The sequence below is a fragment of the Camelus ferus genome, chromosome 18, assembly GCF_009834535.1.
Source record: "Camelus ferus isolate YT-003-E chromosome 18, BCGSAC_Cfer_1.0, whole genome shotgun sequence".
NCBI lineage: Eukaryota > Metazoa > Chordata > Mammalia > Artiodactyla > Camelidae > Camelus > Camelus ferus.
The window spans coordinates 15,635,907-15,764,204 of NC_045713.1; the positions used below are offsets into that span (position 1 = coordinate 15,635,907).

Genomic DNA, 128,298 nt, shown 5'->3' on the forward strand with positions numbered 1-128,298 from the left:
TCGCTCCTGCTCTCTGCAGCCCTGTGTCAATCTGCTGCATATTTATATCTGGCTCTCGTGCTAAACCAAACTCCTCAAGGCAGGGCGCATAATTTTTAAAAAAATTGGAGTATAGTTGACGTACCATGTAACATAAGTTATAAATATATAACATAGGATTCATAATTTTTAAAGATTATATTCCATTTATAGTTACTACACAAGAGTGGCTATATTTCCTGTTGTGTAATATATTCTTATAGCTTATTTAATTTTTACATAATAGTTTGTACTTCTTACTCCTCTCCCCCTACCTTGCCCCTCCCCCTTCCCTCCCGCCCCTAGTAACCACTAGTTTGTTCTCTAAATCTGAGTTCCTTTGCTTTGCAAAAGCTTTCATGTTTAATTAGGTCCCATTTGTGGGTTTTGTGGTTTTTTTTTTTTCAGTTTCCTTTGCTTTAGGAGACAGATCCAAAAAAATTCTGCTATGATTTGCAGCAAAGACTGTTCTGCCTATGTTTTCTTCTTCTAGTTTTATGGTTTCAGTGTTAACATTTAGGTCTTTAATCCATTTTGAGTTTATTTTTTATACGGTGTTAGAGAATTTTCTAATTTGTTTTACGCAACTTTTTTGGTTAATGTTGTATTTAGGGTCCAGCACACTGGTAAGTTGTCAAAGAAGTGCCTTTTCCACAGATCAGTTTAATGAGTGAGCAGATCAAACAAACTTGGTGGCATTGCTTCCAGTGACTCTGCGGGTCCTGAGGCCAAGGTGGGGCAGTAGAGGTGCCTCAGCAGACGTTACACAGCCCACGGAGACGCTGGTAAGCCTGCGCAGCTGGGTTCTCTGGGCCCTAATTCCTCTTCTCTGAAGTGAGCAGGAGACTGATGGAAGATCAAACCAGCCCCACCATCCCAGTGTCTGGGGGACTCTACCCGCCAAGGCAGGGTTGGGTCCTTACTGGTTTCCCTCCCCAGCCTTTGCGGCAGGAGTGTCACCTTTTCTCAGCCATGTCCAATTCTTGTGACCCTGGGGTCCACAGATCTGCCACTGTTCCTTCAAGCCTTTCTTTCCAGCCTGTTTTGGAGACCACCCACATCTCAGGGCCGCTGTACCCTAGGGTCCAGGAAGTGGCTGAATAGAGAGAAAGGGAGAAGGGGCCAGTCTTTCCACCCAAAAAAAGAAGGAACACACAGGTGGCCGCACTTGCCTTCTGGAGAGGAAGTGTGTGTGTGCAGGGATGTGAAAAGTTGTCACTCCTGACTGGTGTGGGGAGTCCTCTCTGGGTCCCCCACCACTTGACGCTTCCTGCTGGAATGGTCATGTCCTTGGTGCCCCAGCAGCTGCCACCCCAACCTCAGTCCCTGAAACAAAGCACTTTTCTTCCAGTAGTCATCTGTGAGAACAATGGCCTTTATTTAAAAAATAAACTTTACGTAACACAAGAAAGGATCACTGTGACCGTGTCTCCCGTCCCCCCAGACAGGGTGGAGAGGTGGGCAGAGTCACAGCCTGGCAAAGTCCCCTTTGTGCTGCTCCAGCCACTGATCCAGTGTCCTAGCCTTGGGGTTGAGCCTCAGGGTCAGTCCGATGTCGCGGTCGGGTTTCAGGGCGTAGAAACGGAACATGTTGGCTAGGTCCCGGGCGCCAGGGAAGCCAAGCTTTTCGTAGTCCTCAGCGGTTGTCTGGAAGCAGAGGGGCGTCTCTTAGGGTCGGTCGGCATCTCCAGCCCCCTGACCCCACTGTCAGCACCTCAGTTCCTACCCTGGTCCTTACTAAGTTCATCAGAAAACCGTTCTACTGAAAAGATGAAAGTTTGAAAACCACTGTTCTAGGGCAATTTAAATCCTGTTCTTCCACAATCATGAGATGAAAACTTCTCAGTCCCTTCCAAATCAGAACTCTGCTTACATCACTTTCTTCCTCAAAAACCAAACCTGTTTCTCTTTCCCGACCAAACTGAATCTGAACTTAGCTCCTCAAATCCTCCATGACTGCCTCAGGGTATATTTGTTTAGATAGTCATACACCACCGTGTTCATTGTGCTAGGAAAGTGTTTACATCAATTATTCCATTCAACCCCCACAACAAACAGGAGGGGGAAACTCTTAATACACCCACTTTATGGGTGAGGAAACTGAGGCAGAGAGGGGTCAGGGGCCGGGCCCCCAGTCTGGAGTCTGACTCGCCCGAAACATGTCCTGCCGTGGTCTCTCCCCATCATTGCTCTGCTTGGGTCTAGGGGCTCTACAGGTGGTTTTTATCTTTTAATGACTCAGTATCCCAGATTTTCTTTAGTGAAAAAAAGCAAGAAACAAGGCACCTGGGGGTCTGGACAGGAACTTAGCATCAGGGGAGAGGAGAGGACTGTGGGCCTCCTGTCCACCTAATCAGGCCAAGTAGGAAGGGAGACAGGGTGGGGCCTACTCTGGCCTCCTTCTCCTTCCCCAGAGGAGCCTAGGATGCTCTGAGTTGTCCCTCCTTGCCTTGCCCCCCACTGTCCCCTTTTCCTGGAAACCTTCCTCGTGACTTAGTCAAATAGTGATGCCAGAAATTTCACTTGGCGGCCACACTTGGCTCCCAAGAACAGCACGACATAAACGTTTATGGTGATGAATTTGGATTTCCATTGCTCAGAGTGCTGGGGCCACCCCTTCCCTATTGCTCACAAAGCCTCTCTGACCAGGGATGCTGGTCCCCTGGTGGGAGCTGGGACACCCCCCTGGCCGGGCCTTCCCACCTTGGCGTCACGCACGGCCTTCCCTGTGTGCTTGGAGAGCAGGGTGGCATACTCCTCCGCCGTGTGCCTGCAGGTGCTGAGCCCGATGTCCTGGCCAACGTACTCCTCTGGCATCTTAAGCAGGCTGAGCACCACAGGGCCCAGGTCGGTCACCGACATGCCGTCCATGGGCACGTCACCCATGGGCAAGCCTGGGAGGGGGAGAGGGACGAGCTGACATGCATGTGCACAGGCCAGCACCTGGCACGCACAGACACCCTAGTGTGAGTAGTGGAACTGAGTCAGGAGTCGGGACACAATCGGGTCCTGCCACCCTGCACGCCCTTCACAACCTCAGAGCCTGGCTGCTTCCTTCCCGGCATGGGGAGAACCCTGGACCTGTCACCCCTCTCAGGGCTGAGATGGGAACAAGGGGAAGGAGAGGAAGGGGCTCTGAAAGGCTCACAGGAGAAAGGGCACTCTCTCAAATCCCAAATTCCTGACGTGGACACCTGTGGGGGGTGTCCAAACACCAGCTCTACCAACAGGAAGGCCTGGTTAGCCGAGGCCCGGGCCTCGCCCAGAGCCGCGGTGCTCAGTCATGTTAAATTAACGAGTGACTCCACCTGCCAAGCTGTGGTTTGGGTGGAGAGTCAGGGCAGGGTCTAGATGTGACACCTGGAGCCCTCAGATCCTGCCCTATAAAATTTCCTCACCTACAAAAAGGGGCCACTGCGGCTGCCTGTTCAGATGACCCAGGGAGTCTGTGAGGATGGAGCTCCAACTCAGAGACAGGACACAGGTGATCTCTGACTACAGCTTTGCAAACTGTAAAGGGCGGTGCCATTGTGCCAACAATGGGACCAGGCTCTGCTCACTGGTGGGCAGGACCCAAGTGAGGGTGAGTGGAGTTCACACACAGGTAAGGGGCCGGGAAGGCACTGACCCCTCCCACTCTGCCTGCTGAGCTTCCTGCGCTAACCCCCTGACCTGCCGGCAGGACGTAGGTTGTACACGGCTCCCTCTAAGCCAGGGGTCCAACACATCCAGCCATTTACAGATACGCAAATAGGTATCAAGAAGAAAGTGCTTTCCTACTTTGGGAAATCTACAACTGGACCTTACCTTCCAAATCCTCCCCTTAGTTTTGAAGGAGAAGTAACAACGACCACTCATCTCCATAAAGCTCTCCAACAAAGCATCGCATCACCACTCTTGGTAGACTGTCCCATGGCCCCTGCGGAAGTCTGTGCTGTGCCCATGTCACAGAACAGGAAGCAGAGGCCCCACAAGCCTACCTGCCTGGCTCACAGTCACAGCCTCGTGTGAGAGCCAGGGCTTGGACCCAGAACCCATCTGAGGGCAAGCCCACTTTCTGCCCCATCACAGCTCCACCTGGTGAGAGCAGACACCCGAGGAAGGGGGAGGGCACTCACTCAGCAAGTAGCTCTTTCCATCTGGGGCTTTCTGGGGCAGGAAGTAGGAGAGGAGATTCTCGAAATAGCAGGGCAGCCGCACGCTGGTCATGGGAACGCCGATGTTCCGGAAATATTCCTCCACCTCCCCCTTGCCATCAAAGTGGCCCACAACCAGTCTCCCCGCCGTCAGCTTCTTGATGTTCTCCAGGCCACTGTAGACCACGTAGTGAAGGCCCAGGCGCTTGGCCAGGTCGGCCAGCAGCTTTCCCTGGTGGGCCGGGAAGGACAAACCACAAAGCTCAGAGGGAGGACGTGCCCCCATCACGACCCTGGCTCTCCAACTCCAGGGTGGCCACTGTGCCAAGAGCCACACGCCACTTACCCCTCTGAAAGGCTCCCTCTTCTGGAACGATGCTCACACAGCACCGCGGGATTACAAGCCTCCCACCACCCGTACAAACTTAGTGCCACTTCTCTAGATCATCTGGGTTATACCGTCTGATGTGCGTGACCGTGGCCCACCCCTGTGCCATCTGTGAGGGTGCACACAGAGGCTTCCACCTCTGCCTGCTCTCAGGGAGCATTAGTCCACGTGCTAAGCTGTCTTCCTTGGAGAGCTTCCCTGGGAAGTGCTGTGGCTCAGCACACAACACGTACCACTCGGTTCCAGATTGGCCCTGCAGCACATTAGCGCTGCGACCCAGGATAAGTGATCTAATCGCTCTGGCCTCGTCAGTTAAACAGGGACAGCGACACTACCTGCTGCACCAGGCTGTGCTGGATAGTGGCCTCCAGACAGGTATGTCCACGTCCTAACCCCCAGACCCTGTGAATGTCACATCATTTGGGAAAAGGGCTCTGCAGATATTTTTAAGGTAAGGAGATTGAGATCACTGTGGATTTCCTTGGTGGGCCCTCAACCCAGTGATGAATGTCTTAACAAGAGACAGACGAGGAGAAGGCCACGTGAAGACAGAGGCAGAGACCGGAGTGACGTGGCTGCAGAGAGCCGGCAGCCTCTAGAAGCTGGAAGAGGCAAGGAGTGGAACTTCCCTTGGAGCCTCCTGAGGGAGCAGGGCCCTGCCAACACCTTGATGTTGTACTTCTGCCTCCCAGAACTAGGAGAGAACTGACTCCTGTTGTCTTTTTTCCTTAACTTTATTTTTATTGAAGTCTAGTCAGTTTACAATGCTGTGTCAATTTCTGGTGTATAGCACGATGCTTCAGTCATACATGAACACACATATATTCATTTTCATATATTTTTTCCCCATAAGTAACTAAAAGATATTGAATATAGTTCCCTGTGCTATACAGCATGAACTTGTTGTTGACCCCTGTTGTCTTAAACCACCTGGCTTGTGGTCATTTTTTATGGCACAGGCGGTCAGGCAAAGATCTGTGACAACCAGAAAAGCTGTCTCTGTCCACTCTCTGGAATGGGCCTCCATGTGAGCCAGCAATCAAAGAAATGGTCAAGGCTGAAAACAAATTTGGAGACCAGTGCTCCAGTCCAATGTCCCTTTAAATTGTACATGGGAGGAAAAGACTGACCAGTGCAGGGAGGTCACAAGTCCACAGCCATGGTGGTGGGTAGCTGTGGCGAGGCAGGACTGAACGCTGACTGGCATGGTTCTCAGCCTGTGCCTTTCCTCTGCCACCAGTCACACTTTCCACACACACCCAAGTGCCTTCTATGTCACAGGCACGCTGCAAGTGTCTTCACTTTCAGCAAGATTTTAAAAAGATGGCCATGTCCCCTAAATAGTCACAACCTTCCCCCTCTGCCACCTGGGCTCAATAACTAGCCAACCAGAGAGATTCTGAGTGGAAAACAGAAGATAAACATACAACATGTGAAAGGGGGCAAGGGGGACTTTCTGGAATGATAGAAATGTATTATATTTTGATTACAATGGCAGTGATGTAAGTATATCCATTTTTAAATCTCATCAAAGCATGCAATTAAAATGTTTGCATTTTAAGAAAATTATGAGTCAATAGAGTTTTTTAGAAAGTGTAAAAAGTCACTGGATGACATAAAGCAGATTATGGCTGCCTGGGGCTAGGGAAAAGGGAGAATGGGGAGTGGCTGCCACCAGGTATGGTGTTTCTTTTTGGGGTGATGAGACGTTCTGGAATTAGGTAGTGGGGATGGCTACACACCTTTGTGACTATGTTAAAAACTACAGAATTGTACACTTTAGAAGAGTGAACAGTATGGTATATGAATGATATCTGAAAAAAAAAATGTCACTGGATGAGGAAGCAGCCATCTCCTGCCCTCAAAAGTCTAGGAGGGTTGCATGGAAGAGGAGGGGAAAGGCCTGCAGTAGTAAGTGGTCACAGGCAGGGGTCAGCCCCTCTCTAGCAAGTCAGAGCTGCCCCCTCAGGGACCAGCAGAGACCTGGGAGCTCCTTTGCAGAGACCCTGCTCCCAGCCCCGGCCTCCGCACGCACTCCCGCCTGCCCTCACCTGCTTGACCTCCCGCTCCTGACTGCAGCTCTCCCAGTAGTTGGTCACGATGAAGGTGGCGTGAGCCCCGGTCAGGGCCAGCTCCATGCTGGCCTCATCATCCTGGTCTCCCTGCACTACTTCTGCACCTTGCAGCCTCAGCTCCTTCGCTGCCCTCTGCCCAGGGTCCCGGGTCACCACTCGGACCCTGAATGTCCCATCTTCCAGAAGCGTCCGGGCCACTGAGCCCCCCTGGGCACCTGTGAAGAGTCAGAAAGACTGGCAGGGTCAGAGCGGCCCAGGAGGCCTGCCAAGGGTGAAGCCCCTATAGGGAACGCTCCACCGCAGCAAGATACCCACCCTGTCTGCCTGTGACCCCCACTGCCTGCCTTACCCCAGCTTTTATATACTTACTCATTTAGATTGAAGAATAGTCGACATACAATGTGTTAGTCTCTGGTGTGCAGCATACTGGCTCAGTTATACATACATACATATACATTCATTTTCCATATTCTTTTTCATTATAGATTACTACAAGATATTTAATATAGTTCCCCGTGCTATAGAGTAGGACCTCATTGTATATCTATTTTATACTTAGTAGTTTGTGTCTGTTAATCCCAAACTCCTAATTTATCCCTCCCCCTCCTTTCCCCCCTGGTAACCATAAGTTTGTTTTCTATGTCTGTGAGTTTCTGTTTTGTAAATAAGTTCATTTGTGTCATTTTTTTTTTCAGATTCTACACATAAGTGATAACATATGGTATTTGTCTTTCTCTTTATGGCTTACTTCACTTAATATGATGATCTCTAGGTCCATCCATGTTGCTGCAAATGGCATTATTTTACTCCTTTTTATGGCTGAGTAGTATTTCATTGCATACATATACCACAGCTCTTTATCCATTCATTTGTCAATGGGCATTTAGGTTGCTTCCATGTCTTTACACCATCTTTTAATAACAGCTTCACTGAGATAGAATTCACTTGCTGTAATATTCACCCTTTTAAATTGGCTTTTGGTATATTCAGAGTGTGCAACCATCACTGCAGTCAATTTTAGAACATTTTCATTGCCCCCCAAAGAAAACCCATACCCATTAGCAGTCACTCCCCATTCTCCCCTCCTCCTCACCCCTGGCAACCACTAATTTACTCTCTGTCTCTATGGCTTTGCCTGTTCTGGACATGTCATATACATGGAATCATACAACATGTGGTGTTTTACCTCTGGCTTCTTTCACTTAGGAACGTGTTTTCAAGGTTCATCCATGTTTTAGCAGACATCACACTTAGACCTTTCATAAAAATTTTAAAATGTATTATGAAATATTCAGCACATACAAAAAAGGTTACCAGTACTCAAGAGCCCATCGCATAGCATAAGAAATAAAATATCTCCTATACCTAAAAAAAAAGACTGAGAAAATTATAAAAATTAAAATCATTGAAAGGAAGAAAATAAATATCATCCATAAATATATGTATAAGAACACCTGCTGCAACATTATTAGCAGTACTGGAAATTTATAGAAAACCTAGATGTCCTTTGGTAAGAATCTGGTTAAATAAGTGATGAATCAATACAAAAGTGATTAAAAAGAATATGGCAGATCTGTATGTATGACCTAAGACAAGTGACCACAGTGTGTCCTAGAGTGGAAAAGGCAAACTCAGGGGGAGGGTATAGCTCAGTGGTAGAGTACATGCTTAGCATGCACGAGGTCATGGGTTCAATCCCCAGTACCTCCATTAAAATAAATAAATAAATAAAGCTAATTATCTCCTTCCCCCCAAAAAACCCAAAACAAAACAAAAGGCAAACTGCAGAACTACAACTACCCTTATACAGTAGTGGCAGGAATGTAAAATGGGACAGTCACTTTGAAAAACTGTCTGGCAGTTCCTCAAAATGCTAAATACAGTTACCAAATGATCTAGCAATTCCAATCCTAAGTAAAGTTGCAAGAAAATTAGAAACATATGTCCACACAACTAGTATATGAAAGTTCACGGCATTATTCACGATGGCCAAGATATGGGGACAAAACATAAAGGGCAAAATATCTATCAATGAATAAAATGCAAGGTGGTCTATCCATACAATAGAATATTATTCAGCCACGAAAAGGAAGGAAGCACTGATACACGCTACAACATGGATTAGAAAACATGATGCTCAGTGAAAGTCAAACACAAAAGGCCACATATTGTATAATTTCATTTATATGAAATGTTCAGAATGGGCAAATCTGATGACAGAAATTTGGTGGCTACCAGGGGCTGGGGAAAGTTGGAGGAAATAGGGAGTGATTGCTGGTGGGTACAGGGTTTCTTTTGGGGGTGATGAAATGTTCTAAAACTGTGGTGATGGTCACAGAGCTCTGTGAATATACTTAAAAGCAGTGAATTGCATACTTTAAATGGGTGAATTGTGTGGTATGATTTTTATCTCAATAAAGATGTTATATATTTTAAAAAATATATAGGAAAGAAAAAACAAGTTGGGGCGAAATAAAACACTACCATTTAAAAAATAGTATCTATATATCTAATCTGTCTGGTAGAATACTCAAGAAACTTGTTAACAGTAATGGATGGGGTTTCAGGTACAGAGGTGGGAGGAAGATTTAATTGTGCTATTAGGTGCAGTCACTAGTTATTCAAAGTTAAGTAATTAATTTCAAAACAAAAATTTAAAGGGGATCAGCGTTCAGGTCCTCTCCCACGGCTCCACCCTGGGTCAGGGGTCCTAGCTATCTCTCACCCCTTCCTCCAGGACCCCTGGACGTCTCCTGGCGCTGGGGGGTCGGGCGCCCTGGCTCTGCGGGGTAGACCGGCCGGACCCCTCGGCTGGGCTTAATGACGGGTCCAGGGCCTTGGGGGCTCCGCTTGGGGTTTCGCTTACCTGTGGCTCCAAACACGACCACCAATTTCTTGTCCGCCATGTGAGCAGCGGCTGGAAATGCGGTCCAGAGAGGTCTGGGGGCCGTGGGAAGCGAGGAGTCGGCGAAGGGGCTGGGGGTTCCCGCCTGAACGATCCCGTGCGCGCAGCGAAGGACAAAGGGGGCGGTCCTGCCAGGAGAGGTCGGGACCCTGGGACCCCCGTCGCCAAGGGCCCGATACCCCCTCCCAGCTCGACCCTGGCACCCCACCTCCCTCCCGAGTACCCCGGCCCCGCTGTACCTCCTTGACACAGCCTAGGTGGGAAACAGTGAGGGAGACGAGGACCCCGGGTTTTGTAGCCGAGTCCACCGCGGAGGGGAGGATGGACGTCTTCGAGCGGCGGGAACCCCCGCCCGCAGCTCCGGACGCACTCTGCCAAAGCCACCCCTTCCCAACAGCCTGTATAAAGGGACCCCAGGCTGCACTGCTTCCGAATCCCCATCATCCAGACTCCGACTCTGCGCGGAGCTGAACTGTCACCCACCTCCGCGGGCACAGATGGTTCGGCCTGCTTCCTGCCGCGCTGGGAGGCCGGTTCAGGACGCGCCCTCCCCAGACCTTCGTAAACCGGAGTTGCATAAATCGGGGCTGACCGAAATGTTCGCGCAGAGGGCTGCTTAGCTGAATGCTGGGGGTGATGACTGCGTGAAGCTAAATAATTAAGTAGGTAGGTAGGTAGATAAAATTTTTGTTATCTTGCACGAACATCTTTGAAATATGGGGCATCACCCAAAGATAAGTAAGTCTATATCCGTGAGTCTTAACATCTGAAGCTCTGAGTTCTTACATACCTGACTCATGTTTGAGGTCGCTACTACTTGCACGGATTTGAATTCTTTCTAACAGAAAAGAGAGTTCTTTGTGTTCAACTAAAACTCAGAAATGACCCTCTCACTCCTCTTCTGAAATGTACTGCTGAGAGGATTGGAGCATTCGGGTTTTTTTCCTTCCTTCTTTCGTTCCCGAATGTGTACCGACCCCTCCCGGAATGTCAACTTCGTGACAGTCGGCACTTGCCTGTGTTCACTGCTGAATTACCAGCACCTAAAATAGCACCTGGCACAAACTAGGGACTCGATAAATATTTGCTGATTGACTGGTTGTCTAAATATCTACTAGGCACTGGAGTTACAGGGAAATCAAACTGAAACTGATGCTGTTTTCCCAAATCTAGTAGTGGCGATAACCCACAAGTTAATATGTATTTTTTTTTAATTATTGAAGTATAGTCAGTTTACAATGTTGTGTCAATTTCTGGTGTACGGCATGTTTCATTCATACATATATTCATTCTCATATTGTTTTTCAATTATGAGTTACTAACAAGGTATTGAATATAGTTCCCTATGCTATACCGAAGAAACTTGCTGATCTTAATGTGTATTTTATGTATGTAAAATATTGATCTTTATGTATTATGCATATATTTATTTTAATAAATACAGTTTACTTGTGTTTTTTGTTTGTTTGGTGGGGGAGGTAGTTAACTTTATTTTATTTATTTATTTTTAATTGAGGTACTAAGGATTGAACCCAGGACTTCGTGCTTGCTAAGTATGTGCTCTACCACTGAGCTGTACTCTACCACTGAGCTATATCCTCCCCACTGTTTACTTTTGTTTATATTTATAAATGAAGGTATCATCTAAATAGAGTGTTAATCTTGCATAAATCTCATATAGTCTCCTCCACACCCTGTTATGTTATACCTCTGAGCTCAAGCTCAGAGTTTGCTGGGAACTCTGCCTATTTGCCTGGAATACCTTCCTCCCACCACCTCAGATGGGGCTAACTCCTACTCATTTCTTTAACACACCACATAACCATCACTTCCTCCAGGAAGCCCTCTCTGATTCCTAGGCTAGGCTAACTACTATTTCACTCCCATCTTTATTCCACTGGCAAAATTGTCTCTACCATATTAGATGGAGGGCTTCCTGAGTGCTGACCCCATGTCTTTTTTGTCTCTGTCTCACTCCTTCCTGGCACAACTGTTGGGGGACACTTGGCTGGGTGGTTGACATGGGTTGGTAAGAAGAATTTACCAGAAAGGAACATGTTTAAGAACAAAGGAAAGTTTAATACATGTACTGCTACACGCAATAGTGGGCCACACAGGCAAGAGATCCCTGCGTGTCCACCGAGTGTGAACATGCAGGGTCTTTTATCGGGGAAGGGGCTGTGAACACAAAGGAATAGAACAGCCTTCTGATTGGTTATATGTGAGGTAAAGGACTTTGGTATATGAGAAGATAGTGGATTCACGACTCCAATAAGGAGGAAGGTGGGCTAAGACAATCGACCTGAGCTACAATGAGGCTAGTCATTTCCCAGGGCCTGTTGATTTTGCTAAGGCAAACACATTAGGAAAGGGTGTACTTTGGTTTTTTTTCAGGGATTGCAGGCAGACATCCAAGAGCCCACGAGTGGGGGTTCGCAGGGCCTCTGCAGGCACCAGGTGGTACTGCAACGATGTCCAGCGCTTAGTAAAAACTCAGTAAATACTTACTAAATGGAACCCAAGTGCATACTACTCTGATTGAAGATGAGGTTTTTCTTCAACTGCATGGGTTAAACCACAAAACTTGATATTCTGAGGTCTCCTCTTTAAGGAAACAATTCCAAACAAGAAGATCCTCAGTGGGACCAGCTGCATAATTTGCAAGGCCCAGTGCAAAAAGAAAATGCAAGGCTCCTTATTTAAAAATTATCAAGAATTTCAAGCCGGTGAAAGCAGAGCATTGAACCAAGCCCAAGGTCCTTCTGAGCGTGGGACCCAGAATGACTGCTCGGTAACTGAGAGTAGCATCCCAGGGACATAATGGGACCCAAGCAACTCCAGTGCCCTTTGGCCTTGCTGAACCTGTAGCTTGCAAATCAGGCAGGCAAAGAATGGCAGGGAACCGCATCTCTGCCCAGGGCTTCTGGTCAGTGGTGCTGGTTCCAGGGAGCTGTCTTGAAGTGGGCAGACAGATGAGCAGCCTGGGGAAATGTCTTGTTTCTTGAAGCCCCAGCTACCCAGTGATCCCCCAAAGCCTGAGGGAAGAGATACGGCTACTGACTGGCATATGTTCAGCCGTGACTCAGCACTTTCTTTGGGACTTTATATCTGACAGAGGACTTCCAGCAAAGCACTTGCCAGTTCACTCAGCCCAGTGCCATGTACTAATGATAACAGTCAAACCCTTCTCTGGGCTCCTCCTACGTATCAGGCACAGACAGCCCCATATTATCTCATTTGAACCTTTGAGGCAACCCCTCCTTCAATCAGTGCCACTCCATTTAATTCAATTTTATGTGTGTGTATGTTTGGGGCAAAGGGCATTCTGTGTGTACGTCCTGTTACCCTTTTCTTAAAATTCATACTTTTAAATTTGATTTTGATAGCCAAGTAATGCATAATGCATTTATTTGTTCTCATTAAAAAATTTAAATGGTACAGATACAGCATAAGTGACCCTTGACATTCCTTTGTCATTCTACTGTGTAAACCATCCCTCTTTGGATGCATTTACAGGCTGAAACATGAACATGTAGAAAGATAACATTTTGTAGTAAAAAAATAAATAAGTAAAAAGGATTGTCAACTAATCAATGGTCAATCTGAAAGGGAGCAGGGCCCTGTGGCCACCCCTCCCCCAACCCCTGCCTCTTGTTTATAGAAAAGCTGAAGTCATCCAGGCCTCCCTAAGTCTTAGAAGAGCAGGTTCAAAGAGCAGATTCAAGCAGTTGATTAGGACAAGCCTGCAGGTGTTAGGGGATGGCAACAACTCTGACCACCTACCTCAGTGATTAACTGAGATTACTCCTCCACTTCCCTTTAGAACTTCCATGGCTGAACAGAATCTTTGGAGATGTTTTTTTGGGGGGGATGCTGGGTCTACCAGGTTGCAGTCATTCTGGTTAAAAGCAACTTTCCTTATTGTTACCAAGGCTGTTGCCCCCAGGATCATACCCCTCCCTCTCCCTTTGCTAGAAACCTATTACTCTTATCGAATTCCCAGGAGGCAGCTGCAATGAGAAGAAACAGAAAGTGGTGACCAACAGGGTCCAAGATGGTGGAGGGTTTGACTTCCAGTGGACCTTGAGCCTCATTCCATTACACATTCATTGTAATGTATTAGCATGCTAAATGCCACACCCACAGTGCCATGACAATTGACGATTGTTATGACAACACCCGGAAAAGCCCACACAAGGACTGAAAAGCCTGAACACGGACTGACTGGCTCCATCACACCCAGAAGGAGGACATGATGGCCAAAGCCTCTCATAAAAGGCTGGACACGTGGCCTGACCTGGGCAGGAGCTGTCTCTACTGGCCATCTTGCCTGATGTCTCCCTGCTTGAGTGCTTTTCTTTCCTTCTCACTGTTTGAGCACTTTCCTTCCTTTTCCTCTTTTAAGAATAAAAGCAGTTTTCACTGTCCCTCTGCCTCAGCTGTGAATTCTTTCCAGCCAGCTGGTAAGGACCCACACTTTGGTGGGCTTCCTAATTTAGGGTCTCACTATCAGCTAACAAATCTAAGAAAGAAATGGAAAATTGCATTCGAGCCAACCTGAGCTCTGAGAATTTGTTCTGAAGAGGCGAGGAGGGAGGCCAGTATATATGTGATTTTGACCAAGGGGTACATGCAATCAAGTACACATCTTGTTAGAAGGTTACTGCTATTTGCAAGGAACAGATATCTTAGTTAATGGTTTTAGTGCATTTCTAAGTATGGAAAGATGCAAGAAAGCGAGTTCATAAAAATTTCTTCTGAAAATATCTATCTGGCCCTAGAGCACAAAGTGCCTCATCCTAACCTCTGCTCTGAACTCTTTCCAGGGAGTATTGCAGGTCAGTGACTTCAGTGGCTAGTGACATGATTCTTGTAGAACTGGATGGTGGGCAATAGTCTTTATTTCATAATCTCTTCCCTTTTGGCCTTAATTTCCGCCAAGGTTTGGGAGGCATTTCATGACTGGTTTGTCCCATGGCTCTAGGAATGCTCATTCCCAGGTAAGGCAAAGATTTCGTTGACAGGCCTCTCAGTGTGCTATTACTGGCTAGGTAGGACCTGTTAACAGTAGACAAAAGCCTCTGGACCACCTGTCTTACAGTCTGTCATGGTCCAGGAAATGGTTTTCTCTTATTGCTTCTTCCCATATCTAGAATTACACTATTACAAGCATTGACCTTATAGAACTACATATTAGGTTAGTCGTTTCAAGTCACTTAATCATCGTTAATTCTATCTGAGGCTCAGTTGCGCATTTGGTGATGCAAGAAACAATAATGTAAAGTAGGCAGAATACAAGTCATATAACTAGTGACATTAATAAAGTCATAAGTAAGTACTTAAGAACTTTCATTATATACGGCCCAATATCTCCTCAAGATATTTGTATTGTGTCCCCTTACTGGATTGAGAAAGGAATGTTATCACCTCAGGAGTTACATGGCTGGTGCCAGGATAAATATTAATCTTTATGGTTGAGGAGGTATTTCTGCTGTTGGGGAGGTCTGGTTAATGCATAATGCGGATGCACAAGGCACACTGGCGGGGAGGGAGGAGGCCCAAATGGGCAGAGAAAAATTTTGTTTAAATTTTTCTTGTCTCCCCTTAACATATGAATTTTTATTTCATCGTACTTAATAAATCCTCCCTAAAAATTTATCACAAAAATGTATGAACATACAAAAAACTCATCACTTTCATTCTTAACATTTTGCTATATTTGCTTAATTAGATGGAGTCTAGCCATCAATTAATCTTATTTTTTGATGCATTTCCAGCAAGTCGTAAACATCAGTACACTTCACGCTTTAACACTTCAGCATATACATTATTTTGAGTTTAGTATCTGTTTTTAAGGTTACATTTACATAGTAGAACGTATTTTTGTGTTTTCCTATAACTTGATTTACCCCTTCTACTTGGTGTTCTCCCTACGGTGGTGTCTGCCCTTCTTTTTTAACTGTGGCACAACTCTATTAAATGGATGTGCCCCAGTCAACCCCCAGCCCAACCTCTTCTGATGAACGTTTGGGTTGTTTCACGGTTTTCATCGAAATGGCGTGTCCTGGTAAGTGCTGCAATGACCTTCCTAGTTTGTGCCTTTTTGGGTTCTCGCCAAGTGTTTCTCAGGAACAGCTTTCCCAGAAGTGGAAATACTGGATCAAAAAGAATGTCCATTCTAAATTTTAACATACCTTGCCAAACTGTTCCCTCCTTCCCAACAACTCCCTCAAACACCGCACATTGTCCACATCTTTGCCAATATCGGACAATGTCAGTGTTTTAATCTTCAGCCAATCGGATGGTTAAGGGAATGACGGGAAACCAGTGTGGATGGAACAGAAAGGGCAGGTGGAGCCCAGCATGAGATGAACCTGAGGCGGTGGCGACACAGGGCTAGAAAAGCGCGTAGCCCCGAGGCGTCCTCTTAAGCACGGGGTCTCAGGGAAACCAGCTTTTTCACTCGCCAGCACTCAGACTTCTGCAGCAGACCTGGCGGCCCGCAGAGCTGCCTCGTGCCCGCCGCAGGGGCGTGTCCTCCGCAGGCCCCGCCCCCGCTGCGTGCGCACGTCGGGCCGCCTGCTCAACTGCGGCGTGCCGCGGCGGCTGAGGGAGTCGCTGACAGACTCGCGGACGCGGCGCTGACGGGAGGTGGAGCGTCCCTGCGGCCGGTGAGTGCCCGCGCCCTGCCGGGCCTCCCTCACGGCTCCTTGGCGACCCTGACCGGCCCGGGTCCTCTGGAGCTGGGCTTGTCTGGCCGCGGGCCGCTACGCCCCGGCGCCAGCCTGAGGGACCCCGGTGGGCCCGGGCGCGGGGTGGCGGGGAGCCGGGCGGGCGGGGCGGGGGGACCCCGCTTCCCAGACGGTGTTTCAGAGGCCAGGGGGCGGCCTGAGCCGCCCGTTCGCGTTGGTCCCCTTCGGGCCCACCCCCTCCCGGCGTCACGAGTGCCCCGGGGAGGTGACCCCCGGGTCGCCGCTAGCGGACTTGGCGTTCCTGGCGGGGCTTGCAACCTCTGACCGCCCAGCCGGCGCGTCCGTCCACCGTGGGCCGGAGAGGACCCGGACCTGGCCCGGCGTCGGAGATCCGTGTCCGGGAGGCTGGCGTGGGCCGGGCTCTGCCCTTCCTCCTCCTGACTCACCTCAATCCGAAGGGCCCTTTAAGTCGCTGTCGTGACTTCCCCAGTGACCCGCGGCCGCCACATTGCGAGGGACCAATGTCAGGGACAGCCGGTTAGTCTGGCAGGGAGTTTACCTGTCACCTCATAAGCGCAGTGCCCTAGGTGTGTTAATTGCCCCATAAAAGCTGCAGGACCGCCTTGCACCGCCTTTGCACAAAACCTGTATGTGTCATGCTATTTAAATTACTTATGTGGCCTGTGGCTGTTCATCCTTCTTATGTTGTATTCATGGCTCTGTGAACCACACAAGGCGGAATGTGATTGAAAAAGAGATAAACATGGTATAATGTCCTATAGTTCAGGAAGCCCTCTCACTCCCAGCCCATAACAATACCCTGTGAGTTGATAGTTTTCCCACTTGTAAAATGGGGTTAATGGTGAGATTCTGGTTAAGAGACTTGGACTGCATCTCACAACCAAGAAGATGGCACAGATGGTCCTGTCCCTGGTCGTCTGCCCCCAGATCCCATGAGCTTTCCTGAACAGAGCTGTAGAGATTAGAAATGGATTGTTATTTAACCTGTCTTCCCCCTTCCCCTAAACTGTCCTCCCAAGTAGAAGGAAACAGGAACTCACTGGTTGTATGTATTTGAATTTCTGTTACGGCATTAACCAGAGTGTTTTGATTAAAATTTTACCTGCTGTATTAACATTTTTAGTTTTTCTTCTGCAAGGAGGGGCATAAGGAATATAAATGAGTAAATCTGTGCTTTATTCATTATTTTTTTTTCAAGAAACATCACGGGACAACATCACAGGCTTACGAGGAGCTCACTGTTCAATTGGGCATTTACAAGTTTACTTGGTGAAATTGGAAAAAAGTTTTGAAATAACAGTACTTAAGCCAAAACACTGGTGAGGGTATGGGAATTCGAGGGACCTTGGAAACAGACGCATCGAGTGACCTCACCTGACTGGAGATGTTAAGAGGAAAAAACCTGTGATTCTCCATTGTCTGACTTGATATCTTTTTTTCCTTTACATCAATAAGGTGAGATGGTGTGAGTCACCAGAGTCAGCAGTATGAGCTACTCTAGAAACGACAATGCCAAGGAGAAGATGAGTTACAGAAAACATTAATTGCCTTTGGCTCACCCCTCACTGAGTCTGTCGAAAAGCAAAACTAGACAGACAGCTAAGGGCTTTGGGCTACCTTGATTTTTGTTTCTTTTTAAAAGCTGACTCTCATCATAGGACAGTTAAACTCTATCAGATTTGTACCAAAAACTGAAATATCATTCCTCCAGGAGGAAGCTGTTTTTGAAAATTGGAATTGTATGTTTCAGTGTAAAATTTAGAATTTAGCTTGTAACTCCTTGGAGAGAAAGATGAAAAATTTGAACAGTATATTACTTCCTTGTATATCATTGGCTGTAGTTAACTAAGAAGTTAACAGATGATTAATACAATCTCTTTTTTCTGATAGTAGTTAATGGGAGAATTAAGAGATCTGGGTCACATCTCCTTTTGTGTTGAACACAGTGAAGGTTATTTGCTTTTTAACTTAATTCATTGTATCTGATAGGTTTATTTGTGTAGAGACATAGGATGAAAGCTCTGTCTTTCATTATAATGTGAATAATCTCTCAGGATATTTTTGCCCTGCTGAAGAGTGCCATTACTGATTCATTCTTGCCAGCAATGAGAGAGAAATGGGGGTGGGGAGCGAGTCTTTAATTGAAAGAGGTAATATAACTGCTTATACTGGGGTCTTCTATTTTTAAGTTCTGTTTTTGTATTTTTTTTTTAAGTTTTTTTTGGGGTGGGGGTAATTAGGTTTATTTATTTATTTTTAGAGGAGGTACTGGGGATTGAACCCAGGACCTCATGCATACTAAGCATGCGCTCTACCATTTGAGCTATACCCTCCCTCTTTTATTTTTTTTATATGGAAAATATTTCACTCTGGTGACCACTCAGGTGCTCTGTAGTATTATTCTCTCTATGGTTTACTTCTCCATATTGACTTCATTTATTTACTGTAAGATGTCTCCCATTGTATTACACGTTTTAAAGCCAGGTAATGAAGACAGCTGACTTTAAATTCTTTTTAAACTTATAATAAACTGAACATACAGTAGTGAAATACATAACTGATGGTCTGGTCTAGCAACATTACATATATCTACAGAATATGCAGTTACATTTATTCATAAATCCTTTTGATATGACCAGTGTCTTTCCATTTAAGAATAACAATGATTTTTGGAGTTTACTATAGATAATTTAGAGGTGCATAGCTATTGTGAAGGAACTAAATTTACAATCAGTTCATCAGAGGACTGCATCTAAATTGCCATCATGGCTGACTGAAATGGAGCCAGGAACTCCTTCTGGGTCGTCATATCAGCCACATCTATATTCAGACCTTACAAGGTAATATTCCTGAACCCTTAACTAGGTATTTTGAAACAGCGGTTAAATTCATGAGGCTCTTCTCAGTGAGCAGGTTTTAATGTTGCTTTGATGTAATTTTAGAAGGCTTTTAGCAAACATGTATTTCTCAAAGTGATGTATTTCTTCTAAGCAGATATTTTAATAGTAATCCAAAGGCTATTTAGTCTGCTTATGGAATAGAAATTGCATCAGGATACACGTCTTCTTGCTGTTCAATGATGTGATGTTGAGGAGGGTTCTTTTTCAAATGTATACTTAAGTATCTCTGTGAAAGTCTGCAGATACACTGCTTTGTACTGCAAAATGATTGAATTGTTAAGTACAAAATTGAGCTAATTAATCAATTTGTAACCATTATTTTCACTCACAAACAACTATACAACACTAGACAATGTTTTGCATCTAATTTACATTTAATTTATATTGGAGTGAAAGATAAACTGTTTTTCTCTAAAAAAATAAAAGCTGTAGTGGTATATTTTTGGCCATGAGAAAAACATTTTACACCCTTTGAACTGCAGTTTCTGTATCTGAAAAATGAGGTGAATACTTGATGATCTTTCAAGTCTTTGGCGCCTTGAATGCTACTTTTTGATCTAGGATGGGGTTTCCAAACCTTTCTATTTCACTGGGCTTGGGATTTGGCCTGGGAACCTGTGTTTAAAGTTTCCCATGTGATTCCTGTTTGGGGCGACTTGTCTAAAATACAGGCTGGGAAGAAGAGGGAGTAGACTGGCAAGAACGCAGAGAAGTAAGTGACAGGATACACGAGGGAGACAGCAGGGAGGACAGAAAGAGGGATTGTTGTACGCAGTGACTGCTGTCAGCCTTTCTGTCGGAGGCCCAGCAAGTGGATATTCTCTTCTCTCTACTTAGAGGAAAAAATTAATTTTTGTCACATGAATAGATTTGTTTCCTTCCCAGGAGTATCATGGGCCTAATTATTGTCATAGTTCTCAGTAACTTTAAAAGGGCTTTGAGGGAGAATGGCATAAAGAGACAGCATCCCGCCAGCCTGACTTTTTCTGAATACTCCCAGCTTCCTGCCTTTCTCCTGATGAACCCTCTGTCTTGGAAGACTCAGGTTTCCCTGTCAAGTATTATATTCAATCCCACAATTACCTGAGGGCTGTGGGAAGGTGCTAGCAAGATTAAAACAATCTGCCATCAAGCTTTTAGCTAATCTAGCTGGCTTGCCTGCCTCATCAGTCACTGTGGTGATCATATTTATTATGCCAAACACTGGGACCCATAGTCTGAGCGTACAGGTGTACTGAACGAGTTGGTGAGACAGGATATTTGAGTAAACTGTCCTGGAAAATCTGGAACACAAGGCTCTGTCTTTAGCCTGTTGTCTGTACTGCACAATTAGTATTTATACTATAGTACACCTGATATGTTATTTATCTTTCTACTTCTCCATCTCTCTCTCAAGCTACTTGAAGTCCAGAACAAGATCTTAGGCCTCTTTGTAATTCATGGAGCCCATGAGCGTTGTAAATATTTGTTGATGATAACATGGCATGTCACATGCCCAAGTGTAGTCATCCCTTCCTTAGATACTGGATCTGCTGTTCTCTCTGGCAAGACTGCTACCAGCTACTGCAGAGTAACTGTTGTCACCTGGAACTCCTTCCAGGGCAATTTAGAGAAGGGCAGGCAGATGAAGGGGAAGAATTGATGAGCAGAACTGACGGTGGCTTGGGAGAGGGGTCTAGGTAATAGTGTTTGAAGGCAGATGAGAAAAGCAGGTGTAGTGAGGGGACATTAAACCTTTACTCCCTTGGTTTTCTATAGGAAGACAAGGGAAGAGTCAGGCCTCTCTTTGCTTAGTAGTAGCAGGTATCCCACTAATTAGAAAATAACTTTTAAAACATTCCTTTCCTCTACCACACACTTGGGTTTTTGTCAACCTCAGCAGAATTTCTAAGTATGCTCAGTGTCATGTTTGTCTTGCTTTGTAGCACTTTTTGTGTTTGCTGAAAGTCATAATGGTGGACCCAAAAGGAACAAAGTGGTGCGACTGGCTGCTGTAGGTTATGCTTTCTTGCCTTTACATGTGGCTTTTCCAGGGCATATGCCCAGATTTTAAAGAAGTCAACACAGTCAAGTGCAAGTGCCTGCAGGTAGAAGGACAAAGAAACAGTGCTATCTGCCTGTTTGGCAAGCATGTACTGCCTGTGTGGTGTGCAGAGTACTGGCACTGAGCAGGTGTGCAAAAACAGCAGCAAGCCCAGCAGTCCTTGGTCACCAGGAGTTGGCAGCCACCTTAGGGAGGTGCATAACAGTAAATTCACTTTGTAAGGTTTATGATTGTCGCTTGACATCAGTATTCTAGGAGGTCAGGGAAATGAAGAGCTGAGAAATGGAAAAGATAGTAACTTGAACTGAACCTCACTGGGTTAGGCGAAAGACAGTAGGAAGAGAAAAGAAGGGAGGAGGGGAAACCCCTCTTTAATGAATGAGCCTTCAGGGTTCTTACCGAAAACGTTACCCACAAAAAGAATGTCTGTCATAAAATGACTCTTCTAGAATAGGGATTCTTAACCTGAATTCTGGGTCCACAGGTGAACTTTAGGGGCCTGTGGTTGCTCTGGAATGGCATGAGCAACATTTTTTTTTTAAATATGTGATTGTCCTGGAGAGAGAGTTCGAAGCCTTCATTTGATTCTCAGAAGGATTTGCAACCCCAAAAGGCTAATGATTATTCTGACAAATATCCTTGCCACCCATCTTCAGAAGTGCATGTCTGAATTTGTATCTTCAGATGCAGCGGTATTTGGATGGAAGATTAGAGACAGAAACCCTAGGATTCCTTTGTAAACAAACAACCTTCTGTTGAACATTAGCTGTCATGAAACAGAATGCTCCTGCAAAGGACAGCGTGTTCCCATATAGACAGTGGTCTAATCTGGTTCCCAGGGGGTGGGGCCCCTAAAGTGCCCATACTGATTAGTGTGAGTGAGGCTCCAGATCTGCTCTCAGAGAAACCTTACAGTCAAATGTAGCCGATTATAGTATACACCTGCCCATGATACAGACTTAGAGCCAAGTAGGATTGTTGGGGATGGTGTAAATTGACATAAATATCACATGCTTTTTGGAAGGTCAGGACATTTTTCAGAAACTGCTGGGACTGTGCAAAACAAGGTATGAAAGAGTAGGGGGAGCCCTGCTCAGGCCTGGGAACAGTGGCTGATCTGGGATCAGCCTCCCCCTGCTGTTTTGAACATACAGGCCTGAAAGACTGTTCCAGAGCTGCCGTCACTTAGCACGCACAGCAGGAATGGAAACTGTTTCAAAGTGAGCACCCTAGCTCCCCTAGACCTCTGCCAGCAAACCAGGCTGAGCTCAGAGTTTCTAAGAGCGCTGTGTCCCTCTCCCCTCCCTCCACTCCCACTGTGGATGCTTTAACTGTGGATGCTCCACTGTACTTGCTTCACGTGTTGACCTTCTGTGTAGGGGTTTAGTTTGGGAGAATGTTGAGCATACCTTTCAGTGCCCTGGGGCACTTGATTCTCTGCCTTTCTTGGACAGTTGCCCTCCCCGTTTTGTCTGCCTTCTTTTTTCCTAGTTATTCATTATTGCCTAATCAGGTCCTTAGTCAGCAATAGGTGTTCTGGGCCATTTGAATTTATTTTTGATGATGATGATAGATGGTGATAGTGATGTTTGACTAGTTCTGGAGACCTCTTGGGAATTACAGGCACTCACTTCACATAGCTTTAATTCTTGTAGTTGTAGGGGCTGCCTCTGAAACAGGAAGTTATTTAGTAGCAAACTGCTGTTTGTTTTTATATTTTCTCTTTTGGTAAAGTGCGATTACTGTAGCATTTTGCTTTTTCCCCTTGCAATAATGATAACCTAATGCCTTAGTGTATTTCCTCCAAAATATGTTTAAAGACAGGGTGTGGGCTTGTTAAAAGAAGGTTGATGTCTTCCCTAGAGTAACAAACGTGAAGAGAATACTGCTACAAAATCCCTTCTCTAAAGCCAGCTCAGTGAATATAGAGTTTTCACAGAGGCAGACAGCAGGAGGAGTCGGTGGTTTGTGGGTGCCTGGGGTGGAGGAGTGCTGGCAAGGGTTTGTTACCTGGACTGTTAAAATTTTGCCTATTTTTTTTTAAAGAGTAAAACAGTATTCTGCTCTTAATCAGGCTTTCAAAGTCTTTAAAACAAAATCTAAAAGGTGTGTTCTCAATAGCTGTATCTGTGGAATGTAAGGAAGCCAGTAAAGGCAATGCAGTGCAGCCTTTCCCCATCAGATATGAAACAGGGAGCTATTTGAGCAAAAAGCATCGTGTGCTTGGTCTCCCCATGAGGCCCATGTCACTCCTGCCTCCCCCACCAATAGAAATTTCTGCAGTAAAAATGCTACTCAAAAATGCTTACTTATTAGCCAGCCATTTTTCTTATTTCTGGGATTCTCTTTTAAATTTTCTCTTTGTCACCTGCTCTTTGATAATACCTTGATTTTGAGACAACCTTAAGTTCTGGAAATCATTCATTCACTCAGCAAACCTTGATTAGGTAGGTACTCTGTGTTGGGCAGTAGGAGGCAAAGATAAATGAACCGCAATCTGGAATAAAGACACGTATACCAAGAAATACTGTAACAGGATACAAGCGCTATAATAATGAAAGACTTGTCTAAGTAGCTCTTAATGTAATACCAGGACTCCAAGATCGTCCAGTTCATTGTTTTCTAGACCTTATTTTTAGAAGCAGCACAACTCTATTTTCGAAGAACGTATGGGAAGGAATAGGGGAATTGCTCTGTCTGAAATGGGTAGATGGAAGCCCAGTCTTTCCTGCTCTGCCTCCAGTTAAGTACCATCCTCCCCGCAGCTCACTGAGAAGTGCCTTTTATTTTACACATGAAGGTGTTGCAGTTCCGGGGAAGTCTTGTAATACAGTTAGTGCAGACCTGGTAGTAGAACTTAGTTCTCCTCATTCTTAGCCTGCTTGTCAGTTGGACACCAGACTGATAAGCAATAATGAGATTTTCTCCCAGTTTTGTGTTCCATTCAACAAATAAATCAGTAAACTCACTTTCTGTCAGGGCTTCGCCTCTGCCTGACTTTGTTTTACTGAGCCTGCTTTAAAGATTTTGCATCCTAGGAATCTAAGTACAAATCAGTCCTATTCCCAGGAAGGTACTGTGACCCTTTTCATTGACATCTGTGGATGGTGCCAAGTTATCCTGCCTACTGGCACCCTCTTCTGTTTTCTGGTGGAAATTCATTTTCTCCAGAAATCTCTGTAAAGGGTATTTGATGAAGGTATGATGGATGGTGTGACGCATACTGCCAAAACAAACCTCATCTTGTCTCCCTGTAAACAGATGAAGGGATGAGAAGAGTCTTAGACTCATCCTTGTGTGAACCACTGCTTCTGAGGTTCAAGCAGGGTTTCTCAACCTCGGTTTTGTTTACATTTGGGGCTGGATTGGTGGTGGTGGGTGTGTGTGTGCACGCACACTTGTACTTTCTGTGCATTGTGGGATATTGAGCAGTATCCCTGCCTCTGTCTGTTTGATTCCAGTAGCACAGCCCACACCCCACATCCCACTTGTGACAACCAAAAATATCTCCAGGTATGGCCTGATGTCCCTTGGGGTGTAAAATGGCCCCCATCTGAGTCACTGGGTTGGGGATTGATTATCATGGGATGTAAATGCAAATCAGAGTTATCAAGTAAATTTTTCACTTACTTCGACCTTTATTTACAGCAATGAGCTGCTCTAAAGAAACAAAGCAATAACGCATCCTGTCCCCCATCTTGACCCTCTGTAGCATGGAGGGGCCTTCATGTTCAGAGCCTCCCTGAAAGAGTTTGAACTCTGGTGATTGTCTCCCTTTAGGTCCTTTGCAAAATTTATTTTTTTAGAAATTCCAAGGTTTTTCTGTTCCTTTCTTGGTATCTGGTGTTAAAATGAAAACAAAGTGTCTTCATAGTGAGCATTTAACCCAGGATAGATTGGATGCTACTGTAGGGCCTTTCATAGAGACAGGGGTATTTCCATTTCTTGACTAAAAGTATATAGGAACATTTGTTAACTTTAAACTTTAACTGACTTTTTTTTTCAGTTCATTAATCAGCATCATACAACATGGCACAATTTTATAAGAAATTTATCTCATTTAATTTTTATACTTGGACTCTCTTGCCTTCTGAGATGGCCTGCACTCTGTCTATGGAGTGTGTATCTCCCTGAATAAATCTACTTTCACTTTACTGTAGAATGTGTATCTCCTGGGGCTACTCTCCCTTCTGAGGGGGACTGCGTTCTGTCTATGGAATGTGTATCTCTGTAAATAAAAAAAAATTTTTTTGGTACCTACCTTGTGGAGTAGTTATTACTATCCTTACAGATGAAGAAACTGAGACTCCGAGAAGCTAAATAGCTGGTCCAAGGCCACCCAGCTTGTGTGCAGCAGGACCAGGGTTTATCCTCTGTCGTGACCAACTAGAGCCTGTGCCTTAACCACATCCCTGCGCTGCCTCTCAGCCTGTGTGTGGATTCTCTCTTGACTGGGCTTATTAGTTCAAGTAGGGTTTGTTGGGAGTCTACCATGGGTTGGCTCTAGAGATCATCACACAGTTCCGTCATTGCCCCAACTTCTTTGGTGTCCTGTCAGCACATTAACATTGTGCTGTGCCAGTAGGACTTCCTTGCCTGTGGCTGCTGTTAGACTTGTTGAGCCCATCTCCCAGAAACTTTGAGATGGAGAGATTCAGTCTCCCATGTTTTTTATTTTATTTTTTTTTGCAGGGGGTAGGTAATTAGGTTTTTTTACTTGCTTATTAATTTTTTAAATGGAGGCACTGGGAATTGAACCCAGGACTTTGTGCATGCTAAGCATGCACTCTACCGCTTGAGCTATACCCTCCTCTCTTCCATGTCTTAGAATGTATACTGACATACAGATACTTACATTTGTATCTGAATAATAGTCAGATTTATACAGACACTAAGTTACTGCCAGTGACTATTGCATGGGGAGGCTGTGTTCTGGGAATTTCATACTGGTGAGGAAAGTAAAGTGCATGTCTGTGGAAATTTCATGAATAGACCAGGCAAAGTGATGTGTTATCTCTTAGCTTGGATCCTAGAAGGCTTCATTGAAGAGCTAGAGCATCTAGAAAGAGAGTTTAAGGGCAATTTGTTAAGTAGTCACTGTGCTGCCTTGATTTTTCTGCCTTTTAAGTGTGGTTTTGAGGAGTGTTGCAAGTAGTTTGTTCCTAACAGTGAAATGTATGAATGTTTTGTCTTTAAAAAATAAGTTTTATTGACTTAAAGATTATCCCTGTAAGTCAGCTTTCATTCTGAGAGGCTTTTTAGAGGTGAAGAGAGAGCTGCTGTTTCAACTGACTACTGATAATTTCACATCCAATATATCTTCTCTACCCGCTAAGCTCCTGGCTACTCCTAAGGGACATTGTCATTCATGTACACATCAGACCAGACATACTGAGGGAGGAAACAGTTGAGAACCCCCATTCCTGGGAGCTGTTGCCTCATTCATTAATACAGGGAACTAGAGAGTAGGGTACCAGAGAGTAGGGTGGCAGCAGGCTGTCAGCTCTGTGCCCTTGACCACTCCTTCAGTGGAGGCAGGGCCTGCTGGTAATGCTGGGAAAGCCGAGCCTCTTACTCTAAGAAAGTCCAGTGGCTGCTGCTGCTGGTCCCCTGCACCATAGACACAAGCCTGTGAGGACGGGGCCAGCCTCTTGGAATTACCTGTTCTTAGTGGGGTCTTGTTTCCTTGCCCCATTTCCACCTACCCCTACCCCTCCCCCTGCTGCCAGACTCTAAGCAGTTGTGAGAAAGCCTGGGAATAATTCTTAACTCTGCAGGCCTCTGGAAAGGCCTTAAGGTCCACAGTGAGATACAGGAGCCATCTTGTTAGATTGACCAATGCCTTAGCCAATGGAATTGCTAATCTTGTAAGAAGTTTATGTTGATATACTTCCTGTCTGTCACACTACTCTTTCCAAGGCAGAGTATATTTTCAGTCGATAGAAAGACAGGACTGAACAGATTTTAAACCCTCCGTACATGGAGGACATGCTTTCAGATTCTTGAAACCAGATGTTCTATTTCTCTGTAATTACTATGGTAATAGGTGCTATAGAAATGTGCAGACCCTATTGTGACTACCCCTTGGTGTAGGGATGCCCCAGAGCCTCTGGCTTCATTGTACACCAAGACCTGGCAGGTCTGGCTGCTTCCCTCCAGATACCGAGCTGGGGAGGGGGAGGTCCATCCTCCCCTTTGGGACCAACCGTCTCCAGCCTTGGCATGCCCTGCTAGTCAACAAAAGCAGGGCTCAGCAGGGAACAGTCTTCTCAGGTTGCCATGTAACCTGAGCAAGCCAAGGTGAGTGTTGTGGGGGCAGGCAGCAGCAGCTTCTGAATCTTGAATCTTCAAATGGGAGCCTGAGCATTTACTTCTCAGAAATCATAGGATTAAGCTCACTTTTCATACTAAAAAACCAAATGGCACTCAGTGGTTTAGAAAACCCTTCTACTGAGAGCATAAATGCATGTGGTATAACCTGAGTTTCCATTTGCTAGTAGTCTGTCGTGACACCATGCTAATCTCACGTTCATGTACCACTGGGGATTAACTGGGGACACAGCAGGAATGACCTTGCATTCAGAAGGACTCAGGTTTGGTCCTAACTCGACTATTAACTCTCTGAATCACCTTGGCCATATTACTTAATTCTCTTGATCTTAGTTCCTTTGTAGTTATGGGACTCTGCTCAAAAGTGACTTAGCAAGATGTGTCCACATCTGTTAGACGCGAGTCTGGTGCTTCTCTGCACCACCTTCTCCTGTGTGAACTTGAGGGGCCAAAAGCCCTGGCAGGGATACGACTTAGGTTCCATCGAGCCTGTTTGTAGAGAGGAAAGCACCCAGGAGCCCACAGCACTTCTAGATTTTCCAGAATGGAAATTCAGCAGAAACATCCTAATCACCCACTCTCTCCCTCCACCCTAATGCTATTTGGAGTCGTCATTTATGAGAGGTGACACTTGTTGCACCTGAGTGAACAGAAATGTGACTGACCACTTAGTCCACAGGACACATGCTTTCAAGATTGTTCTAAAGTTGGAATGTTTTTGCTTGCTGAGACTTAGGGGTGACACATGGTCTTTTCAGCATTCACTGTGTTACAACCAGCTCTGCGGATGTCTGGTGCCTAGGCTTTGTTCTTAGAAAATCCTGGCCTGACCATTTTAGAATTCAGTCAGGACTTCTATGCCCACCCCCCAGGTGCTTCTCCTGGAACTAAAGAGTCTTTGTCTTCTCAGTCCTGAGACCTGGTGGCACTCAGGGAACAGGGTGGGTCTTATATTTATTTCATTCTTACTAGGAAGTGCTCTTTACCAGGGCTCGTCTTTGGCGCCAGCAATAGTAGACTTTTGGCCCCTTCTCTGCCTTTTCATTGTTTCAGGTTTTGTCCTGGTGGCAGCTTGGAATGCTTGCTCAGTTGCATTTGAACATGCTAGAGATGAGCACACACCCTCCCTAGTGAAAAAAGCCCGCCAGAGAAGTCTTGGACTTCCTGAGTCTTGTCTGTTTTTGAGGTTACTAAGAGGCTAGCTCCCTTCGTTGCTTTCTGGTTTCTTGTTGCCCAAATGTGCAGGTGTGTGTTGGGTAAATCTGACACAAGAGCTTTGTGTCCCTGGACTCCTCACTTTTCCAGGATTCCTTGTCTGAACTTGCTCTTTATCAAGAGGTAGTTATGTGTTCAGTGAACTGTGGGATTGAATTCACCCAGTGATCAAAATGAAACGGGTGAAGCTCGTGTATAAGATTTGCTGAGGAGTGGCAGCACCACACTTCAGAGACCTCAGGCTGCTTATTCTGCAAACTCAGAAGCTAGTGACGTGGATGATGTGGTTTCCTCGTGGTTTGGGGTTGGGGGGATCTTATCAACTGCCTTGTAGGGTCAGAGCTGACTCAACTCTGTGCACTACTCCGACATCTGTCTCAGCCAGCATTGAGCAGCATCTGCAGTGTGGATTTTCTGGCTAAAGTGGTTACAGGTCTCACCTCAGAAGAACAGGAGTTCCCACTTCCTGGCATTGCCAGGGAATGAGGACTGTCAGAAGTCCTTAGGTATGACCGACTCAGAATTACCGAATTTCACATACCTCCTCAGTGTTTCATAATCACCCAACTTTGCCAACAACTTTCTCAAGAGATCATCTGCACTTGAGCAGTGTTATATTTCACGAAGCACTTGTACACATATTAGCTCAATTAGTCCTCACAGCACACTTGAGAATACAGAGCAAAGAGAGTTTTGTTACCCAGTTTTATGGATGAGGAAACTCAGCCTTCAAAAGGTTATGACTTACCTATGGCTGTGAAGCTACGCAGCATTGGAACTCCAGGTCTCAAGCCCAAATCCTTCTAGTTCTAAGACCATGCCTTTTGTGCAGGGCCCAGCTGCCTTTCTGTTCCTGAAGGTGAGCTGGGTCTATACCAATAATCAACAGTAAACGGGAGCCTGGAAGTGGCTCCTATAAACTGGCAGGTCCACTGAGCTCCCTCCCCCAACATTCCAGTCTCCCTGAGGTCTGGGAGCAGGGCAGGGGCAGTCAAGGGGCTGGTTAATACAGAAGATGTGTTGCACCTCCTCTGCAAATCGCTGGAAGCCAAAACTGGACCTTGGTGCAGGGTTTACCCCTATAAGCACTGGATTTTAAGCAGTGCTAAGGAGAATAGGTTTATCTCCACACTCTGTCCAGGAATAGGGCTTCTTCCCCATGTTGAGAGTTTTCTGGTGTCCTAACAAGGTCTGAAAAAAGCTCAGCAGGAGTGTCTCCTAGGGTAGATCAAGTAATAAATAGTTCTGAGTTCATTCTCAGTTCCTTTTGTAACATTTGTGTAACTTGTTTGTTATAAAGTGATTTCATGGTCATCATCTTTGATCCTAGTAGTAGTCTCGTATCGTATTGAAAGCTGGGCAGGTAGTCATTACACTTCACAGGGAGGGATTGGGAGGCTCTGAAGGGATGCACCTTCCTGTCCCCGGCTTCCTCCCTCCTGCTCTTGTTCCTTCCATGGTTTGTTCCCCAGATCATATATAGGGTTATAAGTAAGATGTTAGTTTACTCTTTTTATGTAGACAGATACTCAGAAAAGAACTTTTGGGTAAACAACCTGTTTGTTTTTATCTGCTGAGGCCTGCCTGCTAGGAGTGTGTGGCACCATTAAGAATTGACTTGGCCTGAGTATGGTGTTAAACAGAAACAGATATTCTCACTTAAAGGCGAAACGCCTTTAGGGGCTATAGAGAAGGAACAATCCTATAGTCCAGTAAAGGAGTATCTTGGACTCTTGTATTCTGTGTTTATTATCCAAAAACATTTATGGGGCACATATTGTACATGGTTTCTGTGAGAGGTGATGCATCTTGAACTGTGACCCTCCTGAATGTCACAATGTAAGTAGGGTGGGGATCCTAGACAAAGAAGTATACAACTGAAAGTTTCAGCAGGAAGAGTGGAAAGCACACACATATCCATGGGCTGCAGGGAAGAAAGCGGCACCAGTGACCAGAGGCAGGCCTTGAGACAGAAGAAGCCTCATTACCCACAGTACTGGCTAAGAGAAGGAGCCAGAGCCCGATGGACTGCCTGCCTCACAGGCCTGCAGGTGAGGAGCAGCCTCGCTAGGCAAGGGGGGAGTGGATGAGGGACTGGGCCTGCATGGAGCAGTCAGAGGGGCCAGGGGCCCAGTGCCCAGCTCTGTTGCGGGGAGAGCAGCCAGAGGCAGGGACTATGGGGAGACCCTGGGCTGCTGGAGCCCTGGGAGGGGAGCAGTGGACTCCGGAGGAGCAGCAGAGAAAACACAGTACTAGCTAGTAAACGCAAGAGCCAACCCAGCTGAGGCCTGTGGGGTGAGGATGGCCTTGGCCAGCTCAGAGGCATGGGAATTATAAACAACTCGTTAGTTAGAAAATCTAGACCACAAGAGAGGGGTGGAGGCGGAGGGAAGGAAGGGAAGAGGAATGAATCAGATCTGAAGAAAGATAAAAACTAAATTTCATACCATTTAATTCAGAGACCTAGCACCCAACTAAAAATTTTATTGTTTGACTTGGTATTTTAGAATTTAACCAATATTTTATTGTCACCCCTCCCCCCCTTCCTATTTAGCTAGCTTTCTCAGTAGTCATTCCATTTGTGCATCTGCAACAATTACAACTCAGGTTGGAGACTCCCCAGGGTGCAGAGCTGTACGTGATGTGGAACATGGATTGTGGATTCTGGGAAAATAAGAGTCTGAGGGAGTCTTGATCTGTCTTGTGGGATGCTTCTGGTTTAACGGGGGAAACGGGATGGTGGCAGTTGGGGGAAGATGAAGAATAGTCACCTCTTATTAATGTGACGCCAGTTCCAGACAGGAGTCAACTCTGAGCCTCTAACAGCCTTTTAGGAAGCAGGCAGGGACTCCTGATGCCCAGCAGGGAGGGAGCAGCAGTGGATCCTGAGCAGGAGTCTGAGCTGCCAGTTACCTTCCCTCTGGCTGTTTCCTCTCTGTATGGGTGGTAGCACTAGCTCCAGGTGGGCGTCCCTTGAGCTGCGGTAGCTGGTTGCTGGTCACTGTCAATTCCAGTCAGGTGGGAGAATTGTTCTAACTTCAGGGAGCTGGTCGTTCTGCCTTTCCTTCCCTTCTAGTGCTGACCAAGCTCAGCAACCCCCCACCCCACCCCCACCCCCCCGCCACCCCTTCCCTCAGTTTGTGGTTTTCCAGGGCAAAGAAAAAGAAGGAGAATGAAAAAAAGAGTTGTTATAGATGAAGTCTCCATTGTGCCTTTTGGGATCGCCAGGTGGGGAATGAGTGATGATACAGCCTTAGATTATGTTTCCGTCCTGCGGCAGTGCACGAGGCTAACTGACCTGAGATTTGCTGACGTGGGTCTCTGAGGAGGAAGACTTAACACCTTTGAACATGTCTGTTCTTTCAAAAGCCTTAGTTCCTTGAATCTGTCATTTACCAGGGTGGAGACTTTGAAATAAGTATTCTGGGTCTGCTGGGCAGGTCCGCAGGAGGGAATATTGGTGACAGGGTTGTTGTTGCTACTTCTCTCAGATCAGGTGTGGGAGTAAAAACCGGTAGTGATCAGGTGAACAGCTCAGAGTATAGAATTATCAAGTTGTGGAAGTACATTTTATAAACTGAAGGCCACAGTTTCTGGAAGTAGAAGAGAGAGAGGGCAGATTGATCTTTCTGGGATTAGTAACAGCAAAGGACCCAGGGAACTTCCTGTTGTTTAGATGGTAGAGCACAGGGTCTTAGCTGGTTTGCTTGGTCCAATTCCTCTCCTTCTGTTCCTCTCTCCTCTCTCCCCTCTCCCCAGGCTTTCCCTCCCCCCCTTTCAAGAAGGAGCCAATTGCCTAAAAAGTCCAACAAATAAGTGTTTAGAGCTTTCCAGATTCCCTTCCTGTCATCATCAGTATGCTCAGTTATACACAGTCGGAGTTAGTGTTTAGGGTCCTTTTTTGAAGAAATAAGTTTAGACTTTTCCATGTGTGGGTGCAGCCCATCAACTTGTCGCAGCGATGCCAGGATTCCATTGTTTCCTGTTGTTTGAGCAGCCCTTCCCTGTACTGTTAGGCTGTGTGCCTTGTTTCAGATGTCACAGTACGGCTACTTCTCATTTTGTACAGATTACTTTTAATACTTATTCAAGTGTGGGATATTCCCAGAGTGGAATATTTTGGGATCTTCTTGTTTTTGTTTTTGTTGGGGGGATGAGGCAGCTTCTTGTTGATAACAAGAGGTTGAAGTCTAAAAAGGTTTTACATTTATTATTTGGCTTCTGATTTTCTAGGGATTCCAATGGTTCTTGCAAAGAAAATAGGATTTGGGTGTAGAGGTCACCCTGACCTCGTTTGGCCATGTAGCTTTTCAGAGACTGAAGTGAATTCTGTTTCTGATGTGCAAGGTGGCTCCTGAATGCCACACTGTACGGCCACTCCCTTGAGGAACAGTGATCAGGCTTTAGGGATGGATATGGGCCCCTCTTCCTCATACCCATCCTGTGTGGGTTGAATGTACTAACGGAGCCTTCCCGAGAGTGTTCTCCTTTCCTGGCAGATGGAGCTTTTAGCACGTGTTAAGCACTCAGTATTCTTACTGCTGGGGTGGAATAAGCTGGTATCTGTTTTTCCTTCAAAGCAAAATCCTTAACCGTGTTTTGAGTTTAGAACCTGTTGAAGTAGTGGACAGCAGATTGTTCTTTGCTGTCCACAGGTGGATACTGTTGGCAGAATGCATTACACCATTGCCGGCCCACCTTCTTTCCTCTGGATTTGTTGTTCAATAAGTGTTCATCGAGAGCCTATTATTTTCTGGGCCCTGGAGTGAAGCATATAGCTGTGGCCCTGCCCCTGGGGCCAGAGTCAGGCCTAGGAGGAGGGAATTGGGGGCCATCAGGCAGAACCCAGTTGAAGAGGGTGGAGGGGGAGTGTACCCAAAGGGAGCCTGATACAAATTAAATATTGCTGAGAAAAAGGTGCCAAGGTAGACACCTGTGGAAGCTGGCTTTCTCTTCCCTTGTCTGTATTTTTAAGAGAATCAGAAGCCTTGTTGCTTAAATGACTACATTCTCCCAGAGCATGCAGTTATCGTCAAGTGAAACAGTTAATGATCACATTTAGTCATGCACACAATCACTGTGTGATCATTATGCTGCATGGAGTTTACCTATTATTGCTCTTGGTAACCTAGGCAACTGAATGACATCTGTTCTTGTCTTTATGTACTTTTAGTTTTGCCTGAAGCAGCATGGGGGCTGCAGTCCTCCGGTGCCTGGGACATGTCCCTCAGCATAGTCATATACCTTTCTAGAGGCTCTGAGGCCTTTTACTGCAGGCTTCCCTCCTGTGGGAAGCCCAGAACTCCCATCCCAGCACCGTTTCCTCTCTGCAGGCTGAGTGCTGAGTGGCTGGGGACAAATCGTGGCTCTCAGGGTCCCTAAGGGTGTGGAGCTCAGATGTTACTTCTTAAAAGCCTGTAAAATCAGATCAGTATGGACAAGCTGATGGAAGGCCAATGTGGGGCTTATTCTGAGCTGGCAAAATGTCTACCTCGACCCCTCAGAAAGAGGACGCATAGCTAGGTAGCCTTTCGCCATCTCTGTGGACTGTCCCATTTCTAGCTTTTTTCATATTGTTCCTTGATCTGGAGGCACTTCCTCTCCCTTACCTCAATTCTTGTCTGTTGTTGAGGGTCTGCACCATACCGTTCACCAGCATTATTATAGAGGAGAATATATCTGATCTGGAGTCAAGAGAAGTTCCCATTTCCATGTTATGCTATTTCTTTTCTTTCTCTCTTTTCCCCCCAGCTTTACTGAGGTATAATTGACAAATAAAATTGTAATATATTTAAAGTGATTTGATACATGCATATATTGTGAAAGGATTTCCGTGGTCAAGTTAACACACCTATTACCTCGTATATTTACCTTTTTCTTACTGAGAACCCTTAGGATCTATTAGCAAATTTCAGTTATGCAGTACAGTATTATCACCTATAGTCAGCATACTGTTCATTAGATTCTCAGACCTTTTTCATATTATAACTGAAAATTTGAACCCTTTTACCGGCCGTTCTCCCTTTGCCCTCAACTGCCAGTCCCTGGCAGCCCCCATCCTACTCTCTGTTTCTGTGAGTTGAACTTGTTTTGTTTTTGTGTTTTAAGATTCCACATATGAGTGATACTATGCTTTGTCTGACTTATTTCCCTTTCTGCTGTTTTCTAAGTGTTCTTGGACAACCTCAGTAAGCCTCAATCAAAATGCAAGTACAAGCCATCATATCTAATATTTACTAAGTGCTTACCTCATGACAGGCAGTGTGCTAAAAGCCTTCTGTGTTCTCACTTAATCCTTCCTATCATTAATCCCATTGTATAAGTGCTAAATCTAAAGGTGAGAAAAGGTTCAGAAAGATCCTGCTGAGTAAACCATGCTTTATATCATTCCAAAAGATAACAAAGATGTAACTACATGCCTAGAGAAGACTCAGAAGGGATGTATAGCAACAGATTAACAGTGGTTATATCTGTGGGGTGAGATAGAGATTGTTTTTTATTGTCTTCTTGTACCTTTCAAGGACCATTTCTTATACTTCTTTGTCCCTGTTGACACCTGTTTCCAGGTGGAGCTCACTAATGCCCAGTAGATAGATGCTGGTTGAGGTAGAAAGTTAGTCTCTTTCTTTGGGTTGATTTGGCCCCCGTCTTGGTAGCTCTGGCTTTGTGTTACTTTGTTAGTTGCTGGTGCAGCTGTGCTGCTGTTCACCTGAGAAGTTCCCCAGATGGGCTGCCCCTTTGCACTGTTAGGGTGGAGGGTGAGCTTGTCGTGTTCAGGGACCACATCTCCCTGGCTGACGAAGGCTCAGCCCTGGCAGCCGGCAGCGGGCACTGATTGGCTAACTTGTGTTATTCCCTTCGGCCTAGCAGAGTCGAGTGGGGTGGGGACAGTCTGCTGGCTTGGTGACTCAGTGTAGCTGATGCAGGTTGTCAGGTGCCTTTCGAACTGCTCTGCTTTAAAGCAGGGCTGCTCTGAATGGCCTGGCTTAACCCCCCAATTCATGCCCAGCTCTGCTGCCCTCTGCGCAAGGCCATCTGCCTTTGACAGGTAGGACGGGCTGGCCTCAGGGGCGCTTGCTGCTGAACTGAGAGCCCCTGCACTACTGCATTTTTTTTAATGATTCTTTTTCTTTGTTTCTTATGTTTTAGGTAACTTTTTATTTTGATATAATTTCAAGCATACAGTAAAATTCTAAGAATAGTACGTTGAACTTGTGTACCTTTTAAAACCCATATTTCACCTTCAGCATTTTGTCTCATTTGCTTTGCTTTCATGTCCTCTTGCCACCCCCGCCCGCCCCACATATGTGCATGTACACAGACTCTCTCTGCACCATGTGACAATAAGTTGCAGGTAGTATGTCCCTTTACTTTTGAATACCTCAGTACGTATTTCCTAAAACAAGGACATTCTCTTAAATAATCCCAATGCAGTTATAAAAAACAGCAAGTTCAGCGTCAGTACAGTGCTATTACCTAATCCACCGTCCATACTCAAATTTTTTCCATATGCAGATATGGTACCAGTAATGGCAGACCTTCATTTTTAAGGAAAACACTCCTGAGGCATGTGGATGACTCCTCAGTTACACTGGCTTGGAGGAGAGCAGATCCAGCAGGTGTTTGGGGGAAGTGACTGTCATGGGTACTGCATCACCAGCTCTTCGTGTCTCTACAGGACCGGAGGAGTGAGAGCAGCAAGAACCACACTTGGCAACGATGTCAGCAGAACTGGAGACCTCAGAGGGGCTGGATGAGTCGGAGAAAAAGAGCTCTGGGGCCTCAGGAAAAGAAAACCACACCAGGTGAGCCATGGGGGCTGGCCGTATTGAGTCAGGTGGGCCCAGGGCCTGCCACGCCCAGCACACTTGGCTTCATATGCTGGGGGTACCAAGTGTGGTCAGAGTTTGTGCTGCTGTGGCCGCCAGGGTGCCAGGCTGGCACCGCAGAGGCTGCAGAGACAGTGGACGGCGGCCTGGGCCGCTCTACACTCTTCCCCATTCCTTCTCACCATCATCTCATGCGAGGAGGCAGGACAGGTACTGCTGGGAGTGCTGAGGGTAGCATCTGATGGTATTTCTGGTCCTTCTTTCTTCTTAAAACCCTAAGCATTTTGTCGTTGGGTGAAAAAGGGTCGTCAGAGGCAGTGTCTTCTACCCCTTCAAATGTGAGAGCAACTCTAACTTCAGGGTTTTTCTTACTGTGGAGGGACAGTTCACTTGAAGCCTCATGTTACCCAGGCATGTTCTTCATCATTCTTAGCCTCTCCTTATAGCCCTGTCATTGGCAAAGCTCTGTTTTTGTATCTTGTAATAATTGCTAATAATAATCTATTCTCAGCACTGGGTGATATGAGCCAGTCTCCAGGCTGGGCCTTGAGAAGCCAAGTTTTTCTTGCTCAAGTGGATGATGGTGTGGACACACAGGTGCCCCTGCACAGTGTGTTCTCTGCCTTGTCTGGTATTGGAGTATGTCAGCACCACTCCATCCTGCGTCACTTTGTTAAGCAGCACAGAGCTAGGTACTGGCTCCACCATCCCGAGCCTTGATCTCATTCTTACCCTCCTACACCTGGGCCCAGCCACACATAATCCTGAAGAGGTTGTGTGTTCAAGGTAGGAGAATGGCAGCAGGGCCGCCCCAGGAGGTATACAGTCGGTCCTCCTCCGTGGCGTGGATTCCGGGAGACAAGCTCCCGAAGGCTGGCTGTTCCCTGAAGCCAGCAAATTATGGTAGGATTAGAGGTGTGTGTTTCTTTGGGCACTAGTGGCCGCAGAAGCAAAACATGACTCATTTGAGTGGTTCAGAGAGACATGACATTCTTGAGGAGTAGGTCACAGTCATCCAGAGTGTCACGCAAGTCCTTAGAGCAGACTCCTGTCTGCCTGCCCTGTGCTCCTTAGGTTAAGAGGCTGGAGTCATGTTTCTGAGCAGCCTTTGCCTCTAGCTCAGCAAGTGGTCCCCCTGGAGCTGGGAAAGGCTAATTCACACACACACACTCTTTCCCTAGGATGGCGGACCTCTCTGAGCTCCTGAAGGAAGGGACCAAGGAAGCACATGACCGGGCAGAAAACACCCAGTTTGTCAAGGACTTCTTGAAAGGCAACATCAGGAAAGAGCTGTTTAAGGTTTGTGCCCTCGGTCCTGGACTGGGTTGGGCTGGGGGTGTTAGTGCCATGAGGAAGGTCCCCCTGGAGCTGCTCTGAGGGAAAAGCTGGGCCTTTCTCTACGCTCCATGCTTTCTCAACGACAGGCTGTGTTTTCATGTCTTAAGTGATGTAAAGGAAGTGAGCCACGTTCCGAAGAATTCACCATGCCATTCCTTTAAGAAACAAAAGCTTCCTGCACGTGTGAAGTAATTCACTTCCTAAAAGTGGGCCTTAGGGGAACGGAGGGGGGTGCCACACAAGCCTTTGTCTGCAGCTGTTCAGATGTGTGGGTGGTGGGCTCAGGAGTTGCTGGCTGAGGCCCAGGCCCTGCCCTTGCCCATGGTGTCCCCATCGCCCTCGGCAGCTGGCCACTACTGCGCTATACTTCACGTACTCGGCACTTGAGGAGGAAATGGACCGCAACAAGGACCACCCAGCCTTCGCCCCCTTGTACTTCCCCATGGAGCTGCACCGGAAGGCGGCACTGACCAAGGACATGGAGTATTTCTACGGTGGGGACTGGGAGGAGCAAGTGCAGTGCTCCGAGGCCACCCGAAAGTATGTGGAGCAGATCCACTATGTGGGGCAGAATGAGCCAGAGCTGCTGGTGGCCCACGCCTACACCCGCTACATGGGGGACCTGTCGGGGGGCCAGGTGCTGAAGAAGGTGGCCCAGCGGGCCCTGAAGCTCCCCAGCACAGGGGAGGGGACCCAGTTCTACCTGTTTGAGAACGTGGACAATGCGCAGCAGTTCAAGCAGTTGTACCGGGCCAGGATGAACGCCCTGGACCTGGACATGAGGACCAAAGAGAGAATCGTGGAGGAGGCCAACAGGGCCTTCGAGTACAACATGCAGGTACTACCAGGGGCTGGGTGGGAAGGGGCCTCTGACTGTGGGGCCCCCTGAGCTGCCTGAAGGGGCATCAGTGCACTAGACAGGTGAACTGCAGCCTGCCCGAGAGAAGGGTGAGGGACCACATAGGCCAGAGGGCACGAAACCCAGCGATGGCGCCGCCTTGTTTGATAGAGAGCCTGTGTGCATGTTTTCGGAAGGCGTGGCCCCAGCACAGAGGGGCTGGGGAGAATGGAGCTCTCTCTCACCACAGAATTCTGGTCTTGAGGAATGGATTTCCCCCTTGTTAGCAAGGGTTGCTATGAAGAGTCCTACTTGAACAGTTCAGGGAGAGTGAGAAGAATGACTCAGTTTACTAGAGGCCGTTAGATGGGCCCAAGCCTGGGGAGAGAGCCCAGGTCCAGCCCTCAGCACCAGGAGCGTGGCCACAGGAGGCAGTGAAGTGCCAACCTGACCGTAGGCTTGGCAGCCCCCTAGCCTGATGTCTGTAGGCCTCTGAGGGCCACTCAGGATGAGTCAGCCCTGCCAGGGCCTCATTCTCCCATGTTCCTCTTTTTCTATCATTTCTTGCTAAAAACACCCATTAGAAATAGGGAAGTACTGGTGCTTACATGGGCAGTGCTTTTGCTTTCTCCTCCTGTCTGTCCCCTGGTAGTTTCAGCTGTGGGCTGTGTGTCAGTCGGGGCAGCACAGGTGCTGCCACACCTCGCAGTGCTCATGCTTGGGAGGGCTGCCAGGTCAGCGTGGCCGCCCGGCTGCTGACTGGGGCTGCTGCTGTGTGCTCCTGAGCAAGCCTCACCTGCTCCAGCTCCCTGTGTGTGGGGGAGACAGTCTTCTCTGAAAGCAGAGTGTACACAGTACAGTGATGGCTGTTGATCCTCTGCACCTGCAGATATTCAATGAACTGGACCAGGCTGGCTCCTTGCTGGCCAAAGACACCCTGGAGGATGGGCTTCCCATGCACGATGGGAAGGGAGATGTGCGGAAATGCCCTTACTACGCTGCTAAACAAGACAAAGGTAGGTCTCGTGTCTGAGCTCCCCCGCTAGGGCAGGCATGTCCGTGTTCCTGCGTCCCCCACTGATGCCATGTCCTCTGTTGGTGCTGCCATGCAGGTATCCTGGAGGGCAGCAGCTGCCCCTTCCGAACAGCCCTGGCTGTGCTGAGCAGGCCCACCCTCCAGTTCATTCTGGCCACCAGCGTGGCCCTGGCTGCCGGCCTCTTGGCCTGGTACTACATGTGAAGGACCCACCACACTACGCTGGCGCCCTCCTCCTGACCCCTGGCCCGCCCCCACCTCCACCCACGACCAAACTACCACCTCAGGTGACCTTTTTTTTTTTTTTTAAATGCTGGCCTTGAGAAAACCACCAATAAAAGCCAGATGCTAAAGCCTTTGCCTGTCAGCATCCCGTCTGTAGGCCAGATGCTGAGCTGGATGCAGGCCCACCCCCGCTGCAGTCCCCAGGCCATGGCGGGCAGCAGGGCAGCCTGCGCAGCTCAGCGGGCTGGCCTGGGCCTCTGGAACCAGCTTGGCTGCCGGGGCCCCCATACGTCTGACCCCAGGCTCATTCCCTCCATTCTTCCTTGTTGTGTCGGCATTTAGGTGGGAACTTTTCCCTGCTGGGAGCGGAGCAGCCAGCAAGTCCAGGCTCCCCTAGCCCTGTGGGAGGGAGGGGGGCCTCCCCAGATGCTGTTGCTCCTCTGCAGGACCTCTCCTGGGGGCAGAGGGCCAGGGGTGAGAAGGGGCAGAAGCCAGACTCACACCCTGCCTCAGAGGTCCTGGGAACTCCGTCCTGGGCAGCCAGTCCTCAATGCTTCTCAAGCAGAAAACCCTGAGTAGGGTCTTTGGCCATGACCTGTGTAAATGCTACCTTCTCAATAAAGTGGACTCTGACAGCCGCCTCCTCCTTCTGGTGCGACGTCCTCCTGTCATCCTTGCTGGCCCCCCAGGCAGCCCTACATGTGTCCCCAGTACTACTGGTCACTCAGCAGCCCTCCTGTCTGGGGCAGTCATCATGGCCATCTCACGAAGACCCTTGAAGTCCAGCTGGTCCTGTGGTTCTCTAATTCTTGGAGTGCTTTGGAGTTTTCCACTTTTTGAAATTTTTTCCCACAAATAAGGATAAAAAAGCATATGCTTGTATTATGTAACAATTCATTGTCTAAAATAGAAATGTGGATTTAAATATTTATTTTAATAGGAATTTATTACCTGTTTTACATATTGAGGATCTGTGGAAGTTTTACTCAAAAACAAGGTTAAATGGTGGGGACACTTTTCAACAACTGACTGAGCCCACCTGCCTTCACAAGTCAGGTGAGGGGCAGAGGCTGAGCCAGCCAGAACCTGGGGACCTAGGCTGCCTGACCATGCCCGGTAGCCTTCAGACCAGAAGCCTCAGTCCCAATGGCTCTGTCTTGCTTAAGGGAGTGAGGGTACCTCCCTGCACGGTGGGGTGGCCCTGAGCTCTAGCTGGAGGGGTCTCCAGCTTGCAGACCCCATGGGTGGATGCATGGTGTGGAGATGGGTGACACGGTATCAATATAGTAGGTGATCTGATAGCACAGTGAAGCCAACTTCTCACAGCTGGAATCTCCGGGCTCATCCACACTGGACTCTGGTGTGGTTTAGTTAGGGACTGAAAGGTCAGTGTTGTCCCTGGGTAGTTGATGTGGCATAAGCAATAAGAACCTGAGGACTCAACCCTCTGCAGTTAGACTACCTGCAGCCCCACCCTCTTTCCCTCGCAAAAGAAGGAAGCCAGGCAAGAGAGCAGAGGCCCAGGGCTGGGGAGTGAAAGGGCCAATTTAATGAGAAACTACAAACTGAGACTGGCCACGATTCACAGTGACAGGAGGCCATGCAGTGGCAGTGTGAGACCAGGAGAGGGAGGGGTGGCAGCAGGATACAGCAGTCCACGTGAGCAAGTTCACAGACAAACCAGTCAGGAAATAAAGACTGTGGGCTCAGGCCCAGGGCAGGGCTGGTGTCCAGCAGGGCACTTCCGCCACTTGTGGCTGCTCCTTCCTCGTCCCCAGTCCAGTGCCGCAGCTGCTCCTGCCCCTGGAGTAGGCACAGTGACAGCCAGCCAGCCAAGGCGAAGGGCCCAGTGCTTACTGGGAAGAGGATCTGGAGAGTGTACTGCAAATTGAGTGTGCCCACGAGGCGGCCCCTCCTCTCTGCCATCTCTGGTCACAGCTGGGACACAGCAGCTCCTAGGCAGCGGTTATGCCCACACACAGCAAGGGCATGGTATATACAGACAGATGGGCTAGGCTCCTGGATATTCCTTCTGGTCCCAGCAAAGCATGGGGTTCACGGACATGTGGCTGGAAAGGGAGCTGGATAGGGGCCAGAGGTGAGTCCCTTCCTGGAAAGCCAGGGCCCAATCCCTTACCCCATGGCCTGCAGGTGTGCAGACTTCCCTACCTTACCCCAGGTGGCTCCTGGGCACTGTTAAAGAGTTCCCGAGAGTTCTGAGGGCCAGGGTCATTCCTTCCGACCATCATACCTGCCTCTAGCACCCCAGAAACAAACCCAGGCCTTATGACCCTGTCCTGCTTGGATCCATCCCCCACTCAGCCCAGCAGATCAGAAACGACTGTGGCTACAGCCTAGGCCCCAGGTCTGGGGAACCAGCCACCGCTCTGGCTGCTTTTGGTCCCAGGGAGACTCAGGACCGAACCCGTACATGGTGCAGAAATGGAGGAAGAGACCCCAGCAGGAAGACTGTGCAAGGAGACACTTTCCCTGCTTATCTTTACACCAAGCAAACCAACACACAAGCTCAGTGCCATCCCCCTGCCACTCACTGACCCTTGGCTTTAAATCCAACAGAATTTTTGCCACAAGAGTCAGATGCTCAGGGAAGGGCAAGGTGAAGAGGACAAGACTTCCAGGGGACAGACTGATGGAACAGCTTCCACCTCCAAGTGGGAGTGGGGAAGCGAGCCACTGAGCGGCAGGGAGCAAAGCACGGGGGCCAGACTGACAGCAGGGAGTCCAGTCCCAGCTCCGTTAGCACAGGCGCTTGTACGTGTAGATGTAGGCTTTGCAGCTGGGGCATGTGTGCGTCACATCCTTGAAGTCGTTGATGAGGCAGGGGATCAAGCAGCAGCCCAGATCACACCTGAATCAGAGATGGGGAGAGATGGGCAGGCCTGAAGAGAAGGCGCCAAGGGCCCGGGGCAACTCCAGGGCGGTGGTGGGCAGCCATGGCCCCCTTCCCACAACCGCCTGTACCACCTACCCCATGAAGCAGCAGAAGAAGCCCAGCACGAAGTTCATCAGGCCGATCTCATAGGAGATCTTGGTGGTGATGGCCTGCTGGCAGTGAGGACACACCGTCTGCACCGGCGCACCCTCAAAGATCTCTCCCTGCAGCACTGTCACTGTGGTGGCAGCCCCTGAAGGGACCAGGACCGTGGCTGTGTGGCCCCCAGGGCCAGGGTAGGGCCCTGGCGGGTAGGGCCCTGGCGGGTAGTAGCCCATGGGTGGGTGGGGGCCTGGAGGAGGGTAGAAACCTAGAATGGCACAGAAGACAGAGCAAAGACAGGTCACTAGCTTGCCAATTGCCCCATGTGAGGGGTGAGCACAAAGCCCTAAGGCCCCCAGGACACAGGTGAGGCCTTGGACCAGGCCCTGGGCCAAGGTGACCATCCACATTCTCCCGGCCTTGCTCCCTGCCCCATGGGGACCAAGACAGGGAAGCTACTTGACCCAGCCAGACATGACAGAGAGCTGGGAACAAGGCCCCATCTCTCCTCTCCTCCGCCTAAGCTTGATGCATTGGCTCCCTTGCCTCTGACACTTAGGGGACGGGGCTGTGCGTGAGGACTCTGGCCACAGGAGGGAAAGCCTTTCCGCTCACCAGCCCTTCTCCTCCCCATCAGCATCAAGTCCTGCATGGAGTGCCAGGGACCAGCCTACCTGACCAGGGCCCTTCTCCTGGCTTGTGCAGTCTCTCAGAAGAGCTGCTGCGGGAGCAGGCCAGGCCTCTACTATGGACTCAGGTCCCTGGCAGGGAGAGGCCCCACGGCACAGGCAGGGCCCAGGGCACTTCTGGCCACAGCACCTGCACAGTGGTACCCTGTTCTAGGGCACCTTCCCATGTCCCCTGCCCTTACCTTAATTACCCACAAAGACTACTCACCCGCAGCAAAGGCTGGACAATAGCCTAGGTGATGCACTGGGTGCTGGGCTGGGCTGGTTCGTTTCCAACTTACCTGGAGGCATGTAACTGCCATCTGCATTCACATGTGGGGGGATGAAGCCAGGCTGGGGTATTGGGTGACCTGGTGGCTCATAGGGTGGGGGGCCAATGTCTGCAGGGGGCAGCGACATGCCCGGTGGGGGCTGCATCACAGCTGGGGAGGTGCGGCCTGGAGAGAGAGCAGAGAGAGGAAGCTCAGAGGGCTCCAGCCATCAGTGCGAGGGCCGCTCCAGGAGCAGGCTTCCAGCAGCGGGGGAGGGCAAGGGACAGCAGACAAGAGTGCTGAACCCTACCTGGGGTGGGCGGAGCTCCGCTTTTCTCCTCCAGAAGGGGGGCTGTGGGGCCTCCAGGGTAAGGAGGGGGTGGCTCATTTGACATTTTTGCTGCTTCTCCTGGACCTGGAGGAAAAACTCAGATAAGGAACCATGCTCCAGCCCCCAACTTGCCACTCAGGTACTGGTCTGTGAGGAGGGGCTGCAGCACAAGGTGTGTGGTTGGTCTCAGAGCTGCCCCTGTGAGCCCTGCCCCATAGGTGTCCTCTGCCCTCGGGGCTCAGGTCACCTTTTACTCCCCTCCACATAAATTTCCACATTTGAGATGGGCTGGGACCGATTCCTTCGGGAACACAGACTAGGCTCCCTCTAGGCCCTGAAGATGCCCCACCATCGCCCAGGTAACCCAGCCCAAAGCCACCATCCTCCAACCTCCAGAACTACTAACCCCAGTGGTCATCCACACTTTGTGTGAAAGCCAGAGGGGGACAGAACCCAGTAGCTCAGGAACCTAATCTAGGGTTCCCCACAGGGCAGCTTGGCCACTGGTCCTCTCCTCCCCTCAAACTTAGGGAGCAGCAGGCTGGCTTCCACACCAGGGCACTGTTGCCTGCTTGTGGGAGGGATCTGGGAGACTTTACCTCAAATCCCAGGTACCCAGAGAAGACTGGCAGGCAAGGCTTTTCCACTGCTGGCCTGGGAGGACAGGAGGGCTCTGGGGACCGTGTCAGGGGAGCACAGAAGGCAGCGCCCTCAGAACCGGGGGAGGGCCCACGCACTGGGGCAGGGCTGCACCTGGGCACCTGGCCCCCAGGCAGCCACACTCCCGGCACCACACGTCCATCTGGTCTCTCCCCCAGCTGCCCAGCACCGCGCCATCCTGTGTCCCTACCCACTCCTCACCTCCCCCCTTCTCAGCTTCTCCCCAGAGCAGCCCCCACACCTCGACATGCCCTGCAGGAAGGAATGAGAACCTGGGGCTTCTCCCTACAGCAGCAGTTCTTTGCTTTCATGGGGAGTGGGTGGGGTAAGGAGGAAGGAGCCAGTGTCGGTCAAGTGGAACACTTCCTCATTTCCTTCCCATGGCCCACGAAGCAAGTGCTGCTGGGTGCCGGGTGAGAAGCAGGGAAGCCAGCCACCTTCCTGCCCCTGGGTCTGCATTCTGTCTCCTTTAGGTAGGCACTTCCTTCTGCTGGATTCAGCAGCATAAAAGGATAAGAATTAGTAGCATTTTGAAGTGAAACTCAGTTTTGTTTTTTTTTAACTGAAATAATATTAACTAGAAAGAAAAGCTAGACAATACAAAAGGATATACAGCAAAAACAACTTTCATAGCATAGGTCCCTCCTGGAGCCCACCAGTGTTAAGTTCAGAACCATATGGGGATGAAGGGGCCCAAATAACCCTGCTGGGAAGAGGGAGCCTGTAGTCAGTAGGTTTAAATATTAAATGTAACGAATCAGTGGCAGGGCCAGAGGGACTGAGTCCAAGCAACAAAAGAGAAAAACGGTAAAATCAAGTTCATCAAAATTAAAAACTTGTGCTTCTGAGGACACCACCAAGAAAATGGGAAGACAACCCACAGAATGGAGGAAAATTTTTACAAATCATGTGTCTACTAAAGGACCTGTAGCATTTAGAATATATAAAGAACTCTTAGAACGCTAACAAGAGATAACCCAATTTTTAAAAATGGGCAAAAGGATCTGAACAGACATTTCTCTAAAGATAAATAAATGCTCAATATGCACATGAAAAGTGTGCATATCAAAATGCAAATCAAAACCACAACAAGGTACCATTTCCTACTCACTAAGATGGCTAAAATGAAAAGGTCAATAATACGTAATGTAGAGAAATTGGAACCCTCACACACAGCTGAGGGGTATGTGAAATGGTATAGCTGCTCTGGAGATCAGTCTCAGTTCCTCAAAAGGTTAAAACAGACTTACTACATGACCTGGCAATTCCGCTCGTAAGTGTATACCCAAAAGAACTGAAAATTCATGTCCACACAAAAACTTGTACAAGAATGTTCATGGCAGCATTATTCATAATAGCCAAAAAGTGTAAACCACTCAAGTGTCCATCAACTGTGGTTATATCCATACAGTGCAATATTATTCAGCCACAAAAGGGATGAAGTACTGACACAAACCTGGATGAATCTTCAAAACATTATGCTCAGTAAAAGAAGCCAGAAAGAAGCCAGACACAAAGGACCACATGTTGTATGATTCTTTATGTGAAATGTCCAGGACAGGAAATCCATAGAGACAGAAAGCAGATTAGTAGTTTTCAGGGGTCTTGGTGGGGGTGGGCACAGAATGGCGAGCATGGAGTTCCTTTTGGGATGATGGAAATGCAAAACTATGATGATGGTTGCACAGTTCTGTGAATATACTAAAAACCACTGAAATGCATGCTTTAAATGGGGAAATCATATGTTATGTGGATTATTATAGGTCAACAAAACTTACTACTCATATAATTTTCTACAACAAAACTGTCCAATCTCATTACCCCGATGCAGCCGGTCTCTGCACGTCCCTGCCTGTCTATATACAGAGACACCTGTATTTTTATATAGCTGCTGTTGGGACAGTTTAAAATCCTTTTAGCATTGTGTCTCACATATTTCTTCCACCTTGCAAGACCCCATGACCACTGATTTTAATGTTCCCAAAAATGGGCCCGTCAATGTTTACTTGACCAACCCCTATGAAAGCATTCAGAATGCTCCTTGTCACTTTGATGAAAAACTGGAACACCTCTTGCTAATGCTCTTTCCCTTTCCTGGATTATTTCCTTGGGCTAAACTTGCCAGAAGTGAGATTATTAGGTCAAAGGATATGGACATTTTATGCATTTTGTGAAGGAGGGACAATGTGTGATGCTGATTTACAGCACAAACTTTGAACACTACTGTCACCACTGATTTGCAGTGTTAAGATGACACTTGCTTATGTTTATTTCTTTGGTTACTATGAGAACATCTTCCCAAGTGCTTATAAATTATATGTCAGCTCTTATGAATTGTTACTTACTTATAATTATCCTTTGAAGACATAGAGGCCAAGAAAAGACGGGACTTGTCTGCAGTCCCATGGCTGACTAGAGACAGAGCTGAGCCTAGGTGTGACTGGTCCACGCTTCTCCTGCAGGTGACTTCCCACAGTACAGGGTCAGGAACAGGGAACTGCAGTTTCCAGAGCATGTCACAGACCTCTGTCCAGGAGGCACGAGCTGTGCCTGCTGGGCCTGGGGGCCCTCACCCTACCACCGCCAGCCAGCATGGCCAGCCTAGTAGGAGGAAAAGGCAGCTTTCCGCGAGGGGCTTGACTCATGTCTGTGGAAGACTCTGTAATGTGCTGCATCTGTTAGAACACAGGCTGGCACCTGCCACAAACTCCCATCCTACACCCGCTGGGATGCCTCTGGCTTGGCTCAGCAGTGACTCGGCCTGCCCTGGGATGCTCTGAGCAGGCTGGGAAAAGCTGCATTGCCATTGGTGAGATGCTTGAGTACCTTCGAGTTCTAAGAGGGAGGAGCTAGCGTGGGTACTCCCGGCCCATGTCTCTGGAGTATACAGGCACACCCACCTCTAAGGATGCAGGCATGACATCAAAATCGCTGGGTCTATTTCTTAGTCTCTAGAATGCCAAGAGTTCAACTTCTGGAATTCCACCATCATAATGATGGTACGAGCCCTGCACACAGGGCAGAGGCCTCCCCTGGTGTCCACCCAACCCTGAAATGTCCTCTGATGCCTGGAGCGCGCAAAAAGAAGCTGCTGACCACACCACAGCCTGCTCCACCTGCCTCTTCCTTTCCCCTCCCCATCCACACCCATCCTCCAGCCGCCTTCCTGAACTGTAGCAGAGACTTAGGGGCAGCCCCTCCAAAAGGAGAGACAGGTTTCTGAAAAATGGCTTATGAAGATTTCAGGAATTCAAACCCCAGTTCCCCCCATGCCTCCCAATACAAAACCAAATGTGGGGTCCCACAAAACTGCATCGTCTAAGGTATAATTAAAAAAAAATCTCAAGAATGCTATATTTTTTAAAAGTCACATGTCCAAAGGCAAAATAGTTTTCTGATAAAAAGGGGCACTGCTCAAACTAAGCTACAAGTGCAAACGTGGAATCAGATCACAGCCTCAGGCACTGAAGCATCCGCTACAAGAGGCTAAAGGGGTAGCAAGACCAGTGGGTTTGCAGCTCCCAACAGAGAAGAGGGAGGCCTAGGGTCCTGGGAGCTCAATGAAGCCAACGTGCAGCCCCTGAAACCCGAGATGGGGCTCTCAGCCTCCTGGCTCAGATCTTGTAGCTACAGGCTGTGAAGAAACAGAGTCGTCTGATAGCCTCCATGAGTCCATCATAAACTGAACCGAGCTCCCAGGTGGCCCAGAGGACATTACACAGCACACCACTTTGTGCCCTCTGGATTTTGTGGATGCGAAGGTACTACCCACTCATAATAAAACACAAATTCTCTCAGAATAGGGCTAGAGATCCAGCTGACCACTGAGCAGCTGGCCAGCCACCAAGGCGCTGAGCCCAGCAGCACCGGGTGTGAGGGAGTGAGAATAGAGCAGCGGCACCCAGGACGTTGGAGCTGACTCCACTCCGCCACCGGCTTCACGCACCCCCTGCTCTGCCAGATTCGAGCATCCACAAGCACGGGGTTGGGGGGTTGTTCTCACTGAGTACGTGAAATGAGAAGGAAAGTTCATAAATGCAGCCTTGAAGTCCTCGTGTAACAGCACTAGCACACCTATCAGGGGCTCGGTGAGGTGTCGCAATAGCCATACCCAATGCAGGCCACGAGGGGGGCGGCGTATTCTAGGAACATGCTTCTCTTCCAAGGCTTCCCGGATTGCAGACGTCATTGCAGAAGGCACTACGGAGTCAGGACCTAGAGAAGTAGCCACCCTACGCCATCGTGAGAATCAAGAAACATCCCCTGGGTGCTTACTGTGGCTGCTGCCCTGGGCTGTGCCCAGACCAAGCATGAGCTCAGTCCTCAGCCAGCGCCTGGGCAGCCCATCAGCGTCTCCATTTTAGAGACATAAGCACCGCTCAGTCACACGCCCAGAGTCACCTGGCCTCACAGTGAGTTTCAGGTGTCTTCATGGATTTCCTCTGAGCCTTAAATTCCTGCTTACCTGTTTTCAGGCAGTTTTGGGGATACTGGGGAATTTCCACGTAGCCCTGGATAAAAGCTCCAGCCTTGAAGACTCCTACTTTAGAAGCCACTGGCCCTTAGAAGCTGGAAGTCTGGGCTGGAACTAAGTAGGATCTGAAAATGTGTGCAGGGAAGAGGGTGGGTTCCTGGGCAGCGCCCCATCATGGGGCCTCAAGGATGGAACTGACAAAGGAGATCAGTGTCCCCTCCACTGCAATTTCAGGCTGAGACCCCGCCGGAGTGGAATGTCCTGACTTTCGCCAGGGCAGGGAAGCAGCATGGGGTGCATGGCTGATGAGTTGAGAAGGTGCCATGGGGACACTGATATGTGCTGTGAGCCCACAGCTTCCCCATGCTGTCCACTGATTCGTAGCACAGGCCTGTTTCCTTGAGGGGATCAGCAAGAAATCCCCTTGAATGGAAAGGGCCATGGCTGCCACAGGGGACAGTGAGGCCCATGGGAGCGAGGGACAGACCAAGGGTCAAGGGGTTGTCCAGCAGAGGGAGGCCCTGCACTGGCTTCTTGTTCCACCAGGGGACAGAACGGGGCCACCTGAGGCCCAGTCTGGCCCCTGCACCCATGACCAAAACAGCCTAGTGCCCACTATGCCCTTATGTAGGAGAAAATTATTTGAGTCACCCTAAAATGAGATGAAGCCCGCCTCCACATCTGGTATCTGTCTTTGGACCCACTGCCTGCTGCAATCTCATTTCATCTTCCCCAGGGCAGCAGACACTGGGGGCTTCTGGGACAGGACACTGGGCCAGGCACTTTCTGCAAAAAGGAAACCCCACAGCTTCCCTCCTGCCATTTGGGCCGGGTCAGTACCCACTGAGGAGCCTGGACCCGCTCGGCGCTCAGTGTGGGTCCATCCCCAGCGTGGAAACTTCTGCTCCTTGATGGCCAGAAGCTCTGCCCTCAGCCATATTGCAGAGGCTAATCAAGCCTCACCAACACAGAGCAGCTCTTGCTTGTCCTCCGGATGAGCTGGGAGGGGCCAGGTGAGAGCTTTCCCAGGTGTGAGGATGAAAACGATGTTCTGAGACACCTGCTCTTGGGTTCTAGGGTACGGGTCGTGAAACCAAGCAAAACTGCCTCACTGCCCCTCTGCCACTCCAAAGCCACCAATCCAGGCCTGTCTGTATCCAACCCAATACTCTATAAACAGCCACCGAGGAAGGTGATGGCTCCGAGGAAAGGACACACAGCTTTCCAATGTAGGGTCAGGACAGCAAGAACTGAGACCCCGCCACCCTCTCCCACTCACAGTGGGAGAAGATTTGTCCCATGTTAGTTGCCAATGGATGAGTAAACAGGGTGAGCATGGAAGAGTGTGGCGCTCTGGAGTCAGCCCTGGCCTTGAATCCTGTGGCTGCGGGCAAGTCACAGACCCTCCCTGAGCCTCGATCTTCAGGGACCTGGGACTGGAACCCCCGCTTCCTGGCCAGGCTGCAGGCAGAGCAGTGATGACAACCTGTACCTGGCAGACTCACTGTGCAGCAGAGGGGACATCTGCTGGGGTGATGAAAATGCTCTTGAATTAGACGGGATGACTGCACAACCCTGTGAGCCACTGAACTGCGCACGTTAGAACGGTGGATTGTACGGCACGTGAATTCTCTGTCAAAAAAACAAAGCCCACCCAGGTCTAGATATTTTGGTGTGTGCAGAGTATAAATGAAAGGGATGGGGAAGAAACACCCCAGACCAAGATCGTCCCTCTGGGACTGAAGCTTAGCAGCCATGGTCCAGAGAGGAAAGGATTTCCTTCATTACACTTTTTTTTTTAAACAACATGAAGGTGTTTGTGTATTATCTGCATAACTAAAAATACAAATTTGAGAATACAATTTTAGGACAGGTCAGTGACAGCTGTGACTTCTGGTGGCAGAGGGAGGAGGGAGGGGGGGTCTCTGCCTCCTGGTGTGCCAATTTCACCTGCTCTCCTCTGCGTTTGCCCACATCCCAGAGAGGAGTTAAAAGCACAAGGCCTCAGGCCCAGGGAAACGCCTCTGGCATTCTGCTCTGCTCCCAGCTATTCATCGTTCCCTGCAGAGACCGCTGCTATCGATCCAGGGCCAGAGCCGGGCCAACTGGCAGCAGCCTAAGGTGGCCCGGGTGGCTCCCTGTGGGAGCTGCGAGGACCTGGGCCCAGGCCAGCAGCAGGCACTCCTCACTGGCTACAGCCACTGCTGCAAACTCGATCCTGCAGCCTAAGCTGTTCCACACGCTGCTGTAGGGGGCCAGTCCTGCCCCCATCTCTTCCGCCCCACACGCAATCTGTTGAGGAAACACACCACACTCTCTCCTGGAGGAAGACTGAGGGCAGGGAGTGGTCTGGAACTAAGACCCATCGGCAGCACGAGCGAGGGTTCCTGGAGGACGGAGGACAGTTGTGGGGACAAGACAGAGGTGAAAGGAGAGGACGGCACCCAGCAGGAAGGCTTTGTGACATCAGTCCCCTGGGGTCTACTAGAGCAGGGGTTCTCGAACTTTTTGCTCTCAGGACCCCTTTACAAAGCTCAATCACTGAGGACTCCATAAAGATTCTGTTTTCGTAATCTATCAATACTTACACCTGATTACAAATCCAAAATGAGGAATTTTTTAAAGTATTAATTTATTTAAAAAAAACCCATTACATGTTAACATAAATAAAATTTTAAAGTAACTACTTTCCAAAAAAAATTTCATGAGATGCCTGGCACTGCTTTACATTTTTGCAAACCCTTCTAATGTCTGGCCTAAGAGAAGACAGCTGGAGTCTCGTATCTGTGTCTCCCTCCAGTCTGCTGTGATGCTTTGGCTGAAGTACAAGACACCCCCCACAGGTAAGCAGTAGGAAAAGGGAGAGGCGTCTGAAGTCTTCTCGGCTGGCTGTGGATATTCTTCAACACAACACCCAGAGTTGACAAGTGGTGGCAGCTTCTTAAAGGTTAGTTGCAACATGGAATCTGAGTCCTTAACAATGAATTTTTCCTTTTCATTAAAAATCACTGGGCTCACTTGTATTTGGAGTGGATCTTTTATACACGTGCAGTTTTGTAACAGCACGCATGGGTCATTCAGAAAATCCTGGTCCGTGTTTAGGAGCTCTGATTATGTAGATCAGGCCAAGTTAACCTATCTCATTATATGATGTGCCTCCCACATTGTTAGTATCATGACAGGTCCCATCAGAAAAGTCTAACTATTGGGAAGGTGTCAAGCTCACGGTAGCAGATACAAGTTTTCCAAAATTCTAACATTTTCATTTGAAACCTCAAATTTTATCATTGGCAACAAACAGAGTAACAATTTTATCACTGGCAACATACATAAAAAGTCGGCTGTCTTCCTTGAATTAGTAGGCTCGCTTTGTTCATTTTCAAGAAAATGTCTGCTAAATCCCCAAGTCTGAATAACCACAGTTTGTGTGTCATTATTTTAAGTAAATATGGGAAAGCTAGTTCAGCTCACAACCCAAACAACTGCACATGTGCTTTCCCTGGAGGCACCCATTATACCTCATGTGTGTCCTCTCACTTCATCACACAAAACATTAAAAAGATGTGTACTCAAGGATCCAGATAATAAAGTTAATAATTTTTACTGCTTTTTCTTAAATGAAACCGGCATGAACACAACCATAAGAATGGCTAGCACAGCTGGGTGCTAGCCTTGGCACCGAGTCCCAGTGTTGCTGCATCACCAATGCGAATGCCAACCCAACGGAAACAGGCAATATAACTAATAATGTCTTAGAGTTGTTATAAACATGCTTCTGACCTTCAGCCCCTGGAAAGTTTCAGGAAGCCTCCAGGACAATGCACATCACTTTTCCAGAGCTGCTGGGCTACAGTAACCCCCAAGCTGGTAAGAGCAGGGTCAGGGCCCTGCAGCCAGAGGGACCGAGAGTCCCAAGACAGAGTGGACTGTTTCCGTGAGTCTCTGAGCTGGCTGTTGTCACCCGATGCCCATCGCCCCCTTCCTCTGAGGCCATGCTTGCTGCAATGGGCAAGGCTTTTAAAGAAAGCCTCAGAGTAGTTCAGACCCAGCTCCACCCCTTTCCAGCTGTGTGACCTCACTGAGCCTCAGTTTCCTCATTCGTAAATAGGGGTAATCATGCCCACCTCTCCCAGTTGGAGCAGTTTTAAAATAAAGAGTGTATGCAAATACCTAGAGCAGTAGCTTGAGGCCTAGCACACAAGAACGCTGAATAAACGGCACCTGCTTTGTTATCATTCATTATGAATAACTTCCAACAGGAAGGAAAACAAAACAGGCACTGATGCCTCTACCCTGACAGCTTCTGCTCCCACACCAGTGAGGACCCTGGTGTGCATGCCCCACAGGACTCGGGGGAAGTGTAATCAAACCCAGCCTGAGTGCACTGGCCCAGCAGTTCGCTGCGGCTCGGCCAAGCTGAGGCCAGCCGCTCCGTGGACCCCAAGACAACTTCTGGAAGGGAAGAGATACTAGTGATCCTCACAAAGGGCCATCTCTCCTGCCAGGCGGCTGCCCGGAACGACACTCTGTCCAGACCCTGTGCGATCACTGAGACCCTGGCGGCGGCAACTGCAGGGCCGAGGTTCTCAGGGCCAGGCCGGGCTGGCCTGCACACTGCCTGCCCAGAGGAGGTCCCCCCACCTCTTCAGCAGCCATGGCACCAGGATGCCAGCTGGCCTCAGAGGGGCTCCTTTGTCCCCAAGAAGCAGGTTCCAGGCATCTGGCCAGAAGGGCTTTGGGCTTTCCCGGGGAAACTGAAAGGCAGCCTTCCGCCTTGCCCACAGCCTCCCATCTGCTGAACCACGGAGGCACCCACTGCTCCGTGAGGGGTGGAGGCCCAGCATGAAAGCTAAATGCCCTGCTGGGTGCCCTGGGTCTCCAGGGGCCTCCCAGAGGACAGGGGAAGGGGAGCACACTCAGCCCCTGCTGGGCGTGCAGGCCCTTCCCAGGAGGCCTGGCCCACACATCCGTCCCCACCCCACCTGCCCACTGTAAGAACTGAGACATGGATATGGATAAGCCATGAAGGACCAGGCAGTGTGAGGTGTCCTTATGACTGGGGCTTATTCACCAGGGATGGCCGGTGACTCCCTGGGCAATGCAATGTACCATCCTGTTCTATGTTCCCAGGGGCAGGCAAAGGCCCTTGAAGGGGGATGGTGCTTCCTCTGGGAATAACAATGGTCAGTTCATGCCGTTCACTGTGTAGCACCAACTCTGTGCTGGGCACAGGCTGGGAAGTGGCCCACACATTGTCCCAGTCAGAGTGAGAGGCTCGGTCCCTGCCCTCCGTAAGTTTACCATGAAGTGGTGGAGACAGGCATTAGATACATACCAAAAAGCACCAAACGTAATGACATATCGTGACCAGTGGTGTACAAGAAAGTCCACTGTGAAAGTACAGAAAGACAGACCCATTCCGGGATCAGGGAACATCTCTCCAGCAAGGTGGTGGGCGAGAGGGGAGGCGGAATCAATGAGACCAGCAGGCAAAAGAGAGAACAGGGACAGTGGCCGGACAATGAGTCACGAGGTCTAAGGAAAGAGGCTGCGCCTGCTGTGTGTGAGCAGACAGCAGCCTGGAGCCTCAGGACTGCTTCAAAGGCACAGCGTGCAGGGCTGCCCTGCACTGCACAGACCTCGGATCCCCACAGAGGACCTGGGCCATTAGGCAGGGTGAGGACCACAGGCCAGGCAGCCCACAGCCCCAGCACAGCAGCACCCCAGCCCCTCTCCTCTGAGCAGTGCCCCACCGCCTCAGCCTTCAGGAACAAAGACACCAGCTTCCTTCCTGGACCAGCAGTAAAATTTGGAGAGTGCCACCGACAGATTGTGTGACCCTGTATAATCTCTCCAGGCCTCGGTTTCCACTTCTGAACCACTATTTTTATTCAGAGCATCAGTGTCTTTGCTAAGATGTTCTCAGCCCTTCTTGTAGTTGTGTCACCAGGTGACTAAGTTCCAGCCAAAGAGTCACAGGCAGAGTGAAGTATGTTCTTATGGGAAGGTGCCAAAAGGGAGCTGCCTTGGCCAGGAGATGGACCCTCATCCCGCCTGCTGGCAGGAACATGGATGCAGCAGCCCCAGCAGCCATGCTTGACCCTGAGCTGACTTTGGGAACAGAAGCTGTGCTAAAGACAACTGAAGGTGCTCAGGCCCCAGATGAACAAGGAGATACCATTCTAGACTGAACTGACCACCTTCCATATCTTCCAGCAAAACAGAAACAAACATGTTTTACTTGGTTACTCTGGGTTTCTTAGTAAATGCAGCCAGATCTAATCTCAATATCAAAGAGAAACGGAAGAGTTGGTTTTCCAGCAATTCTTAAATCCACTGTAGCCACAATCTACTTGTGATTGGTAAATTTCCAGTTAGTTATTAACAAGGAAGAAAAACAAATACCATTAAAAATAAAGTGTTCCTTGGACCCCAGAGTATGTAAACAAGTGGTCATAACCGAAAAGCTCCCATTACGACTTCCCAATGCCTTGGCTTCCTATAGCTCACACTGCCTCCACCAGCGTGGAAATCCTGAATTCGGCCCCTGTTCCACTGTCCTTACCGATGGAGGCAGGACAAGAGAGACAATCCCTCCCTCAGAGAGCATAACTGGTGGCTGTGAACCATTTCTTTATTTTCACACTTGAACACGGGTGTATTTGATGCCTTGGGAATTCCAAACACTTCAAAACAAGCTGAAGACATGGAAAGGACCAGAAAGCGAACTGGTTTTCCCATCTGTCTGCTCTCCTTCCATCCAGCCCGGCACACTCCTCCTTGATGAGTGCCATGGCTGAACACAGCTGATAAATCAGCCTAAGCCGATGGCCCCAAATACTGTCTCCCATGACCTTCCAGGGGAGGCGTGAGCCCTGATGTCACAGGCCAAGCTGGAAGGGCAGAATCCTCACCCACTAGGGCCCAGGCACCAGGTCCCACCCATGAAGTCACAGATGAAGAGCACGCAGCTCAGAGCCTGTCACGTAGTGTTCGACAAACAAATAATTGTTTGGATTACTTGTATTTATGGAGAAGTAAGCAGAGCATGGGAAAATACACAAGAAAACAGACAAGAGAGAACCCACTGGTTGCACTTAATCAGAAGCAAAATCAAAAGGCAGACAGGACTCAAAGAATGGTTGGTTCTAAGCTAACAAGTAGTCAGACTTCTAGGAACTGAGATGAGGACAATAAAAAATGCACAGTTTATATCCTGTTGATTTCCTGTCAAGGCCTTGGCAAACCACTGACTCCCCGTGACAGTGTCAACCGCACACGGGCCACAGCAGAGCGGGCTCACATAACTTTTCTGGAGGGCAATCTCATTACGTGAACATTCTTTTTACCATGTTAATTCCATTTTGAGGCATCTGTCCTAGAAAGAAATGAAGGCATGGGCACAGATTCACATGCAAAAATGTTGATATGTATCAATGTCTTGATGTTCAACCAAAAGGGACCAGTTACCCATCTGGTTAACATATACAATGTAACTATACTCACCCCCTCAAAATAATATAGATCTATTTTTAATTCACACAGAAAGATGGACTTGATAGAGCACCAAGTGAAGAAGGAACAATCCTCAGGTAGACGTGTACATTGACTTGTATGTTACACACCAAATGTTAAGGGTGGTCTTTCCTGGATAGTGAGATTTTGGATTATTTGTTTACATATAAACATACACAGAAACTTTTTACCTCTGTGTAGTTTCTAGTTTTTCTAGAGTGGGCAGCTTCTCTGGTTAGTTCCTTCCTCAAAATACTCATTATAACTGTGTTAAATTTATGTGTACCATCCAGAAAGGTTACCTCTGACTGTAACCTAATTCTGTCTGTAGGGAAAGAAACACTCCAAGGAGCAAAGCTGAGGACCAGGCTGCTTCTCTCTCATGAGTTGGTGCGGCCTTTACCTCAGCCTTGTAGGAATTTGGTGGCATGGGTCAGTTCTCCATACCAAATCACCTCCCAGAGCTTCAGTAAAATTGAGGGTCTAGACCTGTGAATTTGGAACATCAGGGCCCTCCAAGGTATTCTGGCCTTGGAGATCCTGCCTGGAGAGCCAGCAGGAGGTCACCTGGCAGAGGAGGGCACGTGAGAAAATCCCAACAGACACATGACAAAACAGACTGATGGTGTTACAGGGCTGGCTCGAGGCCACTAGCTGGAGCCAGCGCTGGGAGCACAGATCTCCTCCCACCCTCTGAGCTGCCTCCCAGGCAGGACAGGGCTCAGGAGCTTGGTTTCTGCATGTTCTACTGTTGGCACAGAAGAAGGAAGTACAGACAAGAAGGGGACGAGGAGAAAGGAAGAAAACAGATGCAGCTGCAACCACGAGTGAATAAACAAGCCATCTGCACCTGCTGGGCAGGCAGGGCTGGGTAACCAAGAGGCTGACTAATTTTAGAAATGTGATGAGCCTAAAGAACCATCACTTAGGCAGTCAAAGAAAAAGTCCTTACCTCTGCTTTCAATGAGCTGACACAAAACGGATAGTATTTGGATTGACTCTGTTTTAATCAGTTACCTGAGATCATGACATACCGTTCTGATCCAGGAAAAAAGCAAGAGGCCCATAAGTGCAGTCAAGCCACATGGCCACTATAAGGTCCCATCCAGCTGTAAGAGTCTTAGTTTGAACACAAATGCCTGCTGGCCTCGCTGGCCCAGGAAAAGAGCTCAGCCTGCAGCCAGGCCTTGCCCAAGTCCCCCCTTTCTGGGGGTAGGGAGCCTCTATGCTCCCAGGGGAACAGCTCTGCCTTTCTGCCATGTATGCTGAGTTCCCCTATGTTTCACCTCATCCTCCCTCAGAACTGCGAGAGGGTGGCTCTGCGTCATCTAAGTCCCTCATATTATAGGCAGTCTCCTGATTCTTTTACACTAAGTACTGCTGGGTGAAGAACATTAGTTGCAGTCAGCCCACTGTGGCATGCTTCTAGAGGTCACCTGGAAGGAATCAGTGAAAAGAAAAAAGCCAAATACCAGCAGACACGTAGCAGACTAGTCATTTTTCCTGGAGTGAGACCTCACCCCAGCTGCAATGGCTGGATTTTGCCGTAAACACCCTTTTAAAGGACACACAGTAAGAAGCCGTGTTACAGGACTAATGAAAAAACCCAAGAACACAGAACAGTCCAGGGACACACTCTCCAGTGGAAACATCCTTGTAGCAAGGGGCGCTCAGAAGACCCGCAATGACGGTCAAAAGGACCATGACAGGGACACGATGTCCACAAAGGAGATAGGAAGAGAGGGAAAAGTGCTCTGGGAAATGTGAGTGGGGAACTAATCTAATGAGCGTTTGAAACTATCTTCCATGAAATTTAACTGAATTCGTATCACTTGAAACGGATATCTGACCTGAGAGCTGACTCATGCCAGCTGGGACAGGAGAATTATTTTGGATCTTCTCTTTGAGGAAATGGGGGCTCATGTTATATCTGGGGTCGTCTTACTTCTGGTCATGTGTGTATTTATTTCTCTATGAATCACACATCTAGAGACTACCTTTCAGGCCAGAAGTGTCTTTAGGGAGCACAAAGCCCATGGTGCCACAGTGTCAGCTGACACACATCTGGCCTTCAAACGTTACTAAACACCCACGAAGGCAGGCCCGGGTGCAGCGCCAGTGGTAAGGGAGGGCAAGATGGCAGTGCCTGCCCCCGGCTGCTCCCTAACTGGGAGCCCGGCCCTGCTGCTCAGAGAAGAGCTGTGACTTGGGCCAGCGCTTCTCCTACGGTGCCCAGCTCAGCCCTGTTTCTTCTCACATTCTCCAAAATGTTTCTCAAAATTTATTAGAGCAGGGTCTTCAACCCCCAACAGAGTGCTTCACATGGTGGAATTCCATTGTGTGAGTTTACGTGGATTTCACTGCTCAAAACAAAAAAAGAGAAATGAGTGAACTGAGCTGATGCGTCCCTGCTTTTCTCCTGGTGTGGGCGGGGCTTGGGAGGGGACAGAACCAGGGTTCCTCCGTGCCTCCCCTAGTGTCTGCACTCCCAGCTCTCAGGCAGCTCGAGGTCTTCACTGAGCATCAGGACCATGAGGTCTCTGCTCCACCAGCTACTTCAGACCCCAACCACTGGGGAATTCAACACTGTGTTCAAATCTGTATTCCCCATCCTAGGGAGAAACAGAGCACACAATGACCATGGTCCCTACACCTGGGGACCTGGGGACTTTACCAGCCGTGAGAAAAATGGGACAGCTGAAACACAGACCCAGTACATGATTTTATTCAACACATAAATACCTAGCACACACTACGTATCAGGCACTTCCTTGCACTTCCTTAGGCCCTAAAGATGTGGGAAACAGCCGTTTTAATGTCACATTCTAGTGGGGGAGGGGCTGTACAACACAGAAACTGGTAAAATACTAGAACATTAGACAGTGATGCAGGCCACGGAGGAGCAAGGAGCAGGGGAGGGAGGGCTGTGGAGCTGCAATTCTAAGCAGAAAAGACTTCTCTGAGCAGGAAACATTCAGGCAAAGACAGGATGGAGGTGAGGAGAGTGACATGTACACAGCTGTGGAAAGTTCCAGGCAAAGAGAGGTTACGTGCCCACATGGCCCGCAGCCAGGCAGGTGGCTGGGGCAGAGTAGGCGCCAGGACCGCGAGGAGCTGAGGGCAGAGAGGCGGGGCGGTGTGTGGAGACTGGCCAGGCCCTCTGACCACTGAAGGACGTCCACTTTCATGCCAAGAGAGATGGAGAGCTTCCTGCACTATGCCTGGCATGCTAACTAATATGGCTCCCCAAGAGTCCTGACATCCACAGGTGGCTACTGGAGGTGGGGAACCCTACAGTACGTGGCCCCCACCTCCAGCACGCACAGGTGCTTTTTGGCCAGTTTGACTGGGACCGTAGAGAAATGGGTCACGGTGTGGTCCACACACTCCCCAGGCAAAGCAGGTAGACTTGTAATCCGAGCTTACCTACACCTGGACAGGAACTGAGGCCTGAGCCTTGGGCAGTACAGAATGCCCCAGAGTCCCAGAGCTGAAAGTGAGCAACACAGAATTCTTCTAGTTCTAGGACTGGCCAGTTTTATTCAGCAGAGCCATCACTATCCAAGTTTGTTTGTTTATTCTTTCTTTCAAGTAACAATCTGTTGTGAAAAAACTTAAGATTCCTGGCTCCTTAATTCAGCCAACATTTCACAGGCCCAGGTCACTCTTCTCCCTGGTCCCCGCCTGCAGGGAGCTGCAGATCCAGCCAGGAAGCCAGCTAACACTTGAGAAAAACTTACAAAAGATACTCAGCAAAACTCAAATGAGAATCGTGAGAGCAGGTGCTCCAGGTTGAGAGAAGTGGCTGTCTGTGGGTGGGGGTGACAGGAAGGCTTTAGGGACCAGGTGAGCCCTAGGAAGGCCCCCCAAGGAGGCAGGCAGAGGTTCCAAGACTGGAGCAACAGAGTCACTAAGAGCGAGGGGGAAATAATTCTGGTCAAGGGTCCAGCCAGCAGCTCTGGGAGGACAGGGATGGTGTTTGGAGCCAGTCTCTCCACAGCCCCAGGCAGCACATCAAACGTCAGGCGACCAGGTGGATGGTAACATAGCTCAGCGGATACTCCCCAGCCCACAGGCCCTGCTTCAGTTAGCAGAACCCTGGTTACCAAGACGGATGTCTAAGAGGTGTTCCAGATTTGTCTCTGCCCCTTAAACCCTGACCTGTCAGCAAGCCTGGCTAATGCCATGGTTCAAAAGCTCTCAGATCCACTATCTCACCTACTGGTCAAGATTTAAGGGGAAAAGTCTGGACTTGGCCCCATGTTCCAGCTCTCTCTACCACACTCCACACCAGCCACCCTAGACTGTAACTCTCCCTTTTCCAAATAAATCAAACCTGGTCACCATCAAAGAACCTTTCCACAGACCCTTCCCTCGGCTTCCAAACCCTCTTTCCAGCAAACCAGAGCCTTTCCTGTAATTCCTGGCAGAAGAATCCTTTGTCCCTTACCCGTCTCCCCACTGGAGAATACTGGCCTCTCCCACTCCTGTCCCTAGGTCCCTGCTCAGTCCTGGGCTCAGACCCCAAGCAAGTGCCCACCATCCGACGCCACGGCGCCAGAACACAGCACCAGCCGAGATGGAGCACACTGGCTCCTGGATGAGAGGGCCAAAAACCCAGATGGGAAAAAGGCCCTTTCTTGAGTCACTGTCAGCTCAATGGAGCGGTGTTCACAAGGGGGCCAGGGGAGCCCCCACTTCCCTCAGCCTCCTCCCCTTCGGCCCTCATTGTCTCAGGGCTCTGCATTATCTAGCAACCTTGGGCAAGTCACTTGGTACTCTGGCTGCTTCCTCAGCCGGGAGACACGTGCCCAAGCTCTCCCTGCAGAGCTCACACCGCCTGCAATGACAAAACACAGCTGAAAGCTCAGCTGGGGGGTACACAGCTCACACAAAGGGCACACCCCGCAAATGGGATTTCATTCCCTACCGCTTCCCCAATCTGTAAGGCTACTGCTCTTAATGTTAATGAGAACTATGACAACATTTCATTTCTTCCTCCACCTTCCCTGGCCTCTGTTTCTCCTTGAAGGAAAAACACCCAGACACTAGACCAGATCTGAATTCAGGCTGCAACAATACTTACTGAACACATTATATCCAGCATGTTCACAGTTTTTACTGGACCCTCATGACACCTCCTGTGGTAACAATCAGTGGTGCTGGATCGCCCAGTGGACAGACCACACACAGTACCCAGAGTCCAGGAGCACTAAAAAGGTGATGAGAAATGTTTTCCGGGAAAATGATCCAACACCACCAAAAACACATCACAAACACTTTCGTGGAAAGAATCAGAACGTCACTGGACTCCCCACCCTGCACGGCATGGTTTAGACTGCCTCTAACAGCAGGGGACTAGTCTTTTCAGCACTTACAGCAGACACAGGTCCTCATCCGGCCTGGGTGCTGCTCTTCGCTTATCAGAGATGTAGCAAGTGAGGCTGTGGGAGGGCAAATGCCTTGTCACACAGCTCAGAAGTGACAGAAAGACCTCCAGTGTGGTCTATGGAGTTTAGACAGTACTGGTCCCAGAACCCCAGTGTTGTCACCAGAGCCTGATGACTCAGAGGAGAGGCCATGGGTCCACAGGCTCAGAGCCAACAAGACCTGCATCTCCTTGGGTGGGTGGCCCTTTCAGGAGGAGAGGCTCTGCCTGCCACAGGTCCCAGGCCAGGCAACCCCTGGCCTCTGCAGCACTAAGTTTCACTGCAGCCCCTACCACCTCCAGGGGAGATGTGTCTGGAAGAGTCCTGACCATGCAAAGACAGAAGGTCTTTGTGGGATCCTAGAAACCAGCACATTTCCATTCCGTGCACTTGACTTCCAAGTCCCTCTTTGAGGGCACAATAAGCCTCATGTCACCACTGCCAGCCTGGCTCTCCTCCCCACTAAGGGCCACGTTCTCTGCAGAGCTCACAATGCATGCTGCCTTCTCAATGGCACTGGCACAACTGCCTTCCTCCACATCTAAGATGCCACGACTTTTAACTGCCACACTTCCCTGATTTGTCCAAGATGAATAAAAATATGTCCACGCCCCTTGAATAGTGTTTCTGAAAACGGAGACAAATTTTCACAGAACCTGTCACTTCTCTCCCTCTGAGACTACTGAACAGGGTTAAGGTTGGTGTCTGTGGCTACGGAACAAAGCTCCTGGGACCAAGGGACTCAGAGCTTGTTAACTGGGCTACACAGCCCTGTGCCCCTGGAGCTCTAGAAAACACACCGAACCAGTAGGTTCAAACGGGCAAGCAGAACGTGTAAAGAGGAGAAACGGCATACAAACTTGACGACTTACATCAATTCCTGCCAACGATCTGCTGGGGCAACCTGGCCATCGGGGCACATTCCATTAGCTCCCCCTCAAAACAACCCTGCTCTTTGAAGTATTACCCTACATCACGCAGTCCATGTTTTTGCTCTTAGGGTGGTTCTAGAACCATGGCCTGCTGTTTTCAAATCTTTATAAGAGCACATGTAAAGCTCTTTCTTGGTTCCAGAGGCCCATCCTATGGAGAAACCTCCAAACGCCTGAGCTTCTCAGGGATGGGAGACAGAGAGAATGACTTTTCAAATAACCAGGCTTCTGCTAGTTAAAAAACAGTAAGAATTCTAAGACTTGACTTAATTATATGCACATTTAGCTGTTTGGGAGGGAAATGGACATGTCTACAATTAACTTTGACATAACAACAAACAAAAACATAAGATGGACTGCTGAATGGTTAGACTTGTGATAAAGTACAATAAAATGCTAGACATTCTAGATGGTGTTCTATGTGTGTTTGCTGTAAAATTTCTTCAACTTTTCTGTATGTTTGAAATTCTTCATAATTAAACGTCAAGCAAAGGGCAAGGCAGAGCTGGCATACCTCTCCCCACCCAACTCTTAAGTCAGCCGAGAGGAAGAAACAAAAGACAGAGAGATGTCACACTTGCCAAGCACTGTCTTGCCCAGGAGCCCACAGAACACATACAAAACTGGTATAAATGCTATGCCCCGGGTCCTCCACTCTCCTCACTCTAAGACAAAGGTTCTCAACCCCAAATGTGCCTGAGAACCACCTGGGGAACTTATTAAACAGGGTCTTGGGGCACATCCCATAACTGCAACATCTGAAGCTCTAGGGGTGGGTCCCCAGAATCTGCCCTTTTAACGAGGGCCCCGGTGACTCCGATGCAGGGGATCTTAGGCCCACCCTGGAGAAACCTACAGTCGCTTGCTCCTTACCTGACACCTGTTGAGAGGTCTCCTGGGAACATTTAGAGGAAAATAGAACCACACATACTCTCAAACAAGTCAAGTGCCCAAACCTGGGCTCGCAAGACCCCGTGGGTTCAACCACACCAAGGTCCTCGAAGGCATGAGACGGGGCCCAAAGCCAGGCCAGGTCACTGCCTCCATACCTGGAGCCGGCGGCGCAGATTAACAGATGCACGCGAGCCGGGATGGGCGGGGGAGGGAGAGCCGCGCGGGGCCCCTCGGGCCTGCCAAGGTCATCAAGGAGCTCAGCATGGGCTTCGTGATCGCCGGGACCCTCCTCCCGACCCCTTCTCCTTGAGGAAACAGCCCCCTTGGAAAACCGGGGATGCTATTCCCCCAACGTTCCCTGCAGAGGCTGTGGAAAGTGTGACAAGTGGGACCCGAGGAGCCGGCAGCCCCCGGGGCACCAAGCCCGGCGCCCGCCTGGGCCTGGCTTGCTGTCACCGCAGCCCCGCGGGTGGCCGGCCAACCCAGCGACCGTACGACGTCAAAACCCCAAGGGCAGCTCTGGATCGCATCAGTGTCCTGGGAGGAGGCGACCGGCCCGCTGCGCCGCCGCCGGGGTCCCTTTACCTCGTGAGGCCGGGCGCCCCAGGCCGAGCGAACACCAACACAGCCGGGGTCCAGACGCTCGGAGGACAGGAGACCCTCAGCCCCGCGGGGCTTTGCGTGCACACCGCCCCCCGCGACCACCCAAAGGCCTCTGGGAGACGTAGTCCGTCTGGGCGCCCGCGACGCGCTCTGCGGGCCAGCGAGACCACAGTACCCGGCGTGCACCGCGAGGCGCCACGGGCGGGGGCGGGGAGGGGGCTTCGCGGTCCGAGGTCGTCCCCCTCCCCCCCGAGGCCCGCGAACGCCCAGCCCTGCTCCGGGGTTTTGGGTAGGGTGGCTGGGGGTTCCGTCCGCGGGAAGCCGTCTCGAATGGCCGAGGCGACTCACCGTCCCCGCGGCACCTGCGGCCGCAGTAGCAAGAACGGCCTCCTCTGCAGCTCGCAGTCGCGCGTCTGTCAGAAGGAGCCGAGTAGGCTTTCGAGCAGGGCCGAGGCCTGTGGCGTCACGGCGACGGGCAGGGCCGTGAGGTCCGCGCCGGGGCGGGGACTCGAGGCGGCACGTGACGAGCCCCGGTGACGTCAGGGGCGCAGAAGCGCTTCGGGCCCGACGAGGCACGTGGGAGGGCCCGGGGTTTCTTTGTCGCGTGCGGAAGCGGCTGGAAGATAAGGGGAGGCCCTGTGAAGCCCTCCCTCAGGGCCCGCCAGCACCGCGGCCTCCACTCCTTCCATCCTTCCGGGCGCGTTTGTTCGGTTACTCCACAGACCTTTATGGAATTTAGGTGCTGTGTGTTATGCAGACAGACCCAGATGGGAAAGATTTTAATTGCCTGATGTGGAGGTTACAAGCGGAGTTAAATAAGACAACATTCTGTTTTCTCCTTTCAGCCCTCATGCTGTTAACAGGTGTCGTTGGGTATTTTTAATGCCATTGTTTTTGGCATTGGTGTGCTTTAGTTGGTTTTGCTGTTTAAAATGGCCCTCAGACATAATTCTGAAGCTCTGTCCAGTGTTCTTGAGCGCAGGAAGGGTGCGATGTGCCTTATAGAGACGATACCTGTGTAGATAAACTGTGCAGGCGTGAGTTACAGTGTTATTGGCCTTGAGTTCACTGTTATTGAACCAAGGATATATATTAAACAAGGCGTTTTAAAATACAAACACTCAAAACATGGTTATGTATCAATCATTTGTGATCAGTGGCTGACAGGAGCCTTAACCTGCATTTCCCCTAGGAGCAGCAGTTGAGGGTATTCACACCAATTCAGTGTTTTCAGTGACTTTATAGAATATAACTACCACTTACAATGAGAGTCAACTGTATATGATTCAACTGACATTTTAAAGAATCATTCTGATTGCTGTGTGGAGCATGGTTTAGATCAGGAGAAGCAATTTGGAAGCTGGGAGACCAGAACATATGCAATTTTAAAGTTTCTACTAATCATGTTAAAAAGGTAAAAAGAAAACAGATGAGATTAATTTTAGTAATTAACCCAATATATGCAGAGTATTATTGTTCCAATATTTAATCAATGTAAAAAATCATCAGTGAGATTTTTTATGTTCTTATTTTTACCACACCAAGTCTTTGAAATCCAGTGTGCACTTTATCCTTATAGGACATCTCAATTTGGACTGGCTACATCTCCCAGGCTCAGTAGCCACATGCGACTTGTGGCTACTGTATTGGACAGTGCAGATATGGAACATTCATTCATTTACTCATTCAACCAAGCAAGATCCTATTCTAGGCCTGGAAATATACAGAATGGAATAAAGCCCAATCTCTGTTCTCAAAATGCACACAGTCCAGCTAGAGAGACTAATAGAATAGATTGTGTTGCAGACTGTAAAACAAAGCACTTTAAGAGGTCAGGGATGGAGCACCCAGACAAGGAGAGCTTTGGAGAGGAGATAGACATTGACATTGGGACTTGAAGGATGTGTAGGAGGTCCCCACGTGAAAGAAGTGGGGAAGAGTACTCCAAGCTGAGAGAACTGCTAATGCAAAGTCCCAGAATGACAGTGTCTCTGGGGAAATCCAAGCAGTTCTTTGTGGCTGGATTGTAGAGTATGAAATGGGAGGGTGCTGCATGAAGAAAAATGGGGGTTTTATAGACCAGTCTGTGGAATGTAGAACTTGTCCTGTTCAATAGTGATGGAGAATGGTGAGGATTTTAAGCTGAGCGATGTGACCGGATCTGTACTTGAGACAGATCATTCCAGCAGTGTGGAAGGACTGGAAATTGGAGGCAGGAGGTCCCATTATGAAGGAAAGGGGCTCTAGGATGAATCCAGAGGAAAGACCTGTGGAGACTGAGAAGGGTCAGAGAGGAGGGAGGGCAAAGGGTGGTCCAGAGTGTCCCATGCAGTAGTACAGGACAGACAAGCCTTAACATGCCAGAGGCTGGGTGGAGATCTGATGACCCTTCAAAGACCACCAAATGGCAGAGGATTTGAGCGCCAGTGAGAGCCTAAAATTTAGTAAGATGGAACTGGGTTCAAGTTTTGGACCGTACTACTGTGTGGCCTTGTTCAAAGTACTCAATTTTCTAACCACAAATGGGATTAAATATAATACCAGCTTCATAGAGCTATTGTGAGGACGGACTGGCTCACTGTGGTCAGGTCACTTTGCCTGGTTCTTGGCATTCAAGACAAATGGTGTGTTACTATTTGCTATCCTTTCAGTGCCCTGGGCCTCAGTTCCCTCACTAAAATTGAACTGCCATCTCTCACTTGCTCCAAGGAATCAAGGAATAAACGCGATGATTGAATTGTATTTTTGCACTAAAAACTAAAGGCAAATGTTTGTCAAAAGAATAAACATAGGGTCACTAACAATTCTGCTCATAAGAAAATGCCCAGGAGAAATGAATACATATGTCCACACAAAAACCATACACAAATATCCATAGCACTTATTCATACTCGTAGCATGAATATTCACATTTACCATAGCCAAAAAAAAAAATGGAAACAACCCAACAGCTAATAAATAATCAACAAAATGTGGTCTGTCCATACAATGGGATGTTATTCGGCCATTAAAAAGAAATGAAATTCTCACATGTGCTTCAACGCAGATGAACCTTGAAAACATCATGCTGAGTGAAAGAAATGAGTCACACAGTAACACATATTGTGTGATTTATGTGAAATGTTCAGAATAGGCAGATCTGTAGAGATGGAAAGCTTAGTGACTGGCTAGGGCTGGGAGAATTCAGGGGAAATGGAGGCAACTGCTAATGGGTACAGGTTTTATTTTGGGGGTGGTAAAGATGTCCTAAAATTATTTGTCGTGACAGTTGCACGACTCTGTTAATGTACCAGAAGCCACTGAATTGTACACTTAATATGAGTGAATGTGAATTACATCTTAAAATAGTTACCAAAAAAAAAAAGAGAGACTCTACCCAAAGCAACTCAGAAAAATTCAGACAGATAATGAAACACCAAAGTAAAGGCAAGCCCCCACCCACTCTGTGCAGAGAGAGGGTGATGTTTTCAATGTTATTTGCTATAGAATCCTTGTGAGGTGTATCTGAGACCTGGAGCCCACGACTGTCCCAGGAGGTGGCAGGAGCTGTCATTGGCAGTCCTGCAGCGTAACTACTTGTCTCAGGTTCTCCTGGGGAGTGTTCACTTTCTGCAGACACCTCCCTCTTCAAGACCGCACACACACGTGGTTACTTCTGTCACCTGACTCCTCCTCCAGTCTCTGACCAGCCGTCCTTTGAGTCCAGATTTTTACTGTAGCTGGGGCAGCTGGAGCACCTCACACCTTTGGTGACAGGTACTTTTGGGCCCTGCCACTAGATCATCCTCCTGCCACTGGAGGAACAACTGTCAACCTTCAACGGGGCTGGCCCATCGGTTTCCTGAGAACTTTCATCCAACTATATGCCTCCCAGGTTGTGTAGAAAACACCCCTCAGGTGGGAAAAGTCAGAGCTCCTCCATCCTCTCTAAACCAGTGCCATCTGCTGGCAAAACCATGGCACTCGTGATGAGGTGGCTTCCCCTGCTGGCCTTTCCTTCCTAACTTGGAGCCTGTGTTGCAGAGCGCCAGGGCGGGGGCAGTGTTCAGCCCTCTGACTTTAATTCTTTTAGACCAGAGCAAAAATGAGGCCTGATTCTTACATGGAGACCCAAAGGAAAAGTGCATGTCTTAAGTATTGAGCTTGATGCATGTTCATGAACCTCACATGTTAGTACACCAGGTCAGGACACAGAGCGTGACCTCCTCTCCCCAGCAATCTCCTCTGTGCCCCCTTCCACTCACTGTCCCCTCACAAGGAAGTTACTAGCCTGACTACTACGAATAGATTCGTTTTGCCTGTTTCTGTATCTTCTATTACAAGTTGGAGCCAGTTGGAGCATCCTGTGTACAGTTGTGTAATGCTACACTGCAGGTAACTAAAGGGTTCTGCCCTTTGGAGCAGAGCCTGAGCACCACCAGGTGCCTCTCTCCTCCCACAGTCCTCTGCGTCCTCCTTAACCCCCCTCCACCCATCAGGCTGATGCATCTGGCTCGAAAAGCCTCAAACACAATCACGTAATCATTTTGAGAGATGCAGCTAACATCCCTGAGCGCTTATTTCATGCCAGGTGCCATGCTAAGCTCTTTACACACACCCCTCTCTCCATTCTCACAAGGAGCCTGTGTGCATTTACCTAAAGGTGAGCAGAGAGGATAGATAACATGCTCAGAGTCGCAGAGCCAGCGGCCAGCAGACCCCCACTCTTGTGACTCTAGACTGATTTCTCACCTCACAAGCTGCTCTCCAGAGACAATGTGAGCCAGCACAAACAAGGTGAAAAAGGAAACTTTCAGACTCAGGCCAACTCTTTGCAAAAATCTGTCTTTACACCCAGCACAGGACAGGAAGGGAGCACACCACCGCTGCAGAATCCGTGTTGTCAGTGATTGATTTATTTGAATTGTTGCAGATTCCCAGACCTTTAATATAGAAAAGAGCACTATGCATGCAGCATGATGCATTGTCACAAACTGAACACACCGAGGTACCCACCTCCCAGCAACCTGCTTTCCAAGCGTGAGGTCACCCCGGGGCCACTACGCTCCTGACTTCTTACAGCAAAGTTTAGTTTTCTCCCTTTCTGAAATTTTTATAGAGATGAATTTATATGATATGAGCTCTTTTGTATGTGGCTTCTCTGGCTCAATTTTATATCCATGAAAGTCATCCATCTTGTTGTACGTAGTTGTCAGTGTTTATTCTCATTGTCATATAATAGTCCATTATGTGAATAGACCGCAGTTTGTCTGTTTTGGTGTTCATGGGCATCTGGGTGGGAATTTTTGGCTATTCTGATATTGTTGTCACAGACTTTCTAGTACTTGGTGTGAGCGTATTTCTGTTGAGTGCCCACCGAGGGGTGGAGTGGCTGGGTCATAGGGTATTCTTGTGTTCAGTTTTGTAGGCCCTGCCACAAAGTTTCCCAAAGTGCTTCTACCAACTCACGTTCCACCAGAGCACATGAGGGTTCTGTTGGTCATATCCTCACCAACACTTGGTATTGCCAGACCTTCAAATATAAATGCTAAATGATTCTAAATGGAAACATGAATGATATCAATGTTAACATCTGTGTAACATTTCTATCATAAATATAGCCCATGAGAGTTAACAGCTCCTTTGTTAATTTGTCATCCAATTTAGCAAACATTTATTGAACCCTTTCTATGTGTTGAGCTGTGTGTTCTGGGGCTAGAGAGACGGAGATGGAGAAAGGTCTCTGTCCTGAAGGAACCCCAGGAACACCTTATCTTCAGGTCCCAGCTCAGATGTCACCTCTGCAAACAAGCTTCCCTGACTGCCTGCTTCACTTTCTTCATAGCACACACATCATCTGAGTTACCCTATTTATCTATTTGTTTACTTGTTTGCTGTCTTCATGAGGGCAGGAATGTTGTCTTTTTGGTGTTCTCCAGCCCCTGGAACAGTTTCTGGCACATAGTTGACTTTCAATAAATATTATTTACTCAAAGAAATGAATGAATGAGTGATTGAATAAGTGATTGGCAGGATGAGAGCTGAATCTTAGATTCAAGTCCTGGTCCTGCCACTTATTAGCTATGTGTGACTTCCAGTGAATTATTTAATTTTTCTGATCCTTACTTCCTCCTCTATAAAACAGAAGTGCTTGAACTGGCAGATTAAAGAACTAGTGAGCTTGAAGCTAGATTGATAGACATTATGCAATCTGAAGAACAAGGAGAAAATGAAGAAAATGAAACAAATGAAAATAAAATGAAAAATGAAAAGAACTTCAGGGAAATGTGCACCAACATACTTATAATGGGAATATCAGAAGGAGAGGAGAGAAAGGAGAAGAAGAAATACTCAAAGAAATAATGCCTGAAGACATCCCAGATGTACTTAAAAAATTGATCTACACATCCAAGGGTGTCAACAGTCTCCAAGTGGGACAAATGCAAAGAGATCCACACCCATGTATGTCATAGTTAAAAGACAAAACAAAGAAAATAACCTTGAAAAGATCAAGAGAAGAATGACTCATCACCCATCCTAATAAGAATAACAGCTAACTTATCATCAGAAACAATGGAGGCCAGAAGGCAGTGGAACAATATATTCAAAGTGCTAAAAGAATAAGGATGATCCCTGCCTTGTAGTAGTATTGTTTGGATTAAAGAAATTGTGAATTCAGTGTCTGATCACAGTGGTTCCCTGAACACATTATTAAGGTACATAGGGTGTAGCTTCAAATTTTCTTCAAGTTCTTTGGTGTTATTTGTTCTCTCCTATATGAGTCAACAGGGACAGCTCAATATTGTTATGGCAGATGGTAAAATCAGCCTTCCTATACTCACCTGGAGGTTGTCAAAAGAAGCAAGTATCTCCATTTGTGCTCCTTCCTAGGAGAAAGGTTCCCTACAAATGACTGTTTTATTCATTCTGACATTTAGTATTTAATGAGCACCTATTATGTGCTTTTTGCTAGAAGCCATCTCCTATTGGAAGTAAGATATACTCTACCTCCAGGAACTCACAGATTAGTCAGGGAGAATAGCATTAATCAAATAGCTGCACAGATGACCATGACAAGCATGTGAAGGAAAAACATGAGAAATGTGAAGATTCCAGAGTAGAGGACATTTCCCAAATCAAGGGGGTGAGAAAGCTTCCCTTGGAAAATGATGGCTGAGCTGAAGTTTGAAGGATAAGTAGGAGTTCCCTTTCCCCGGTAAAGATGGGAAGGAAAAGTGTTTCAGGCAGGGAGACTATGTGTGCAAAGGGCCCAGGGCAGGAAGAATTAGGACAAGGACAGGGGGACTAAAAGAAAGTTAATTTGAAAATTATGTCAGGTAAGTGGTTAATATTCAGAAGATATAAAGAATTCCTATAACTCAATGACAACGACAAAAAACATCCCAATTAAAAAATGGGCAAAGGACTTGATCAGCTGTTTCTCCAAAAAAGATATACAGATGGCCAATATGCACATGAAAAGATGCTCAACATCACTAATCATTAGGGAAATGCAAGTCAAAACTACATTGAGATACCACATCACACCTGTTAGAATGGCTATTACAGGAAAAACAGAAAATAGCAAGTTCTGTTGAGGATGCAGAGAAATTGGAACTTTTGTGTATTGATGGTGGGAATGTAAAATGATAAAGTGGAAAACAGTACGGCAGTTTCTCAAAAAACTAACCATACAGTTACCATATGATTCAGAAATTCCATTTCTCTGGGTATATGCCCAAGAGAATTGAGAGGAGGGGCTTGAACAGGTTTTCAAATACACCCATGTTCGTAGCAGCATTATTCACAATAGCCAAAATATGAAAGCAGCCCAAGTAGCTGTCATCCACCAACAGATGAATGGTTGTGCAAAATGTGGCATACAAATACAAGGGAGCGTTACTCAGTCACAAAAAGGAAGGAAATTTCTGACGTACGCTACAGCACGGATTAACCTTGGGAACATTGTGCTAAGTGAAATAAGCCAGTCACAAAAGAACAAAAACTATGTAAGTCTGTTTCCATGAGATACCTAGATTAGTCAAGCTCACAGAGACAGAAAGTAAAAGGTTGGTTGCCAGGGACTGGGGGAGGTGGGATGGAGAGTTATTGTTTAGTGGGGACAGAGTTTTTTATTTAGGAAGATGAGAAAAATTCTAGAGATGGAGGATGATGATGACTGCACAACAGTGTGAATGTAGTTGATGCCATGGAACTATGTACTTAAAGTGGTTAGAATAATTAAGTTTCGTGTTACGTATATTTTACCACAATTGAAAAAAAGAAAGAAAAGAAAATCAATGTGCTCTAGTCAGAGAGCAGAGGGAGCTTCTGTGAGTTGAGACCAAAGAGGTGAGAGAGTGTCCAGCCACATACCTGTAGACCACGTCAAGTGGTTTGGTCTTTGTCCTAGGCACAGGTCTGCAGGACTAGCCATGGACAAGGAGGGGAGAGGATGGACCTGGGAGATAGTAAGGAGGAAAAGTCAATAGAGCCTGATGAAGGATGTGATGTGGGTGGCTGGGGGGAGGAAGGCATCTAGAAGACCCCTGGTCCTGTCCCACAAGCCCTGGAAACCTCTGATCTGAGGTCTTATTAAGTGAGTTGGACAGTGTCTTGTCCAGGTACCAGTGCAAATGTAGGCTTATATTTTCTGTCCCCCAAGAAGAAATTTGGGTACCTACTGCCCTACTCCCACCTGGACACACCCTCCTGGGTGGTGGGCATCAGGGGACCCAGCAAGTCCAGGTTATGATTGGCTGTGGCCTCCCCTGGACACCCAGATGCCCCTCCCCACTGAGTTCCATCTGTATTTTCCTCACGTTTAGCCAGCCTCATAAATGAACACTTTGAACCAGTTGGAAGTTCTTGGTTACAAGCAGCAGAAACTGACTCTGGTTACCTGAGCAGAAAAGGACTTGACTGGAAGGTCACAGTTGCTCACAGAGCCTATGTTTCTGGCTGGGAAGCCCAGCTCGAGTGGGAACCAGGAAGCTGGTTCTGGTCAAGATGCCACCCAGACAGCCTGCCTGGGAAGTTTAGTGTGCATTGTCCAGTGACCCAGCTGCTGGACCCTTGACTGCGCTATAGTTGTCCTGAAAACTCCCTTCCCTTTCCATCCGCCCCTCATCCTAGTGAGATAAGGACTGAACATGGTAAGTGGCTGAGTCACTGCAGTTCCACAGACCGCCCCACAACACACACACACAGATGCCTCCCCCCAGGGCCTCACAGCTTCCTGCAGGTTAGTCCAGAGCTGATTTACATTGGAAAAGTTTTTTTTAAAAACATTGCTCTTGAAATTCAGGACCAGGGACAGCAGTTGCCTTGTTGATCTTTCACATTTAACCACAAGGGAGACCTTGGTGGGTGGGGTGGGGTCTAACTGGAACTTTAGCTTCTGAGTAGGGGGTGGGCCACCTGCACCTGTCGTGTGATCCCCCACCTCCACCCCCACCCTAAATAAGCAGAATGTCCAGATACTCGGCTGCCAGGAAGTGCACATGTTCACCACAAGCTCTAATCCTCCCCCAGCAGCCCTAGCCTCCCCGCTCAGTCCTTCCCAGAGCGAGAGAGGAAAGGTCACCTGGTCATCATTCTTAGCTCTTTATCCAGCAAGAAAGACAGTTTGTGTGGGCAAAGCGGAAGAATGGGGCTGTACAGAACTGATTTAATCATTGACCTCAATTTATTGGGGAGGGAAAAAACACTATTGCTTCTTTCCAATCATATTAATAGGCTTCTGGCTCCGACAGCCATTCAAAGAATGTCCCGGTGATAAGTTTGTCCTGAAATTGTCTGAATTAGGGTTCTGCCATCACAGCTGAGTGGTGCCAGCTCACAGATGCTGTGTGCTGACCTAAGGGCAAAATCCCTCCTCAGGAACACCAGGCCCTCCAGGAAGCTGGGAACACCCTGTGGGTGGCCTCTTTCACACAAGCGGCCGAGTCTCCAGGTCCTCCAGTTTTATAACAAGTTTTAATTTTCAAACCTGAGATGACATGAGTTTTAAACTTTATGGATCCTTTCAAGTCTAACATGCTGACTTTTTTTTTTTTTTTGCATTTCCATCATAAATGTTTTGATTTAGCAGCATCAGATCACCTGCAGCATGCACAACCTTCCCACATCTTGCTGTTCCTTAGTGTGAAATGAACGATCACCTGTGTGTATGTTGGTGCAGGCGGGGAGGGCCATGACCAGGTGCGCTGGTACACTGCTGGGGAGACCACAAGGGTGTGAATCCCAGGGGCTATCTTTGGGGTACACGTTGGAGGCTGGCTGCTCCAACAAGCCTATTTGTGTCCATCCCCCACTCTTGTTTTGTCGTGTTCAGTTTTATTCATAACTCCTTTCACTCCCTGAGGTTATTTTTGTCCTTTCTTGCAAAATAAGTGTCTGTCTCCCCCCCTAGCCTGCACACTCCATGAGATCAGAGACCTCCTCAGACCTCATTGAGATCCCCTTCGTTATTAAAAGCAGCATCTGACACACAATAGGTGCTCAGCAAATATTGGTGGAAGGAAAGAATGAAGAGTCAGTGCCAGGTCCAGTGCCGGGTGCTGGGAAACATATCAGTATCTCTGTGGTGCGCTGGCAGCCCTTATCTTGAAGGCCTGAGACGAGATTGGGCTGTTTGAGGTGAGTTCCCACCTCCCTGAAGGTGGAACGTGGGCTGATTTAGTAGCTTCGCTTTCTTGGATCCCAGAGGAGCACACACTGTGGGCCCTGGGGGCTGCCAGCATGTCTTCCTAAATGCTCGTGTCCTGGCTTCAGAGTGAGCTGGGTCCTAATAACACCCCCGCCCACCAGGACTACTAAGACGCAGACCTCCCAAGACACAGGAGCGGCTTCAGGTGATGGCTATCCCCCCAGATGGCAAAGAACTGCTTGGTCGTTACACCCGCTTAGCTAGCCTGGCCCCCAGGGTCCGAGAATTGCTTTGGATTCTATTGCTCACATTTTTTGTAAGGCCTGTGGGGAGTGTGGTCTGGCCCCACCTCTCCAGCCTTGTTGCTACACTAAAACTGCCCATTTCCCCTTTTCTTTCCTTACCTTCCCTTGCCCACCTGGGCAAGTCTTGCTTATGGTTCTGTAATAATTCATTTCCATGGTCCCCCATCTGCAGGTCCAAAGTCCAAAAACCCTGACCGCTGACCCTTGGATTTTGCCTAAGGTCTTGCCCCTCCAGCCAAGACCACGAGGAACCCAGCTGTCCTTGAGCAAAATTGGGTTTATGGGCTTTTGCCACAAGGGAGAACACACACCATGAGTGTTCTGATCACCTTCTGTTGTTGGGGAGGGACCCTGCCCTCAGTAGTGCCACACCTGGCACTGCACAGGTGAGATCCACACGTATACTGGCAGTGGGAGAAAGAGGGCACTTGGGGTTGCTCTGGGGAGCAGAGTGAACCTGCAGGGGCTGTAGATGCAGGCTTTGTAGTAATGGGGGTGGGGTGGGTGCTCCCTGGTTCCTGCAGGAGGATGTGATGGGCTAGTCTGAATAATTTCACAGGCTGGCAGGGAACTGAAGACCCTCAGGCTGAGGACTGGGTGGAGTGCAGCTGGTCTGTCTGGTTGGGGAACTAGTGGTGGGGGGCCCTTCCTGCTTGGGGTGGGGAACACATCTGACAAGAGCAGGGGAACTCAAGGGGGCCTTTGAGACCCAAAGATGTCAAGGCAGCACTTTCATTTTCAGTCTAACAAGACAGTGGGGAACCCAGGGGCATCTCGCGAAAGGGTTAAAATAGTAGGACTTGTTCTAGAATCTGGGCCCTTGTTGGGTGACGGGAGCAGTGTCCTGGATTGGGTGCTGTCAGGAAGCAGGGGTAATTCTATGACCTGTTTACAATGTTGTGTCAATTTCTGGTGTACAGCACAATGCTTCAGTCATACATGAATATACATATATTCGTTTTCATATTCTTTTTCACTGTAAGCTACTACAAGATTTCTAATTTAATTCCCTGTGCTATACAGTATTAACTTGTTTGTCTATTTTATATATACCAGTCAGTATCTGCAAATCTTGAACTCCCAGTTTATCCCTTCCCACTCTGTTCCCCGCTGGTAACCATAAGTTTGTTTTCTATGTCTGTGAGTCTGTTTCTGTTTTATAAATAAGTTCCTTTTTTTTTTTTTTTAAGATTCCCCATATGAGTGATATCATATGGTATTTTTCTTTCTCTTTCTGGCTTACTTCACTTAGGATGACAATTGCCAGAGCCATCCATGTTGCTGCAAATGGCATTATTTTATTATTTTTTATTAACCAGTCTTATCTCGAAGGCAGGAGGAACGAAGTGAAGCTAACAGTCTAGCTGGTCGAGGAGCAGCGGTCACTTGCTCAGCCAGGACAGGGGCCATGTGGCTGTGTTTGTGGTTTGGACCACGTTCTGTTCTTGTCTCAGCTCAGGCATGATCACGACTGGTCTTGTTTGATCTGAGCCCATCATGGGGCAGAGAAGCCCTGTTGGTCCAGATTTTGTGAGGTTGAGTTCACAGGAGTGGACTAAGGCCCCTCTAACCAGGCCAGTTCCCCTGTCCAGGCTACTTTTTGCTCTTCCTCCACACTCCACCCTCTTCAAGCCGAGGGCGGAGGAGTCAGCCCGGAGGACGCTCATCTCGGTGTCCATAGCTTCCCCGTTGCCAGAGGGAGCGGGTCAGGAGGTTGTTCAGAAGATGCCATCATAGCTGGACCTTCTTTTGTGCAGGCGAGCTGTCTGATCCTCTTGTGGGGCAGTCACTGCCCTCAAGACTCTGGACAGCAGACATCAGCCACCGCAACACAGGCGGTTGTCAGAAACAGAAACAAAACTATCCTGCCGATGGCCCTCAGTTGCCAAACCCAGGCCGTGAAAACTGCCCCAGAGTCAGGCTGGTCTTTCTCTAGAGACCCCACTGTCTACCGGACCCGTGGTATCTGTGTAGTATTTACACAGGTGCTACTACAAGTGTCTGCTACAACACGAATTCCCTGTTGGTTAGACAAGAAGAAATTCTGCCCTTTCTGATCTGAAACTTCTTTTATGGGGCTTCCAGAGCAGGAACCTGGGGTTTCTTAACTCCAAGAACTCTGTCTTCTGTCCTAAGGTTGTAGAGGCTTCTAGGGAGAGAGCTGCTTCTCTGTCAAACTTTCCTGCATGCTTCTTGGAAAGGGTCATCGGTCTTACATAACCGAAGGGCTTGAATTAAAAGGTGGACCGTCAGTCTGTTGGAACAGTCCTCATCTGTTAACTGAGCAACTACTCTGCCTGCTCCAGGCTCTCGGAATCGCACCTGCTCAGCCACATTCTCTGGTGTCCTAGCAGCCAGAACCTCCTGAGCTCCAGCCGGGACAGAGGCCATTTCCTCCCTGACTGCCGAGACTTGCAGGCTCCCCAGGCCCCTGAGGACCTGTCTGTGCAGCTTGCAGGTCCATTGTAAGCCACCGCTTGTGCCCATGGATGTCCAGGACACCCAGGACTCCGACAAAACAATCTTCTCACTCACGTTCTCCGAGCTGGTCAACGTCGCCATCCCACAGGGCGGGGTGGTGAACTTCAAGGCCCTGCACCTCCTGCTCCAGGGCATCCTGGAGCACATCCACATGGCCGAGCTCAAGAAGGTCCTCTCGGGGGACGAGGACTTCCTCCAGACCTCGCAGGCCGTGTTCATGCCACGGGAAGGAGACGCCCAGTCCATCCTCAACCCCTTGAAGGGGCTCGGCAACATCTTCGACCACGTGGTGAGCCGCATGGACAACATAGAGAGCCAGCCTGCTCTGCTGCAGGAACTGCCCTCCACCTCCCAGCTGCTGGAGGCCAGCCAGGGCACTCGCCAGCCCGCCCGGGACCTGTGGCACCTGATAAAGCTCCGGAAGATGGTGGAGGGCAACGAGGAAGCCATGGCCAAGGTAGGCTGCCCGGCCTCCAGGAGCTTCCTGCCCCTGTGGCTCTCCTGCCAGGCCTTTCACTCTCACCTTGTACCCCTTATGATGGGCTTGTCCCTTCAGTGGGGCGGGGGTGCTGTTTGGCTTTGAATTAGGCAGAACCAAAGCTCCAAGCTTGCAGTCTCCATCCAGTTTTGAGCAAAGAAGCCAGACACAGAAGGCTGCATGTTGTGTGAAATGTTCAGAGTGCGCACACGCACAGAGACAGAAAGCAGATGGGTGTTTGCTGGGGGCTGGAGGGACAGGGAGTGGGGAGGGACCGCCGAGTGAGTGGTTACTGGGTTTCCTTTTGGGGTGATGACGAGGATGGAGACCATCCATCACACAGAGGAGTCATTTCAGGATGTGTTAACACTCTTTTATTTTAATTTTTCAGTTTTTTAAATTGAAGTATGGTTTATTTGCAATGTTGTGTTAGTTTCTGGTATACAGCATAGTGATTCAGTTATACATACATATATATTCTTTTTCATTACAGGTTATTACAAGCTATTGAATATAGTAGGACCTTGTTGTTTATCTATTTTTTATGTAGTGGTATGTATCTGCTAATCTCAGACTCCTAATTTATCCCTCCCTCTACCTTACCCTTTGGTAACCGTAAGTTTGTTTTCTATGTCTGTAAGTCTGTTTCTGTTTTGTAAATAAGATCATTTGTGTCCTTTTTTAGATTCTACATATAAGTGATCATATGCTATTTGTTTTTCTCTGATTTACTTCACTTAGTATGATCATCTCTAGGTCCATTAATATTGCTGCAAATGGCATTATTTCATTCTTTTTATTGTGTGTGTGTGTGTGTGTGTACACGTATGTACCACAACTTCTTTATCTGATTATCTGATGATGGACATGTAGGTTGTTTCCATGTCTTGGCTATTGTAAAGAGTGCTGCTGTGAACATTGGGGTGCATGTATCTTTTCAAATTAGAGTTCTTTCTAGATATATATCCAGGAGTGGGATTGCTGGATCGTATAATAACTCTATCTTTAGTTTTTTAAGGGAATCTCCATACTGTTTTCCATAGTGGCTGCACCAAATTACACTCCTACCAGCAGTGTAGGTTTTTTTCCGAGCCCTCTCTAGCATTTACTGTTTGTGGGCTTTATATATATATTAGGGGGAAGGAGGTAATTAGGTTTATTTATTTATTTTTTTAATGGAGGTAGTTGGGATTGAACCTAGGACCTTGTGCATGCTAAGCACACACTCTACTACTGAGCTATACCCTCCTCCTGTCTGTGGACTTAATGATGGCCATTCTAACTGGTGTGAGGTGATTCCTCACTGTAGTTTTGATTTGCATTTCTCTGATAATTAGTGATATTGAGCATCTTTTCATGTGCCTATTGGCCATTTGTATGTCTTCATTGGAGAAATGTCTGTTTAGGTCATCTGCCCATCTTTTGATTGGGTTGTTTTATTGTTGTTGAGTTATATGAGCTGTTTGTGTATACCACTCTTCTTTTTAAAATCGAGGTGAAAGTCACATACCATAAAATTAACCAAGTTAATGTGAACAACTGGGTGGCATTTGGTCATTGCTCATGTGCAAACACCACCCCTATCTCATTCTAACCATTTCCATGGCTCCGAAAGGAAACCCTGGGCTCCTCATCCCTGGCCATTCCTCCCCTCTTCCATCTCTGGCAACACTAATCTGCTTTCTGGTTCTAAAGATTTACCAGTTCTGGACATTTCATATGAATGGAATCATGCAGTACATGTTCTTTGTGTGTCTGGCTTCTGTCCCTGAGCATCACGTTTTCAAGGTTCCCCTGCATGGTAGCAGGTGTCTGTGCTTCATTCCCCTTCATGGCTGAATTGTATGGACAGACCACGTTGGGTGCAGCCATTCACCAGCTGATGGGCATTTGGGCTGAGACTCTTTTTAAACAAAGGCAATGTGTTATTTGAAGGACGCCGGAGTTTCTCATGGGCACCAAGGAAGAAGTGAGAGGACAGGCCTCACAGGGTGGGAAGGTTCGTAGATCTCCTGCGCTCTCGAAAACAGCCCTTAACCTATTTCAGCATCCACTCACCAATCTCCGGGTCTTTTGGTTATCATTTTAGGATAAGAGAACGGGAGGGCACACCTAGGGTCAGGTGTCCACTCCCAGCCAGGCAGTCAGTGTCAGGCCTAAGACCTAGAGCTCCTGCGGGCCAGCTCCCACTGCCTGAACTGGCAGGTACCCCAAAAGGTGTCAATAACCAGGGGCCACCGGGCTTCACTGCTGACCTGGGGGCTGAAAAAGATGGGAACCCTGGTGCAGATGTTTATAGAGGTGACAGAAAAACAGACAATGCAAGCTCCCTTCCTAGAAACTGGAAATGCTGAGCCATGAGAAGCACAGGCCAGAGTCCGCCAGCGGATGCTCCTGGGTCCCACACCCCCATCTCCTCACTATCCCCCTCACCATGGCTCCTCCACTTGGCCCTTTCCCCAGGGAAATGATCCTGAGAACAAGTGCTTGCTGTGTGCCAGCTAAGCTGGATGCTACATCTGTTTGCTTCTTTAATCTTCATAGCAACTCTGTGATGCAGGTGCTGTCATTACCCCCAAGTTTACAGATGAGGAAACTGAGGCACGGAGAGGTTAAGTAACCCACTTGGAGTCATAGTGTTAGAAGAAAGGGGGCCAGTGCCAACCTGGGCCAAGTGGGTGGGTTGAAGGTGTAGGGATGTGGGTGCTGAGATGCTCTGCCACTTACCCCTGGAAGTGGGGGGATGGCCACGGCTTCCTCCTCCCAGGATTGTTTCAACAATTAAAACTAAACAAGATAAAGCTTGGGAACTGCTTAGACAGAGCGGGATGTCCAGTCTGTCCAGGGTGGGCTGATGTGGGTAAGAGGCAAAGCTACATGGTGTGAACCTTAAATCATCGTGCTCAGTGGGAGCAGCCAGCACAGAGGACCACACAGTGCTTGATTCTGTTCATACACAATACCCAGAAGAGGCAGGTCTGTAGGGACAGAAAGCAGTGGCTGCCAGGGGCCGGGGGACTGAGGGCTGGTGGGCGTGGACTTTCTTTTGGGGTGATGAAAACGTTCTGGAACCAGATAGTGGTGACGGCTGCACAACCTTTCGAATGCACCAAATGCCACTGGATTGCTCACTTTAGTATCATGATATGTATTTTACCACACACACAACAAGCAGAGATTGGCAGAATCCATTAAAAGAAAAAAAATCCTCTAACTATATGCTGTCCCCAAGAGACACACGTTGATGCAAAGACAAACAGGTTGGAAGTAAAAGGATAGCAAAAGATACTCCGCACAAGCAGGAGCCAGAAGACAGCTGCAGTGACTGTACTAATACCAGATAGAAAGGACTTTAAGACAAGAATTGTCACTAGAGGCACAGAAGGCTGCGTGGGTGACTGACGGTCTCAGAGCTGGAGAGGCAGACACAGGGTCCGAGGGGCCAGCCCCTCCAAAGCAGCCTGCCCCCAGCCTGCCTTGATGGGTGAAGGCTTCTAGAATGCACAAGAACCCGGAGTGACCCAACCAGCTCATAATGTGGGCTGGTAGGCAGGTTCGGACCGATCGTGCCGCCCTCAGAGGACTGTTTGTGCATCTAGGAATGTTGCTGCTGTTAGAGAATGTCACCAAGTCCCAGCCTGGCTGAGGTTGCCAGGGTTACCACGGTGACCCATTGTAGGGGTTGCCATGGCAGCTGGTTCTAGGATGGTGCAAGCTGCTTAGCTAAGAGTCTGCACACACACACCCCCATCCCCGCCTGCGTCAGCCAGGCTGGCAGACCAAATGCCACCCTTTTTGGGGAAAGGCAAGCCCACTGGCCCCAGCACCCACCCCAGACAGGGGGATTGGTGTCTGAGAAACCAGCACAAGCAGCCAGGGGGCTTCTGGAGAGGTTTGGGAGGACTCACAGTTGTGGCCCGAGGGCTGGTGCCCTTGATCAGTACATCACTGGATTTAGGGGTTCAGGCAGGGCAGTGAGTCCTCATTAAGCAGGCTTAGTGCAGGGTTTCTCTCCCTGGGCACAACTGACATGTGGGCCGGAGCGTTCTTTGTGGTGGAGACCGTCCTGGGCACTGCGGGATGTGGAGCAGCATCCTTGGCCTCTACCCACTAGGTGCCCAGAGTGCCCTGTAGTCATGACAACCAGAAATGTCTTCAGACATTGCCACATGTCCACTGGGGGCCAAACCACCCCCCTGGGAACTGCTGAGTTAGAAGAGCTGGGCTCCCTGCTTGCTGTGCATGGTTCCCGTGACCCCAGGTTCCGCTCCCCACGGCCTGCCCATGCCAGGGAGCTCTTCCAGAATTGCAGGTTCCCAGGCTCTGCCCACATCTCCCAGGCAGCCCTGAATGTGAGTTTTGAAAAGCTGCACTTGGAAGCCTGGGGCTGTCTCCTTGAGGCCTCTTTACCTCGTCTGTGATGATGACCCAAGGAGAAAATGAGGGGCCATGTCCACTGTTTGTTATTAAGATTGTCCTGGCTACTGACCCTGTTTCCATCAATAAACTCGTGGGTCCTATTAGGGGATTATAACAACTCGTTGCTGCTTTTTTTGAAATTTCAAAACTCCCTCCCGATTTCACTCCCCCAACCAAAAATCGCCTGCTGTGTATCCCACAATTAAAAGGATTTTAAATGTAAATTGGCTTTGGAGAATTTCAGAACAGAGCTTAAGGGCAGGGAAGACACTGTGGGGTTTTGGAGAATCGAGTGGAAGTCACTGCAGTAATAGCAGTGAACTTCCTGCACTGGCAACACCCTCTCCTGGGGCTGGGAAGAGCTTCTGCCTTCCTCATTCCCTGGGAAGGAAGTGGCATTAGCATTCCCGTTGCCCAGAGCTCTGGCGCCGAGATCCTGTAGACCAGTCTCTTGGGTTGTTCAAGGGGGTGTTTGCCTTAGACCCCCTTATCAGCCCCTGAAGGCTCCTGTGAGCGCTTGGCCCCCAGGCCTATATTCTTGAAGCCCTCTTCAGAAAGAGAGAGAGAAAGAGAGTCTGGACATTCTCCTTCCAGGAAGGGCAGTTTTCTAGAACTCGCTTCACTGAACTCGGCTCCATCCCAGCCCTGATTGTGGCCTGAGAGGCCAAGTTGGGCCCTTCCTGGGGTCTGGAGTCAGGGCATGGCCCCCGTTTATGAGAAGCAGGCTGAGTCTGGGTGAGAAACCTTCGACTGCATTTCATAGCAGAGCAGCATCCCCTGAGAAAAGAATCCTCCTCCCCTCGTGTGCAGCCCTTACCCGTGGAGCAGCCCTCAGGAAGCCTGGCCATCTCTTCAGGGCTTGCCCTGTACTTACCCGTGGTGGCGGTGGACTCCTGCTTGGGTAATTTGGTCCCCTTGTTACATCCAGAGAGACACGGGGAGAGGGAAGCATCTGTGCGCGGGGTGGGGGGTCGGGACCTCACAGATTTCTCTGAAAAGAATTTTTTCCATCTACAGCAGATAAGGATTTGTAAAATCTGTCTCTTAATACCGTTATCACTCCCGGCAAAATTAACAACTCCCGAATACCATCCAATAGACAGTGTTGAAATGTCTCCCCATTGTGTCTAAAGCAAAAATGCTATTTTTAAAAACCTTGTTGAGTTATATTCCATGTACTAATAATTTCATCCATTTAAAGTGTACAATATTATGTTATATGTCAATTATACCCCAATGAAAAAGGTATACAGTGCAGTGATTTTAGCATATACACAGTTACATAGTTATCACTGTCAATTTTAGGACATTTTCAACAGCTCAGAGAGAACCCCATTAACCATTAGCTGTCATTCTTCATTCCTGCACCTCCTTGAGCCCCATAATGTTTTCATGTTTATCTGTAGCATGTACCTGAATTTTTTTTTGCCAAATAACCTATCATATGAGTAGGCCAGTTTTTGTTTATCAGTTGATAGATATTTGGGTTGTTTTCACTTTTTGGCTATTAGGAATAATGCCACTATGTTCTGTTTTGTTTTGTTTTTGGGAGGAGGTAATTAGATTTATTTACATACATCTGTTTCTAATGGACGTACTGGGGGTTGAACTGAGGACCTCATGCACGCTAAGCACTTAATCTACCGCTAAGCTATTCCCTCCCACCACAGGAATAATGCCACTATAAACATTGCTATACAAATTTTTCTGTGAACATATGCTTTTATTTCTACCTACCTAGAGACAGAATCTCTGGATCACATGGTAGCTGTGTTTCAAGCTTAGGGAACTGCCAGCCTGTTTTCCAAAAAGGCTGTACCATTTTACATTCCTGCCAGCAGTGTGTGAGGATTCCAATTTCTCCTCATCCTCACCAACACTTCTTATTTCTGTCTTAAAAAAGTTTTTTTTAATTTATTCATTTTTGAGGGAGGAGGTAATTAGGTTTATTTAATTTTTTTTTTAAATGGAGGTACTGGGGTTTGAACCGAGGACCTCGTGCATGCTAAGCACACACCCTACCACTGAGCTACACCCTCCCCCCATTTTCTGTCTTTTTGATGCTAGCCATCCTAGTGTATTTCATTGTGGTTCTGATTTGCATTTTCCTGGTGTCTAATGATGTGCATCTCTTCATGTGCTTATTGGCCATTAGTATCTCATCTTTGGAGAAATGTCTGTTCAGATCTTTGCCCATTTTTAATTGGATTATTTGTCTGTATGTTGCTGAACTCAGTTTGCTAATATTTTGCTGAGGATTTTTGCATCCATGTTTTAGTTTTCCTGTGATGTCTTTGTCTGATTTTTGTATCGGAATAATACTGGTTTCGTAGAATATGTTTGGAACTCTTATGTTGTTTGGAAAAGTTTGTGAAGAATTGGTATTAATTCTCCTTTCAGTGTTTAATAGAAGTCAGTGGCGAAGCCATCTGGGCCTGAGCCTTTTTTTGTGCTTAGTTTAAAAAAAAAATTGCTACTTCAATCATTTTATTTGTTTTTGGTCTATTCAGATTATCTACTTCTTCTTGAGTTAGTTTTGGTAGTTTATGACTTTCTAGGAATTTGTCCATTTCATCCAGCTTATCTAATTTGTTGGCATACAATTGTTCATAGTATTCCTTTATCATTCTTTTTATTTCTGTAGGGTCAATAGCAACGTTCCCTCTTTCATTTCTCATTCTAGTAATTTGAGTCTTCTCTCTTTTTCTTGGTCAGTCTAGCAAAGGGTTTGCTAATTTTATTGATCTTTTCCAAGAACCAGCTTTCATTTTACTGATCTCGTCTATTATTTTTCTATTCTCTATTTCATTAGTTTCCACTCTAATCTTTATTGTTTCACTTTTTCTACCTGCTTTAGGTTTAGTTTGCACTGCTTTTTCCAATGTCTTAAGGTGGAAGTTTAGGTTATTGATTTGCCATCTTTCTTCTTTGTTAATATAGTCACTCCAGCTAAAATTTCTCTCTAAATGCTGCTTTAGCTGCATCCCATAAGTTTTGGTGTGTTTGTGTTTTCATTTTAATTCATCTCAGTGTTTCTAATTTCCTTTGTCATGTCTTCTTTGACCCACTAATTATTTAGGAAAGTGTTATTTAATTTCCACATATTTGTGAAATTCCAAAAGTTTCTTCTGTTATTGATTTCTAATTTAATTCCACTGTGCTTAGAGTACACACTTTGTGTGACTCCAGTCCTTTTTAAATTTACTGAATCTTATTTTATGGCTTAACATATGGTCTGTTCTGCAGAATGTTCTATGTGGGAAGAATGTGTATTTTGCCACTGTTGAGTGAAGTGTTCTATTATGTCTGGTTGGCTTACAGTGATGTTCAAATCTCTTCAAATTTCCCTGCTGATCTTCTGTCTAGTTGTTTTATCCATTATTGAAAATGGGATATTGAAGTTTTCAACAATTTCTCCTTTCAGTTCTGTCAATTTTTGATTTCATATATTTTCATTGTTAAGTTCATGTATGTTTATTATATCTTCCTGATGGATTGACCCTCTTATTATAAATATTCCTCTGTATCTTAGTAACAATTTTTATCTTAAATTCTATTTTGCCTGATATTAGTATAGCTGCTCTGATTCTCTTTCAGTTACTGCTTGCATGGTATTTCTTTTTCTGTCCTTTTGTTTCAACATATTTGTGTCTTTGAATCTAAAATGTGTCTCTTATAGACAGCATGAGATTGGGTCATGTTTTCTTATCCATTCTGCCAATCTCTACCTTTTATGAAAATTTAATTTAATCCATTTACATTTAATGTAATTACTGAGAAGAAGGATTTCTGCCATTTTACTCTTTGTTATTTTTTTTACCTGAATGCCTAAGTATGCACCAGGCCCCTTATATACATTATCATATTTTCTTTCATACCCATTTTATGACCGAGGAGTCTAAAATCTAGGAAGATGCAGTAGCAGCCCCAGTCATTGGTGGTGCTAAGCTATGAGACCAGCATTGCACCCATCAGCTCTTGCCTGAAGTTTCCTCCCTGCTCCTCTAGCTTCACCCTTTACCCTCCCAGGGCCAATCTATACATGAAGCCAGAGGACCCTTTAAAAATGTAAATCCAATCATAACTCCCTTGCTGATCCTCCAGCGTTTCCCACCATGCTTCATGATGAGTGACTCCTGCTTACTGAACACATTCAAACACAGGGTTGCCTCCTTCCCACCTAGGCCACCTGAGAGCTCAGAGCACAGTTGGCTTTAGTGTCACTTTCTGTCCTCTGAGTATGTTCCAGCCTAGGCCTTGGAAGAACCGTGAGGACTTCTTGGACCATGGCATCACCAGAGAGCTTCTGCACTTTACTTGCCTTTTTCCCCCACCTACACCCAACTTCACATTTTCCCCTTCTCTCCTCTTCTCCAGGCCATGAAGACCCTGCAAGATTTGCTCACTGACATTTACTCTCTCAAGGCCACCACTGAAACCCTCAGGAAGGATGTGGCCATGCTGAAGGACATGTTTGACAAGGTAGACCTTCCCTGCCATCCTTCATACTGGCTATGCTGCTTGGACCTCTGGTGGTTGGGGTGACAGGATAAATCCAGAAAGCCTGTTCTTAGTCAAGAACAACTATGGGGGCAAGGGAAGGGGACTGACATGGCCCAGCTACTTGGCCCTTCCCACTGAACTCTCTGCAGCTTCTACCATGATCTTCACCCCACTGTGTTAAGACATCATTTGTTAAGTGCCAGAAGCCTAGTTCATCTTGGCTTAGGCAAAATAAAAGAATTTATTGTCTCATTTACTAAAAAGTTCAGGGATGCCTTCAGATACAGCCAGATCCAGGTTCTCATACCACATCAACATCTCTCCCTCAGTGATGCTTTCCTCTGGGTTGGCTTCATTCTCAGGCACATACTCCCCAAGTCTTGGAAACTCCAGGCTTGTAGTCCACCAACTTAGCAGAAAGAGGACATGTCTTCCAGAAACCAAAAACTCTGTTTACATTGAGAAGTGGAGTAAGCCTAGCGTGGGCATACATTCTAGCTCCCTCTATAGTCACAGGACATCAACCCAGACATGTTCTAACTCCTTACCATGATGTGGAAGGACGTGGAATCCCTGACGTGTGAGGTCACAGCTGGCAAATCAGAGCTGGGCTCAGAAGCCAGGCCTCCACACACCCATGCTGGTGTTGTGGCTGAGGTTTTACAACTTGCCCCCAAATAACATGATTTAATGTATCATCCCTAATGCACAAGTCAGTGTACATATTTAACTGTGAGAACTATGAGAACTTCAGTCTCGTCTGGGTAGCTTCCATTTGAGCAAAAAGGACACTGTCAGGAAACTCTCATGAAACACTAAAAAAGACCGTTGGCCAAATCTTTTTGGGAAACCATGCCTTCCCAGTCCACCTCTTGGAGATTCTTAATGTACTTTGGCCCATTAAAGGCTCTGAGAAGTCCTGCAAGACAGAAACCTGTTGAATGCTTTTTAAGCCTAACATTTCCCAAAATTATTTGCCCAGAGAACCCTTTCCCACTCACTTGGAAACACTTGTTTTGGAACCTTCTTTCTTCTCCATCTCTTAGTCACCTAGAGCTAAGGCCTTTGTGTTTGAGCTGTGGGAGACGCAGGGCTGGGACCAGAACCTTTACCCCTGATCACAGGCTTAATTCATTTGACAGATGCATCTGGAAAAAATGGATATTTTCTCTGAAGATTTGAAAGGGCAGGACCGGAAGATGAGTGCATTACAGCAGGAAGTGGTGAGGGCCCGGGATCCATGCTCTCACCTGAGTCCCCCACTCTCCAGGCCTAGGGGTACTGGGGGTGGAGGGTGGGGTAAGGAGGAGAACACAGTCTGGAAGGGCCCATTTATTTGCAAGTGTGCAGGGCAGCATGGAGAAGGGAGCCACCAAGGGCACAGACCCTCTGGGTTCACAACCCTTTTTCCCACCCTCCTTCCCCACCCGCTAGGCTTCTCTCCAGAACAAGGTAATCACTATCCCCCAAACTGAAGACATAGTACTCTGGAGCAGCCTCCACGAGGCCATGTTCACCCAGGTAAGTGAAGGAGTGGGAGGAGGGGCAGAATCTGAGGGTTGGGGAAAGCTGGGTAAGGGAGGAAGCAGGGGCCTGCCCAGCCCCCGTCCAGCTTGGCCCCCTTTTCCGCAGGAACAGGCTCCATCACTGCTGGAAGATTCCGATCTGTGGCAGGTTGTGGAAGAGCTCCCAGAGACTGACTTTCCCCAGACCACCAGGTACCATGAAGCAGTCGGTCATGGCCAGGTCTCTGAGGCCATCCAGCACCCCAAGTTCCTGGAGACTACCTGGCATCACCAAACCCAAGGCCCTGCTGCCGGAGGAGGGGTCTGTCCAAGCAGCTCCCCCCTCTGGGGTGCAGGAGCCCCAGGTGCTTGAGCCTGGGTCTGTGCCTGGGCCAGGACCTGCCCTGGGTCCTCAGCCCACACCACCAGGACCCTGGCCTGTAACACCAGGAGGCTGGCCTCCTCCCAGGGGCTTGCCCGGGACTAGCACTGGGCCTTTCTGGGGCTACTTCCCACCTGCCCAGCTCCATGGCTTTGGGGCCCCACTCCCAGCCACGGAGCTGGGCTCAGCTTGGCCTCATTCACTGCAGTCCCTGTATCACCAGAAAGGGACACTCAAGCTCTCAGCTATCTCAGAAAAGGAAGAAGATGACTCCCTCCATGTGGGAGTCCTTCAGGATGGAGCCCCCAGGGCTGGGGCCCCCAAGAAAGCACTCCATAAGGGACCCCCGCCTGCCTTTCAGCAGACAAAATACAACACTGCCACCATGGCTGCAACGACTTCAGCAGCTCGGTCAGCTAAGGCTGCCACCAGGCTGGTCGAGGACGCCCCTGCCACCAAATTGGCAAGCAAAGCTATGATCACAGCCTCATCCGGGCCTTTAGGAGTCCTTGCAAACATCCTGGGTGCAGGGTCCTTCCGTAGGCCCATGACCTTCACCGATGACAGTGAGACAGAAGACTTGCAGGAGAAGGACTTTGAGGACATCCTCTATCCCTCATTCTCTCCTGCCAATGTCCCTCCCGACATGGCCCTGTCCCAGGCCATGCTGGCTGCCAGACAGGCTGTGACCCCTGAAGACAAGAAGAAGGCTGTCAGGCATTCCATGAACAACATAGCCCAGATGCCTATTAGACACGACACCCTGAAAGGAGAGTTTGCCCAGATGTCATCCAACCTGCAGCAGCGCATGACTTATCTAGGTAGGCGTGGCCTGGCTCTAGGAAGGGTGACAAGGGCTCAGGTCCTCCCTGTGGCCTCTGACAAGCACCTCCTCTCCTTTGTTTAGTTCCTCCAACAAAATCTACATTCAACCATTAGCTATTCATTCCTTTGGCTTAAGCATTAGCCTCTTACTAGTCTATTCTTTTACAATGAGTGTACAGTGAGGTCTTATCTTAGGGGAGAGGGGCAGTTAGGGTCTAAAGTTGGTGCTTAAGGAGGAAAATCACATGTCAAAATTACTCTTGGAAATTCCCTTTCAATAGCGCATAAAACAGTACTGCTGTACAGTGTTTTGATAAGTCCAGATCAACCAGAGTGTCCCACAGCACTGAATAGAACCCAGATGAAGTGGTCAATTTGGGATTAGGGACAACTGCTGGACAAACATATGTATCCTTAAAAGATCACAGTCATGTTCTAGGTGGCAGTAGCAGTAAATTTATGCTCCTATTTCACGTCCATGATGAGCACATGTTCACTGCAGGGAGCAGGGAACGGGGAAGAATGGCCCACTCTAGTGGTTCTCAACCTTAAGATCACCTCAGCTTCCTGGGGGTTTGTTAAGGCACAATTGCTGGGCCCAGCCCCAGAGTTGCTGACCTGTTGATCTGGGTGGGGCCCCAGAGCTTCCCTTTCTAACCTGTTCTGGGAGATGCTGCTCATGCTGCCTGCTGGTCCGGGGAACCCAGTTTGGGATCCACTGTCTTACCCTCTTTGAATCCTGATCTTGCTTTTTTGCTCTCTGCCAAGTATAATAGTTGAATTAGCCGAAGTCAGATCCATATGTGGCTGGCTCCACTCCTGATGGGCAGTACCGTTCCACAAATCTTGAAAAAGTAGAATTTTGCACAGCTACCAGTGATATCCTGTGGCACAGCTAAGGTTATGATAGTCATCAATTTAAATATACAACGTAAAGCCATAATAACCCAAACTCTACTTCTGACCAGCTGCCATTTTTGTTAAGAAAACTAAGAGGGGGGCGCAGGGTATAGCTCAGTGGTGGAGCACATGCCTAGCAGGCACGAGGTCCTGGTTTCAATCCCCGGTACTTCCATTAAGTAAATAAATTAATAAACCTAATTACCTCCCCCTCTCAAATAAAAATAAAGATAGGTTGTAAATGGATCTTGGCTGCAATTTTTCATACCGTCCTACCTATGTCATGTACATTACTTTTCGGCCTCTCATCTGAAACTGGATAGAGGGTATTTTTTTTTTTACCCCTGTCCTTTGTTAAATCCTTCTTTCTATCTTGCTGTGGGATAATACATTTCATATACTCCCAAAGTAAGGTACTGAGGGCCACTTCTGGGAGGGGAGTAAATTCCAGAGAGGTTTCCCTAGGCCTGGGCTGTCTACTAGGATAACAACAAGGCTGTCAGACACCTGAAACGGAGTGAGTTCAAGTTCCCATGTGTCCTAAGTACCAAGAGCACACCGGATATTGAGGGCTTAAAACGAAAACAAGAATGTGAAATAGCTCATTAATCATTTTGTTGATCACATATTAAAATGATGCTATTTTAGATTATATTGGGTTAAGTAAAATATTTTCTTAAAATTAATTTCACCTGCTTATTTTTAGATTTTTTTAATGTGGCTACTGGAAAATTTTAGATGACCTCAAAGGCCCCCAAGCTCACAACACCTTTCTGTTGGAAGGCACTGCCTTGGACATCTCATAACAGAAACAGGTCGAGCTTTAGACAGAGCATCTTTCCCCATCCCTGTCCCCAACAGCCACCCCCTCTTTTGCTTTCAGCTAACATGGGAGCCTCTTCCAAGCTTGGGACAACCGTGGACGTATTGCAAGAAAAGATTGGCAACCTCCAGAAATCCAGGATGAAGGTCAGTGTCGCAGACAGAAAAGGTGTTTAAGAAGATGGTGACTTGAAGTGAGCTGGTGGCAGACTCCATGACCAGAACTGGGAGGATGTCCTGCCCTCCCGGACCCAGCATTTGTCCTGGAGCTGAAAGGAGGCATGGGGAGGGGGAGGGGCCCAGAAGACAGCTGCAGCCCCGTGGAGGCAGATCTCTCCAGCTGGTGCAGGGGTCCCAGTGTTGGGCAGCTGCATGGCGCCCTCAACGAATGTCTTAAGTGGCTTTTGGATGGCAGTCTGGGGACACACTTCAAGTCCCCTCCTGGCCATGGTGACCTGAGCAACAGAGGCTTTGGATGTCTGTGTCTCCCCTTTGTAGGAGGAGGAACTCGAGAGAATTTGGGGCCACCAAATAGAGATAATAAAGGACCACCACATTGTGCTGGACAAGGCGGTGGAGAAGCTCCAGAAGCGTCTGGATGACTTAAAGGTGTGAAGGTCTGGGAGGGCCTGAGGACAGATAGCTGAGAGGAGGGAAGCTGTCCTCATTCAGACCTTCCCCAAGGGTTTCACAGCCACCCGGAAGGCAGAACCAAGGACTCTACCCAGGCATTTTACTGTGTGTAAATTACACTTCCATGAAAAACAACCAAATCCCACCACCCCACCTCTACTCCCACACTTAAACAAGGGGGCCTGAGCAGTATCTGTCTCCCCCACCGCTGGGGTCAGCTGCCCCTAGAAGGGTGCCTGGTGCGAAGTGAAGGCTCATAATGTGCTGAATGAACCAATGAATGAATAAGAGGATTTCTTGAGCCAACTGGTACTTTCATGACCTTTCCCGTAAACCAGGTCGTTTCCCCTAAACCACACTGCAGGGCCTTCCCAGAGCAGCAGAGTTCTGGTGTGATAAACTGTGAGGACGGGTGCAGAACGCCCACCAGGGGCTCACTCAGTCAGACACCGTGCCCCGTGGGCTCGCTGAGCTGGCCAGATGACCCTGGCCTGACAGTCCACAGGACCAGTCCAGTCTGTGCCTTGTCCCAGGGGTGTCCCAGACCTTTGGAGAAAGGATTAAAGTCACTCCCAGTGGGAGGAGATGACCTTTCCCCAAGCGTATGAAGAGACAAAAATCCCATACAGGTCCACCTGAGGTGGTTTCCACGAGTGGGCTTCTGATTCTAAGTCAGAGTGCTGTTGGTGGGATGCATTAGGATGCGGGGAGCAAAAGGGGAGGGCACAGCTCCCCCTCCCAAGATCGTTACACAGCATAATCAGGCTAGTGCACACAGGGCAATTTAGACAGGAAAAGAGCTCATCAAAGGGGAACCAATTTCCGACCTAAGCAGGGGCAGCCCCTGGGCCATGTGTGGGCGCAGGATACACAGCTACAGGCTCAGACTTTTGTGAGTGCAGGATCAGGAACTGATTTGTCTCCTGCCAACTCTGAGCCCTCATTTAGCTGCTGCTCTTCAGAGAGGCCGGGTTGCCGTGTCCTAGGGACCTATTGGTGTCCTTCCTGGACGGAGACTGGAGCCAGTTCGTTCACCACGTCTGATGTGTGTCCAGCACTATGTCCCACCCTGCACAGAGGAGGAGGGGGTCACAGGATCTGCCTCCAAGAAGCCGTCACTCGTTGAGAGAAACTCAAGAGGAGTTTGGCCAAACAGGCCAAATGGACCAAGTCGGCCTTTGTCCAGACTTCCTTCCTGCCCCTTGTGCCAGCAAGAACTGATTGTTTATAAAAGTGAGCCTTGGAAGGACCTGGAATGGGGTTTTGTATACAACACACTTCATTAAATAGTTCTTAAGTGAGTGTGGGCTGCCAGAGATCAGCAGCCCCTTGAAGTCCTCGCAGGAGAGAAAGGAGGGAGGGCAGACATCTGGGCCCTGGTTCTGTCCCAGCCTTGGGGACTGTCACTGTTTTACCTGGATGCCTGGGAGAAAGTGTTCTGGACGTAACAGGTGGTAGGAGAAATCCTCATGCACTCCCTGAGTCATTCAGCCAACAGCATGGAGCCTTCGCTCTGGGCTAGGCACCCTTCCGGGGCCTGGCGACACAGCGGTCGCCAAGACAGACACTGCCCAGGCCCTGTTGTGTTTTTTTGCGCGGGAGTGGTAGAATCTGTTTTTAACTGAAGTACAATTTATGCACAGTAAGACGTCCAAGCCTGAGGTATAAGAGCTTACTTCACTTTTGCCTTTTTATACACACACGTCAGCACCACCCAGTCAAGATGGAAGCACTTCCCTCACCTCAGAGTGCTTCTCTTGGAGTGTTTCCCACTAAGAACCCAGCAGGAAGATGAGTGAGGACAGAACTCTCTTACTGGCTCAAATAACATGAGAACGTTGCCTTTTGCAAGTGGACAGGCATCTCTTATGAGCCAGAGACTGCACAACAAAGCCATTCTTGAAACAAACGGTTGTAGCCAGGGCTCTGGCTTGGTGCAGGAGAGGACCGATACGGTAGCTGATGAGTGTCGAATGCTGACTCTTTTAGGGAGATGCCGTGTCTAGTCCCCCTCAGCATCTTCGGGAGGAGAGTGGTATGGATGCCATTTGAAAGAGGAGGAAACAGACTCAGGCAAAGTAACCAGCTGGCTGGGAGGCAGCCTGCTATTGTGGTTAGACAGGCCTGGGGTTGAAGCCCCATGCTGCTGCTTACTGGGTAGACCAGTTTCCTGAGGCTACTGTAACAGATGACCATAAACTGGGTGGCTGGAAATAAGAGACAAATGCTCTGTCACAGTTCTGGAAGCTAAAAGCCCCAAATCAAGGTGCTGGAAGGGCCTTGCTGTCTGAAGGCTCTAGAGGAGGATCCTTCCAGCCTCTTCCAGCTTCTGGTGGCTCCTGGCGTTCCTTGGCTTGTGGACATATCACTCCAGTCTCTGCCTCTGTCGTCACATGGCCTTCTTCTCCAAACGTGCGTCTGTGTCTGCACACTAGCCTCCTTATCCACGTGGCCAACCCTAATCCGCATTTTAACTAATTACATCTGCAAAAATCTATTTCCAGATAAGGCCATGTTCACAGTTTCTGGGTGGGTATGAATTTTGGGGGAGACTTAGTCAACTCCATACACAGGTAACCCTGGCAGTGGAATTTGGAGAGTCCAGGCTAATCGCTCCTCTTTATTTCAGATTTTAACTAGAAAGAGCCAAGTGAGGGTCTAAGTATTAATGTTGACTCCAAAAGGTCAGGGCCCCCTGCAAATGTGGGGTTGGAGGAGGCAGCCTGATGCAAGGCCAAAGCAGGAGCTTCCTTCCATAACTCCACCACCCATCCTAGACCTAGGGACCCACCTGTGGGCAAGGTGGACGTAAAGGAACCTTGCATTAATTAGAATTAGGTTCAACTTCAGATAACATAAAACCCCCCAAATAACTGACTTGAACAGGGCATAAATGTACTACTCCTTTACATTCAAGAGACTCAGAGCTGGTATAGAACTCCATGGTATATGACTTCCAGTCACAAGGTCACCTCATGGCCCAAGATGGCTCTTGGTGGTCCGGTCATTAACTCTGCATTCCAGCCAGTGGTGAAGAGGACACCTACCCACTTTCATTTACACCTCAGTGGTCACACAAGCTATAAGGGACGTTGGGACATATAGTTACGATTCTGGGATGCCAGCTGCCAGCTAAAAGTTGGAAGTTCTGTTTCTGGGGGTGAAAAGGAGACCAGCTATGAAGGGAAAAGTAGAAGCCTGCTTCCAGCTTTGCAGGAAAAGTGACCCTACCTGCTGGGGACATGGTCTAGTGACTGTGAGCCTCTTCCCAAGCAGGTCAGCTGGCTGCTGCTAGCATAGGGAGGGTCCAGTAAGTGGAGAGAGCGCAGAATTAATGGAGGGAGTTGGCTCTTCATGGAGTCATGGGGATGGGAAATAAGGGGTTTCCCTGACACAGGGCACAGCATGTGTGGCATAGAAGTCACGCTGATTGATGAATAGACTGCCGTTGTCGCAGGGACCCCACCCCATTTCAGATCAAAAGAGATGCACTTGCCTTAAATGTCTGGGGACCCAAAGCATCCACACTGGTTTGTGCTTTCCTTCCTCAGGTCTTCTTTTCTTTCCTGTGTAGCAAAGCTCTATGATGGCATCTCCAAGGGGCCAGCTTGTCTCAAGTCCCATGTTCCTTCCCTTCTGATCTGGGCACCTGGGGCCCTGGAGCCGAAGCCTCCCAATGCACCACCCAGCTGCTGCCCACTTGGCCCTGTTTTCCCTTCCTGGCACGCAGCAAGGGTGGACATGGGAGGGAGATGCTATCCTCAGGGCTTCCGAGGACAGCTGACATGCCCTCTGCTTCTGTTCTCAGATTGTCCATTCTCAAATCAGAAACCTAGAAATGTACAAGGCAGACAAAAGTGTGATGGAGCAGGAGCTGAAAGAGGTGAGTGAGATTCCTCTCCCCCCGCTTCCCCCCAAGCCCCAGCTCCCCACGGAGGGAGATGGACTCATCCATCCAAGACAAAGCCAGGCAGACAGACTTGCAGAGTTTCCTTCCACTTTGTTGTATAGAAAGGTTGGGAGAATTTCTCAAAAGTTGTCCCATCAATTCCTATTTTTAGTAATTCAGGATTAGTGACAATTTGTTATGTGAACTTAAAAACCATGCACCAACTTCTCCATCACAGGAAGAACTTGGCTTAGGTCTCCCGGTTGTTTTGAGCCAACACAGACCCAAGGCTAGGTGTCCAGGGCCCCAAACTAGAAAAAATGACCAAAGTGGTCTGATCTCCTGCAGCCTCCTGCTGTTCCCACCCCTGCCACCCTGCCTCCCTGAGTCCCATCTCTCTTTAGAAAGCTGACCGGAGTACCCTGGCAAGCAAGGCAAGCCGGGCCGACCTGGACACAGTGGCAATGGAGCTGAATGAGATGATTCAGGGCATGCTGTTCAGGGTCGTGGCCAATGAGGATGACTGGAAGAAGGCTGTGGAAGAGCTGGGCAAGGACATACGCACCAAGGTGAGTACCCCTGTATTAGTTATCACTTGCTGCATAACAAACTATAAGAAAGATAGCCCCTTAAGACAGCAAATGTTCAGTTTCTGAGGGTCAAGAATTGGGGAGTGACTTAGCTGGGTGGCTCAGGATGTCCCATGAGGGGGCAGTTAGGATGTCTTCCAGCCAGGGCTGCCATCATCTGAGGGCCTGACTGGGGCTGAAGGAGCCACGTTCAAGATGGTGCCCTCACATGGCTGTGGGCAAGACTCCTCACTTCCTCATCACGTGGATGCCTCCTTAGGGCTGCTTGAGTGGCCTCGCACCGTAGCAGGGAGTGGTCCCCTGAGAGCACATGGTCCAAGAAAGCAAGACAGAAGCTGCAACCCCTTCTTTGACTTAGCCACAAAGTCACACTCCATCATTTCTGTAATATCCTGTTGGTAACACAGGTCAGCCCTATTCACTATGAGAGGGGACCACCCAGCCACAAAGTCACACTCCATCATTTCTGTAATATCCTGTTGGTTACACACCAGCCCTATTCAAGTGGAGGGCCTTGGAGGCCAACTACCATATTGCTCCACTCTGGGCAAGCAAAAGGATGTGGTGGGGTGGAATGGTGTCCTGCTGGTCATTCACGTGTTCATTCATCATTTACTGACCGCCTGTAAGGAACCAGACCCTGGGGAAATATTGATAAGGAGTCACAGCCCCTCTCTGAATTTGTTGCATGCAATACAGCACTAGGAACAGTCTGGCCAATCATATCAGTGTTGTGTGGTTCCTGCAGCCACATACCGGCTGGTATGAACAAGAGAGCTTGGATTTAGAATCAGGCAGGACCGGGTTTGAGTCCCAGCCCCTCCACAAGCAGCAGCATACCCTGAGTTATAGAACCTCACCAAGCCTTGGCTTTCTCATCTGTAAAATGAGGATTTATTCACTCTTCAACCATGTATTGGGTACTTCTGATGCTGGTCACTTGAGGGTGTGACAATAAGAAAAACAGATAAGGGACACATTCATCACAAAATCACACGCATCAAAGCAGAATTACAGCTGTAACTCAATTATCTACGGAACAACTGACCTTTTTTTTTTTTTTTCCTAAGAATTCAACAGCAAGGTGGAAAAAAGTGGGACAGAGACTGTTCTAGATTAAACAAGTGTCAAGAGGCAAAACAACCAAAGGCAAACACACAATGCGACTTTCCTTGTCTCCTGGTTCGGGGCTGCACTCTGCAAATGGGCTGGGAATTAGATCAAAGTCAGGAATGACTGTTCCTCATGTTAGATGTGGTAACAGTGTTGCAGTTGCTAAAAATTGCTAAAATATTTGAGTGAAATGCCATGACTTCTGTAACTTAAAAAAAAAAAACACTCCATCAAGAAAATAAGGCAGATATAGCAATGTGTTAATAGTTATTAAATCTAGATAGTGGATATTTGATTCTAGTCTTTTCACTTCTCTATATGTTTGAATTTTTTTCCCTAATTGGAGGCTTTTTGGTTTCTTTGGTTGGTTGTTGTTTTAAGTAATTCTATACTCATTGCTTTTCTTTTCTTTGTGTATTTTTAATTGTGGTAAAAATTCACACGATGTAAAATTAAGCATTAATCATTTTAAAGTAGTGGGGGAGGGTATATCTCAGTGGTGGAGCACATGCTTAGCATATACGAGGTTGTGGATTCAATCCCCAGTACCGCCATTAAAAAAAAAATTAAATAAATAAATAAAATCTATTTACTCCCCCCACCAAAAAAGAAAAAAGAAAAAAATCATTTTAAAGTAACTAATTCCTTGGCATTTGGTACATTGACAGTGTTGTGCAAACACTACCTGTATCAAATTCTGGAACATTTCCATCACCCACAAAAGGAAACTCCAGACCCATTAATCAGTCACTCTTCACTCCCCACTCCCCCAGCCCCTGGTAGCCACTAATCTACTCCCGTCTCTATAGATTTGCCTATTTTGGACATTGCACATGAACAGATCATATGCTGTGTAACGTTTTGTGTCTGGCTGCGCTCGGCATCATGTTTTCAAGGTTCATCTTTGTTGTAGCATGAATCAGAACTTCATTTCTTTTTTACAGCTGAATAATATTCTGTCAAATGGATAGGCCACATTCTGTTTATTCATCCATCTGTTGGTGGACTCTTGGATTGTTTCTAACTTTTGACTATTGTGAAGAGTGCTGCTTTGAACATTCATGTACAAGTTTTTATTTGAACACCTGTTTTCACTTCTTTTGGGTAGATACCCAAGAGGGGAATTGCTGGGTCATAGCTATGTTTAACTTTTTGTAGGAGTGATATATTGTGATGTCTGCAGTGAACTCTCAAATGGTTCAGGAAACAAACAAATACACACATACATATGCATAGATAAAGAAAACATGGCAAAATGTTAAAAAATCGGTGAATTTAAGTGGATATGTAAGAGTTGTTTGGACTATTCTTGCAACCTTTCTGTAGGTTTAAAAGTTTTTGAAATAGAAAAAAAAGTTTTTGAAATAGAAAAAAAAGTTTTTGAAATAGGTAATTGGGGGAAAGAATCTTTTTAAAAAATCATAATTTTTTAACACTTGCTGAGCCCTGCTCTATTTAATTTTAAAAAAAACTTTTGGAGGGGTGGAGGTAATTAGGTTTGTTTGTTTGTTTGTTTGTTTGTTTATTTATTTATTTATTTATTTTAATGGAGGCACTGGGGATTGAACCTAGGACCTCACACATGCACTCTACCATTTGAGCTATACCCTCTCCACCCGTCCCAGGAAAAGAATCTTCTTGGGACGCCATGCACTTCTGTTGTGTTGGGTTGGCAGACAGGTCATGCAGGCAGGTGGGCCCTTCAGCAGCAAAGTGAAGATTCCTCAGGGCCCAGTGGTGCTAGGCTGTTACCACTGGCATAAACATATATTCTCCCCTTAGAAGCAGCAGGTAATTTGGGGGTGACTCTTTGGCACCCTGGGAACGGCCATTGCCTCGGCCATTCTCCTAGTAGTTTCCTGCTAAATTGAGGATTATTGCCTGAACCAGTTATTTCATTAAGGGTTGCAGAATGGCAATTTTTCTCTTTTTAAAAAAATTTTGAGTGGGGGAGGTAATTAGGTTGATTGATTGATTGATTGATTGATTGATTGATTGATTGAATGGAGGTACTGGGGATTGAACCCAGGACCTCGTGTGTGCTAAGCACACTCTCTACCCCTGAGCTACACCCTCCCCTCAAACGGCTATTTTTCTAACCCTAGCATTGTGCCTATATTTGAAATCTGTAAAGAAGAGCTTTCCCTCATTAGCTTGAGCTGATCACCCTGAAGTCTGTTTCTTGCAGGAAAGACGGGAACAATGATGGGTTCTCTCCTTTAATTACCAGTTTCCAGGGTAAGGCATTGGTGCAGCCACTTCTAATACATGGCGGCAAATGAAATTTTCTATTTTTTTTACTTTTCTTGTAGGTGTCATCATGAATCATGGGTTTTTATATATTCAGTTTCTTCAATCAGTTAAGTTACTACTTTGTCACTCACATGGTCTCATTTTAGGCCTGAGAGCTGGCCCCTGAGCCCTTGGACATGACCCTTTGTCTTGAAAAGCTGTCCTGCTTTCTTAACTGACAAGATGTTCCAGGCTCATCTTCAACTAGTCCCTTCCTTGACCCGAATCAGCCATTTCTCTGTGGATTCTTGGTTCCTTCTGTGAGGAATGGTGGTTAGAGACCAAAATCTGGGCACTTTCAAAATTCAAAAGTCCCACCAAGGGAAACAGTCTGGCAGTTTCTCAAAAGTTAGGCATAGAGTAAACTATGGTAAACACTAGGTAAACACCCCAGAGACACGAAAGCAGCTCCCACAAAGCAAATGTTCACAGCAGCATTATTCATGGTGGCCCCAAAGTAGAAACTACCCAGATGTCCATCAACAGATGAATAAATAAACAAAACATGGCCTGTCTGTACAGTGGAATATCATTCAGCCATGAAAAGGACTGAAGTACCGATACACACTACAACATGGATGAACCTTGAAAACCTGATGCTGGAAAAAAAAAAGACACAAAAGGATACAGATTGTGTGATTCCATTTATGTGGCGTGTCCAGAAGAGGCAAATCCATAGAGACAGAAAGTAGATTAGTGATTGTTCACACCTAAGGGTTTGGGAGGAAATGAAGGGTGACTGCTACTGGGTATGAGGTTTCTTTGGGAATAATGAAAATGTTCTAAAATTGATTGTGGTGATGGTTGCACAACTTGTGAATGTGCTAGAAGCCATTAATTGTTGGGAGAAGGTAATTAGGTGTATTTATTTATTTACCTAACTTTTTTTAATAGAGGTATTGGGGACTGAACCCAGGATCTTGTGCATGCTAGGCATGCACTCTGTCACTGAGCTATACCCTGCCCCCTTCTTGAATGTATACTTTACCCTCAATAAATATGTGTTGAATGTGTGAAGATATGGCATCTTGGAACCATCAGGAAAATATTTCTCAGGCCTGTAGGCCTGCAGGCCTGCACTTAAGCAGTAGGGGTGGTTTATCTTTTGGAGGCAGTAACTGATGGTGTTTCCTTGCCTTGGCTTCTGGGAAGCTCACTGTGCGGCTCCCCTACAGCAAGACAGGCACGAGGGGTACGAGCCTTAACCCAAGCGTTGTCTTTCTCCCTTTTCTCAACCCCCTCACTTTCCTTGATTAATCTTGTTACACTCTATGGAGCTTTGCAGGTTGCTGCAAGTCCTTTTCTGGAGTGAGGCAAGGTGTGAATTAACTGACTAATAATCTTTTCTTCCCTTTGGCTGTTTGCAGCTGGTTCACAGTGATTTGGATGATCTAAAGAAGGACATGGACGAGGTCTGGAAAGTAGTCAGGAAGCTGCTGATTGAAGGCCTCCGATTTGACCCCGACAGTGCTGCTGGCTTTAGGAAGTGAGCCCCTCCTGGGTAGGGGTGCAGCTCCCAGAGGCCGGGGAGTCCCTGTCTCCTGAGAGGAAACGACAGGGGTATCCCAGTGGATTCTGGAAGGAAGGATTCCGGAACTGTGGACCCAGGGAAAGGGGGTGGGGCGGGGGATGGGGCTGAGAGCATCCAGGGAGTCAGAAGTGGGCAGCTCTGGCCTTGGCTGCAGAGGGGACTCCAGATGAGCGTGTGCTCCAAGGCCCTTTTGCTACAAAAGAGGAAACTGAGGCTCAGAGAGGGAAGAGGCCGTGTGAGGCCACACAGGGAGCCTGGGCAGATCTGGGACCAGAGTGAGGCCTCCAGTCATCCAGACAGAGCCTCAGGCAGAGGGACACAATGTTCCTGGGGGAGGGGAGGTCCTGTCCTCAGATCACCCCTCCTGCTCCCCCATGTCCGCCCTGTTTTAAAGCCCTCCATTGTGTTTGGGGTGAGGAGATAAACTACACACACTTTTATCCCTCACTGCAGCCCCAGGCGGCTGCAGATGGGAGTCAGCAGGGGTCAGCAGAGCTGAGCTGAGCCAGGCTGGGCCAGTGGGAGTAGGATATGGCGGGAAGCCCCAGCCCTGAGGCCCAGATGGACCTGTAGCCTCCTCCAAACACTGCCTGGGGCAGGGCTGGCCCTTAGGGCCTGGCCTGTGTGGCAGCTGATGGACCTGGGTGTCTTCCAGGAAACTGTTTGAGCGGGTGAAATGCATCTCTTGCGATCGGCCTGTGGAAATGATGACCGGCCCGTAAGTACCTCTAGGGGTCATCTGGGTCCACCCCTCCCGTCTGGATTCCTCCCTCACCCTCTAAACCCTGCGGTGCCTGTGGGGTTCTGTATGCATCATGTCATTAGCTCCCCGCCCTGGGCAAGGTACTGGCATCTTTCTTCACCAGCCCTGTCAGGTACCTTCTGTGTCCAGGGATGGAGTTGGCTCCAAGAGGAAAAAGATGGAAGGAAACAGGAAAAGCTGAACTTTGCGGGGCTTCCTTACACATATTTTTATGGTTTAACACTTCTGTTTATTTATTGAGGTGAAATTCATGTAACATAAAATCAACCATCTTTAAGTGAACAATCCAGTGCGATTTAGTGTACCTTCACCTCTAATTCCAAACTGTTTTCATCTCCCCAGAGGAAACCCCAGACCCATCAGCACTCACTCTCATTCCCCTCCTCCGGCCCCTGACGACCACCAGTCTATTCTCTGTCTCCATGGATTGGCCCACTCTGGACATTTCATATGAATGGAACCATACACTGTATCGCTTTCGTGTCTGGCGTCTTTCACTGACCATCACATTTTCAAGGTTCATTCACGTTGTCCCATGTGTCAGCGCTTCATTTCCTTTTATGGCTGAATAATTTTCCATTGTGTGGACCGGCCACATTGTGTTGATCCATTTACACGTTAAGGGACATTTGGGTTGTTTCCCCCTTTAAGTTTTTGTGAATAGTGCTGCTGGGAACCTTTGTGGACCTGTATTTATTTGAACCCGTGTTTTCAGTTCTTTTGAGCATAAACCTAAGTATGCAAGTGCTGAGTCATATGGTAACTCTATGGTTAGCTTTTTGAGGAACCACCAAACACTCCAATATGGTTTAAGAGCCATGACCTTGCAGCACCCACAGCCTCTGCATGGCTGGCCTGTTCCTGGTGGCCGGTGAAGCTCACCACCCCACACCCGTCCATGTGCATGGAGGGGCTGGGGAGCTACGTCCAGAATTCTTCTTTTAAACCACAGATATCTGGTTGTATCATTATTTATAATATTTTTTAAAAAAGAAGAAGAAAGGAAATGATCTGAAGTGGTTAATGAGTCACAGTACCTTCACATCAGCCAGTGGGGCGAGTTATAGAGGCCCACCTCACACAGACCCTCTGAGATGTGGAAATGTTCCGTAGCTGCGCTGTCCAGTGCAGTAGCCGCTGGCGAGTGCTTGAAAGATGGCCAATGTGGCTGAGAAACTAAATGTTTAATTTTACTTTAATTTAGTTCATTTAAATAATTTAAATGAGGCCCGTGGCTGCCACATTGGATGGCACAGTCGTGGAAGAATATTGAATGACCTAGAAGAATGCTTGCAATCACTTAAAGGAGAAAACCCAACTGGGGTGTGTGTTATGATCCTACTTTTGTTAAAAAAAAAAAACATGGAAAAATGCTGGAAGGACACATATCAAATTACTTGTCACATGGTTACAGTGCTTTCCTCATTTTTTTTGTGCTTTTCTATACTTTCTAAAATGCTGACAATCAATACGCATTATTCTACATTTTTATTGTGGCTTAACATACATACAGCAAAGTACATAAACGTTTATTATACAACCTGGCAAGTTTTCACATGTGTACACACCTTGGGAACCACCACTCAGATCAAGATGTAGAACAGCTCCAGCTCCTCCAAAGCCTGATGTTTTACTTTATCTTTGTTTTTATTTGATCTTTTTAATAATTTTTAAGGGGAGGAGGTAATTAGGTTTGTTTATGTATTTATTTAAAATTTTTTTTTTAATGGAGGTACTGGGTATTGAACCCCCGAACTTCAGGCATGCTAAGCGCGCACTCTACCACTGAGCTATACTCTCCCCCTATTTTTATTTTTTGTATTGAGGTAAAATGCGTGTAATATAAATTAAGCGTTTTGAAGTGAACAGTTCAGTGGCATTAGTACCTTTACAGTACTGTGCAGCCACTCCCTCAATCTAATGCCAGGACCTTTCCGTCCACCCAGAAGGACACCCCATGCCCGTCGGCAGTCCTCCCTGTCCCCCTCCCTCCGGCCCCTGGCAGCCTCCAATCTGCATCCTGTTTCTAGGATTCATCTGTTCTGATTTTTATTTTTATAGTCAGAACAGTTGTTCTTTATGACTTACAAAAAGGCATAGCGGGCTCTGTGCCATGGACCTTTCTGGAGGGAAGGCTGTGATTGAGGGTGGGCTTCCTGGAGGAGGTGGCCACGCAGGCCACCCAATTAACTCTTGTCCTCCACAGGCATCTCATCACCATCCGCAATGCCCACCTGCTGTCGCGACGGCAGCCAGCCAGTGCCAACAGCCACGAGTACCTGCAGCAGCAACAGATGAGGTGAGTGGGTGGGGGTCCACCCCTCAGAGGTCACCCAGGAACCCAGGCACCAGCAGAGACGTAAACTCCAGCCCCCAGATGACTGTCCCAGGGCACTGCCAGCCATCTGCAAGGGAGATGTCCAGGTGGTGGAGCCGCAGGCAGGCTCATGAAATGACCATGGGGAGAGGAATGGACACTTTTATCGGGCATCCATAATGGGCCAGGAACTGTTAGGGGAGGGTCTCTCACTTAAATCCCACACCCCCTTGTGAGCTATGGTTGGTAGGCCTGCTTCCTGCTTCTCGCTGGGAAAAGTGAGTCACGACCCTCGAGGCTTGCTGTGGCCAGGCAGCCTAAGCGCTTTGACAGACTTGACCTCACTGAATCCTTATACCTTCCCTTAGAGGTCATTCTACTATCACCCCATTTCACAGTTGAACAAACTAAGGCTCAGAGGACTTCAGCAGTCTGCCCCAGGTCACAGCTAGTAAGTGGCAGAGCTGACCCCTAAGCCTGCAGGTTTCCACCGTGCCGGGCTGGCTCCCTGGGCCCCAGCTCCACCCCTCATCCTACTGACGTCCCGGGGCTTCATGGGTGCTTCCTGCACCCAGGCCTGAGGGTGCGTCTGGCCAGGTGAGGGAGTGATGCTGAGCAGCAACCACAGCCACACGGAGGGGAGAGATGTGGGGTCCGTGCCCGACGCCCCCACCTTCCCTTGCCTGACTCCTTGAGATGAGGCCAGACCAGGGCTTCATTTCTGGGGAAACACAGGTCTCAGTTCTTCGCCTCTGCCCCCATAGTGCCTGTCTGTATCCACCCACCAGGCCCCAGGCCTGCCTGGCTGCATCACCCAAACTCAAGCTGGAAGAAATTCCAGTCTTCTCTTGCTAATGGTCAGGCCCTCGGACCCTACCTGAGGCTCGTCTGGGGTGGAGGGGTCTCCAGGTGGCTGCTGACGCCCCTGCCCGGCCCCAGGGAGCAGCAGCGGCTGCAGAAGCTCCAGAATGTGGGAGCCCAGGAGGAGTGCCTGGGCTCGCTGGGCTCTCAGCAGGACTGGGGTGATGGCCCTGGAAACGACACCAACCTCAAGTTCAAGTCATGTGAACTGTCGACACTCTACCCCTACGGGGACCCCGAGCTGCTGGACTATGACACTGTGAGTCAGGCCACAGCCCCTGGTGGCAGGCGACCCCGGGGGAGGCCGGGCCCTGCCTGCCTCTGTGTACTGGAGAGACTGGAGGATGCTCCCTGACCTGGGGCCCGGGCCGTCCAACAGGCCGAGGTAGACATCCTGGGAGTGGACGGCATCCTGTACAAGGGCCGAATGAGCAACAAGGACAAGATGTGGCCGGTGGCTGGCATGGAGAAGGAGCTGGCAGGTGAGGGGTGTCAGGCCTGCCCGGGTGTCCTGCTTTTGCTGGGCAGCCTGAGGCCCATTGCAATGCAGGTGGGACCCAGAGCTGGCAACGTCCCTGACTAGGGGGGAGTCCTCACACAGCCACACGCAAAAATGGGATTCTACTGTATGCCAGATGCTGCATCAGAACAGCATGTGGAAAAGGATGCTGGGGATGGGTGCCAGTCGGCCTCCCCAAAGAAGGAATACTGGGCAGTGGTGGGAGAGTTGTGACAAGGGATGCTGGTCCAAGAAGGAGGCCCTGGACTGCTCTCCTGAGGCCTCTGAGGAGGGGATAAGCTTAGCTGGATGAGGGGGTCAGGTGGGTGGAGAGTGGTCCAGGTGGTGGGAATAGCAGTGCAAAGGCCCTGTGGTGGGTGGAAGGCAGTCCCAGGAACTCAGGAAGGTAAGTCTACCTGGAGTAGGGAGATTAGGCTGGGCTGGGCGTGATGAGGAGGAGACATGGACAGACCCTGGTGGCCTGTGTCCTAACTGTCGTGGGTGGAGGAGGGTTGGGCTGGGGGACACATTGGAATCAGTCGCTCTGCTTGCTGCAGTGTTGTGGCCCCCACTCTAGTTCTCTTCTACTGGGGATACAAGGACTCAGCTCCAGCACTGGGCTGGCAGCACCAAAAGGGGTACTTTCTCTGCCTGCCCCTTTGAGATTTTCCCCCTTTGGGAAGAGGGGTTCCGCACACTGTGCTAATGGGGCTGGTCCAGGAGCCCCAACGTGGCCAGAGGGTTAACTTCTGCCTGTAGTATCCTTCCTCACCCCGCTTTGCCCCCATTAACTTGAGAACATAAGACACATAAGAAGAGGAAAGGGGACTCTCGCTAAGGGTGCTGGACAAAGAAGTCAGTGGCCTGCTTTAGTGTCCTGGGGCTGCAACAAATGACCACAAACCAGGCAGCTTAAGACAACAGAAATGAGTTTAGGAGGCCAGAATCCAAAATCAGTGTGTTGACAGGGCTATCCTCCCTCCAAAGGCCCTGGGAGGATCCTTCCTGCCTCTTCCAGCTTCTGGGGCTCCAGGCGTCCCTGGGCTTGTGGCCCCATCACTCCAGTCTCTGCCTTCACCCTGGATCTCCTCGTCTTCTGTCTCTTATTGGGTTTAGGGCCCAGCTTAACCCAGATGCCCTCATCTCAAGATCTTTCACTTAATCTCATCTGCAAAAACCTTCCTTTAAATAAGGTCACATTCACAGGTTCCAGGGGGACATGTCTTCTGGGGGCTGCCATTCAACCCACTCCCTGGTCTAGGAGGGGAGGACACCATATCGAACACTGTGTTCTTCCCTAGGGCACAGATGTGGCCCTGGGCATGTTAACAGCTCCTCCTGGATGAGGCTTGGCTGCTTCAGGACGCTGGTCTCCAATGCTGTCAGGAGGGACTCAGGCTGGGCTCTGGGGTCACCAGGCAGGATAACAGTGGTGGCTAATATTTAATGAGCCTGACCTCCTGCCAGGCCCTGCTCTGCTTCCTTTCACCCTGAAACAGCTGGCGAGGCATTGCACGGATGAGCAGGTGAGAGCCGCTTGCTGGGAACACATCCTCAGCGGAGGGGCTGGGATGTTCTACACACCTGACCCTTGTCTCCAGTCATCCATCAGACGTTGCCCCTCTCCACCCATCTCCCCCAGGGCTGTCTTCACCAGCATTCGATGAATGGCCTAAAACCCGCTCTGACCAGTCCCCTCCCAGCCTGGAACCCGTCAAGATGAGTGTGCTATGGCGCTGTAACAGAGTACTACAAACAGTAGTTTAAAACAACACAAATTTATCTTAATTCTGGAGGTCAGAAACCCAAAATGAGTCTTACAGGGCCAAAACTGAGGTATCTGCAGGGCTAGTTCCTTCCAAGGCTCAAGGGGAGACTCCGATTCCTGGCCGGTTCCTTCCAGAGGGCCCCCGCATTCCTTAGCTTGTGGCCCCATCTCCTTCTGCCATCTTCTAAGTCATCACTCTGACCTCAGCTTCCATCCTTATGTCTCCTTCTCTGACTCTGACCCTCTGGCCTCCACTCCTGAGGACCTTGATTATATTGGGCCCACCCAGAGAATCCAGGATCACTTCCCTATCTCGAGATCCTTAACTTGATCACGTCTCCAAAGTCCCCTCTGCCATGTCAGGTGACATACTTACAGGTTCTGGGGATTAGGACAGGGACATCTTGGGGGGCATTGTCCCCCGAGTCTAGACTCCTTGGCTGATCTTCAGGCCCCTTGCCACCCTCTTCTGGCCTCATCTGCTCCCTCCACCCTCACACAACTGCTCTCTCTCAACGATCCAGGCTCTTCCCCACCGTGGGGCCTTTTGCACGTGCTGTGAGCTCCACCTGGAAGCCCTAGAGAACGTTTCTCATCTGCCAGGGCTCCAGTGCCCCCTCCCCTTAGGAGCCTCCCAGCTCCCTGTCTTCTGGCTCCTGCAGAGGCGGGAGAGCCATGGAGGAGGTGCTGGAAGGAGCAGATGTTGGGGTCAGGTGGTGGGTTTGGGTTTGGGCCTGTATAGTCCAAGGCGTCTGTGGGCCTTGGAGAAGAGTGCTGGCTCAGAGTTGGGTTCCCAGGCCTTGCTGGTTCTCGATTTTGAACCTGTATCCCAGGCCCACATTCCTCACCTTGAAGGGAAGGAGTGTGACAGTCTCATCAGTCAGCTGGTTGGCAGGTGCTACCCCTCTGTGGAGGGGTCCAGGTGCCAACCAGCAATCAGAGCGGGCGCCAGGGAGTGACTCTCAACTGGCCATTTGCTCTTACACCAAACCCACAAAGCACACGGGAGGCAGTTCTTAGCTCAGGTTCAAGGGACGTGACCCAAGCTGTATGGATCCCAAAGGCTAATGGGGAATCAGGGTGGTCAGCTGGGCCCTCCAGGGTGCAGACTCTGAGACAGAGTTAGAGATACAAGAGGTCTGGGATGGGGAGGCACTAACAAAGAGGAGGAAAGAAGGGGGGCCAGGCAGAGAGCCCCTCAGACCATGTGCAGACCTGACAAGGTCCAGGCCAGCCTAGTGGGGCGCTTCTAAGTGAACACTGCCCAGCAGACGGCCAGGCCCTGTGCTCCCCTACTGGCCAGAAGTGCTAACAGCCCCGGAGAGGGCCAACAGCTGGAAGTGGTCAGCTTCCTGTGCTCCTTAAAGCTGAACGGTCAGCTCCTTCTTAAAGGGAGAGCCGAGCGGCACCTCCTGCTGCCACACGGTCCTGGTCACTCAACTGGTCACTCCTGAGCCCTCCTTGGTGCTGGGTGTGTTTTTGATGCCACTGGGGAGACCTGGTGAGGTCAAAATAGAGTTACTACCCCCTTAGAGTTTTGACTCCATGAAGGATGGTCAGATGTAAATGAATAAGTAAGTTCAGCGAGTGAATGAGATGAAACATGGAAATGGGGGAGAGAATGATAGGGTGGAGGGATGACCCTGTGGAGCAGCTGATCTGAAGGACTCTCTGAAAAGGGACATCATGAGGAGACAGCCAGGGAAGGACACAGCCATCCAAGCAGAAGGAACAGTCAGGGTCCTGCGTGGGAAGGAGCTCTGTGCCCCAGAAACATGTCCAGACCCCTGTGCCCTTCTCTGCCGCCTGGGAGTCCCTCCCCTCTCCTCCTCCTCCTCCCAGCATGTTCCCAACTTGTGCATTGGCCTTTGGTCTGCATGGCCAGTCGTGGTGATTCTTGGCTGGACTGGGAGAAGGGGACGCCTTGGATTCAAAAGTAAAGGATGGGAACAGACCCCAAAGGCCACATATGGTGACCCCTCCTGTAATGTGTCCAGAACAGGCAAATTGCCAGAGACAGAAAGCAGATCAGTGGTTGCCAGGGGCTCTGGGGAGGGGAGAATGGGGGGTGACTACCTCCTGGGTATGGGTTTCTTTTTGGGGTGATGAAATGTTCTGGAACCAGGTGGAGATGGTGGTGGCACAACCTGGTGAATGAACTTAACGCCACTGATTGCTCACTCTGCCTGGTTAATTTTATGTGAATTTTAGCTCAACAACAACAAAAAATGTGCACACACAAAAGCTGAAGGGCAGGAAGATGAGGGTGGGGGTATTCCGGGAGTCTGGCCGTGGCGGGAATATTTAAAGAACCACCAGACCCGCCAGGCCAGCATTTCTCTTGTAACTTTTTATGCTCAATGTCTCTTTCCTCCCTGACCTGGAGTTACCTTCAAAAAGCCTCTTCCTAATATCTCAGCCTCCAGAAGCCTTACACTCAAGAAAGTGGGGAGTGAGAAAGGGTCTTCCATGCACAACTGGGTGGGGGTTGGGTGTGTGAAGAGACAGTGTGGGGGCAGCAGTGCAGGGGTCCCACCAGAGCGAAAGGGCTTTTGAAGGGGCCAGAGAACAGGACGTGGGCCTCCAGGGTGAGGCTGAATTCTGGCAGAGCCCACCCCTACCCCCGTCTCTTCCCCTGTCTTTTTCACTAAGCTGTGAAGGTTCCGCATCCCCCGGCTCGAAACCCATATGAAGGTGTGCACCCAAGTGCCTTATTCGGCTCCATCTACCCCCATGAGTATCTGTCTCCCACCTCTCTGGCCCAGCTGGGATTCTGGCAGGGTCTCTGGTGCCCCTAGTCCCAGCCTGGGGCTCTCCTGCCCCACCTCATCCATCTCTCACCTTCTCTGCCTGTACCTGGGCCAGTGAAGTTCCCTTGAGTGGCCCCCACCCAGCACCCAGCACCCTGGCCAGGGCCTCCAGCAGTCCTGGGCTCCAGCTTCCCCTTCAGCCAGGCTTCCTGGCCCAGGCACCATCCCAAGCGTCCAGGTGTCCAGCTGGCTGCAAGGGTTGGATAAGGGAGGGCTCGTGAGCTGGGTTGCAGGTGACTGAGCTCATGGCTTCCCGGGTTCACATGACCATGTACCCAGCATCTTTGAGCGCTCTACAGTGTACACTTCCTCCTTCCATCTCTCACCCAGTCCTATCCTGCCCGGGTGAGGTGGGCACAGCTAGCTCCTTTTAAAGTGGGGAAGCTGAGGCCCAGCCACCTTGAACTGGGGAATCCCAGATCCTGGACTCCACGGCCTGTGTCCCCTCGGGTGCTCTGCTCCCCTTTAGGGTCTACCTCTGGTTTCATTTATCTTGGGCTGACGCCCCCTCCTCTAGGAAGTGTAGGGTGCCTGGGACTGGGTGAGCCGAGGTAGAGTCTTGGGGTGTCTCTCCTTGGTGGGGATGACCCCATCAGGCCAGCCTCTCTCCAGAATGTTCTTGGGACACATTCTGGGTCTCTCCTGCCCCTCCCAGCCTTGCCTCCCCATGCCAGCATGGGATCAGCCGCTTCAGGCCCCCATTCGATGATGCCAGCTCCACCACCGTCTCTGCCACCCCTGCCACTGCTGCCACCGCCAATGCCGTCCCTGCAGGATCCCCAGCCGGCCTCAGGGCCTGCCAGGCACCTGAGGCCACTGCGCCTCGAGTTCCAAGCCAGCACGCAGTCCGCCAAGGAGCCCACCAACCGGTGAGCCCTGGGCTTGTGCCCCGACAGCGCCTGCGTTTCCTCCCTGCCCTTCCCACGCCTGCCTCTGGCGGAGACCACGCCCTGAGCCTGGCCTGGGGAAGGACTTAAGGGAGGGGTCTCCATAAGGGACTCTTTTTGACCCAGTGGCTGTTTTCACCTGCATATAAATACACACAACACAACCCTTCTCATGCTGTTTCATGGGGGGAACACAGCTTTTGAGACTGAATTCCCTATTAAACCCATTTAATTCCTTGACCAATTTTTAACACAACACAGTTAAAGTGGTTTTAAAAACACTTTCCCTTTTATTTTGCTGAAATAATTTCATCAGAACCCGTTCGAATTACAGCTAATGCTGCTGTCCATTTTCTTTGGGGACCATTACTTCTACCAGGACCAGCATTCTCATGGGAACCAAATTTTACTGCGGGCATGCTTTTTTGTATTGCTTGTTCCCACCAGTAATTACCGTTATGAATTGGATATTTAAAGAATCTGATTGTTTGTATTTACTTCTGTTTAATCCATGAGGCGCTTGGAGCAACAGCCTGGAATCCTCCAGGACTGCTCTGTCCCTGTGAGGACTGGGGCCCTGCACCCTGTTTGGCGTCTTTCTGGTCCTTTGGTTCCCTTGCTAACTGAGCACGAGCTTGGTGGAACAAAGGGCAAAGCAGGAGGTCAAAGCGTGCTGATTTGGCAGTTCAGTGGCTGGCCTCGGAGCGCAGAGTGCAACCCTCACACCTGCCTCTCCGGTCCTGCACCCTGGCATGGTTTCTGCCCCCAGGATGGTTTATTTGTCCCTCCTCTTCCCTCTCACCTTCTCTCTTTGTCTCTTTCCATCCCCTCGCTTGTCCAGTCGCGCCCTCTACCCCTTGTGTACTCCTGACATTTCTATCACATGCCACAAAGACTAAAAAAATTTTCCCTCTGTGTGGTTTTGGGGCATAGGCACCCCCCAACATCCACTACAGGCCACTGGGACAGTGGAGCGAGTCAGGGAGTGGGGTGGGAGTGAGCTGCCCAGAGGTCCCCCTGGAGGAGCCAGGGTGCTGGCATGAAGGAGCCCTTGGGCCTGGCAGCCAAAGGAGTCCTGGACACTGTGTGCCTGCCCCTTCCCGATTGTCCCCCAGCCTTCCCACCCCGCCCCAGCTCCTCACCTGCGACCCCTCCTGGACCTGACTTCTCTTTTCTTTCTCTAAGGACTGTGTCCAAATGAGGTCAAGCTCTTCCTAACCCAGGTGACCCAGGTGACCTACCTGCCCATGCCACCTTGGGGGACACTGGCTAGTGCAGCCTGGCCCCACCCCCATATCACAGATGAGTATCTTTGTCAATTTCTCCCCAGAATAAAATCTTTCACTTTTCTGATTGTGGATAAAGGTGATTTGGCCCTGTGCTCTCTGCAAGGGGTGGCCTTGCCTGCCCCACATGGGTGGGTGAACCTGCTGGCCCGTCTTCAGGTCATCACCCCAGGGTCAGCCTCCCAGAGCTCACCACAGCTGAGTCTCAGCAGAGATCCATAAGCCTCCCTTCCTCCACCACACATCCCACAGTAACAGAGTGCCCCATGCTGCCCTGGTCCTGTGTGGTGGGCAGGTCAGGGGCCCATAGGACAATGGTGTGACTTGCCCAGGGTCATACAGTGACTCCTCAGCTCTCTGGCCACCTGCCCAGGAGGCCCTAACTTCTTCAGTGCTGTACACAGCTATGAACAGTCCGACTTCCATCCCCTCTCCCATGGCAGAGAAGGGAGGTGCGGCTGGGTTCGGAGAGACAGAGAGATGGGGGCTTCTGGGGAGGCACCTTGTGCCAGGTATGGTCAGGCTTGTCCCCTGCAGCCCTGACCCTTGTGGAACTAACAGGCACCCAGGCCCCACTCTCTCAGCCCCTCATAGCTGCCTTTCCAGCCCATTTCTCAGATGTACCAATGAAATCAGTGCTGGAGTGGGTTCCTGCAGCCCAGGGAGGGAGTGAGGCCCAGGTAGGTCACTGTCCAACTATTTGCAAACTGACAGGCCTCCTGGGTGCTCTAGAAGGTGGGGAACTGCAGACCCAACTGTAGCCAGCCAGGGCACAGGCCCGAACATGGCAGTTCTGTCCCCCGTGGGGGTGGTGGGGAAGCCAGCCTTTGGCCTGGTCCCAGGTGGGAGCTGCAGGCAGAATCCTTGCCAAGGACGTGGCAGAACGCCCCCTCCCCTATTCCAGCCCCAGCGGGTGGGACCCACAGGCCTGGGCAGCTGGGAGGGAGGCACTGCTCCTACTCCTAGGGCTGCTGCTTCAGAAGAGTGGCCCACCCACCCCATCCCAGCAGGGGAAGGTGCTTGGGGAACAGACAGACCAGGACGGGGTCTGTAGAGTCGGACCCAGTGCCCCCATACCCCTAAAAGAGCTGTGTTCTTTTAAGGCTCATTTGAAATACATATATTGCCAAATATAAGCTGTGATTAAGCAACTAGAGACGTTTCCAAATGCAGGAATTGGAAATAGCCTTGCCTCAAAAGGTCTCCTTTTGGCCAACCCAGGCGGCCTCCCCGACAAGGACACCAGGAAGTAACTGGAGTCAAAGCCCTGGTCTATCCTCAGATGAGTCCTGCTATGAAAAGCCCCTCAGAGACCTCCAGGGCCACAGCAGCCCCGCCTGCCGCCAGTTGGGGGCCAGACTCGGGAACAGTGTGGTTTTCTGCAGCCGGCCACAGTGTGTTCTGAGACCCTGGGGACTTTCAGCAGCCCCGGGGGCGTGCACCTTCGTCCAAGGGAATCTTACAGAACAAGCCCTTCTCTCTAAAACTCTGAAGGAGCCCTGCCTGTCTGCAAAAAGCATTTTAGAGCCTCCATTCACCCCCTAGGTACCTCCTCCACCCCACGGAACAGGGCATTTACTTCCGCAGCTGCTCCTGGTGAAAAGCAAATCCCCTTCAGAGATTCCAGCAGACTCTGGGACAGGGGTTGGACATGCACATGTCCGTGGTGGCCAGCGGAGTGGCTGGCCAGCCAAGGCCAGACCGGGCTGGGTACCCACCATGGTGGTCAGTTTCAACCAGTTGTGCCCTTAAAGGAAATTGGGCCAGCTATTACAAATTTCCAAGATGAGCTGAGAAAGACTTTTCATGTAAACTCTCCTGATTTTAAAGTGCTGGTGGACAAATCAAAAAGATGTAACACCATGCAAGCCCAACAGCACACATGAGGGGCCTGTAGGTTTGCAAACCCCTGTGATAGCCATGCTCTGATCATTTAACAGCAGACCTGAAGGGCCACTGTCACCCAGGAAGGCCAGACCTAGGTTCCCACATGCCGCCCTGTGCCCTTTTCAGAAATAACACATGCAGAGCTCCAATCACACTCTTCCCATCAAATTCATGGATGCAAATGGTGTTCTTTAGAATGGAATTTTGGAAACACAGTCATCTGGAGCTCGAGTCTGGCAGTCAGGTCTGGGGTGACAAAGCCTGGAGAGGGTGGACTTTGAGGTGATAAGGCTGGTTTTCTCTGTGTGCTGCTCAGGCAGCTCCCAGGAGGTGCCCGAGAGGAAGGACAGCAGAGGATGACTATAAATGTGAGTCTGTTCTGTTCGTGCATCAGTATCTTTGCTTTTCAGCCAGTTTCCAGCTGAACATGTAGATGGTTACTGACTCCTCCAGTTTTGCTTCTGAGCTTCTGAGCTTGGGGAAGTTGAGGAAGTTCCAGGTTCTCAGCATCACATTCAAGTTCTGGGGCACGTGGCATCCATGTGAGCCCCGCTCTGGCTCCCCTCGTTTTCCCACGTGCTCTTGCAGCCCTTTGCTGGCCTGAGAGATGCTCAGCCTTGCCCACTGCCCCCTCCTGCTCCGGTTCCCACTGCACCTGGGCCACTAACTAAAAATCAAGGCTCCCAGGCCCTCCTCAGAACAGTTGCCTCAGGCACCCAGGGGTCCCTTATGCTCTGCAGGCTTGGGGGGCATAAGCCTATTGGCTCCCAGTTGCTGTGAGGGGCTTGTGTTGGGCGACTGCATCAGAATCACCCAGGAGCTATTTTACTTTTAATAACAGCTACGACATAAGTGACACGCTATACAGTTTACCCTTTTAAAGTGTATGATTGACTGTTTTTCAGTATATTCGCAAGTCGATCACCAGTATGCTGGGGAATGTTTAAGGTGATACTGTCAGGGCCTCTCCCCAGAGAGCCTGATGCCTTGGGGCCTGGAAGCTCCCAGGACACTCTGCTGTGCAGCCAGCCACGGGAGCCACGGGACAGAGCAGGGGATGGGGGAGATGCTCTCCACTGGGGCAGGCCTTGCCCCCAGGTCACATTTCACTACGTCTACAGACATTTTTGGTTGTCACAACTGGGGGATGCTACTGGCACCTAGTCGCAGGAAGGGGCCAGGAACACCGGTCAGTATCTCACAGTGCCCAGGGTGCCCGAGGGGCTGGAAAACGTTCCAGCCCCAGGTGTCCAGTGTCCACATTAGGAAAGTTGGATTTACAGGAACCTCGAGACCCTTCCAGCTTTAATGAGACACATGGGAACTCCAGGCCCAGCCCACAGTGGCCCCCAGAAACAACTGAGCTAACGGTTAGAAGCAGATTCTGATTCAGTGATCTGGGCTGGGGCCTCAAGCCTTGCATCTCTAACAAGCAAGCTCCCAGGTGATGCCGCTTTGCTACTCAAAGTCTGGGGACCACACTTTGAGTAGCCTGGGTGTGGTTCACTTACAGGTCACCTAGGGCTTGCCTGGGGAGGAGCCTCCAGCTTGCAAATTCTAGATGGTGCACCATCTTGTGTGGTCCTGATGTGAATGGCCACCTCAGTAATCTGCCCACCGGAGAGCTCAGGTACACTCATCCCCACATGGCAGACACCCAGAAACAACTGCTTCTGGAAAGCATTCTTCCTACACTCAGAGAGGGGTGTGGCAGCTTCCTGAGAATTTTCTTCCATCCAAAAGGATGGAGCAGCTGCACTGAAGATTCAGGAGACCCAGGAGCACCTCACTCTTCTCCTCCTGCCCTCAGGCCTCTCCCCACAGGCACCTAGGTAGAGCCAAGCCCCCTCCGGACTCCGAGAGGTCATAAGAAGGGTGGGTTTCAAGCTCATGATACACTTCCAGGACATAAGCAACAGCTCAAGCTGGGGGCACCACAGTCAAGACTTCAGCGGCAACTGGGGGACAAACAGTAGTCCACGGAGCCTGTCCAGGCTCAGACAGGTGGAGGTGAAGCTGGGTGGTGACATGGCAACCCTATGGAGCAAAAGCAGGACTGTCGATGGCAACTGTGGAGACTTCAGTCAAGCAGGGAAACTTCCAAGATGGAACTCTTCAACCCTGGTGCCATCCAGAAGGCCGAGTGCCCGGAGGCTCTCCTAGATTAGGGAGCGAGGTCTGCCCAACAGGAGGTACAAGGCCAAGTTGGAGGACTGCCGCAGAGGCCCACGCCTCTTCCTTCACCAGGGATGCCCTCCACAGGTACAGGAAGCCCAGGGCAGTGTAGGGTGTCCCTGGCTTCTCCCTGGGGGCAAGAGCAGGTTCCTGCTCCAGCCCAGCTCAGGAGCAGCCAGGGATCCACCGTCTATTGCCCCTGGGTGGCTCATCTTAGCAACCAAAGATTTGAGCAGAGGGTTGGACTCTGCCCGGCCTTGTCCAGTCCCCCTTGCTAGGCCCCCACAGGCTCTGCGTCCAAACCTACTATCACAGCTATGGGTGCTGTGGCCTGCGCTTCCCCAAGGAAGGGCCCTGCCCCAAGAAGCACGTTCACTGAAGGTTGGGCTGAGGGTCCAACCTGCAGCTGGTCACTGGGGCCCTAAGGCAGGAAAAAAGGTCTTCATATGAAACCCAAGGAAACTAGAAAGCAGCTGTTAGCCTTGGAGGTGGGGATCTGTCCAGCTGGGCAGGGGGAAGGGTGGGCAGAGAGGCTGGGGTTCTGGGAACACAGGCCAGGAACTAACTTCATGGGAAAAGCCTGGGGTAGGAAGATTCCAGAGCATGTTATGGTTGAAAAGACAGCGACAGACAGGAGCAGTGTGGAGCCAGGCGGGACTGGGGGGTGGGCCTCTGCTCTGGGTTCGGCTGGCACTCTCCCCCAACACGCTGAGCCAGCTGGCAGCAAAGCTTAGGATACGAGGCAAGACGACAGAGCCTGGTGGTGGGTTGGAACTCTTTCTTCTCCTTTGTTAAAAGGGGGAAAAGACTGGTAATGGGGTACCCCCCGGGCTCTGGGGGAGACATGCAGGCAGCCCCAGCAGGCAGGCACTGGGGGATGGGTGGGAAGAGTCCTGGAGTTTCCCACAATCCTTTTCTCTGCAGGGAACAGCAAGGCTGGCTGCCGAGGGGGCAGAGGAGAGGGGCAGGGCCCTGGGGAGAGGGACTGGCGGGCAAGGGACTTGGGGGCTCACTCTAACATGCAAAGTCCAGCTGCCCCATAAACTAGGTTGCTTCTTGAAGGACGACATACATATAAATACACAGACACAGCTACACGCACACATGCGGAGAAAGCTCTGCATTCCCGAGGGTTGGGATCTAGGCCTGCCGGCCCCCAAGGAGCTCCAAGGCAGAAGCTGGCCGAGTCTCTGCCTCGGCAGTTCTCCGCAGCCCCCCGGGGCAGGGCGGGGTGGGGCGGGCGAGTCCTCTGGGGAAGGCTGCTTGTTCTCTGAAGTTCTATCCACCAGCACCCAGATGACTGGGAACCAAATCCACCGCAGCTGGGTGCTGCATGCCTGCGCTGCCAGACACGCGTGTGGGCAGCCTGTGTGCTGGCACGAGGGTCCGGTCTCTCCCCTCCAGGGCTCCGGGGAAGGGGGGTGCAGACAGAGGAGGGTGAAGGGGCCCGCAGAGACATCCTCTCCCCCGCCCCACGGGGTCCTGGCCTCCGGGAGGGGGGAGGGGCCTCCTTTATCTCTCGGCCTCCATGGCAGGGTGCGCCCTGGGTTCTGAGGCGGCCTGTTGGGGGACCAGGGGTGGCCAGTCTGACGCCGGGGAAGGAGGTGCCGGAGTCCACAGGGGCGGCTGCTGCAGCTGGTGATGCTGTGCCCCGCCTGGTGGCGAGGCCGCAGTTGGCCAGCTGGGCGCCGCGAAGCTGCCGGTGGCGGCATGCGGGAAGTGCGGCGGGGGCGATGTGGCCGTGGCAGCCATCGGGCTGCCGCTGCCTCCACTGTGAAAGCTCTCGGAGGCCTTGAGACGGGAGAACATGGTGAGGGCATCAGGGAAGTTGGGGGGTGTGGCGGGGGTGTTGGCAGGAGTGCACATCTGTGGGGAGAAAAGGAACAAAGAGGGGTGAGCATCCCTTTCTAGGAGGGCCCCGTGCCTCCGCTGCCTCCTAGGGGGAGACCTGTACCCCTTCCCTGGATGCACCCCAAATCCCAGGTGGTCCACCAGCCGGGAGCTCAGAAAGGAAAGGTGTGGTGCCCAAGATGGGTGGCCCACTGTGCCTGCTGTCCAGCCCCAAGGAAGTCCCATCCCAGGAGCCCCTCCACGGCTGAGAGCCACTGCACCTTCCTCAGGCCTGGGCGGCTTCCCCCTGCCCCAAACTCGGAGATCCTGCATGGCTGCCCTGGGGCTGCCCGGCACTTACCATCTGGTGGTGGTGGTGGCTGTAGGGGATGTTGGTCTCCTGAAAGAAGGCGCTGAGGGCCGTCTGCAGGAAGAAAGGCCGACTTTACCCTCAGGACCCCTGTGGCCCTGCCTACTGAGTAGGAGAGATGAAGTGCCTGTCAGCCCTGGGCAGGTCCAGCGGTCAGGGAAGACCCTCGTGTCATTCCTGCCACCTGGCCGCCAGGGGCTTCCAAATCATACCTACCTGGTATCGTCATCGTAACGTAGGGGCCTGTCTCATGCGGAAAGACCTCCAGGAGATTTCAACCTGACTGTTACCAAGACCATGGTAACAAGTCCCTACTCCTCTCTGAGCCTCAATTTCTTTGTCTCTGAGCCAGAAGATGGCAAAGGCCCCTAGGTGTTGAAGAGTCTGTGACCCTTCTACACCTCTCCTGGGCTGAACAAGGAACCCTGCCCTGGTCTGGTCCTCAGTTTCTCCATCCACACCACAGGAGACTGGACGAGGTGGACTGCAGATTCCCCTCCCTTGTAGCAGTGACCTCCTAAGATCCACAGTCCTGCTGGGAGAGCCGAAATTAAGTAGGATGGTCTGGGTTTTGCACTCCTGTCCTGTCACCTGAGCCCTACTTGGAATGCTCCCAAGATGATGGAGCAGAAGGAAGGCAGAGGTGAGGTTTGCACCCAGGATCCTGAGGAGGGGGTGGCAGCCCATCTAGTGCTCATCTAGTGGCCCTGGGGGGTTGGGGGGAGGGGCTCCAGGGCGGCCTCCGCTGGTGTTGGTGTGTCCTGGTTCAGCCCCTGCAGGAGGGGCGTCCAGAAAAATAAAGGAACCAGCTGCTCTTGCGAAAGCGCTGGGTGAGGGAGCCCGTCAAGTGTGCGAAGGGTCTGCAGGCGCTCTGCTCTGTCCTCTATTGATGCTCCCTCAGTCTCGCAGCCCCAGCCCAGCCCCGTCTAACATCCTCCCTACTCCCAACACACCCGAAAATCCAGTCTGGCTCCCAGGGCTTACTCTGGGGGTTTCATTATTAAAGTAAATTCAAATGAATTATTCTGGGAATTTCCTGCTGGAGACGCCCTACCCTGATGTCCCCAAACACGAGTGTGGAATCTGGGGGAGGGCCTTGGTCTCTAAGCGCCTCCTTGTGACACGCCCCCCCCCCCAGGAGACACACCAAACCATTCCTCCCCCAAAAGCAGCTCCAAAGGCCACTGCTGTGTATGAGGATTCCACAGAGAAACGGTTGCCCCTTTCCTGCCTTCTTAATGCTCTCCCAATCATAAAACACACTGGTTCCCTTCCCCTAGCAGCCTTCTGTCCTCATCAACACCCAAATCACAGAGAATGTGACCTCAAAACATGGCCTCCAGCTGGACCAGCCCTCAGCCCAAGTATGCTGCCAGCCAGGCGTGGAGGACACAGAGGGGAATTAGCCATGAGGAACCCCACTCACTCTCAGTAAGAGATCTGAGATCTGAGTGTTCAAAACCCATTTTACCTTAAGTGAACCTCCATACTCTCTGTATCCCCATTTTACACATGATGAAACTGAGACTCAGGGAGCCTGGAGCACAGGGCTCCTACCCTTTGGGGCCACCAGAGCCTCCTAGTCTGCATGCTGCACCTGCCTCTCCTGAGATCAGAGTTTTTCCCCAAGCATTTCAATCTTCAAAGCTACATTTCCAATTCCTGTGACCAAGCGACACCAACCAATGCTACCTGAGTGACTGCCTAGCTGGTACCAGGCTCTGTGACTGGGCTGAGAGTGCCTACAGGCAGGGCCCCTTCCCACCGGACACCTTGCCTTCCCAGCCCCAGGCAGGGAGGGAACCATATATGCAGATGTGGGACTCAAGCAAACTGCCATGAATGTGGTTTTGCAAGTTTTGCCACATCCAGCTCTTGAAACAAACGGGCTGATTAGGGAGCTTCCTGCAGGGTGGGGCTGCCAGGGTTGGGGGCAGCTGGCCATTCACTCCTTAGAGGTCAACACCCACCCACCCAGGTACAGCTGAGAAAACTGAGGCCAGAGGGTGGGACCTGCCCAGAGAGACAAAGTGGCCTCCCATCTTGTGATGTGAGGACCAGCCCGGGGTCAGCTGTTCCCCTAAGACCTCTGGTAGGAAAGTGAGCAAAGATTCCTCTGGGAGTACTGGCTACCGTCTCCCCTCACTGTCCCAACATTCAGGCAGGATTCTGATCCCTATCCCACTAGCAGGAAACTCCAGTCTCCTGCCTCTTCCCTGTTCCCCTCTGCAGGCCCAAAACTTCCCGGGGCTGGCTCCTCAACGAGAAACTGGGCTCCTAAACCTGAACTGGACACAAACTCTACAGGCTGGCTGGGGCTGTAGCCTTACACCTGTGAGAGGCGGAGCTCAGGGGCTCTGGCCTCATCCCTAGATACCACCCTGGGTTATTTCTGGGATGGCTGAGTTAGTGAAGGCCAGGTGGCCTCTTGGCAGCACAAGAGCACAAGGCCTGGACACTACTGCTCCCTGAGTCAGGGAGGCCTGCGGCATGGGGGCCTGGATGGCTGAGAGCTACTGAACCGCGTACACCATGCCATGCACTGTGCAGGTAGACACGTCAGCCAGCACAGAGGAGGGCACCCGGACACGCATCTAGAGCGGGGTACACAGATGCACACCTGCAGCTGTTGTGTGGGCTCCAATACACCACCCATACACTCGTGTGTACGCACGTGGGCACCGTCTGCAAAACGGCGACGTGCGTGTGTACACACAACACACACACGCCGCACCCGCGCCCAGGGTGGACTGCGTGTTTACACACACGCCAACATGCCCACACGTAGTGTGGCGCGTGCGTAAACACAAATGCACATGTACGTGGACACGCGCCGCCCAGCTGCCCAGCAGGCACGCAGACTCTCAGACCCACACACGCCGGTCGGCTCCGCCCGCGGGCCCGGGGCTCCCTCATCCCGACCTCGCGGGTCCCGAGGTGGGGGAGACGCGGGTCCAGCTCAGCCCAGGCCTGGGGCGTCTTCCTTCGGGCCGTCCGCCCGACTGTCCGTCCGGGCCGCTGTGCCGCCCCGCCGCTGTGCCGCCCCGCCCTGGCCGTTACTCGAACAAAAAGTGTGTGTGTTGGGGGGGGGGCCCTCCACGCAACCCGACCGACCGGGGACTTGGGGGGCGGGGATTCGGGGCGCTGCGGGGCAGGCTGCCCCTCCCGCCCACACCGAGCCGGCGGCGTTTCCGGGGGCCGCGTAGACGCGGCCGCGCGGCCGGGCCTGACCCGCACGCCGCGTTTGCGCGATAGAACCCGGACGCCGGGGCGCGCGACCGCCGGGACACCAGGCCGAGTGCGCGGGCCTGGCCTCAGCGGAGCGCGCAGCGGCACGTGTCCGCACGTGTCCACACCAGCCCGCACACAACCCGCAACCCGCGCCTCCAGGAGTGACGGACACCCGCACCCGGGCCCCGGCCCGACAGCGCACCTCGAACTGCCAGTGGGCCGCCTGCAGCAGCTGCTTCGCCTGGTCGGCCGCGCAGCCCGCCGTGCAGCACGAACTGGTTGATCATGACCTGGTGCTTGAGCTCGTCCATGTTCACGGACATGGCGCCACCGCCGCCTGCCCGCTCCGGCCTCCCGCCGCCGCGCGCTCCTCCACCTCACGCGTCCACCATTAGCGAGCCGGCTCCGGCTAATACAAATATTTACTGTGGGCTCTGACTCACCGTGCCTCGCCTCGCTCAGGGCCGCGGGGGGCATGCTGGGAGATGTAGTCCCGCGCCGCTTCCGCCGCACTGGACGGGAGCTGCGGGCCGGGCCCAAGGTATGCCTTAAAATTTGGGCGCCTACTGTGTGCAGAAGCGGGACGTGCACGTTGCTCTGGAGGCATCCGCGCTCCAGTCCCGGCACTGACGGGGGTCAGGAGGCGGGGGCCACAGACCGTGCATGAGTGCAAACACCAGCGAGCGTATTTGCCAAGACCCCAGGACCCCGAACCCTGCTGTGGTTAGCATCCCTCCTGTGTGGAGTGAATGCATCCTAGGGGAACGGCGGGGGCTAGGGATTTTGGTACAAATCGGCAGCACTAGGGCCGTAAGGTCCCAAAGACTGGCACACAGTAGATGCCTACAAATACTCGTTCAGTGAGTGCATGAACCTGCCCTTTAGTTTTCTGCCCAAAGTCACCTCCTCCAGGAAGCCTTCGAGTCTTCCCCAACACACAGCGCAAGCTTGTATCGCCCACTAGGCCAGGCACACAGTAGGCCCGAGGAAAGTCTGAGAAAGGGATGGCGCCCGCGATAGACAGCCTCGACAGCCTTGGGGTGCGGTCTCTGAGATGCTCCGACTTTCCCACGCAAAATTTCGTGCACTTTGCCGGAAATCTCAGCTTTCAGCGTGCGGGCGCCAGGACCGCGCGGAGCCAGTTCCGGGGCGGCCCTGAACTCCTATTCCCAGAATGCCCCGGTTTATTTGCATCGTTCCATCCTGAGTGACGTCAAGTGAGTGAGGCAGTGCTTCGGCCTATGGGCGGTCGCGAGGTGTTAGGACCTGGCCATATAAGGTAAACAAAGCTGGCGGTCCAATGAGGCGGCGGCGGGGGCGGGTACTGGGTCAAGGCGGGCGGGGGTGCATCACGTGGAGGGCGGGGGCGGGTCTGGAATTGCGCGGCGGGTGGGGTGGGGTGTTGTGGACTGTGTTTACAGCTCCGCACGCGCCGCTTCCGGTTGACGTCGCGGGTCGGGTTTGTGGGCCCGGCGGGTTTGGAGCGGGAGGGCAGGTAGGGAGGCCGGGAGAGATGTTGGGCCGAAGTCCCGTTCGGTCACCCCCACTCTGAATGACCTTATCCCCGTTCCTCGCGCTCCCTGGTCTCCAGTTTCATTAGTTGAGCAACTATATCTCGGACCCTTTCTCTGTGCCTGGCTCTGACCTGGTCCGGGGTACAGAGAACAAATTCTAGACGGGTTAGCTGGGGCTGGGGTGGGGGAGCGTGTCGAAAAATCCCAAGGACAGATGTACAGTTGCAAGTGTGGAAAGTGCCCTCAGGAAGCAGGCACGGGTCCTGGAGGTGGTGGGTTAAAGGCCATTGAGGGTTTTAGTACATCTGATCCATTGTCCCCATTAGGATTACTGTGGCTGACCAGTGTGGAGACCAGATGGTGGCAGAGAGGTCCAGTACGGTTCAAGAGATGTCCTGGGTGTATCTGGTTACAGGGGAGTCTGTCCCTGCCCAGCGCCTCAGAATTGGATTGAATGGAGGAAACTGTCCCTCATTAAGGGAGTGGGAAGAGAACCTGCAGTGCTCTCCGAGGAGCCATTTCTGGGTCCCTCAACTCTTCTAGGGGTTCTGGCTTTGGCTAGTGGGAGGAGGATGATGGAGGACTGGTGGACAGGGACTGAAAGGTCCCAAGGTTATGGGGCCGTGGGGGAGGCTGGGGCACCGGGTTAGCTGGGAGAGGCAAGGAGCCCTGGAACTGTCGAACTGCTAAACTGCCTCTAAGGGCTGGAGTTCGGAGCTTGTCCTCTTCCAGGTGGGTGCCTCAACCCTGGCACAAGTCACGTCCACTTAGGAAATAAGGATTCAACCCCTTTCTGCTATGTGGGGATCACTCAGGCTCCACTACTTTTTGCAAACCCTTATGGTACCAGGAGATTTTTGCTCTTATTAAGAGTGGCCCCTCACCTTCACAAAGCATTTTAAGCATTAATTAATGTGGGCAAAATGCTCAGTGCACAGCACGTGGTAGGCAGCTCTGAATGTGGTTACCACTATCACTGTTACTCCTGGGAGAGCAGCAGGACATGGTGGAAGGTGAGTAGGTTCTGTAGTCAAAAAGACTTTGGTGACAGTCTTGACTCTTCCACTTAAGTAGTCTGGTGTTGGGACAAGAACTTCCTAGCTTCAGTTTCCTCATTTGTAGAACCAAAGGTAAGAAGAGCTCAGAGCTCTCCCAGGACTGCTCTGGGGGATTAATCCCTGTGAAGTGCTCAGTATGGGCCTGGCGCTTAGAGCACCGTTTCTAGCACTCACCGTTTTGCTTCCATCTGCACTATTCTAGGCAACGCAAATCCCATTTTACAGATAGGGAAACAGGCTGGAATCAAGCTCTCCTTACGCTCTTGCCAGTGTTCATAGCCAGCGGCAAAGAGCAGGCACACGTTGGGCCAGCAGGGTCTGGGCAGGGCTCACGTGGGGTGGGGAGCTTTTTTTGCTCAAGGAGGCAGGAAGTACCATCACCCTTTTCCTCACCCTTATCTGGGCACCACTCAGGTACCTGCCCAGACTTGCCCAGCCCAGAAGGAGCTCTTGCAAGCCAGATGGCTGGCGAGGGTGGGGCAGATGGGGCTAGCAGGAGCGAAGGTCACCCCTCTGGCCTCCGCGGCCCCCTCAGCTAGCTTGTTTTCCCAGGGGCAGTAGGGAAGGAAAAAACAACCTTGTTTTCAGCCACGATCAGCCTGGCTAGTGAGTGGACTTTGGATTTCTTAGCTCAGATGGGGCCTGACAGCTGGGGCCAGAGGATAGTGGGAGGAGGGAATAAAGGGCATTTCTGGCAGTGCCTCACCTTCCCTGAGGTCCGGCGAGGTTGAAGGCCTTGCCAAAGTTGGCATAGCCAGTTAATGCAGGGCCTCCTTCTCCCTACCTTTATTCCTTCCATCACTCCACAGACGTGTTTATCAGACATCTACTGGATGTCTGGCTCTGGGACCACAAGAAGGAATAGGCAGGGATCCTGCTCCCTCAGAAGGCTGGAGAAGAGGTCCAGCCTTGAGAGACTCACACCAGGAAGCCATGAAGTGCGCCTGGAGTCTTTCCTTACATTTCAAAGGACCTATTGCTAGCTGGCTGAGGAACCTTGAGATCTAGCCACTGCCTCACTCCTGACCTCTGTTCCTGAACTCTCCTGCCTACTCGATTCTAGCCACGCTGGCCTTTGAGCTCATGGATCTTACTCAGCTCTTCAGGGCCTGCTACCCCAGGGCCCTTGCACGCACTGTTCTCCCTGCCTGGAACCTGGGCTGACCTACCCCCTCATAGTTTGCCTGGTTGGCTCTTACTTATATTTTAAGTCCTGGCTTAAATGTCACCTCCTCAGAGAAGCCTTCTCTGACTTGCCTATCAATAGTAAGTCTCTTATGTTATTTCACTTCATTCCCCCATAGCAGCCACCACATTTTGTATTTATACCCTTGTTCACCTTTTTAATGTCTGTTTCCTCACTAGATGTTCCATGTCTGGCAGTTTCACGATTTCCTCACTAGGTGTTCTGTGTCTGGTGGTTTCTCGATTTAATCTCTATTGCCTGGCTCTTTGTCTGGCTCATTGCCTTTCACGTAGCTGCATGATAACTATTTGTTGAATAAATACATGAATCAGCCAAGGTGTTGACAGTAGAACCAGTATCAAATCAGAAAGGGCCTGTTTCCCAGCGGGGCATGGATAAGCACAGAAAAATACACCTGAAGTCCAAAGCTCTATTAAGAGGAATGTTTCACTAGTCAAACATCCAGCTCATGGAAACGACTGCCCTGGCCCACAATCCATATGGAAGACAAGCTCTTAGGGTTATTTTTCAGGCGGAATGTCAGGCCCTCAATATTCTCCTTCCTTCCCCCCAAACAGGGAGACCAGTAAACTGAAGTCAGTGTTGGTATATTTGAGTGTATATATAATTCAACAGTGTCGTGTGATTCAACAGAAAGAAATTTAAAGGGAAGAAGCGATGGGGTGGGGGTGTCTTCAAGCCTATCTGGGAGAAAGAGACATGAAACCTGGCACTGGGGCATTCCTGTCTGGGGGTGGGGGAGATGTGTGGGAGGTGGGGGTGGCATTAAAAGGAGTGGCCTGGTTCAAATTCCAGCATTATTACCACTTATCTACTATGTAAGCTGAGTGAGGTACTTCTCTCCCAGCCTCTTTCCTCTTCTGTAAATTAGAAATGCAAACAGAACCTACAACAGAGAATTTAAAAAGACAGTATTTGCATACCGCCCAACAGCAATGCCTGGCACATACTAGGTGCTCAGTAAATGGGGATCTTGTTTGTGGAATCCCAAGACCTGGGATCTCCCTTATAATCTAATAAGTCCCTCACTTCCTTTATTACTTTTGCCTTCCCAGTTTCCCCTGAAAATAGGAAGTTTGTATTCTGCATTCTGGCCTCTAGAAAGGTGTAGGATTCACTTTAATGTGGACTGTGGTGAATTTACCGTCTGAGACTGTTAGCCAGCCTCTGCCCTCCCTAGCTCCTTTCTTAGTAGAAAAGGCTTATCTTGGGAAGTCACTTTCTTCTTATTACGACCGTTTCTCAACTGAAAAGGAGGTAAAAAACATTCTTACTTGGCATGCTTACAGAGTTTTGCATGAGTCAAAAGCCAGGAAAGTACACTGCAACCTGCGAGGAGGCTTTAACTGTAATCCTGATTCTTGTAAACTTGGGTTTAGCACCCTTACATGTGGCCCTTCGGTCTTTATGCCTGTTTCCGTATCTGTAAAATGGGGACAGGTCTAGTGCCTATGCAGGGCGGGGGGGAGGCTGTAAAATTATGCCTTTAAAGTAATTGTTCTGGACGTGGAACGGGAGATATGCCTAGAGTTTTGGAAAAGATGCCTCGCTTCTCCTAAGAGCACCGCTCGGAGTAATCCTGGATTCCACTCCGCCACCCCCAGCTCTTTCCAGGTGGCAGGTAAAGGTCTGCCCTCTGCTGGCCGGGCTAGGACACTAAACCCTGGGAAGTGGCGAGAACCGTGGTAGCTCGAGGAAATAATTTCAGAGAGAGAGTAAATGGAATGCATTGGATTCCTAGAATGTTTATGTATGAACAGATTATGAAAAGGCT

At 49.7% G+C, this 128,298-nt stretch overlaps 5 protein-coding genes, 1 long non-coding RNA gene and 1 other non-coding gene across 9 annotated transcripts; 3 read left to right on the top strand and 4 right to left on the bottom strand.

Moving 5' to 3' along the window:
* Positions 1-1,370: 1,370 nt before the first annotated feature.
* Positions 1,371-9,978, bottom strand: NMRAL1 (NmrA like redox sensor 1). Of its 3 annotated transcripts, XM_006179114.3 has the most exons (6): positions 9,762-9,903; positions 9,484-9,650; positions 6,594-6,832; positions 4,137-4,386; positions 2,722-2,912; positions 1,371-1,665 (listed from the first exon to the last, which is right to left on the bottom strand). In XM_006179114.3, the coding sequence occupies exons 2-6, from the start codon at positions 9,521-9,523 to the stop codon at positions 1,486-1,488; spliced, it is 900 nt and encodes a 299-aa protein (XP_006179176.2). In that variant the 5' UTR covers positions 9,524-9,650; positions 9,762-9,903; the 3' UTR covers positions 1,371-1,485. The 3 variants fall into 3 exon arrangements, with proteins under 3 accessions (XP_006179176.2, XP_032317030.1, XP_032317029.1); XM_032461139.1 differs by lacking the exon at positions 9,762-9,903 and having other exon boundaries at positions 9,484-9,661; XM_032461138.1 differs by lacking the exon at positions 6,594-6,832 and having other exon boundaries at positions 1,373-1,665; positions 9,762-9,978.
* A 6,080-nt stretch (positions 9,979-16,058) lies between these two features.
* Positions 16,059-40,628, top strand: HMOX2 (heme oxygenase 2). Its single transcript, XM_032461140.1, has 6 exons — positions 16,059-16,193; positions 36,403-36,529; positions 37,735-37,852; positions 38,238-38,729; positions 39,619-39,745; positions 39,842-40,628. Exons 2-6 carry the CDS (start codon positions 36,444-36,446, stop codon positions 39,967-39,969), a joined length of 951 nt encoding a protein of 316 aa, XP_032317031.1. The 5' UTR covers positions 16,059-16,193; positions 36,403-36,443; the 3' UTR covers positions 39,970-40,628.
* On the bottom strand, positions 18,496-18,568 carry TRNAT-AGU. Its single transcript has one exon. It is a non-coding gene; the product is annotated as a tRNA-Thr (tRNA).
* A 1,962-nt stretch (positions 40,629-42,590) lies between the features above and the next one.
* Positions 42,591-65,262, bottom strand: CDIP1 (cell death inducing p53 target 1). Its single transcript, XM_032461148.1, has 5 exons — positions 65,112-65,262; positions 44,236-44,340; positions 43,956-44,111; positions 42,980-43,253; positions 42,591-42,859 (listed from the first exon to the last, which is right to left on the bottom strand). Exons 2-5 carry the CDS (start codon positions 44,318-44,320, stop codon positions 42,748-42,750), a joined length of 627 nt encoding a protein of 208 aa, XP_032317039.1. The 5' UTR covers positions 44,321-44,340; positions 65,112-65,262; the 3' UTR covers positions 42,591-42,747.
* LOC116657667 lies at positions 50,512-73,166 on the top strand. The gene is made up of 3 exons (XR_004312864.1): positions 50,512-50,582; positions 55,687-55,698; positions 73,156-73,166. It is a non-coding gene; the product is annotated as an uncharacterized LOC116657667 (long non-coding RNA).
* A 5,017-nt stretch (positions 73,167-78,183) lies between these two features.
* C18H16orf96 (chromosome 18 C16orf96 homolog) lies at positions 78,184-113,189 on the top strand. Its single transcript, XM_032461059.1, has 18 exons — positions 78,184-78,636; positions 87,454-87,558; positions 88,722-88,802; positions 89,014-89,100; positions 89,212-89,406; positions 89,690-90,287; positions 92,075-92,160; positions 92,512-92,622; positions 96,455-96,529; positions 96,940-97,104; positions 101,898-102,016; positions 102,717-102,779; positions 105,031-105,123; positions 106,081-106,261; positions 106,382-106,484; positions 110,922-111,002; positions 111,735-111,948; positions 113,152-113,189. The coding sequence occupies exons 1-18, from the start codon at positions 78,184-78,186 to the stop codon at positions 113,165-113,167; spliced, it is 2,826 nt and encodes a 941-aa protein (XP_032316950.1). The 3' UTR covers positions 113,168-113,189.
* A 2,094-nt stretch (positions 113,190-115,283) lies between these two features.
* Positions 115,284-123,206, bottom strand: UBALD1 (UBA like domain containing 1). The gene is given in 4 exon segments (XM_032461150.1): positions 115,284-119,180; positions 119,506-119,568; positions 122,948-123,010; positions 123,012-123,206. Coding segments are annotated over 4 exon segments (537 nt in total). The 5' UTR covers positions 123,069-123,206; the 3' UTR covers positions 115,284-118,826.
* Between the last annotated feature and the right edge of the window lie 5,092 nt (positions 123,207-128,298).

Excerpts from the sequence above, each read along its gene's own strand:
- NMRAL1 (XM_032461138.1), bottom strand. The coding sequence starts at position 9,966 with ATGATGGGGATTCGGAAGCAGTGCAGCCTGGGGTCCCTTTATACAGGC. Across the intron at positions 4,387-9,483 it reads GGTCGTGTTTGGAGCCACAG|GGAAAGCTGCTGGCCGACCT; the intron begins GTAAGCGAAACC and ends CCGGCCCACCAG. Across the intron at positions 1,666-2,721 it reads AGGCCGTGCGTGACGCCAAG|ACAACCGCTGAGGACTACGA; the intron begins GTGGGAAGGCCC and ends CTCTGCTTCCAG.
- HMOX2 (XM_032461140.1), top strand. The coding sequence starts at position 36,444 with ATGTCAGCAGAACTGGAGACCTCAGAGGGGCTGGATGAGTCGGAGAAA. Across the intron at positions 37,853-38,237 it reads TCAGGAAAGAGCTGTTTAAG|CTGGCCACTACTGCGCTATA; the intron begins GTTTGTGCCCTC and ends CGCCCTCGGCAG. Across the intron at positions 38,730-39,618 it reads CCTTCGAGTACAACATGCAG|ATATTCAATGAACTGGACCA; the intron begins GTACTACCAGGG and ends CTGCACCTGCAG.
- CDIP1 (XM_032461148.1), bottom strand. The coding sequence starts at position 44,320 with ATGTCAAATGAGCCACCCCCTCCTTACCCTGGAGGCCCCACAGCCCCC. Across the intron at positions 44,112-44,235 it reads CGGAGCTCCGCCCACCCCAG|GCCGCACCTCCCCAGCTGTG; the intron begins GTAGGGTTCAGC and ends CTCTCTCTCCAG. Across the intron at positions 42,860-42,979 it reads TTCTTCTGCTGCTTCATGGG|GTGTGATCTGGGCTGCTGCT; the intron begins GTAGGTGGTACA and ends TCTCTGATTCAG.
- C18H16orf96 (XM_032461059.1), top strand. The coding sequence starts at position 78,184 with ATGGATGTCCAGGACACCCAGGACTCCGACAAAACAATCTTCTCACTC. Across the intron at positions 78,637-87,453 it reads ACGAGGAAGCCATGGCCAAG|GCCATGAAGACCCTGCAAGA; the intron begins GTAGGCTGCCCG and ends CCTCTTCTCCAG. Across the intron at positions 111,003-111,734 it reads ATTCGGCTCCATCTACCCCC|CCTTGCCTCCCCATGCCAGC; the intron begins ATGAGTATCTGT and ends TGCCCCTCCCAG.